At 43.0% G+C, this 118,721-nt stretch overlaps 4 protein-coding genes, 1 long non-coding RNA gene and 1 pseudogene across 12 annotated transcripts; 5 read left to right on the top strand and 1 right to left on the bottom strand.

Moving 5' to 3' along the window:
- Positions 1-1,495: 1,495 nt before the first annotated feature.
- Positions 1,496-6,240, bottom strand: LOC112228681 (cyclic AMP-responsive element-binding protein 3-like protein 4). 3 transcript variants are annotated; one of them, XM_024394220.2, is made up of 10 exons: positions 5,865-6,240; positions 4,972-5,127; positions 4,541-4,805; positions 4,295-4,437; positions 3,762-3,869; positions 3,458-3,564; positions 3,120-3,188; positions 2,937-3,021; positions 2,759-2,855; positions 1,496-2,667 (listed from the first exon to the last, which is right to left on the bottom strand). In XM_024394220.2, the coding sequence occupies exons 2-10, from the start codon at positions 5,122-5,124 to the stop codon at positions 2,342-2,344; spliced, it is 1,353 nt and encodes a 450-aa protein (XP_024249988.1). In that variant the 5' UTR covers positions 5,125-5,127; positions 5,865-6,240; the 3' UTR covers positions 1,496-2,341. The 3 variants fall into 3 exon arrangements, with proteins under 3 accessions (XP_024249988.1, XP_024250004.1, XP_024249996.1); XM_024394236.2 differs by having other exon boundaries at positions 3,780-3,869; XM_024394228.2 differs by having other exon boundaries at positions 4,987-5,127.
- Positions 6,241-6,312: 72 nt separating this feature from the next.
- LOC112228674 lies at positions 6,313-8,152 on the top strand. The gene is made up of 3 exons (XR_002950083.2): positions 6,313-6,652; positions 6,834-7,055; positions 7,271-8,152. It is a non-coding gene; the product is annotated as an uncharacterized LOC112228674 (long non-coding RNA).
- A 5,396-nt stretch (positions 8,153-13,548) lies between these two features.
- LOC112244680 (zinc transporter ZIP1) lies at positions 13,549-14,987 on the top strand (the record flags this gene model as incomplete). The annotated part of the gene is made up of 1 exon (XM_024412411.2): positions 13,549-14,987. A coding segment is annotated over one exon (546 nt), but the record flags the coding sequence as incomplete, so codon positions are not given.
- A 343-nt stretch (positions 14,988-15,330) lies between these two features.
- LOC112228662 (CREB-regulated transcription coactivator 2) lies at positions 15,331-39,647 on the top strand. 3 transcript variants are annotated; one of them, XM_024394191.2, is made up of 14 exons: positions 15,331-15,718; positions 19,026-19,127; positions 19,337-19,447; positions 19,653-19,714; positions 20,816-20,884; positions 21,291-21,391; positions 21,585-21,611; positions 21,730-21,859; positions 22,737-22,975; positions 24,797-25,275; positions 25,973-26,470; positions 35,919-35,993; positions 36,133-36,334; positions 36,588-39,647. In XM_024394191.2, exons 1-14 carry the CDS (start codon positions 15,545-15,547, stop codon positions 36,785-36,787), a joined length of 2,469 nt encoding a protein of 822 aa, XP_024249959.1. In that variant the 5' UTR covers positions 15,331-15,544; the 3' UTR covers positions 36,788-39,647. The 3 variants fall into 3 exon arrangements, with proteins under 3 accessions (XP_024249959.1, XP_024249949.1, XP_024249967.1); XM_024394181.2 differs by having other exon boundaries at positions 21,585-21,635; XM_024394199.2 differs by lacking the exon at positions 21,585-21,611.
- A 1,816-nt stretch (positions 39,648-41,463) lies between these two features.
- Positions 41,464-76,809, top strand: LOC112228648 (DENN domain-containing protein 4B). Of its 4 annotated transcripts, none has more exons than XM_024394167.2 (27): positions 41,464-41,907; positions 57,084-57,401; positions 57,916-58,168; positions 58,283-58,352; positions 58,566-58,735; positions 61,995-62,236; positions 62,406-62,472; positions 63,178-63,236; positions 63,444-63,588; positions 63,894-64,069; positions 64,192-64,292; positions 64,580-64,795; positions 64,997-65,142; positions 65,408-65,541; positions 65,739-65,853; positions 66,786-67,121; positions 67,240-67,384; positions 67,535-67,687; positions 69,001-69,238; positions 69,352-69,634; positions 69,794-70,074; positions 70,409-70,559; positions 70,659-70,898; positions 71,009-71,108; positions 71,208-71,373; positions 73,624-73,682; positions 73,784-76,809. In XM_024394167.2, exons 2-27 carry the CDS (start codon positions 57,103-57,105, stop codon positions 73,927-73,929), a joined length of 4,491 nt encoding a protein of 1,496 aa, XP_024249935.1. In that variant the 5' UTR covers positions 41,464-41,907; positions 57,084-57,102; the 3' UTR covers positions 73,930-76,809. The 4 variants fall into 4 exon arrangements, with proteins under 4 accessions (XP_024249935.1, XP_024249917.1, XP_042166756.1 ...); XM_024394149.2 differs by having other exon boundaries at positions 65,405-65,541; XM_042310822.1 differs by lacking the exon at positions 41,464-41,907 and adding an exon at positions 51,808-51,944 and having other exon boundaries at positions 65,405-65,541.
- Positions 76,810-91,378: 14,569 nt separating this feature from the next.
- LOC112244671 lies at positions 91,379-103,344 on the top strand (annotated as a pseudogene).
- Positions 103,345-118,721: the final 15,377 nt, after the last annotated feature.

The following is a 118,721-nucleotide window of genomic DNA, read 5'->3' as shown; positions in this document are numbered from 1 at the left end:
TTCCCCCCATGTCTTTGTGTGGGATTGTTTATTGTAAGTGCTTGTGCACGTGTTTATTGGTGGGCGACGGGATTTTGTACCCAATATATTGTTATTTTTATGGCGTTGGTTTTGTTATTAAACTGCTCCGGCTATTACCAAGTTCTGCTCTCCTGCGTCTGACTTCCCTGCCACCGGTTACGCACCCCTTACACTTTAGTGTAATCAGGGACTATTCTAAGAAATAAAAATAAAATAATTTTTTAAATCTTTTTTAAACGGTACTATTTTAAATAAATATGAAAACTGATCATTAAAAAAATTAAGAGTAAAAATGTTTTACATATACACATTCAAAGACCCATTTTACTTGGAAATAAGTATTAATAACTAAATAGAACAATAACTGTGTAAAGTCAGAGCAGAGCTGTATGCCCCTTTAAAACAGTATCTTAGTTACTGTATACATTTTTAAAAAAATACAACTTTCAGTCTTCTTCGTGAGTTTGTAAACACAATAGGCTTTCTTCTGGTCCAGTCATACAAGAACAAGCTAATAAATTATTGAGGTACCTGAGTGTTCTGAAAAATAGTCACCTGAGGCTTGTTAGGTAATGTTAATCAGTACAAGGAAAATGAGAATACCATGGCTGAAACCATCAATCTGTTCTCTCTGGTGAGATTCTAGGGAGGAATATCAATTTTCGAACTGTTGATGAAGCCTCGTCCTCCGACGAAGTAAGCAGCCTTTCCCTCATTTCGTGCTTTCTTGAATGTTGGCCATAACTTGTTCCTTCTTTCTATGTCCTCCGGGCTGAGATGCTCGGCGAAACGCAGACTATGACTCTGAAGGAACGCCTTCTTCCTAGCAGCTTTCCAGATAGCATCCCTGTATAATCTGTTCTTGGTCTTGAATCGTTTTGCTGTTCCTTCTTGCCGAGACGATGCACAACATTGATGGTATCACCAACTTCGTTCTTCTCTGCAGGCATAACTTCTTGGCAGATGCGGATAGCCTCTCGTCGCACATCTTCATTCTCCACCTCTGGCAAGCCATAGTCTCAGGTTCCATCTTCTTGTGTATTGTTCCAGATCAGTGAGACGTCTATGGTAGACATTGTTATTCTGTTCCACCTTTAACACACGTTTTTAACTTTAGCCACTCTCATTTTCCCGTCCTTGATTACACCACATGCAAACTCTACAGTCTTTTTCAAGCCTTCGATAACCATGGTGTTCGCACCTACCATTTTCTCAATGGCGTCAGACCTGGAGTTCATGAGTAAGGAGAGGGTAGCCACGATGTCAGAGTCCATGTTTGGTTTTTTGGAGGGTGAAGGTTTGTACGGAGTAACCGGTAAAGACGGGAACTAGTCATCTTCAACAGTATTCAAAAGCATGAGATTATCCATAGGGCAAGCGTAGTTATGGCAGTCAATACATTTTTTAATGGATTCCTTCAATGCTCTGAATAATCAATCTTCAGGTCGGCTATTTAATTACCATAAAGCAAAAACAGTATTGTTCCCATTTAATAAATATAAAGTAAAGCACATAAAATAGGACACCAGCAACCACTAAAATTAGGATAGCAAGTTCTGTGAAGAGTATACATTTGGACCACAATGTCATGCTTAAGATAAGGATATGTTTGGATTGTACACACTGTTTATCTCTTAACCGAATGAGGGCCAAAGGACATTTTTAAGTACACGCAAAAGATATGACAGTTTGCTTACAGTGCAAAATGAGTCTCTCAGCATTCAGTTATGGGAGCTGCAAACTACATTGAGCACAGATGCCAGTCAGAAACTAGCTAGGCAGTTTCACAAACATGTTAATGTACACACGAGTAAGGTAGTTAGTCAAAAACATAATCCATCGGTGTAGGCTCACTTTCAAGGAGTGTGTGTGTGGTGTACACTAAGACTTGCTTAAAGAATGCATAGCCAAAACAATATATTCATATCTGTTGTGTTTTTCCAGCTACAATCTAACAACCTTCATCCTTCCCACAGGATGTACTAACTCACTCCTCGGAGTTCAAAGTTAGAAACCTTTTCCATACAAACATTAAGAAGTGGTACTTAAATAGAAAAGTCAAAAATGTTTAACCCATTTTGAAGACCATTCCACCAAATCCCAGATTAAACCTTGTTTGCACCACAGCACCAAAAAAGAGTAAGGCAATGGTTAGGCATTGAATGCACCCAAAGGGGTCTGGTTGATAACCAATGTGGTAATGGGGCAGCATATTGGACTGCCCCAGCATATTCCTCCCATTGTCCATAATGAAGGCAAGGAGCTTTGAAGAGCTCTATAAAGCAAATGGAATGCAGTCAAACTAGTTCATCAACACTGTCTACATCTCATCGGCGTGGGCTGGTTTGGTGGGATCAAGGCTTGTGCTCCCTTTTCCTGTTGCTGACACCAGGCCCAGAGGTTCAGTCTGCCCGTCAACCAGAGTCGAGCTGTTCCCTGGTTGGCTCTCCTCCAGGGCCACACCCTCAATGTCAGTGATTTCGGGACTTTCTATTGGTTGCTTTAGTATTCTGGAAGCATCCGGGGGATCTGATTGACTGAGGTCACGGGAAACGGGTAGGGAATCTGGCTGAATGATATGGTTATCCACATCCTCAGCAGCTTGCAAGGATGAAGCAGGATCTGTGAGGATGTTTCTGGAGATAACTGAAACGTTAAAGAAGAGGGAAGGCTATTTAACTTTCATAGTTTTCATAAGAGAAATAAACCATGATTAATTCCTAAATGGATAACTAACCCCCTTTTGGTGTATAGTCCTCTTCTATGGATGAGGAGCCCCAGTTGAAGGGGCTGTAACTTGGGAAGATGATGAGGCCCAGAGAGAAGAGGATAATCTGATGGGAAACAACAGACACACGTTCAATTCACTTTTTTTAAGATCACCCTGAAAGTACACAAAGGCATGGAGGTCTCACCATGACGCAGGTGCTCGTCTGTGCTGCTTTAGTGACCGTCTGCTTGATCAGTGACTGTAGTCTGCGCAGCTGAGCCAGGAGAGACCTGTGCATGGAGATATTATAAAAAGACCATAACTAACAAGACACACACATCATCATTGAGCATCATCAGTGCAAAAAGGTGATAGCCAATTTACTTACATGTTGTGTTTCTCCAGCTGTTCCACGGTCCTCTGCAGCTCTTTGTTTTGCGCTGAGCAAGCCGCTGCCCTGAGACACAGAAAATACCTAGGGTCACTGACAGAAAAGCATTCCTACTGTCCAACAGTGTCGGCCCATTGGGGAGAGTCAACAATAACTCAGTGGCAGAATAGAACATAAGGACCCATTGTCAGAACTTCCTACTGCACATGCCTCGCTGTTGTAACACAAATGAAAATGCTAAGGAAATGCAAGTGACTTGTTTATAGAGGTTATCCACCATGAACTACAAAGTGGGTCCAATTTTCATGGAGCCAAATAGAAGCCTCAGGCCTCACCTGCTCTCAAGCCCATCCACATAGTCCTTCTTCCTGCGACGGCTGTCTTGGGCTGACTGTTTGTTGCGTATTTTGCGTCTCACTTTTTTCAGAATCCGTTCCTCAGCCTAGAAGGGAATTCAGTCCAGTACATTAGGGATGCAATTCAACTCAGAGCTAAACAATTTCAGTCAATTTCAGTCAAATCATATAAAATATACAACAAAGTCATTTGTCATGTCAAAGTTGTTATGCAAAAGTAATGTAATCCAAGTGCATGCAGGGGAGTAATGGATTTGGGTACATTGAATAGTGGAACATCTACCGTGCGTGTGTGTCTGACCTTGGTAAGGGGCAGGTTGTTGGGCAGAGAGATCCCCTCTTGGTTCAGCAGTTTCTGCTCCTCCTCAGTCAGCGTGAGATCAGGGTAAAGCTGATCAGGAGAAGAGGGTATTGTGTTTATAATCCTCACCGCCATAATCCCATAGAGAGACACTTGAACAACCACCTGGGGTCTCAGACTAACTATCCCCTCCCCCACTATCTTCATATTGTGCCTATCTTGTCCATTCATTAGGGACTGAGGCCTATGGATTTCACCACATCTTTACAATACATTTGCAGGCCTCAATTATAAGTAAGCAGGAAAGATTGTCACTGTTTACATCTAATTAGATGGTAAAAACATTCCCTATTCATTTGGGATTGAGCCCTGCAACTTTGTCCTAATGCATATGGCGGGATCTTCACAACAGATGCCATTGAATATGGACTTATCTTGGCATTAGACCACTTTTGTGGTGTGAAAATATCTGAAAATTCTGATTTTTGAGTCAACTTGCCCCTTTTAGGTCTCACCAGTGGGCTGTCTGGACTGGTGGGGCCTGAGGTGGAAGCAGAGTGGGTAGAAAGGTGACCATGATCAAATCTCCCAGCGGATACTTGAGGTAACTCGTTGACAATACAGGACTCCGAGATCAACATCTGAGAACGCCACTCATCTGACATAGGAAAAGAGAGTAAACTCCCACCCAACACACATGGACTCACACACACACACACATATGCACGTGCGCAAGCGTACACACACACACACACACACACCGAGTTCTATGGAAATGACATCGACACTATGCTGCTCTGGCTCCGTCTTGATGTTGGCCAGGGTGCTGATGTCATAGACCACCTGATAGATGGTTGTGGGGGCCTGAGAGGGGTCCACCATGGCAGCTAGAGGGCTCTCGGAGCAAGGTTCCTCAGAGATGCCACTGTCGCTCTCTGAGGAGGTCTCCACTGGGGCTCTGGTAGGGAAGACATCATTTGGGTTGATGGCATAAAGCACATCCTCTGGCTCGCTGTCGTTTAGACCCTGTAACAAATGAAGAGGAATTAGGTAATACTTTAAGCAAATGGTATAATACATTATTACATGTTAATAATGTGTTAAGAAATAAAGTTGAGTAAATATAGCCCCAGATCTTTGCAAATTTGCTCACTATATTGTACAACTAGTTATAATGGGAAACATTCCGCACACTTTGGGGGTCTACCGTGCATTCATCCAGGGTTTTTTCAGAGCCAGCATAGATGACATCAGAGCAAGAAAATGGCCCTTCCAGTCCCCAACTCTCCTCTGTCATACTGTCCTCCTTGTGTCCGAAAAACAGCTCTCCATTCTCTACATCCATGTCCTAGAAGAAACAAAACAGCAGTTAGAAGTACTACAAAATATTTAGCAATTCAGTTCACTTTTGTGTACTTCTCTTATTGCACTGTCAATGTTACAACTCTTTGTTATTAAAGTATTTGTAACTCATATCTATGTTGTTGTAAATTAAGATTTATAAAGCATGAAGAACGTGTGGCAACTGCTCATTGAGCTGTTAAAGGGTGGAGCTATATATATTATTACTGTTTAATCAGTGGGAGTCATTTCGCAAGCGGATATCAGCATCCTGGTACACGCACGCACGCGCACACAGTTGCATTAAAAACTGATAGGCTTTCTCAATAGCAATTGTACCCCTCATAAAATCACAACCATTAGACTTTTTTGACCTCAAATGTAATATGTAGACCTACAAGTTAGGCTAGCAGAAATAATAATATCACGTGACCCACACCAGTATTCTTTAATAAACTATAGTCTGTCTATACGTATGTTTTCTATATTGTAGGCTATTGTCGGCATATTTCTGCCAAGTGTTAAGATAATGATCTCAAACTATTAAATTACGGAACTTGAATAAAGTTGATCCATTAAAATTCAACATTCGTAAACGATTGCCTTATTGGTTCGAATTAGATGTTGAGTTTGACACTATACCTCGGTCATGTGTAGGATTCCCTTCCCTGTCAAGCAGGATAAATAAACAAGAGTTACATTGTACTCCCCGACTATAGCCTCATGTCACCACAAACAACTTACTTGTCTGCTGCTGTTTTCAGAAGCGATGTTGTTCAGAATATATATGTAGGTCTACTTCAAGAGCATTACAACAATAGTAGGCCCAACCAGAGGAGAAAAATGCAGACGCGTAGTATTTAAAGATCAACCAGTGTAAAACGCATTTCTCCCAAAAATCCAGCTGGCAATTCTTATGTCAATCATCCCGTAGGGCGAATAACCATACTAACACGGCGGATGTGCGTCGCCTAAGCGCAACCTGTTGGCTCTAAAATCAGTAACTGATAGAGTATATGGATTTTTCTCTGTTTCTTACTTATGCCATAATGCAAAAACATGTCTCTTTTATAAATCAGTACATTTACACCGACGTTGTGCAGTTCATAATCGTCAAATAACCCCGAAGTCCCTCCCACTTTACGCATTTGATTGGCTAGGGCAATTTACCAATAAAAAAACAGAAGAGGGTGTGAATACTTTGGAGGCAAAATGTAGCAGTGTGTTAGAGATGATACTGGACATACTGGAAAGGATCAGTTACAGTGTCGTATTGAGTTCTGAAGTAAGCAAAGGCCTATACTTTTGCCAACATTCTCTATTGAGGCGTTTTTGCAGTAGGACAGTTAGAGAAAAATCAGGGGATCATGGCAAAATCTAAAAGTGCGTCACACCATCTGGAGTTCTGACTTTGAACAGGTCATGGATATCTCAAAGCAGTTTTGATGGTTTGGACTACATGCCTGACACATCAATGATGGCTGGAAGAGCCTGGTCTGTTGGTGTTCCTTGCAAAAATGGATAGCAGGGTGGTGAGTCAATCTTTGTATGTGCTCACTGCTCTCTTTGCACTTATCTATTTACAATAGACACGGATCTTTTTGTCTCACTATTATTTGTAGTTGATTGACTGATCAACAATGGAAAAGGCAGCCAAATGTTGCGATCTTGAATGCAACTTCGTGAAATTGTATCATTCCCTTTACCCTGTAGGTGGCGTTAAAGTCTGTCCTGCTGGTGGATGGTGGGGAGACCATTTGGGTGCAAGCGCTGGGGGTGACTCCTAGTGTGCTTGGCCAGGGAATTACTGGTGCCATCCAGAGACATGTGACAGAGTATGCCTGCAGTCACTTTCCACAGCTCACTTGCCCGAAAACTGTGCCCAGGACACGACCCATCATCTGAAAAATGGTCTATCACCTGTTGGCCAAAGAGGTAGGCCTACATAGCTTGCATGCCAGTGTGGTTTTTATTGAGCAGGGATGTGCACAACTGCAGTCCTTGATGGCCACAGTTCTGAGGTCCAGTCATTTGACATAGAACATTCTCTAGTTGTGTTATTTATAATTATATGTATGGACATACATCATGCAATGTATCTTGAGCTGAAATAGCCTACTCTCTTCAATCACCTATTGTGTCTGTGTTAGGGAATTCTTTCTTTGTGTTGTGAGGTAGGTGACATAGGATCTTTCGTTGAGGAACTACAACAGAGACTCGACCAAAAGTACAAGGCTGAGGCCTTTAACCCAGTGTCCCTGAGCAAAGCAGGCAGAAGAAGCAGTGCTGAGCACACGTGGTTGAAAACCTCTCTGTTGTGTGGCACCATTATCAATGGCAGGGAGCCACTGAAGCTAATGGAGGCTAATCTGGAAGTGCTTCGCAGGAGGGGGCTGAACTGGGTAGCAGGCTGCCCACTCAGGCCCAATGTCTCTGCACCATACCCAGTGCCCTATTGCCCTCCATTTAAACATCAACATTTTTGATCACAGCCTTGATTCAGTCTGTGCTCTGTTCCTGGCACAGCTTAGAAACCCACTCTGATGCTTGGTACTTACAGTACCAGTCAAAAGTTTGGAAACACCTACTCATTCAAGGGTTTTTCTTTATTTTCACTATTTTCTACATTGCAGAATAATAGTGAAGACCTAAAAACGACGAAATAACACACATACGTCTCACAAAGACACGGCGGTTGGAACCAAAAATCTAACATTTGGACTCAACAGACCAAAGGACAGATTTCCACCGGTCTAATGTCCATTACTCGTGTTTCTTGGCTCAAGCAAATCTCTTCTTATTGGTGTCTTTTTAGTACTGGTTTCTTTGCAGCAATTGGACCATTAAGACCTGATTCACATAGTCTTCTCTGAACAGTTGTTGTTGAGTTGTTTTTGTTACTTGGACTCTGTGAAGCATTTCTTTTTTGGCTGCAATTTCTGAGGCTGGTAACTCTAATGAACTTATCCTTTCATCTTTCTTTCCTGTGGCAGTCCTCATGAGAGCCAGTTTCATCATAGCACTTGATGGTTTTTGCGACTGCACTTGAAGAAATTTTCAAAGTTCTTGAAATTTTCAGATCGACTGATCTTCATGTCTTAAAGTAATGATGGACTGTCGTTTCTCTTTGCTTATTTGAGCTGTACTTGCCATAATGAGCATGGTCTTTTACCAAATAGGGCTATCTTCTGTATACCCCCCTACCTTGTCACAACACAACTGACTGGCTCAAACGCATTAAGGAAAGAAATTCCACAAATTAACTTTTAACATGGCATACCTGTTAATTGAAATGCATTCCAGAGGACTACCTCATGAAGCTGGTTGAGCGACTGTGCCAAGAGTGTGCAAAGCTGGCATCAAGGCGGCTACTTTGAATAATCTAAAATATCAAATATATTTTGATTTGTTTAAAAAAAAAAGATTACATGATTCCATATGTGTTATTTCATAGTTTTGAGGTCTTCTATTTTTCTACAATGTAGAAAATAGTAAAAATAAAGAAACCTATTCATTCCAGGGGTTGTGTCCAAACTTTTGCCTGGTACTGTGTGTGCATCCCAGTATCCATCCTGGGCTAAAGCAGTTTTATTAGAACCCTTCCAGTGTCACATTCTTCAAGGATTATTGAGAGGAGCTTTTGCCGGAGACCTTTAACAATAGCTGGAGCTGGAGGAAACACAGTGTCGCTGAGCATTCATGGACATATAACACCATACATTCAAAAGCTACATGCTGAACCCCAAACCAGGCCTTTAGCTAAAATGTCAGAGAATGTATTTAATATATTCATGTCCTTTATATTGTGTTTAATGGTTTATTTGTTTTATTATGGCAACTATACACTGGATAGGATCTCCTGTATGCTATGGCAAAATAGGGCAGTTATGACTCATGCAACTCTGTTTTTTTCTTTTTAAACAAGGCAAGGTTTGCCTTTTTATGATCTCACCTCATAAGAACTGGGTTGCCGCATCAGCAATTTTTGCCTCTCAAATACAGAAAATAATTGTTGGTGATCTTTTGAAAAACACAGATGGGCCTAAATTCTAAACAATATACTATGCAATCAAGATATTTTTTATTCAATACAGGAAGTAATAACATACATTACCTAGTAAGCAAAATTTTCATACGTTGACATTACGTGCATTTCAGGTGCTGAATGAAAGTTAGGAGACATCTTATAGGGACATCAAAAATATGTCTGTAACGGATGTCAAAAAGACATTTACAGATGTGAAAAACCATGTATTTTTCTGTCATTGATTCTATGGACAAATTTCAACTGCACATACATTCTCAATGAAGCGTTCTATCACAAAAATATAGGAAAGACTGCAACAGAATATTTATTATTGTTCCCATCTGTCACATGCACTTAAGGTTAGCTTTTTCAAAAGCTTTAACTTGTGGCCATGATGTTCAAATTAGTCCAACCTCCAGAATAAATCACCACTTTAACTACAATAACATTCTTAGTAACGGTTACATATGTTTTGTTTTTTTCATGCTATGACTGTGATATGTTCTTTATCTACCTTAGTTGAATGCCCTGACTGTCAGTCTCTCTAGATATGAGCGTCTGCTGAATGACCAAATAAAAAAACTTGGAATGATGGCAGCCTTGTGAGGAAACTGAAAGAGAGAGATGCTGCTTAGAAACATGGCAAGGTGACCGGGCACAATTGCATGGTTAAACAGAATAAATATGATCCATACAGATCGATTAAGATGAGAAGTATAGGGACAAAGTGGAGGGGCAATTCAGCGGGTCTGACACAAGACGTACCTCACCCACCTGGACAAAAGGAATGCATATGTGAGGATGCTGTTCGACTACAGCTCTGCATCTCAATACCATAGTGCCCTCTATGTTCACCACAACGCTCACGGCTCTGGGACTGACCTCCTTCCTCTGCAACTGGGTCCTGGAATTCCTGACCAGGTGGTGAAGGTAGGCAACATCACCTCCTCCTCACTGATCCTCAAAAAAAGGGGCCCACATGGGTGCTTTCTCTGTCCCCTCCAGTACTCCTTTTATACCCACCACAGCGTGGCCTCACACAGTTCCAACTCCATCATCAAGTTCACTGACAACACGACAGTAGTAGGCATGATTACCAACACTAACAAGACGGCCTACAAAGACGAGGTAGGAACTCTGCCGGCATGGTGCCAGGTAAACAACCTCTCCTTCAACATCAGCAAAACAAAGGAGCTGATTGTGGACTTCAGTAGGAACGAGGCTGGGCACATCCTCATCAGAGCCACTGTGACGATGGTCCAAAACTTCAAGTTCCTCAGCTTACAAATCTCCAAGGAGTTAAAATGGTCAAACCACATGGACACTGTGGTGAAGGCACTACAGTGACTCTTCAACCTCAGGAGGCTGAAATGTGTCCTGTCCCATCACAGTTTCTACAGGAGCACCATTGAGAGCATACTGTCGGGCTGCATCCCAGCCTGGTACGGCAACTCTACTGCCGCTGACCGCAAGGCTCTACAGGGAGTGGTACGCTCAGCCAGTATGATTAAGTTTAAACATCACATTAGAGTATGGCAGTTTAGTACAGTGGAGCACAGTACGGCATGGTACAGGACAGTCAAGTTTTATTCAGTAGAGTAAAAGTAGAGTATAGTTTAGTAGAGTATATTAGAGTAAAGTAGGGTACAATACAGAGCCCTATTAAAAAAAGTTATATCCAAAAGACATCAATGTCTGTAAACTCTTAATGGGAAGTGTTGGCCTACACTCGTTCACTACAGTACTTCCCACAAATCTAAGGAGGAGATTCCAGCATTTTGTTAAGGCTACTCATGTTTCATGGTCATTGCTGCCATCCCATTTCTGACACCAGTTTAGTGAACAACATACTCAGTTCTTGGTGTGAAAGACAAACACCCTACCGGAAGTCTATATGTGGCCAAATCAACTCCAGCCTGGACCTGACCAAATCTAAACCAATCATAGACGTCTGTTGACGTTGAAATCAAGGCCAGTCCGGACCGCAGCAAAAAAAAAAAAAAAAAAAAAAAAATCACTGCTCCACACAGGACCAGAAAAGAATAAGTCCAAATTACATTGCCTGACTGTGTAACGGTTTTCTTCCACTGAAGGAGAGGAGGACCAAAATGCAGCGTGGTTAGAGTTCAACAAGTTTAATCAAGACCATACACGAGAACACTACAAAATACCAAATGTAAAAACCAAAACAGTCCTATCTGGTGCAATGACACAAAGACAGAAGACAATCACCCACAAAATACCCAAAGAACATGCCTGCCTAAATATGGTTCCCAATCAGAGACAACGACAGACAGCTGCCTCTAATTGAGAAACAATCTAGGCAACCATAGATATACTAAAAACTACCTAGAAAGGAAACAGCCCCATAAACATACAAAACCCCTACACCAGACAAAACACATAAATCCCCCATGTCACACCCTGACCTAACCAAAATAATAAAGAAAACAAAGATAACTAAGGCCAGGGCGTGCATGCTTAGCGGGTATGTATCCAACTAGATTAGAGAATGCTGCAGAGGTGTGGTACTGGTACTCATGACATTGTCATATTTTGCACATTTACTGGACTGATACAAAGTCTAGAGATGGCTCATGATGTCCTCTCAATCCTTCATCTGTTGCAATTGTGTGCGATTTAATGAGTGATACAATGTACAGTATCTTGTCTCAAAAGTCCACAAATGAATAGACCGCGAATGTAAGAAGTTGCTCCGAAACAACTGATAAATGATCTGTTTAGCGGACCCCCAATCTTGAGATGAACTATCGACAGCTAAAACGCAGATCTGACTTGAGATCAGATTTCACTGAGCGTTGATGAAACAGTGATATGCCCCTCCCTCGAGGTCGTCCCAGCCTCATTCTGATCAGCTGACTCATCACTTCCCATACGGAGTGCAATTTTTTGGAATAGCAGTAATGTAATTTTGCTGCCTTTTTCACACTTCTTATTAAGTCTGTGCCAATACAAGCTGCTCACCAAGGCTGTCCTTTTATGAGATAATACGATAGAAGGTAATACATTATTTATAGCTTGCGATTTGTAATGTGAGAGATGCCATAGGCAGAAAGCTATACGTTTAGTCAAATTGTTGAAAACCTTTGATGGAATAGCTAGTTAAAACTTTCTAACCAGCTATAAATGATATTATCACAGGCCCAGTAAAGCATTGTAATGTTATCTGATGTTAGATCACTCACATGCTTTCTATGCACCCCTTTCCTACACTAACTTTACATTCCAGATCCTTTCACATACTGTATCTGGGAATTCATATGATTTGTTTGCAAAGATCCTAGAGCAGATGTTACAATGTGACATTTTCACAGATGTCTCTCACCCTAAACCTTGGGCACTATGAAAATGTATGCAATAAATGTAAAACTGTGTTTATTTGTATTGACTTGATTTGAATGTAGGCAAATGTTCCTCAAACTTCTCTGGTGTAGGTGGACTCCCCTCCCCATTCGACTGTAAGCCAATGGAGGGTGTCTGAGAGCTACACTTTGCTGTTTCACTCAGACTTGAGAGAGAAGCAGGTTGTGCAGACATGGCTCTCAGAAAAGGATCTTCTTCTGTTGCCCTCTCCGGGTGGTCATCTGAAGTGCAGATGAACCCAGCTGATGTCCCTGGCCTGGAGGTAAAGCTGGGAGCATTGGTTGTGCTTTTCTCCATCACACTGGTTGTGGCTTCGCCCCTTTGTGCTTAGTCAGGGGGGCAGGGAGGTGCAATGTAGACCCAGGTAAGTGGCACTTTAGATCAAAATTCATTTAGAGAATGTGACTTAAAGGTAAAGCCATTTGTATTAAATCACTTTTTGACAGCACCCCTTTTCAATTGAATAGAACCTTCCTTACATATTTTCCCATTGTAAAAGTGCCCAGAAAGTTACTTTTTGGACCTGAATGCCAAAATAGTCAAAAGATAAAAGTCCTCAAAGTTGACCTATTTTGCATACACACCATACCATGAGACATACATCTCTTCATCACTGGAAAATATAAACAGTTGAGATTTATATATTTAAAAGCTTATGAACAGGGTTTTAATATTATTTCATAATTTCTTTAAAAATATGTTTTTTGAATTAAAAAAAACTTTTTTTCTTAAATGTCAATTACACACAATGTTGACTTGTATGGGAATATCAGTTGTTTAATATTACACTGTCAATTCTCCATAGGAAACATATTGAAATCATAGAAATATAGATCATAGAATATACATGACCATTTAAGTTGACATTCGACAATGGGTGGACCAGCGGCAATTTTCTGTTAGTAATTAGAGGCAAAAATGTCAATTCAATTAAAATGTCAATGGTGTACCAGCTAAATTGGAGAGGTCTGAAGGGATAGGTCCATTTTATGAATTATATTTATATGATTAAAATGACACCCACCCTGTATTCAAGAGCATGTTGTCTCAAGATACTCCCACCACTCCCATGGTAGGGAGGAACTAGGGGGAGAGGATTCCCACTTTCATGTGGACTTTAATTCCACCTCTGCCATCTGGGCCTTCATTCTAGTATTTTCTTTATCTCTGCACTCAGTGTTCGAGGGCCTGGCTGTGGGGTTACAGGAGGACAGTCAAGAGGTGCTGGAGATCTGTATTGCTCTACTCCTCCACAAGAGCATCATCTCTTTCAGTCTAGCCCTAAAGCTGGCCCAGGGCAAGCTGCGGCGGGCAGCTGTGGTAGGTTGCCTCCTGCTCTTTGCTCTCATGTCCCCGTTGGGCATTGCCGTCACCAAGACCAAGTCGTCCCCCCAGCACCAGCTGGCCAGGTCCACCTTAGAAGGCCTGGCGTCTGGCACCTTTATGTATATCACCTTCATGGAGATCCTGCTCCATGAGCTAAGCTCCCTGCAGAAACCCAAGGTGGCCATGATTCTCACTGGTTTCGCAGTGGTCACTGGAGTGCTGTTCATCAAAATGTAAATATTCGGTAGATCAATCCTTAGGGTCTGATTCTTTGAAAAACTGACAACCCTTCTGGGATATAATACAAAAACAAATTCCCTTTTGCGCCGTGAGAATGCAATTTGGACTGATAAGCATTAAACAATGTTTACAGCATGAGACCAAAAGATACTCAACTGTCTCATTAATTCAAACATATTTCCTTAAGGTGCAGGGAGAATGCTGGTTACACTGGAAACTTTTGATTCAGTAGAGGTCATTTAGTTTTATTATGTAGATGAATGTTATTCATTCAGATTTTTTTTGAAAGGGATATATGCTAATCCTGCCATGCTTTTAAATTATCATCATATAACATTTTCTATTTTAGATATTTGAACATTTTAATGTATCTATATTTTTTACATAAACAATGACATACATCACAAACAGCTTTCTGTATACCGTGATGATGTGGTCAGAATTACAGAATTAAAAAAGGAAATATTAGCACTTTGAGTAATGTATAACTCCTGGATTGATATTATAGCAATCCTAATGTTGTTCTGGCTGTGAAATCTGACTAGCAGTGTCCTGAATTGTACACAGAATATTTGTTTGTTCAGTAGTATGACTGCCTAGCCCCTGCATAAACATAATAAGAGCATATACAGCTGGCTATTACTTTAAATCCTTAAAAAGCTAAATGGAGTGTTTGCTCTTTGTCAGAGCATTACATTGAGATTAACATATAGGCCCTTATTTCACTGCCATGTGGTGAGAAAGCTTTGAGATATAGTCCTCTATTATCTTGTAAAACTCGAGTTTGAATAATTGAAATGGCTGCTCTTGTTTTTATGTTCACTTTTAAACCAGGACTTGTTTATCTGTACCTGGTTGACTGATTAAAAGTAATCTGAAATAATTTTCAACATGTTGCCTAGTTATTTTTCCCCTGGAGAGTGATAGGATTTGTGATGAGTACGATAGTGATCAGACAACCAGTGTGGCAGTGTATTTTACGACTGAATAATCTTGTTAATATGAAGCCCTTTTATTTGAGGAAACCAACCAATACAATAGTTAACGTCTTTTAATCAATATCCAAAATATCCATTATACAGAACTGTAATTTCTGTATTGATCTAGCCTTATATATAATAAATAAATAAAAATAAACTACACGTCCCAGATTGCGTTTGGGCGCTCTGACTTTCTCCTCCCCTCTTGTCCTCCCACAAGTCAGATGGTTTCGACTAGCTAGTTACCACAGAGTAAAAACGGGCTTTATCGTACAAATTCATAAAAACAAAAAATAGCTTTTTGGTCTTCGTTTAAGGTTAACTGTGTTGTTCATGTTAGGTTTAAAATAACATTTTAAGAAGATCAATTGTAGAAATAGGCGGCCCTTATCACTTTGTGGCTATGGTAACTAACGTTCGTGACGACCAAGTCAGTTCATCCCACTGCGTGAAGTCGTTCGGCAAATATGTCTGCTACGGATGTAGGCGGTTGTGGACCCGGAGCAGGACCCAGTTCGGGTGCTGGGTCCGGGGCATCAAACCCTCGAAAATTTAGCGAGAAAATAGCTCTACATACCCAACGTCAGGCTGAAGAGACTGCCGCTTTTCAGGAGGTTATGATGGACATCACCTCTACCAGGGTAAGTCGGAGGGGGAGGCAAGAGAGCAAAGCTGGAGTAAGTACAGGCCCGGGGCTTGTCAAGAGGGTAAACAAAAAAAAATACGAACATTATAAACTAATATAACGTTAGCTAACTAACTCTAGTCAAGAATGAACGTTATCCACGATTTGCCTTTTATCTGTTGGGAGTTTGAATGTCTAGTTATTTCACCTAACGTTAACTAGCTAACTACGATGTTGATTGCTATCTTATCTAACTTGTCAAAAGTGTCATGCGAACCAGCGAGCTAGTGAACTAACGTTAGCGTAAATAAACGAGTTAGCCACCTGTGGCTAAATAGTATTTCAAATTCGGTAGCTAACGTTAACTAGTTCGTTACGTTACTTAACGTTAGCTAGCTAACTACTCAGCAAGCTAATGTTAACGAGACATTAGAGTTAAACAACTTTTTAATATATTTTCGTTTCTCCTACATTTACAAACCAAACTACGTAAGAACTGCTGAACTGTGTGACTGGTTGATAACGTTAGTTACCAGCCATGTTTTGGCATAACGTTAGCTTTTCAGTGCTGAGTTAGTTAGCTAGTTTGTCAAATAAGACTGTACATCAAGTTAAGTGGTTCATAGTGGCTGCTGTCAACCAGAACAGATTGCAAACTCTTGGCATACAGCAACCAACTCAATTATTTTTCCACTGAGTTTAACATTCACAAAATGGTGTGTTTATAGGAACTCCACGGCTGTATTAATTACGCCGATTCTGATGCAAGCCGTTTACTCCAAACATTTTTTTTTTACGAAAACGAGGGTTTCTATTGGACAAATTCCGGTAGGTCTTCCCCCGTTTTTCATCGTTTGCTCTGTTTGTGTACGTTTGGTTCTTAAACAGGTTTCCGTTGCAAGACAATGTATACACCCCAGAGTTTATTCTAAGGATCTTTCAATTTTAAGTAAATACGCTTGAACTGATTTTCAAACAGATAAAAATTATTAATTTGGTTATTAATGAATTTATGAACATCTTTTTTTGAACATTCAATCTTTTAGAAACATGTTAATTCCCACAATTTCCCCCCTCTACAAATAGCCTATACATTTTGAGGTGTATGTGATGGAGACTGAGAAGGAGGAATAGAAAGGAGAAGAGGGCAAATCAAAATCAGTGATTCAAATTTTTTTTTAAACCTTTATTTAACTAGGCAAGTCAGTTAAGAACAAATTCTTATTTATAATGACTGCCTACCCCAGCCAAACCCGGACGACGCTGGGCCAATTATGCGCTGTCCAATGGGACTCCCAATCATGACCAGATGTGATGCAGGCTGGATTCGAACCAGGGACTGTAGTGATGCAGTGCCTTTAGACCGCTGCGCCACTCTGGAGCCCAAAGACTCACCCTCTCATAAATTGCATTGTTGAGCAGCACATTCAATGGCTCAAGTCGTGGCTCATCCCAACCGCTCATAACACCCTACTTCCTTCATTCACGGTAAATCCCCATTGCCATCTCAACCACTGCCTTTTCTGGGAAATCCGTTGAGTCTTGTCCTTTACAACCTCCCCATCTAATATACTTTTTGTCAGGGTGGTCCAATCAGCCTAATAGCAAGGCAGGGGCACAGTTACCGGTAAATGGGGGCGGAGCATGCTGCGAAACGTATGTGAGAGAGTGAGCAGGCACGAACTATGTAGTAAAGTAGTACAGAATTATGCTGAGACTTCACTTTAAAATGGATGTCAAACAAAAACAATTGATTTCAAAGTTTAACAAACCATGCAATTCTTTGCACAATGACTACTTTGAACAATTTACTCAGTAAATTAAAAACATCTACTGGAAAAACTGTGCAGGTTCAAAGTTTGATAACAGAATTTCGGTAAATTCTCACTCGGTTTTATTCTGTTTCCAGACTTTGTATCTGCACAGTTCATCCTGTAAATGTGCTTTTGTAAAATGTTCAATGGAAATTGTTAACTAGTACTTGTGAATAGAGTTCTATGGTTTGTTAAACTTATAAATCAATGTTTTTTTTGTTTGGTATTAATCTGAGTCTGTGTGAATCTGTTACCGTGGATTTGCCCACTTCCATTCATGTATTGTATTTATTCATCAGTTTGGTTGTACAGCCTGTATATGTGTGGAGAATTCATATTGTCACCAGTGTGATGAATACTGAAAGCTCTAGCTACTGTAATCCTATTCGCCTGTGGCTAGGCCTATGTAAAAGAGAGGGGATTGAATCTGCAGTAGGGGAAACAGCTTCACCTTCCGCCCCATGGTCGTTGTTATTGCATTTGTTTTGTTGACGAAGTGAAGGTGAGGAGCGTCACCCATCATAGTAAAAATTGTTGCACATACTCTGCTGTTCTATCACTGGTGCAGTGATGTCAGAGGGGAAAGAAACTGTGTTTGTTAACTTCTTTGTTGTAATATTGCAGTTTCACAATTAAGGATTCCAGCTTTAATGCTTTTGGGCATTTTTAGATTGGTTTGTAAAATATGACACAGTAGGTCTATCTAATCTCTATTCTGGAACAGTAGTGGTTCATATTAATCAATTTCAGAAGGGAAGGGAACGTTGTAAGAGCAGATTTAATCTTATGTCCTATGAAGACCTTGTCTCAAATTGTTCTGCTGTCATAATATTTTACACTGCCAATGTCACAAAGGTACACAAAGCAGTATTTTCTCACTGTCACCTCGCTGGAAATGTTTTGTCCAACTAGAAATGTATTAGTTAACTCCTGGGTGTTATCAATATCCAATATGCTGGTGGGGATGTTGTTGCTTTGTGACTGTTAAAGTTCTTATTTTTCTTAGAAATAATAATTTAGCAGCTTTTCCTCAGTACGTGTGGTTTTCCCTGTGAATGATTGTCCATATCTTTTACAATGATGAACTCACTGCCCTCTGTTTTAAAGGTTGAGAGACTGCATGAAAGATGTCAGAGGCAGGACAGAACGTTATAACATGTCAAGTTCTTACTCAAAAGAACAAGGTCTGAAAAGACACCAAGATGTTTGCCTGTGTCATTAATGAAAATGGCCAGACAGTGTCTTACTAAAAGAATGGGCCAGCTCATTTCAAACATTCTATTGTGACATAGGACAACCACAGCTTTGCAGGTGATAAAGCACACAACAACAAACTCTTGATGATCTTGTTACCCATTTGATTATCTCAATCCACTGATGTGGCATCTGTCACTGTGTAGGCTATGTAGCAATCCAGCAGTGAAATATTTCAAGGACACAAGTATTGCAGTTTGTCTTACAGAAGACATTAGGTATTCATAAAGTCTCCATTGCCTCTTTGTTCTCCAGATCCAGGCTCAGAAAGTGCGTCTGGCTAGAACCCAGGGCCCGTACTATGGGGGCTCCCTACCCAACGTTAATCAGATCGGCAGGAACCCAGGCGACTTTCAGGTGAGAGAGGCTCACCTTTTAAAAAAAATCCTCAGTGTGTGTGTAGGTCCACATTAATATATAGCCTAAAAATCTATCCATACAATCACTTGACACCAATTTAAACACCATGGCATCTCTCCCTCTTCTCTTGCACCCCTCTTTATCCTCTCTCCCTTTCTGTTTCTCTGTTCTCCTACTTGTTTCTCTCATCTTTCCCCCTCTCTTAGGGTTTATTCCACTCTAACCTGGACTCCAGTCGCTCCACACGGCACCACGGGCTGGTAGAGCGGGTCCAGAGGGACAGACGCTTCATCTCCCCAGTGCGCCCCTACAGGAGAGTAAGTATCCTTCACAATACCTCTTAGACCAGAGTCTGGGAGGTATTCGACAAAGCACAATCTAGGAGCTAATCCAGAATTTTGCTATACTTAGGCAAAGGACTGCTTTGATAATATATTATTTTGTCATTTTCTATGTTGTGCTGACCTGATTGTGGATGAGAAGAGTAGATTTAGTTGTTGCCTTGACTTGTGTGCTCCTCAGGTGGACAGCTCTCCATACAACTCAGCCTATCTGTCCCCACCTCCAGACACCAGTTGGAGAAGGTAATGTTCTGGAGTGGACCCCAATCTGCAGAGACATTGGTATCCCCAGGGAAGCCTGTTCATTTTTGATGTATCATGCTTAGTTGTTTTTCTCTGCAGCATTATAGCTTGCTCTCAAGGTAACAATGCATACTAACGCAATTGGGACTGACTAACAAGACGCCTGATTTGAGCTTTCCTTCATAGCCTCGAATTCATTTGCTTTTCAGAACTTTTAGTTGTTTAATTTTCTCCACTTTCCTCCCTTTTTTCTGGCATCTGAATACACTTACTCTTTTTTTCTTCAAGTTTTGGAAAGAAACTCCCACTGCTTTTCTCTTGCCAGTCCTCTTATTTCTTTTCTTTTCTTTCTTTCTCTGCTAAATGAAAAAGGACATACTCTTTGAGAAAGGGAAGCTGGCTTTGACATGAAATTATGACTCTTACACACGTCCCAACAGTTCCACTTATCTTAATCTCTGCAAAAAGTAAAGGCATGTCGAGTAGACATATACATTTGCTTTGACACATGAATAAAATGAAGACTGCTCTAAACCAGCGTTTCTCATCCCTGCTCGCTTGGATGCTGCACTTTGGGGAATGGCCTCCATTAATCAGGTGAATGGAGGGAGCTGCTCCTGAAGTTTGTTTATGGTGGAGTCGGCACAAGTCTGTCCGATTCTTTCCAGATCAGCACTGGGGTCTGGAAACACTGATAAACAGCATCGTAAGCTCTACTGATGTGAACCAATCGCTGTGAGACCCCATTTTAGCAGAGAATTTAAGAACCTCTTTCATAATAGCCATTCTTACAGAAGCACATGAGCACACACACGCATGAGCTCAAGCTCACTCTTGTGAATGCATACATTTGTGCACATGAGCATGCAGTAACACACACCCACAAATGCACTCAATATTCTCTGTATCCACCAACATGAGTGAAAAGTATCTATGGGATGGGCCATGTGTTCTGTAGAATGTCAATCTCCCTCTTTTCCTCCCTCTGTCTCTGCATCTCCTATGCTCGCGGTTTGTCCCAAGCCTTCTATCTTTACATTTTTAAAAATGTATTATCCTTCTTTGGAGAATAATGGCCATTTTTGTTGTTGATCACGAAAGGAACTGTTCGGGCAACTTCCCAGGAGACAAAAGCCAGTTATTTCGCCTCCCCACCATGGCACTCAACAGGTGAATCCCGCCCTCTCCATCTATCTTCTCTTCTCCCCCTCAACATAGGGCATCAACTTACTGTCCTGGGGAAGACATTAACAGATGATTGTGCCAGTGCGAGATGGCCATTCAAAGATCTTCCAAAAGCTTGTATATTTTATTTGTTGATCCTTTTTTATATTGAATGAATTTATATTTAAGACTGAGTTCCAACATATCAGTTGGAGTTAGTTTGTGGCTGAGTAGAAGTAAAAGTCAAGTGGTGATTGTCATGATGTGGTTACCGGAGGACTTTTCTAATGAGTCATGGATTGACTTGAGTAGTTGGTTCCTGTTTGGAGAAAGTGTTTGTGGTTGATGTGGCAATGGAAAGAGACCCCCTGGATATATCTTTCTCCTCTCCTGATGCCTTTTCTCTATGCAGGACCAACTCAGACTCTGCCCTCCACACCAGTGTGATGAACCCCCCTGCAGGAGACCCCTTCAGTGCTGGACACACACTCACCCCTCAGGGCAGACTCACAGGTGAGGACTCACTAAAGACTAAAACAAGAGCATATGTTTTTAGTTAACAAATTGTAGTGGGAGTTGAGGGTTTGCAACTTGGATAAGTGTCTGCTAAATGACTATATTGTTATAATTGCTTAAGTGTGATTGTGCCTTAAGCCCATTCCCAGTTTGCCCCAGTGCTCTGACTTGTCTCTCTGTGCTCCTCTAGGTCAGAGTGAAGGAGAGGGGAGAAGAAGTGAGCCTAAAAGTCCCACTAGCTGTACACTAACAAATAATCTTGACAATTGAAAGAAATCCATGTGACCAGGAGACAGTGAATTGATTTCCTCAATCATGTTGTTTGTCACCCACAGTGTTTCCGTACCCAGTTCCCCCCATTGAGGAGAACGTTCTGGATCAGGGCATACTGCTCAAGCCCTGGGACACCAAGAAGTTGCCCCTGCTGTCTTCTCGACCCAAGTCCTGTGAAGTTCCCGGTATTAAGTAAGTCAATCCTTCTAAAACACATCCAAGTAATTTCTACAGCTTTTCTCACAGGATAGAATAACTTATGTGGAAATGTCTGTGGCTTTTGAAGTTTGAACACAATTATCTACAGTAATCTGTTTCAGTGGAGACACACGGTTATGAAAACCTGCGATGTTGTGCATTAATGTAGACCTAATGTAATTTGTCGTTGCTGCTTACATTTAATGTAATTTGTTTAATTTAATGTGAATCCGCGATATATGGAGGGGAGTCTGATAGGAGACACAGTATTGTACTATGGCTGGCGTGTGCCCTCAGGTATGACCAATTAATCCATGGCCGATTTTCTGTTGAACACTATCTGTTGCTGTAAAAGCCTCAGCTCGATCTCCATTTGTTCTCCATTGAAACAGCCATTTGAAATATCTTCCTCTGTCTATCCTCCTCTTCTTGGTCATGACTAGCAGTCGGTGTAATCAGGGATGCAGAGGGTTGTTTGACATGACGTTACACTCCCCCGTAGCCTTTACGTTGCACATTATTTTATCTTTCTCTTATAGCTGGGGTTTAGATTGGAATGTGTGGAGTGGACTTTCTCTTTCTTTTTCCCTCCCATGTCTTTTCTTCCTATTGTTCTCTCTCCTCTAATTTATTCTCTCGTTCGCTTTCTCCCCTCTGTCTATTCTTCTGTTCTTTTTCTCTCTCTTTTCTCTTTCTTGCTGTGTGTGTCTGGAGGCTGATGTTGAGTGTGAGTCAGTTTAGTTCTTGGACACTGAGGTCACCCTATCTGTCTGGAAATCACACGCACCACAGTGTCTAATTCTTGCCGAATGTGAGAGACCACTGTGGTTTCTCTTGTCTTTCTAAATAGTTTCTCCATCTCCTCCTCCAGTATCTTCCCCTCCCCGGACCAGCACTCCAGCACCCCCCATGCCCCCTCAGCCCTGAACACGGGGGGCTCCCTGCCTGACCTCTCCAGCCTGCACTTTCCGTCGCCGCTGCCCACCCCGCTGGACCCAGACGAGCCGGGCTACCCCTCGTCCCTGAGTGGGGGCAGCAGCACTGGCAACCTGGCCACCACCCTCACCCAGCTGGGCATTAATGCCAGCAACGCCTTCCGCCACTCGCCAGGTACAGGGAGGGGCGGTGGAACAGAGGCTGAAGAGTGTGTGTGCTATTGTATCCCATGTTGATCTTCAGCACCTCTCTCTTGCGTGTATGTTCATGTTTGCGCTCATGCAGGCATGCTAGGAACAATAAAACCCTTTCTGTCACACAAGCTAAAATGTCTAAGTTGTGAATCAAACGGAGGAAGCTAGTGGGTGTTGGTGCAAGAGGGAGACAGGCCGATATTCATTTAGGTGGGTGCGTGTAAGATTTATTTAGAAAGTGAAACTGGAGGGTAAGTGCAGGGCTGTGCATTCGGAAGAAGTAGCTGTCCTAGGGCCCTAAAAAATCCCTGATGCAGAGAACGTGGACAGAATCAGATAATCTAGACAATAAAATGTAATTCAACAATGTAAAAAAAAATGTATTGAACTTAGTAGGGAGTCAACGAAATGTAGTGAAAATTAATTAATTTGCCCAGGTTTATCATAAGACATGACCAGAATGCATCAGTGATTTGTATTTCCTGCAACTTTCTGAAGAGGCAACGAGAATTCCCCCGTCGGTGTATGTGCGGTGCACGCAGTTACCACTTTGTGTAAGCTGTTAGCGATGATGCTAATGAAAACAGTCTTCTGGTAGATGGAAAGACTTTCCCAAAAACCTTCTAAATGAAATGTTAACTGCAAAGCCTATGCCTACCTGGCAGAATGATATCATGATTATTTGCATCAATCCAGTGGGTGTTTGTTTTGCAAAATCTATCATAACAAGAACACAGCTGAACAGCCTCTTGCTGTGTGTGCGCTGGATTTAAAGGGTAACTACACTCAAAAGTTCCCAAAAAATTCCCAGACCTCAAAAGTGGTCTCCTTATGTGGTTCAAGCATTGTTGTGGGGAAAACGGAGACCTGGAAAAACTCTACGGAATTTGGGTAAATAAAACTAACTGTAATCGGGCAAGAAATTAAACAGATTTTATATGGCCCTACTGACCTAGCTGTGTTGAGGTGATTTGGCCGACCACACACTTCAGTCTAGAGGCAAGGCCTAGGGTGCATGTCAATAGTCTGAGGTGGCTTGCTCTTCTCGTCTTGTCTCTTCGTCACTGATGGAAACAGGTGAAAACAGTATGGTGAATGCTTACCAGATATTTGCTGTTATTATTCTATTTCTTTCACATCAGTACAAATTAAGGATAGGAGACAATGAAAGGAAACCTAGTTTGACTCTTGAGATGCACCCTGCAGCTCAGGGCCTCTTCAGGGGACTGAGCTAGCGTTATACCTCCTGAAATGATCGCCAGGAGACAAACTGTCTCAATACATCTTCAGTGAATTTTGATGTTCGTAGTCTTCTATACTAAACAAAAATATAAAGATTTTAGTTACAGTTCATATAAGGAAACCAGGCAATAGGAATTTATTTCAATCAATGGATTTTACATGACTGAGAATACAGATATGCATCTGTTCCTCACAGATAGTCCCTAAAAAGGGTTGGGGCGTGTAACAGAAAACCCAGTCAGTATCTGGTGTGACCACCATTTCCCACATCTCCTTCGCATAGAGTTGATCAGCCTGTTGATTGTGGCCTGTACAATTTTGTCCCACTCCTTTTCAATGGCAAACAAATTTGTTCGCAAAGTTTGAGAGACAAGCTTTTTGTGCATATGGAACATTTCTGTGATCTTTTATTTCAGCTCATGAAACATAGGACCAAAACTTTACATATTCTTGTCCAGTGTATTATGTACGCATTACCACAACTTTTCACACCAGGACTGAAAATGCGTATTTTATTTAGCTATATATTCTGATCTGTTTATTTGTCTTATTTGAACAGGTCTCCTGGCATCTCTTCAGGGCACTCTCAGTAACCCCTCCTTGCAGTCCTCGCTAAGCAACCCCAACATCCAATCATCTCTCAGTAGCCACTCCTTCCCCAACTCCCTCAGCTCCACCTCCTTGCACTCGTCGCTTAGCAATCCGTCCCTGCAGTCCTCACTTAGTTCCTCCCCCTCCCTTCAGTCTTCCCTCAGCAACCAATCCCTGCACTCCTGCCTCAGCAACTCCTCCCTGAGTGGCCAGTCCCTCCAGACCGCAGTCAGTAACCCTAGTTACAGTAGCGGGGTGGGAGGGTCCGGCTCGTGTGCCTCTTATTCGCCTTTGTTAACTAGCCAGGGGCAGTCGCCTCTCAGCACGTCGCCACGGAGACGAGCTCAGCTCTCCCCTCTGATCCTACCCATGGGAGGGGAGTCTCGCCGGCACCACTCCAAACAGTTCTCCCCCACCATCTCTCCTAACTTGTCCTCCATAACACAGGTAATGTCTACCTACGTTCTCTTTTTACCATGACTTAATCACAGGCCAGAATAAGCACTGCCCTGGGGTTGGGCGGTATCCAGATGGTTATACCTTCATACCGTTCCTGTGCTGCACACAAAACAAATAGTAGATGTCAGGGATCTTGATCCAGCAGGGGATTTGTCTCTGCTGTAACCAAGAAGATTGATCTTGTAAGCTAGCCACTTAGTTAGCCAAAAGAGCCAGACTAGATGTTAATTACTTCTCTCTCTGGTTGGAACTGTGCTATGCCATAATGTGGACGCCACGGAGCCGGCGCGAGATATGGCTCGGAAAACGTACCTCAATCCAGGGATGGGAGATGGCGCTGTACTTCTAATTATGATGAATCGAGAAAATTGAAATACTGCTAGTTTTTAAGTAAACTGCCCTTTTCGTGAGCATGTAAGGGTAGCTAATGCTGTTTTATCTATTAACCTAGTGCACAAGTTGACTGTAGGTGTTTATTTAAAAATAACAAGTATTCAAATTGATGAAAACACTAACTCAATTGTTTTGACGTATTGAAAATCATGCCATGGGTATTTCAAAAATACCCCAGTATATAGTTTATACTGTATCCAGCTCAAGCCTACATGGCACCATAACATTGGCTGATCTGCATGCCAATTGAGTTTGTATTCCATTTCCAATCAATGTGTTTATCTCCTCCCAGGGTGTCCCTCTGGACACCAGCAAACTGCCCATGGACCAGAGGCTCCCTCCCTACCCCTTCAGCCAACCCCAGCAGCAGCTTCATCAGCCAGGTCCTCCAACATTCCAGCAGGCCTCTCAGGCAGGACAACAGCTCTCCCAGCCGTCCGTGGTACTACAACAACAGCAGCAGCATCAACACCATCAGCTGCATTTGCAATACCAGCTGCACCAGCAGCAACGTGCCCAGTCTCAGCAGGCCCTCCAGCAGCTGCACCTGCAGAACCTGCGCAATGTCCAGAACCAGCAGCATAGGGTGTCAGTCAAAATTGAGAAGCAGGGTGAGCAGGGACAGAACTCCCAGTGCCTGCAGACGCAAGACCTCCAGTCGACCCAGCAGCAGCAGCAACAGGACCAGCAAGACCAACAGCAGCAGATGGAGCAGCAAAGGCAGCAGGGAAGTCTTCCCCAGCTGCAGCACATCAGCCAGTCCCTGGCCACAGACCTGGGCCTCTACAACGTGAGTGGAGTCAGTGCCAGCCCATACACACACAACACACTCCTGCCAATTGGCTGAAATAAAGCCACAATTTCCTCTGTCCTCCTACTATCGGTCCGTCACGGTTAACCTACCTCACCACTCTGGGACAGAGGGGCATGACAGCCAGCGTGGGCTGATGTCTTTGTAAACGCATGGTTTTAAAGCAAGCACAATGTTGTGATAGAAACTGAGGTCAACTAGAATGATCCGGATGATGTAATCATCTGCACATCTATTATGAAGACCATAACAAGTGTCAGCCTGATGGCTTCTGGTCACACCAGGACATATTTTAAGAGTTCACTCTGTCATCTAACTAGAATTAGCTCACTATTTTGTATTGTATATTTATATAATCAGCTGATTTATTTATACATTTGGCCATGCAAATTAGTGTGTGACATCCTCAAGTATCAAATAGTATAATATCTTTATCTCTTTACATATGACACATTACTCTGCTGTCATGGGATATACAGTACCAGTCAAAAGTTTGGATTTTTTCTTCATTTTTACTATTTTCTACATTGTAGAATAAAAATTGTAAACAAATCTAAATCTATTTTATATTTAAGATTCTTCAAAGTAGCCACCCTTTGCCTTGATGACAGCTTTGCACACTCTTGACATTCTCTCAACCAGATTCATGAATGTATTTCAATTTGTTAAAAGTGAATTTGTGGAATTTCTTTTCTTAATGCATTTGAGCCAATCAGTTGTCTTGTGACAAGGTAGGGGTGGTATACAGAAGATAGCCCTATCTGGTAAAAGACCAAGTCCATATTATGGCAAGAACAGCAAGTAAGCAAAGAGAAACGACAGTCCATCATTACTTTAAGACATGAAGGTCAGTCAATATGGTACATTTCAAGAACTTTTAAAGTTTCTTCAAGTGCAGTCACAAAAAATGTCAAGCTTTATGATGAAGCTGGCTCTCATGAGGACCGCCACAGGAAAGGAAGACCCAGAGTTACCTCTGCTGCAGAGGATACTAAAGGACATCAATAATAAGAAGAGACTTGCTTGGGCCAAGAAACACGAGCAATGGACAATAGACCGGTGGAAATCTACTTTGGTCTGATGAGTCCAAATTTGAGATTTCTGGTTCCAACCGCTGTGTCTTTGTGGGACGCAGAGTAGGTGGAAAGATTATCTCTGCATGTGTGGTTCCCACCGTGAAGCATGGAGGAGGTGGTGTGATGGTGTGGGGGTGCTTTGTCTGTGATTTTAGAATTCAAGGCACACTTAACCAGCATGGCTACCACAGCATTCTGCAGCAATATGCCATCCCATCTGGTTAGCACTTGGGAAAAGGGGATATCTAGTGAGTTGTAAAACTAAATGCATTCAACCGAAATGTGTCTTCTGCATTTAACCCAACCCCTCTGAATCAGAGATGTGTGGTGGGGCTGCCATAACCGACATCCATGTCTTCGGTGCCCGGGGAACAGTGGGTTAACTGCCTTGCTCAGTGACAGAACGACAGATTTTTACCTTGTCAACTCAGGCTTAGTGGGACTATCATTTGTTTTTCAACAGTACAGTGACCCAAAACACACCTCCCAGGCTGTGTAAGATATATTTCACCACAAAGGAGAGAGATGGAGTGCTGCACCAGATCTGGCCTCCACAATCACCCAAACTCAACCCAATTGAGATGGTTTGGAATGAGTTAGACCGCAGAATGAAGGAAAAGAAGCCAACAAGTGCTCAGCACACAGTTGAAGTCGGAAGTTTACATACACAGACAAATACATTTAACCTCAGTTTTTCACAATTCCTGAAATTTAATCCAGGAAAAAAATCCCTGTTTTAGGTCAGTTAGGATCACCACTTTATTTTAATAATGTGAAATGTCAGAATAATAGTAGAGAGAGTGATTTATTTCAGCTTTTATTTCTTTCATCACATTCCCAGTGGGTCAGAAGTTGACATACACTCTATTAGTATTTAGTAGCATTGCCTTTAAATTGTGTAACTTGTTATGGCTGCAATCCCGATATCGGGATAAGTGTCATCAACAACCGCTGAATAGCATAGCGCTACATACAATAAATATTTATATTCGTGTAATATAGGAAAACACAGTTTAGCCTTTTGTTAATCCACCTGTCGTGTCAGATTTTGAAATTACGCTTTACAGCGAAAGCAATCCAAGCGTTTGTGTAAGTTTATCGATCGCACAATAAAACATTGAGTACACTTAGCATCAGGTAGCTCGGTCACGAAAATCAGAAAAGCAATCAAATTAATCGTTTACCTTTTGATCTTTGGATGTTTTCACTCACGAGACTCCCAGTTACACAACAAATGTTCCTTTTGTTCCATAAAGATTATTTTTAGAACCAAAATACCTCTGTTTGTCGCCTTAGATTCAGAAATCCACAGGAAAGAGTGGTCACGACAACGCAGACACAAATTCCAAATAGTTTCCATAATGTCCACAAACATGTCAAACGTTTTTTATAATCATTCCTCAGGTTGTTTTTAAAATGTATAATCAATAATATATCAACCGCAAATGTCTTTCACAGTAGGAGAGGGGAAAACAATGGCTGTCCAAATTCTGTTGCATGAGCAAAACTCATATGACCACTTGACGCGATGTTATTGTTCTGGCTCATTTTTCAAAATAAAAGCCTGAAACTATGTCTGAAGACTTGACACCTTGAGGAAGCGATAGGAAAAGGAATCTGGTTCATAGTTCTTTAAATACAGCAAAGGGAGGCTATGGAACATGGAGTTTTCAAAATAGAAGCCACTTCCTGTTTTGATTTTCCTCAGGGTTTCGCCTGCAATATCAGTTCTGTTATACTCACAGACAATATTTTGACAGTTTTGGAAACTTTAGTGTTTTCTATCCAATACTACTAATAATATGCATATATTAGCATCTGAGACTGAGGAGCTGGCTGTTTTACAATGGGCACCTTTTCATCCAAGCTACTCAATACTGCCCCTGCAGCCATAAAAAGTTAACTTGGGTCAAACTTTTCGGGTAGCCTTCCACAAGCTTCCCACAATAAGTTGGGTGAATTTTGGCCCATTCCTCCTGACAGAGCTGGTGTAACTGAGTCTGGTTTGTAGGCCTCCTTGCTCACACACGCTTTTTCAGTTCTGCCCACACATATTTTCTATAAGATTGAGGTCAGGGATTTTTGATGGCCACTCCAATACCTTGACTTTGTTGTCCTTAAGACATTTTGCCACAACTTTGGAAGTTTTCTTGGGGTCATTGTCCATTTGGAAGACCCATTTGCGACCAAGCTAAATTTAACTTCACAGTAGGAGAGGGGGAAACAATGGCTGTCCAAATTCTGTTGCACGAGCAAAACTCATGTGACCACTTGACGCGATGTAGACCTCTACTGATGTCTTGAGATGTTGCTTCAATATATCCACATACTTTTCCTACCTCATGATGCCATCTATTTTGTGAAGTGCACCAGTCCCTCCTGCAACAAAGCACCCCCGCAACATGATGCTGCCACCCCCGTGCTCTACGGTCGGGATGGTGTTCTTTGGCTTGCAAGCCTCCCCCTTTTTCCTCCAAACATAATGATGGTCATTATGGCCAAACAGTTCTATTTTAGTTTCATCAGACAGAGGACATTTCTCCAAAAAAGTACGATTTTTGTCCCCATGTGCAGTTGCAAACCATAGTCTGGCATTTTTTTGGCGGTTTTGGAGCAGTGGCTTCTTCCTTGCTGAGCAGCCTTTCAGGTTTTGTCGATATAGGGCTCGTTTTACTGTGGATATAGATACTTTTGTACCGGTTTCCTCCAGCATCTTGACAATGTCCTTTTTTCTGGGATTGATTTGCACTTTTCGCACCAAAGTACGTTCATCGACGGGCACATCGTGCACCTCTTCCTAGCATTCTTCTCGCCAATGTCCAGTCTCTTGACAACAAGGTTGATGAAATCCGAGCAAGGGTAGCATTCCAGAGGGACATCAGAGACTGCAACGTTCTCTGCTTCACGGAAACATGGCTAACTGGAGAGACGCAATCCGAAGCGGTGCAGCCAGCGGGTTTCTCCACGCATCGCGCCGACAGAAACAAACATCTTTCTGGTAAGAAGAGGGGCGGGGGCGTATGCCTTATGACTAACGTGACATGGTGTGATGAAAGAAACATACAGGAACTCAAATCCTTCTGTTCACCTGATTTAGAATTCCTCACAATCAAATGTAGACCGCATTATCTACCAAGAGAATTCTCTTCGATTATAATCACAGCCGTATATATCCCCCAAGCAGACACATCGATGGCTCTGAACGAACTTTATTTAACTCTCTGCAAACTGGAAACGATTTATCCGGAGGCTGCATTCATTGTAGCTGGGGATTTTAACAAGGCTAATCTGAAAACAAGACTCCCTAAATTTTATCAGCATATCGATTGCGCAACCAGGGGTGGAAAGACCTTGGATCATTGTTACTCTAACTTCCGCGACGCATATAAGGCCCTGCCCCGCCCCCCTTTCGGAAAAGCTGACCACGACTACATTTTGTTGATCCCTGCCTACAGACAGAAACTAAAACAAGAAGCTCCCACGCTGAGGTCTGTCCAACGCTGGTCCGACCAAGCTGACTCCACACTCCAAGACTGCTTCCATCACGTGGACTGGGAGATGTTTCGTATTGCGTCAGACAACAACATTGACGAATACGCTGATTCGGTGTGCGAGTTCATTAGAACGTGCGTTGAAGATGTCGTTCCCATAGCAACGATTAAAACATTCCCTAACCAGAAACCTTGGATTGATGGCAGCATTCGTGTGAAACTGAAGGCACGAACCACTGCTTTTAATCAGGGCAAGGTGTCTGGTAACATGGCTGAATACAAACAGTGCAGCTATTCCCTCCGCAAGGCTATCAAACAAGCTAAGCGCCAGTACAGAGACAAAGTAGAATCTCAATTCAACGGCTCAGACACAAGAGGCATGTGGCAGGGTCTACAGTCAATCACGGACTACAGGAAGAAACCCAGCCCAGTCACGGACCAGGATGTCTTGCTCCCAGGCAGACTAAATAACTTTTTTGCCCGCTTTGAGGACAATACAGTGCCACTGACATGGCCTGCAACGAAAACATGCGGTCTCTCCTTCACTGCAGCCGAAGTGAGTAAGACATTTAAACGTGTTAACCCTCGCAAGGCTGCAGGCCCAGACGGCGTCCTCAGCCGCTCCCTCAGAGCATGCGCAGACCAGCTGGCCGGTGTGTTTACGGACATATTCAATCAATCCCTATACCAGTCTGCTGTTCCCACATGCTTCAAGAGGGCCACCATTGTTCCTGTTCCCAAGAAAGCTAAGGTAACTGAGCTAAACGACTACCGCCCCGTAGCACTCACATCCGTCATCATGAAGTGCTTTGAGAGACTAGTCAAGGACCATATCACCTCCACCCTTCCTGACACCCTAGACCCACTCCAATTTGCTTACCGCCCAAATAGGTCCACAGACGATGCAATCTCAACCACACTGCACACTGCACACTGCCCTAACCCATCTGGACAAGAGGAATACCTATGTGAGAATGCTGTTCATCGACTACAGCTCGGCATTCAACACCATAGTACCCTCCAAGCTCGTCATCAAGCTCGAGACCCTGGGTCTCGACCCCGCCCTGTGCAACTGGGTTCTGGACTTCCTGACGGGCCGCCCCCAGGTGGTGAGGGTAGGCAACAACATCTCCTCCCCGCTGATCCTCAACACTGGGGCCCCACAAGGGTGCGTTCTGAGCCCTCTCCTGTACTCCCTGTTCACCCACGACTGCGTGGCCATGCACGCCTCCAACTCAATCATCAAGTTTGCGGACGACACAACAGTGGTAGGCTTGATTACCAACAACGACGAGACGGCCTACAGGGAGGAGGTGAGGGCCCTCGGAGTGTGGTGTCAGGAAAATAACCTCACACTCAACGTCAACAAAACTAAGGAGATGATTGTGGACTTCAGGAAACAGCAGAGGGAACACCCCCCCATCCACATCGATGGAACAGTAGTGGAGAGGGTAGCAAGTTTTAAGTTCCTCGGCATACACATCACAGACAAACTGAATTGGTCCACTCACACAGACAGCATCGTGAGGAAGGCGCAGCAGCGCCTCTTCAACCTCAGGAGGCTGAAGAAATTCGGCTTGTCACCAAAAGCACTCACAAACTTCTACAGATGCACAATCGAGAGCATCCTGGCGGGCTGTATCACCGCCTGGTATGGCAACTGCACCGCCCTCAACCGTAAGGCTCTCCAGAGGGTAGTGAGGTCTGCACAACGCATCACCGGGGGCAAACTACCTGCCCTCCAGGACACCTACACCACCCGATGCTACAGGAAGGCCATAAAGATCATCAAGGACATCAACCACCCGAGCCACTGCCTGTTCACCCCGCTGTCATCCAGAAGGCGAGGTCAGTACAGGTGCATCAAAGCTGGGACCGAGAGACTGAAAAACAGCTTCTATCTCAAGGCCATCAGACTGTTAAACAGCCACCACTAACATTGAGTGGCTGCTGCCAACACACTGTCAATGACACTGACTCTACTCCAGCCACTTTAATAATGGGAATTGATGGGAAATGATGTAAATATATCACTAGCCACTTTAAACAATGCTACCTTATATAATGTTACTTACCCTACATTATTCATCTCATATGCATACGTAGATACTGTACTCTATATCATCGACTGCATCCTTATGTAATACATGTATCACTAGCCACTTTAACTATGCCACTTGGTTTACATACTCATCTCATATGTATATACTGTACTCGATATCATCTACCGTATCTTGCCTATGCTGCTCTGTACCATCACTCATTCATATATCCTTATGTACATATTCTTTATCCCCTTACACTGTGTATAAGACAGTAGGTTTTTTTTTGGAATTGTTAGTTAGATTACTTGTTCGTTATTACTGCATTGTCGGAACTAGAAGCACAAGCATTTCGCTACACTCGCATTAACATCTGCTAACCATGTGTATGTGACAAATAAAATTTGATTTGATCTCTAGGAGACAGAACGCTTCTCCTTCCTGAGCGGTATGACGGCTGCGTGGTCCCATGCTGTTTATACTTGCATACTATTGTTTGTACAGATGAACGTGGTACCTTCAGGCATTCGGAAATTGCTCCCAAGGATGAATCAGACTGGAGGTCTACAATTATTTTTATGAGGTCTTGGCTGATTTCTTTTGATTTTTCCCATGATGTCAAGCAAAAAGGAGTTTGAAGATAGGCCTTGAAATACATCCACAGGTACACCTCGAATTGACTCAAAGGATGTCAATTAGCCTATCGGAAGCTTCTAAAGCCATGACATAATTTTCTGGAATTTTCCAAGCTGTTTAAAACCTCCTAAGTCGACCCTCTACTTTTTCGAACATTCTGTTAAAAATCGCGCAACATTGCGGCGTCCTGCTACTCATGCCAGGAATAAAGTATATGCATATGATTAGTATGTGTGGATAGAAAACACTCTCACGTTTCTAAAACTGGTTAAATCACGGCTATGACCTATAACAGAGCGTCTGTTTCATCGAAAAGCGCAAGAAAAACTGATCACTGAAAACTGAAAAAAATATCCATGCGCCACTTGCATGTATTGTTCAAGGGGCACGAAATTAAATAGGGCCGAGATTGCAAGTCCTACAGCTTCCACACGATGTCACCACTCTTGTCAATTGCCTTCTCGTTGTTTTTTGGTCAAACGAGGAAGAGAGACCACTTTCCATCCGGTCTCCGACAGGACGTTTTGGAAGAGAGATTTCGGAAGATGATTTGAAAGCGTGGAGCTATTGAATACACATCGCCTCGTGATCAATTTGATAGATTATTAACGTTTACTAATACCTAAAGTTGGATTACAAAAGTATTTCGAAGTGTTTTGTGAAAGTTTATCGTCAACTTTTTTTAATTTAAAAAAATGACGTAGCGTTTTGAAACTCTTTTTTTCTGAATCACACAGTTTCCATAGATGGATATTTTGGGTATATATGGACCGATTTAATCGAAAAAAGACCCAATAGTGATGTTTATGGGACATATAGGAGTGCCAACAAAGAAGCTCGTCCAAGGTAATGAAAGTTTTATATTTTATTTCTGCTATTTGTGTAGTGCCGGCTACGCTAATTCTTTTGTTTACGTCGCCTTCAGGTATTTCGGGGTGTTGCATGCTATCAGATAATAGCTTCTCATGCTTCTCATGCTTTCGCCGAAAAGCATTTTAATAATCTGACTTGTTGGCTAGATTCACAACGAGTGTAGCTTTAATTCAGTGCCCTACATGTGTGTTTTGATGAACGTTTGAGTTTTAACGAGTGCTATTAGCATTTGGCGTAGCGCATTTGCATTTCCAGATGCCTAGATGGGACGTCTGCGTCTCAGGTCGACGCAAGAGGTTTAAGTTAAAGGCACAGTCAACTTCTGACACACTGGAATTGTGATACAGTGAATTGTATGTGAAATCTGTCTGTAAACAATTGTTGGAAAAATTACTTGTCATGCACAAAGTAGATGTCCTAACCGACTTGCCAAAACTATAGTTTGTTAATAAGAAATTTGTGGAGTGGTTGAAACACTTAAGTTGGAGTCAATAAAACTTGTTTATGTAAACTTCCGACTTCAACTGTATGTGGGAACTCCTTCCAGACTGTTGGAAAACCATTCCAGGAAAACCTCATGAAGCTGTTTGAGAGAATACAAAGCTGTCATCAAGGCAAAGGGTGGCTACTTTGAAGAATCTCAAATATAAAATATATTTTCATTTAACATTTTTTTTGGTTACTACATGATTTCTTATTTCATAGTTTTGTGTTCACTGTCTACAATGCAGAAAATAGTTAAAAATATAGAAAAACCCATGAATGAGTAGGTGTTCTAAAAAGAAATGGACTGGTACTGTATTTATTAAACAGAACTTGGGCTATTCAGGAGGCCTTATTATTATAACCTCGGCTCAATAATTTCCTTCTTGATGCTTCACATTTCCTGGACCTGTATAGTTTCTCAATACATTTCCAATGCTCACTCAAGTCGGCTCCATAACTAGCCACTGGAGATTGTTTCACAACTTCCTTCTGACAGATGATGTCATTGAACATGCGCACAAGTTTATTTCGCTGCAGAATGTGCTGGGTGGAACTTGAGAGGGGACGCTGATGTCATGCCCAATTGAGGTGAAATGGATCCTGGGCTCTGTTGTTGAATGGCTCTATTAATAGCAGTCCAGAGAGCAGACTATCTTTGTGTGCTAGGGGGTTGTGACATTGGCACCACAGTGAAATTGGCCTGTAGGATGTAGCATCAATGAAGCCCCACTTCATTACTACAATACATATTGTAGGTGATGTTACTCAACTTGGTATGACGTGTTCTGTTTTTACACTAAAGTACCTGTGTTTTGTGTTGTAGGACACATTACTGTTAAATTCTCTGTTGAATGATCCCTACCTGGGCCTGCAGATCGCCTCCAGACAGAACCAGCAGGTATACTATTTCTGCAGACACTTTATTTCTCTCTGGCTCATATTTATATTGACTACTACACCTCTGCTTTCATTGCTGAGTTCTGTTATACTGTATTTGTTTGCCTGTGTTCACGTTTGGTGTTTTGTTCCCGTCTCAGTTCAACATGGAGACTCCGGGAGACAGCCTGTCATTCAACCATGGTGGCTTGGGCTGTGGGAGTGGTGGAAAGGACCAGGAGGAATCCTACCACTCCAACCATGGCTTCCTGGAGCTCCACGATTCAGGGGATAGGCAGCACCTTAACAACCAGAACTTTGGGGGAGAGGGATGCCACAACGTCCCTAACATCATCCTCACAGGTGAGATATGGGCTACCACTTCGGTTATTTCTCCCTTGTAGGAGAGGAATGCTTTCCTACAACTAACGCTAATCCTGAGTGGCTCAGTGGGTAGAGTATGGCACTTACAATGTCAAGGGTTGTGGATTCGGTTCCTGCTGGGGCCACCCATTCGAAAATGTATGCGCACATGACTGTAAGTCCCTTTGGATAAAAGCGTCTGCAAAATGGACCATTTATTATTATGTATTACTAGCCCTCCTTTCTTCACCAGGAGACAGTTCGTTGGGCCTCTCCAAGGAGATCGCCAGCGCACTGTCCCACGTGCCAGGGTTTGAGATGGACTCCTTTGCCCTGGATGACCCCCTCAGGATGGATCCTCTAGCCCTTGAAGGGCTGGGCATGCTGGATGGGGACCTCATGCTGACCGACCCCGCCGTGGAAGACTCCTTCCGCTCCGACCGCCTCAAGTGACCCCCCCGGCCTGGAGTGGATACTGAGGAGTGCGGAGGGAAGGGGCTTGGAACAACCCCGGGCTGAAGCAGAACAGGTGGGGTTGAGCCCTGCTTTTCTTCCCCCTCCTTGGTGATTGACCCAACCACAGGATCTGCGAATACGAGGTCAGGTGGGAGGTTTTGGACAGTCTAGTGCAGGGTTCTCTGACTGGTCCCGGAGAGAAACTGGAGAGCAGGCTTTTGATCCACCATAGTACTAATATACCTGTCAAATAATCAGCTAATCACAGTCTTCAATCTGTACCTTGATTATTTGAATCGTGTGTGTTAGTCCTGGGCTTGAATAGAATTCTACATGCTCTCCAGGACCAGAGTTGGAGGCACCTGGTCTAGTGGGGACCTCTCCACATGCTTTTTGTGAGGTGATGTGGTGGTGGGGAAGGTTCGAGGACATGACTGACATGTCAGTCGTGGCGCAAGTTTGTTAAAGGTTCTTTCCGCTACATCCAGGCATTTATCGAAAACGCACTTATGATGCTGAAGAGAAAAAAATCAAATATCGGCATTAGCTTGTACGAGTCTTATCTGCATGTAAACAAATGCACTTCGGATAATGCATAAATGCAGGGATCACGCATGAGGTCAGTTACACTTGAAAATGCTGTCTTGAAAACCATATAATATGCATTCTATAAGACAGGACTTTTCCGACTGGTATTTCGGCTTTGTCTGTCGGTGTTCCATCATTCCAACGCCAGTATCGGGAGGCTAGAATATCAGCTATGTTTGCCATCATTCTACTGCAAGAACATACAGTAGATCTGGGGTATTTTCTGGATTACATCAACCCAACCAGAGACTGTTCAACCAATAGTGGCCAATTGACATGCCATTAAGTGTTTCCATTTTATTTAAGTTTGGTGAAGGTAATTCAATGGCGGACCTAGCTAGCTATAGTTCAGATAGAGTTCAGTGTTTCAACGGACAAAGAGAAGAAAGTGTGTTTTTGGAGAGGTGACTTTCTCAGTCCCTTGGGACAAGTTGGCACTTACGGGGCCATTTTAGTGTCTGGACAGCATATTCGTCTGTAAGAATATCACTGTCTGTTCTAGACCCAGCTAAATTGACCTTTCTCATTTGACGTCTGTTAACTCGAATCGTCTTGATCGTTCCGAATCTAAAAAATAACTAAATCGATTGTCTAAGGATATTGTCCTCATATTGAATCAAGTAGTCCTTAGAGTCCATTATCCTGTCTATTAAAAACAACACATAAAATAACACATTTCACTGCACCTATCTGGTGTATGTGACAAACATTTGTGTATATATATTTTTTTATATATGTCCCAACATGGCAGCTGTTGCCATTCTGTCAGCCTGCTTCTATACCATGGAGCTTCTCTGTAAATTTAAGCCGTGGACCTTTTGCTATGTACCACCTCTGTGTGCCTGCTATCCTGCTAGCTCCCCCTTAGATCTTAGACCTACCCTCTTCTACACATTCCCTTTGAAGCAACTAGGGACTGTTTGTTTTTAAATGTGTACTATTCACACAGTGTCTGCCTTCCATCAAGAGAATTGGCATTGTTGACATGAAAAAGAAAGAGGGGACAAAAGCCCTCAATACATTTCAATGACATGAGTTGTATGTTTTATCATTTAGTAATTGGGAAACGACAAGGCCAAAACCATGTGAATGCATAGCAACATTTTTGCCATAGTATGTATTGTAACTGTTACTACTATCCTAAGGCCTTGGAGCTTTAGTGTCCGTTTTAGTCAGGTAATCCTAGCCACTGTGATTGACACCTCTAACCCCTCCCACCTGCTGCACCTGTCTTGCCACAGCAAGGGCCATAGCCAGATTATAGTAACATATTTTTATCTAACAAAGTAGTTATTACTATGAAGTTTTATTTTTTAATTAAAGGTGGTCTTTGTATATAAATGTATAAATAACTGAATATATTTAAGAAGAGAAGCCGTTTGGTTCCGCAACACCCTGAAACCGGTTGCATGATTTGAAAAGCAACAGATTCTGAACAATGTAGTCCATTTGCTATGCAAAATGTTCTTGTGCATGTCTTGTGACTGTCTGGGAGTTGTCAAATACAATTTTTCAGAGAGTACATTTGCATCATACTATTGTAGCGAAAAATACATTTTTTGTAAAATATTTTTTTGCGTTTTTAAATGGTCATTTTGCTTTGGTGACAATTTGATATTGGTGTCTAAAGACTACTGTAAGTTTGACATTGTGTGGCAGCAACAGGAAGTTAGAGCGCTTGAGATGATATCGTTTAACTTTCATAATGACAAAGATTATGGAAATCAGCCCTTCTTTCCAGTGTGGACTGAAAGAGGCCATGTTTGACAGACTTAATAAACACAAGCATTGCAACTTGGATATAGAAAGCTGTATGCAACTGTTACATCAGATTTGTGGTAACATCCATCCTAAAATGAAGTAGTGCTGTTCTGAAGTTGTGCTAACATAGAGTTTAACCCCCTTATTGACAAATATTGAAGTACCTCTAATTACCGGTATGCTTTATTTCAACCATATTGCTTTTACACTGATCATATGAGCCAAATGCAAATCTGTTTTGACAGGGAGTGGTGGTTGAAGTGGTTTGAGTATCAAACCTATGGAAAAACCCATTCACTACGGCCTCCTATCCAACAGTAATATTGTGGGTTTGCAAAGTCCCCTTTTACCACTGTGAGCCAACGTTGTGCCTTGGTGTATATCTTGCTTCTTACTGGGCTGGTGGTATTGGCAAGCCCACAAGTCGTTTTGAAGAGCCATAATAATGCATTTCCAATTTAGCCATTAATGAGGGGAGGTATAAAAATAAAGTTGGTGTGAAAATCAATATTTGAAAGTGTTTCTGCATTGCTTAGTCCTGTGTTCCCTATTTTCTGTGGCATGTTTCCTGTATTTTCTGATTTTGTTTAGTACTGCACTGTGGACCATTCCCAACCAAAACTGAAAATATTATTTTGAAGTGATATTTGAATTGATAGGCTATATAATGGAGATTTGAATGAGGCTTTTTTAAAAATTGGACTGAAGAGTGGATGAAATGTCTTGTCTGTTTAGAAGGAATCATGTAAGTGTGAGTAGTATATTTTGGATTTGGTCTGAAGGGTATTCTGATGAAGTACCAGTTAATTTCAGTGTCAGCGCTGGCAGTTGACTCGAGAGGTGTGATGATTATATGATCTTCACCTGGTGTGAGAACAGACATGAAATGCAGAGAAAGTCATTTTACTGTTATTCTGCACAAGAGCACGCCCGCCATTGGTAGTCCTGCTTGATTAGTCCAGGGTGAAGCATGTTTGCTCTACCAGTTGTTTGATTTAGAATCTGTGACAATGTTACGCAATGCCTCAGATAAATATCAGTCACTTTTCTTCAGGTTATTATTATATATATTTTTTTTAAACTTTATTTAACTAGGCAAGTCATTTAAGAACAAATTCTTATTTACAATGACGGCTTAACCCGGCCAAACCCTAAAGACGCTGGGCCAATTGTGTGCCGCCCTAAGGGACTCCCCATCACGGCCGGTTATGATACAGCCTGGAATCAAACCAGGGTCTGTAGTGACGCCTCAAGCACTGTGATGTAGTGCCTTAGACCGCTGTGCCACTCGGGAGCCCAAAATTATCATGTGTATCCAAAAGTTTGATTATGTACACTGCAGTTTTTTTTACTGCGAAAAGGAGCAATAATTGCTCATGGTTTCCCCCTCTGCATTAGTTAGTTATACCAAGTGAATTTGTCTCACATCTTGGCAATTCTTCACAGCTGCAATTTTATGCTTCAGCTGTCATGCCTTTAGAAAGCAATAATAATGTGGTTGTTTTGTAGGCACTAACAGAGCTAGGCTATGGAGGGTTTGTTTTGATAAACACATCAGGTCTGTGTGGAGAACACTGGCTTGGGAGATCTTATGTTTTGTTCTATGAGATCATCTATCACCAAGTTATTTTTTTTGTATATTTTGAAGCATTTATGTAATCAAAATAGGCTTCATAGTTCATAAAGGTTGTGTTCATAGACATATCTCATTGAACGAAACATAGAAAGTCATCAAAGCATGTGTTAACCTCGGACCTTATTTTCGGCGTTTATCCCCAAACCACATTCATTTCCTCCATAGGAACGGCTGAACGAACCTGAGGCTTAATTTCCGATTTTTAAGAATACAAGGAGGCTGCGCTAACAAATTCATTGATATCTCAGCATCTGTGTTATGCAGTAACGTTGTAGTTGAAGACCATGCACGGTAATAACATTGCCAGTAGGGGTTGCTGTTGAACAGTGAAGCCATTTGTGATAGGGATCAGTCAGATGGCCGTATAAATGACTGTAATTGTTCAGTGAATTCTACGGTTGTAGTTAACGTTTTTGCTTCATGTTTAGGGTCAAAACCATATCTATTTTACGTTTTCAGAGTAATTACATGTACATGTTTATTTTAAACTTGTAATATCCAGGGAACCCATCGATGTTGTAAATAATGTTCCTAAACCACTGCATCTTAAACCTAACAAGAAAATATTTGTACCTTTCACATTATTTTACAAAAAAATAAAGCATATAAAAAAATCCTGTCAAAGGCTGGTTTTATATTGTATTATTATCCGCGTTGTCATAACAGATTCACTGGTCTCCAGTACAGTGACAGCTGCATACACGCGGGTGTCCACCAAATTGTTTTTACTTTCGCAATTTCCTTTCCTCTAGTTTTATGAATATTACCACAGCAAACATGTTTTTAAATGCATAACAATAGACTGCATGGAGTTTTACAAATTAATAACTAGTTTGTATGTATTATTGAAATAGTAGCGCAAGTGTCTGTGTTCTGAGAGCTCTTTCGGTCTGTGGCACTGGAAGTACGACAGTGTTTTAGTTTCCCATCTCGACCGCAGGAGCTGTTGGCAGCTAACCTCCCGACCAGCCAGCAAGAAGCGGACTGATACGACAGACATCTACACTGGCTCTAATTAGAAACCGACTCCATGGTACACACGACCTCCAACATGGACGCTAAATGTCTAAATATGACCTAAGCAGGATGATATCCAAAGTGAGCAATCGGAACTGCCAGCAAGGATTACAAGGTAAATAGATTGCTAGTTAAATAGTGGTAGTGTCCCCACAATATTTTGTTAGCTAGCTAGGAGGCTAAGTAACGTTAGCTAGCTAATGCTTGCAACTGCTTTGGATTAATGTCACACAATTCAGGTATGGTGCGCCAGCGGTGACAACTCAAACCCAAATCCCCTCTCGATTTGTTTTTATTCGAAAACCACAATAATAGTTGTTAGCCATTATACCAACGTATCTGTGGCCGTAGTGCTGCGCTAACCGGCTAATGTGCGAAGCGATACAACAGTAACGTTAGTGTGTAACGTCAGGCTATTTCTGGGTGTAACGTTAGGCTATTGTCGTGATCCAATGAGTGGTACCAAGCATTGACCCAAATGTATATGGTACATGTATATGGATTTTAAAGCAGTTAAAGGTTGGTAGTTATACTACATCGCCTGGTGCTCCCTGCCCCTAGTCCAAAATGTTAAAATATGTTGCCAGCGCGGACATTAATCAATTTCACGTTGTACTGCGCGTGCATCACGTTTTGCATTGGAACGCATTTCTCTACATTTGCCATCTCATATACTGTGTTGTCCATTCATGGTACTTTGTGGATTATGAAAATGCATTATGTGCATTTATCGTGTTTCTGCTTGAGTATTCAGCATACATAAATCCTGCAAACGCCTCATATTCCACGACGATTTGGGAATACCAGTTGCGTAGCGCAGTTCATGGGCCCCTCAAGGTTCGATCAATATTTATTCAGAATATTGACCAGGAAAAATATTGACTTCAATCATTGACGGAGTTGACAACAGATACTCAAGACAGACATACTTGTTAATCTTAACTTTTTGAAACATTTACAAAAAATATATAAATACATTTGTAAAATATAGAAAATGATTAATTTGAAAATACCCTATTCAACAATTCTATCAGATCTTCAGGCATTCTGATGGAATTTGTTTTACGGAGTTGACAAAAATAGTACATTTTTCGTCTTTATTCAAGTGGTATACACAGACAGTATCAACAAAAAAATTCAACAGTTGCTTTATGATTCTAGAACCTAACTAAGTATAGTGTATTTGAACAAGGAATATGATGTCCTTGTCTCAAGGCTTAAAAATTCTTCCTTAATCTGTCTCCTCCCCTTCATCTACATTGATTTGAAGTGGATTTAACAAGTGACATCATAGCTTTCACCTGGTCAGTCTATGTCATGGAATGTTTTGTACACTCAGTGTATAGTGTCGGTCTCATGGCATGGTCTCACTATCTGTTCCTGATGTTTAAACATTGCTGTGTTACAAACTCCTGTTGTTAAAATAATAATTTGCACATGTCATATTTTTATTTTATTTAACCTTCATTTAACTAGGCAAGTCAGTTAAGAACAAATTCTTATTTACAATGACGGCCTAGGAACAGTGGGTTAACTGACTTGTTCAGGGGCAGAACGACAGATTTTTACCTTGTCAGTTCAGGGATTCAATCTAGCAACCTTTTGGTTACTGGCCCAACGCTCTTACCACTAGGCTACCTGCCGCCCCTGAGCTCAATTTCGACATGCTGTCAGTAATCCTCACCATCTATTCTTGCCCTTTCATTCCTTACAGATTACTCAATTCCAGACAAAATATAATAAACATGATTTCAACTTGACACATTTTCATGTAGGGGAAAATAAGCTGTAGATGTGTGGGCCTTCTTTGTTGTGGTGTACTGAGCTGGCATAGAGAAGCACCCTGTCTAAATGTATCTAGATGTTGTGGGCACAGGTTTGGACAGATGGTTTAGACGATACGTTTCTTTACACTAATTTCTAAAATGGAGATTAGCTATTCTAAGTAGTAGAGGAACTGAGCCTACCTGACATGAAATTAGTAATATTGCAACTGCTATTCGCTGCTGGCTGGCCTACTTAGCTGCAACTCTGCATAGACAACGGAGGCTTGCATTGTTGATTGTTCCATATCTTCGTCACTCATTTTCCACTAGTGTAAAGTTAGATTAACCATGCGCCAACTTATTAATCAGCATTGATTTAGCAAAACGCATTTGGTACAGTACCATCTTAATTCCTCTACCTAGTTTGGGATCTTCATAAAGAATAGCCTCTAACGACTTTGTAACACAAAAGTTTACCCATACATTTATGAACAAGGTCATGCAGGATAATGTGTGTTTCTTTGGAAGTCTTTTTGTGACACAACTAAAAGTCTACTGACTATGTTTCCACCCATCGTTACAAAACCCATAAGGCATAGTGACAACTTTCTCAAAACCCCTATGCATCTAAAGCACTCAATGTAGCCCAGTAGTAGAATTTGGGACATAGTTTCCGGAGGGTACTCTCAGTCCTCATTTAGGCCTACCTATCAGCTTTTGCTAAATATACCTCTCCATGGCTCTCCAGTGTTCTTTCATAGACTCCTCCTCCTCATGTCAGTAGACAGTAGTCTGTCTGCATGATACCTGAGATTGTGATCACACCTGGGACCTGTCACCTCTTGTTAGGGGTTTGTTACAGCTGGGCAATGTTTCTTGAAGAAAGGCACCTCAAAGCAACACATTGTCGGAGTTTATAACTTTCTGCCCACTAGGGTTGGGGGTCAATTACATTTAAATTCAGTCAAGAAATTCAAATTCCAGAATTGAAGGTTGCTTTTTACTTTGAATTATGATTTTTCAATTTCTGAATCGAATCTGAATGCTCAAAGTATAGTCTGATCATGAAGTGTTAGAGCCTAGTCTCCAACAGTCTGTGCCTCACTTCTTACCTACTCTCCTCATCATTCCACCTTTAGTGTTTACACTACCTCCCAGGACTCCCAGTTCCCTTTCACATTTAATCTCATTGCAGAGGAAGGCTATGCTTTGTGCAATGGGGATTGCGTATGTTTCTGCTTAACCTTTCACACTAGTGCTACATTTACATAAGCCTGTAAGTTAATGCAAAATATAATGGTCCATGTCGAATGTCATAACAATGAAGTGGAAACGGAATGTTTAGAAGGAGGAACCAGGCTTTGTCTTGAGACATGTTCAGTTGGCTAATACAGGGAGGGTGTCAGTATGATGTCATTGTACCAACCATCAGTCATATTTCATCTCAATAGTGAAATTTGGCATCATTCCTCACCAAGTTTATCAAACCACTGACCCTTGTTTTATGACCCAGTGTCACACAGATTCTCCCTCGCCCTCCATTTGGAAAATCTGACCATGATTATATCCTCCTGATTCCTGCTTACAAGCAAAAACTAAAGCAGGAAGCACCAGTGACTCGCTCAATACGGAAGTGGTCAGATGATGCAGTTGCTACGCTACAGGACTGTTTTGCTAGCACAGACTGGAATATGTTTCGGGGTTCATCCAATAGCATTGAGGAGTATACCACCTCAGTCACCTGCTTCATCAATCATCGACGACGTCGTCCCAGCAGTGACCGTACATACATCTCCAAACCAGAAGCCATGGATTACAGGCAACATCCACACCGAGCTAAAGGCTAGAGCTGCTGCTATCAATGAGCAGGACACTAATCCGGACGCTAATCCCACTATGCCCTCAGACAAACCATCAAACAGGCAAAGCGTCAATACTGGACTAAAATTTAATCATACTACACCGGCTCTGACGCTTGTTGGAAGTCTTGAAAAAACTTACTGATTACAAATGGAAACCCAGCCGTGAGCAGTGACGCGGGCCTACCAGACGAGCTAAATACCTTTTTATGCTCGCTTCGAGGCAAGCAACACTGAAGCATGCATGGGAGCACCAGCTGCTCCAGACGACTGTATGATCACACTCTCCGTAGTTGATGTGAGCCAGTCCTTTTATACAGGTCAACATTCACAAAGCCACGGGGCCAGACGCATTACCAAGACGTGTACTCAAGGCATGCACGGACCAACTGCCAAGTGTCTTTACTGACATTTTCAACCTCTCCCTGACCGAGTCTGTAATTCCTACATGTTTCAAACAGACCACCATAGTCCCTGTACCCAAGAAAGCAAAGGTAACCTGCCTAAATTATTGCTGCCCCGTAGCACTCACATCAGTAGCCATGAAATGCTTTGAAAGACAGGTCATGGCTCCTATCAACACAATCATGCCAGAAACCCTAGACCCACTCCTATTCGCATACTGCCCCAACAAATCCACAGATGACGCAATCTCAATTGCACTCTGCACTGCCATTTCCCTCCTGGACAAAAGGAACACCTATGTGAGAATGCTCTTCATTGACTACAGCTCAGCGTTCAACACCATAGTTCCCACAAATTTCATCACTAAGCTAAGGACCCTGGGATTAAACACCCCCCTCTTGATCCTGGAATTCCTGACGGGCTGCCCCCAGGTGGTAAGGGTAGGCAACAACACATCTGCCACGCTGATTCAACACTGGGGCCCCTCAGGGGTGCGTGCTTAGTCCCTTCCTGTACTCCCTGTTCACCCACAACTGTGTGGCCAAACACGACTCCAACACCATCACGTTTGCTGACGATACAACAGTGGTAGGCCTGATCTCTGACAACGATGAGATAGCCTATAGGGAGGAGATCAGAAACCTGGCAGTGTGGTGCCAGGTCAACAACCTCTGTCTCAATGTGAGCAAGACAAAGGAGCTCCCGGACTATAGGAATAGGAGGGCCGAACAGGCCCCCATTCACATCGACGGGACTGAAGTGGAGCGGGTTGAGAGCTTAAATTACCTTAGTATCCACATCACCAACAAACTATCATGGTTTGTTAAATGTTTAAAAATCTCTCTCTCTCAAATATATATATCTGTCGTTCTGCCTCTGAACAAGTCAGTTAACCCACTGTTCCTAGGCCGTCATTGAAAGTAAGAATATGTTCTTAAATGACTTGCCTAGTTAAATAATGGTAACATTTTAAAAATTCACGGTGATGCTTGTTGTATTTGGCACGTGACAAATAAAATTTGATTCTGAGGAAAGGCTAGAGTCCTTCCCAGATGTGTATGGCCCTCCCTCGTCATCATAAGAGAAGAGGAACGAGGTCTTACATTTGCGTGTTGAAAGTACTTAGGCAGCTGCCAGATTGTATTATTTCAATCTGTGGAAGTGGCATGTCATCCAACTACTGAATATCAGATTAGGAAGTGGGGGTAGTGTTGGGAGAATATGATGTGAGTAGGTTTGGGATGATGCAGGTTGGGTCTACTTCTGGTGGAGTCCAGGTGCAGCCTATTTGTTATTCCTATCTCCATACTCCACAACGAAGTCAGGTTGGGAGGCCGTTGAAACTCATGCAACTCCTCTGTAAGCCTGAAACTGTGTGTCGTGTCAGCCCCTCTGCTCTCATACAGGGTCACTCCTAAAAGCAAACCTGATGTTGTTGAAGAAACAGACTTAGTAACAGTCAGCTAGTCTGTCACCTGTCCAAGAATCTCTCCTTTGTACTGCTGTAACAGCAGCATTATACACTGTGCTTTAGGGCCTGGTTCACAATGCCTAGCCCTGTATTGCAACTGTTGGGTCGTCTGCACTCGCATACACTCTGATTAGCTCTGAGAACAGCTCTATAGCCTTCAGCTCCATTGGCAAACGGCCAATGTCAAGATTATGTAACCATTTGCGATGGATGTCTCCTCTTTTCACTTGCATCCTGTATGGCTAACGCAGTACAAATGACTGTTTTCAAAACAGAGCATCACTTAAGACTCATACTGTGTGTAATATGTTGGACTACTGTATGCTACGTTATGCAACACAAAGAGGAGAAATTTTGTTTTAGCAGGGAAATTATAGGGAAATGCATGAATATCAGTTATATGCACACACTCACAGCCTCAAACACAAGCAAACACTGCACCAGCCAGCCACTTTTATAGTCCGCCACTTTTATAGTCCACCTCGTTCAACGTCAGGGATTATATTGTTCACTGTAATGTAATGATCATCCCACTTGTGCTTGCTAAATCAAACCTGGCGACGCCTCAAAATAAACCTCTCTCTACACTTCCTTCCTCTCCTTTTCTCTTTCTGTCTATCATGCTCTCTGCCACTGCCCTGTCATCTGTCCCTTCAATACTCTCTTCCTCTGCTCATACTTTCTGTCAGCCCTAGCTGAATATGGCAACCGTCAGTGTGTCACCTACACAAATACGCACACACACTTTGTGCCTATCCCCCCCTGTCATACACACAGAGATCCAGTTCTCTTCCTACAGCCTGTAGTTCATTCCTCCTCCTCCTTCCTTTCTCTTTCCAAACTCCATCTCTGCCAGCTAAAGGCACGGTCTGTCCCTCCTTCTATCCACTAAACTAGCATAAACACTTTAGCCACATTACCGTAGGGGTTAGGTAAAAGCCCAGTGCATCACAACAAGGAAAAGATGGGTCTTCCAAGACCTATCACAATTATTGGCAATTGCCCACACCAAAATCTCTAACATTGTCTAGTACCCTACCTACTGCTAAATGTGGATGGATACATCTTGGTTCTAGCGTCAAAAAAAAATTACGGACACTTTTTATTTTCATGGATACTATACAAAATCGAGATAATGAGACAGTTGGTTGGTGCATCATATTGTAAACTTAAGCCAGCATTGACTGAAGTGCCTTTCATGATGCTCTCAGCCTCTCCCAGTAGGGAGTCTTGGATATTTATAACTTTAGATATCTTAATCTCCTTTAAGTGTCTGTCATTTCTCTCCCATTTCAACAGTTAGGTCTGTCGTCTTTTCCCATGTTGTTTGGCAATAGGCTAATCCTTAAAATGTTGACGTGGCCCACGGGAGACAGTTTTCCAGAAATCCTGAAGCTGCTGTTTGTTGAAGTGCTAGTCAGTTATCACACCTATACCTGGAGACGTTTGAATTTGAATTCTAATACTTCAGCAACAACAGAGAGAGAAGACGAGAGCTGCTGAAGCTGTCTGAAGCAGGTCTCTTTATTAGAGGCAGAACCGACTCTGAGCAGGCTTTAAATAGAAGCGTCGTTTGAAATAATCAAATCAAAGTTTATATGTCACGTGTCCCGAATACAACAGGCGTAGACCTTACAGTGAAATGCTTACTTTCAGGCTCTAACCAATAGTGAGAAAAAAAGGTTGTGTGTGTGTGTGTGTGTAGGTAAGTAAAATAAATAAAACGACAGTGAAAAGACATTTGAAAATAAGAGTAGCAAGGCTATATACAGACACCGGTTAGTCAGGCTTATTGAGGTAGTATGTAGATGTAGGTATTGTTAAAGTGACTTTGTATATATGATTAACAGAGAGTAGCAGTAGTGTAAAGAGAGGGGTTGGCAGGTGGTGGGACACAATGCAGATAGCCCGGTTAGCCAATGTGCGGGAGCACTGGTTGGTCGGGCCAATTGAGGTAGTATGTACATGAACGTATAGTTAAAGTGACTATGCATATAAGATAAACAGAGAGTAGCAGCATTTAAAAGAGGGGGGGGAACACAATGCAAATAGTCCGGGTAACCATTTGGTTACCTGTTCAGGAGTCTTATGGCTTGGGGGTAAAAACTGTTGAGAAGCCTTTTTGTCCTAGACTTGGCACTCCGGTACCACTTGCCATGCGGTAGTAGCGAGAACAGTCTATGACAATTTTTAGGGCCTTCCTCTGGCATCGCCTGGTGTACAGGTCCTGGATGGCAGGCAGGCAGCTTTGCCCCAGTGATGTACTGGGCCGTACGCACTACCCTCTGAAGTGCCTTGCGGTCGGAGGCCGAGCAATTGCCATACCAGGCAGTGATACAACCGGTCAGGATGCTCTCGATGTTGCAGCTGTTGAACCTTTTGAGGATCTCAGGACCCATGCCAAATCTTTTTAGTTTCCTGAGGGGGAATAGGTTTTGTCGTGCCCTCTTCACGACTGTCTTGGTGTGTTTGGACCATTCTAGTTTGTTGTTGATGTGGACACCAAGAACTTGAAGCTCTAGACCTGCTCCACTACAGCCCCATCGATGAGAATGGGGGTGTGCTTGGTGCTCCTTTTCCTGTTGTCCACAATCATCTCCTTAGTCTTGGTTACGTTGAGGGATAAGTAGTTATTCTGGCACCACCCGGCCAGGTCTCTGACCTCCTCCCTATAGGCTGTCTCGTCGTTGTCGGTGATCAGGCCTACCACTGTTATGTCGTCTGCAAACTTAATGATGGTGTTGGTGTTGTGCCTGGCCATGCAGTCGTGGGTGAACAGGGAGTACAGGAGGGGACTGAGCACGCTCCCCTGGGGAGCTCCAGTGTTGAGGATCAGCGTGGCAGATGTGTTGCTCTCAGGAGTGCTGATAGTCAGAGACAGTGCCAGCCACATGGCTCGATGGAGGCTGCTGGAGGGGAATTAACAGCGCTTGTGGCATGAACCCTGGTGTTAGGGCCACCGAGACCTCGGAATCTGTTTGGCTCTATGACTTTGGGTTAACCAACCAGAACTGTTATTAGAATCTTCTGTGGTCTTTAGAGTGGTGTGTCTTCCTTGCCCTGAGGTATTACCAAGGTGAATTCAGACACCCTGGACAATGTTGCGTTTTGATGTGGTCAGGGGACCATGCAGCCTGAGAGGCTCTCTGTGTTGGTTTTGTTCTCGAACCCTTTTAGTTTATGGCCTAGGAAAGTGAGTAGGAGGAGAGCGACTAGCAGAGGAATATATTTTGTTTGAGGTTGAGAATTGAGACCAAGTAGGCCTAGTCGTGCCTTTTTGGAGTAAGTGAAATGACTAACCTTTCCCACTTAAATGACTAGCCTTTCCCACTGTAGTTGCATGTATCAAGTTTCCTGAATTGAATTGTGGATGGCATTTAGATTGATCAAAGCATTATCAAGGATCAATTCTGGAAGTTATCCACATCGAAGACACTCTTGCTCCCTGATCCTTAAGTTCTGCCAGTCTGTTGCAACATCAGCAAGACAATGTTTAAGAACTACCTTGAAAATCCCAGAGTCAAATATAGAACACGTGGTGCATGCTGTTTACTATTGACTTGCTGAATACAAAGTGATTAATTAAAAATTAAACAGTGTCCACATGAAGCTTTTGTAGGTAGGCCTAATCTGTATCAACCTTATGCCGATTCCTCAGGTAGAATGTCTCAGCCAGGTCATGTTTAGGTTGGATTGTTGACCTATTTTGTCTACTATCCCCAGCCTGCTATTTTCGACTCCTCCCCCCCCTTTGCTGAGTCATGACTCATGTGTCATCTAGAGAGGTGTCAATAAGTGTTTCCCAACCCCTGTACTGTGGACTGGCACTGGCCCATGAGATGTCACTTACTCGTAAATCCGATCTCACACCAATTTTAGTCTACCCTCTAGTGCTAGTTTTAGTTAAGAAGTACTTACTCCGAGAAGGAGAAGCATAGCTTGTCGAATCCTGATAACTTCCAAAAACACTGGTGTAGGTCATGCCTTCTCTCCAGTGGTCTAATGGGCCAAGATCACCTTCATAACAACATGCTGACTGGACAGAGAAGGATTTGTCCCCCCACCACCCTACAGTATTTAATCATCATACCCTTCAAGTTAAGTTCACACTAATGGAAGGCTCCACTATCGCTCTTCCTGGCCTACATTTTTCTCCAGGCAGCTCTGTTAAGTCAGTTGTGGTCTTTGGTAAACAGTGTGTGAAAATGTACTTTTCCCACTGTCAACGCTTTGGATAATGCTATTTGTGGTGAGCTTGTTTAATGATCATTGTGGTGCAGTACTCCCCTCTGGGCCTCACTCTGTTCACTGTGTGTGTGAATGTATTTCCCCTCTTAACATCATCACGTGCTTGCCCCGTGCACACAAAAGGAGCATTGTGGGCCGTCCGGCCTCCATTTTAGGGTGGTATTGTGGTGATGCCCCTGAGTTGGTGTGGGCGTGGTTGTACCAGCTACCAGGCATCTCTCTCCCTATCGCTGACTTCCAGCATCATCTCGCTGGGAAGAGCGACCCTGAATACCTCCTCTGTCACTAGCTGTGACTCTGGTTGAAGGCCAGCTATGGGCAGCAGCATTCTGACAAGCACAAAGGCACTGCCTCTGGACAGCATTCATCCCTAACAACTTTATCTTAAGCATTGTTTAGACAGGTAAATCATCTGGCAAGCATATTTTGAGGAAGAATGTTTTGCATTAAGTTGCAAGATACAAGTATTTGTAACAGCTGTTAGCACTGTACATTTCTGCTGTATTTAAAATACATTTTGTGAGTGCTGTGGTGAGTATTTTAAATTATCTGGGAGTTTTTTTTTTAAAGATCTCCACAATTTTGTAATGTCAAAATGTTGCCCCAGCTATTGCATAACACAAAGTAAAAATCAGTACTTTCGAGGGTGTTATTGACAAATCCATGAAGGAATGTTGACGTGTGAAATTATGCGTGTAGCCCCTCTTCACACACACAATTTCACACATTCTCAAACATGTCAGGAGTTTGAGAACCTGCTGTATAGGAAGAGTGATATGGCCAGTCTGTCAGTTCAGGGGCAGGATTTCTAGCTGCCAAGCCTGAACAGAGCTCTCCTTGTCCGTTTGGGGTGTTCTTATCACGAGCTCACACCTGGAGAGATGTGGGGGCGCGGGTTGAGTGTTGTCACTCCACTGGCTCAGAAATAACTCTTCTCAATCCATTGGAGGCAAGGCTACTCTGTAATTCACACACACATACACAGTGAGCTATAAGTAACTGCTATATTTGACTGATATGGGGATTTAACCTACGTAAGGTAGGGAATCTCTCCTTTCCTCAAACATTCATTGAGATGACTCATTCCTCAGTAGCTTGCGTGAGAGGTTTATAATCGTGTGGAAATATATATTCAAGCCTTTCCTGGCTGGTGCTCAACAAAAGCAGGTGAATTAAAAGAAGAACCAAACCCACGACCTGTTTTAAATATCTTGTGGCTCTTTTTATTTCCTGCTTGTTTGAAGCTACTGTTCTGAGGAGGTTGAGGTATGATGCGAGTTGCTGGAAGGCTTTCAATTGAGTTTTGTTTCTGAGCATTAGCTAGCCTATTTTGACAAATTGCGTAAGCCACTGTTTCTCAATGAATTCTTGGTGAACCCTCAGGCAGCACACAACACACTTTGTTTTCTATGTTTACGTATTGTATCACCCCACTGAATAATCACATCAGTAAATTATTATCTGGAAAAACAGCTGGCTGATAAGTTCAAGATGCAGTACAGACTAGATGGAGAAGTGGGTAGCGACCTGAATTCATGTGCTCAACTTGTTTGAATCTTATCTCATTTCTGTGGATGTTATTTATGAGTTATGAGTCAGAAACTCTTGACATTAGTTCCACCAAGCAGGGATGCTTAACTCTAGTCCTTGATGTCCGCACTTGGTCTGATTTATCACTGATCAGTCTGATTTATCAATGAAGTGCCAGGGAGGAAAGAACTAGCAGAATGACAGACTAAAACAACCCCTCTTCTTAGCTTCACTTTTCCCGTTCCATAGTAGGCCATGGTCCAATACTTCACATTCAGCTCGTGTGATCATGGTGGTGGTGGTCCACTGCTTCCAGGGCACTGTCAGACACGGCGTCATTCTGGGGAATAAGACCTTTACTGCTCTCTTGTTGCTTGTCTAAATATGGCGTATTCAATTCTATATCTATGATGCACTGGGTTTCATACGAATGGGACTTCAAAAGTCTCTTGTCAGGATGTGGGCGCTCTAGTTCCAGAGCTCGCTCTCTCTTGCTCTCGCTTGCTCTCTCGCTCAAACCACTGACAATTTTAATGAATCCTTTCTCAGTTATGTTGACAAGGATATTGAAATGACTTGCAGTTGCAAGGATTGTGACCAATATTAAGACATGTTGGACATTGGGGCAATTCAGTAGTCAAAAGGGGTTTTCCAGTGTGTGTGTGTGTTTTGTGTGTACATTCGCGAGCGCAAGCGTGTGTGTCAGAGAGAGACAGTGCACGTTACCATGTACGTAGGGTATTATGAAAAGGGAACCAACAATTATTAGCCCACATCAGCAATTTCTGGAAAACCCTGAGGTTCAGTGTCCTTGATAAGTTCCCAGCAGGGCGACACCCTTTTATTATAGTACCATTGTAGGCCTTAGGGCCTAACAGATCCGTTATACTGGTGTGGTTGTTTTGCAATCAAATTCTGCACTGAAATATTCATTTTCATAAGATAATAATACAATGAGCTCAAACCTTTTGACAGTAATACATTTTTTGCTGTTTTGGTTCTGATACAATGACACTGAGGTTAAAATGCAGACTGAGGCTATTTTAATACATATCGGGGGAACCGTTTAGAAATTGGATGAAATTTGGATGCTAGCATGATTACGGACAATCCTGAATGAATTGTGAATAATTTTGAGAGAGAAAGTTAGACGCACAAAATATCATACCCCGAAGATGTGCTACTCTGTCAACATTACAATAACAGGAGAGGTTAGCGTTATTGGGGGGTATTATATTTGTGCGTCTAACTTTCTCTCTCAACATTATTCACAATTCATTCAGGATTTTCCGTAATCATGCCAGCATCCACATTAATGTAGAAGTGTTCAGAAATATGTTCTATTCTTATTTACAATAAAAGTGACTCCAAAATGACACACTACATTATTTAACATTCATTTCTATTGGGCACAAAATGATCTGAAACACAACCAAAACAAAGAGCAAATACATCCATCAAATATCTATCTACAGTTAAACAACAAAAAATAGTCATTTTGTCAATCACTGTATATTACCACCTCCTGTGTCCTGTCATAATTTCCCCCCTGAAGAAGTGTCACTGTGCTCCAGTGTCACTAGGAAGCTACTAATGAACTCTTGGAATATAACAGGAAACAGGCTGCCAGTGGCCACTTCCTGTTTGCCAGTTAACCTTTGGAGCCCAACCTGCATCGATTTCCTCTACTCTCACTTTTTCAAGGCCCTTTTAGTCATTCTCTTACTCTCTAGGCATGTATAGTACTCTTTCATGTTAGATGTGCTAACTACAGTAGGCTACTAGTCTCAAGCGTACTTGGTAGTAGGCTACAACTTTCGTTAGCCTAATCTCTGTTCATTCTAATGACTCTGCTCTCTCGTTCTGGGAATTCCTGAAAAGCAGTTCTATCAGTTCTTTATCAGAGAGCAACAGATTGACAGCGCAAAGCAAACCCCCAGTCATCCCAAGCCTATTACGACTAGAAAGAACAAGAGAAAAACGTTGGGCTGGTTGCAGAGAGCGAAAGAGAGAGGGGGAGTGCCTAGGTTACATAAGAGGGGTTTACTGGTACAGTTTCTACTGACTGTGACACAACAGCATCCTATTTTTATGCCCTCCAACTCTCCCCTCCACGCTCAGTGCACTTTTAGTTTAATCACACATTCATTTTGTAACTAAGCACAGTTAGACTTATCTCCCTCACCAACTTTAAACATCTGCTATCTGAGCAGCTAACTGATCGCTGCAGCTGTACATAGTCCATCGGAAAATAGCCCACCCAATTTACCTACCTCATCCCCATACTGTTTTTATTTATTTACTTTTCTGCTCTTTTGCACACCCAGTATCTCTACCTGTACATGACCATCTGATCATTTATCACTCCAGTGTTAATCTGCTAAATTGTAATTATTCGCCTACCTCCTCATGACTTTTGCACACAATGTATATAGACTCGTTTTTTTTATTTTCTACTGTGTTATTGACTTGTTTATTGTTTAGTCCATGTGTAACTCTGTTGTCTGTTCACACTGCTATGCTTTATCTTGGCCTGGTCGCAGTTGTAAATGAGAACTTCTTCTCAACTAGCCTACCTGGTTAAATAAAGGTGAAATAAAAAAATAAAAACAGTGGAAATAAAAAGGCAACACACTGTCCTGTCTTCCTAACAGTCTAGACTAAATGACTCATCCGCTCTGTGAGGATGGCCTATCCATCCTGTATAAATACTGTTCTAGACTAATGCTCCCTCTGAAATGATTGGAGAGGGAAACCAGAGGGGAAAATTACATTCATGTGAATGGCCCCTTATGATCAATTTTGTTATTGACTTTTCATCCACATTATTTGTTTATAATAATTTGCTGAATCGCTTTTAGTTTTTTAATCAGTTTTTAATTAGATTTGACGTGTCGGTTGGTTGGTTGGTTTGGTTGGTTTACCAAACTATCAATGTTAACTAGCTAGCTAGCTTTAAATAACTAGCTAGCTAGCTTTAAATAACTAGCTAGCTAGCTAGCTAGCTTTAAATAACTAGCTAGCTAGCTTTAAATAACTAGCTAGCTAGCTAGCTAGCTTTAAATAACTAGCTAGCTAGCTAGCTAAATAACTAGCTAGCTTTAAATAACTAGCTAGCTAGCTTTAAATAACTAGCTAGCTAGCTTTAAATAACTAGCTAGCTAGCTAGCTAGCTTTAAATAACTAGCTAGCTAGCTAGCTTTAAATAACTAGCTTTGAATACCGCAACACTGCAGAAGCAAATAGGACTGCATTAGCAGAGATGGCTTGCAGTAGTGAAGGTTGTCCACTACTCTGACTGGCACAAAATGTATGGTGAGCCTGTGTGCCAGTGGCAGGAGTGGCATCTACAAAGGGTTAGGCTTATCTACGAAGCCCAACCGACGGAGAGGAAGTTGGTAATGGAGGGGTGTGCGCTATGCTGCTGAGGCTACGGACTTCCGCTGACCATCCGAAGTGCAACAACAAGCCGGATACCATCCATGACTTCTGAACTTTCTTGATTTGCCAACTGTATCAAATGTATTGTTTTGTTTTCTTGTTGTATTTCCTGATGCATATGAAATCTAACTTTTAGTTGCCATGTATACTGAAATAAACTAACTAAACTAATGGGTGAGTGGTAATTGGGGGGGGGGATCTCCCCTCTCAGCGGAACTCAGCAGCTTATTGTTGACCTCTGACTGGTCAGATCTGTATGAAATGAGAATGACTGAAGGCCTTTGAGTCAAAAATAAATATTTGTGTGTGGGACTGTGTGTGCATCCACATGCAGTGATATTGTTATCACTGTCCTGGTTGTTGATCTACTGCCAATGATGAGAACCAAATATTGTCTGTCTGGATAATAAGGTTATGTTTCTATAAGACTGTCGGAAGGAAGAAATCCATTATTCATCAACTGTTCAGCCAGTTGTATGTTTACATAAATGAGATTGCACAATCTCACCTTGGTTCCCCTTCCCTCTACTTCTCCTCCTCTTTTTCTCCCTCCCTCCCTCCCTCTCCACAGAAGTTGGCAGACAGGCGGCATGACGGAGGAGAAATGCCCCCAGCTAGTGGACTACTTTGTGGTGGCAGGGCTGGCTCCGGGGGGCTCGGCCCCACTGGACGAAGAGGGCCAGCAGAGAGGGGGCCGGGTGGTGGAGCCGGTCATAGACCTGGCGGTGATCGCCCGGGGCTTGGGGGAGGAGGTGCCCGAGGGCTTCACCTGCATCGAGAAGACCCAGGGGGGCCACCCGGCCGGGCTGAGTGCCGGACTCATCAACAACCCCCACATGTACCTGTGTTACCGCCGTGGGCATGACAAGCCACCCATCCTCGACCTCGGGTGAGACACTCCAGGAGTGATGAAAAAAATTATCATTCTATTCTGTGTGCTGGAGTCAGACATTAGCCACAACATCAATTTAAAGCTATGCATGGTTCTTGGAGTTCACCGACTGGAGTTCACATACTATAGCTAATGCATAACATAGGTTTGAGCTTGCATTATGCAATTATTGACATACTGCATGCTGTAACCATGTACGTGTGACCACAAAGCTTTTATTGTATGCTATTGCTTTGTAGCCCTAAACTGCCATAGTCATTCAATTAAGTATGTCTGGCCAAGCCATACATGACTGCAAAATATAATTGTATATATACCCATTGATTATTTAATGAAAGAGCTATGCACGTCACATGATACATTAATTCTGGACAAAGTGTGGGATGTCTTCTTAAACCTGAAAAGAAAAGCTTTCCTTGATTGAGTGATAGAAATTGGTTTCTGTGAACTGGGCAACTAGTGACATTGACTGACTCATTGTCCTGACTCTGCCCCCTCCCCCGGTCCCCAGGGTGCTGTACGAGGGCAAAGAGGTGGTGAAGCAGGGCTGGAATGTGATCGAGACCACCCCCTACAGCCGCTCAGCCAGCCTGAGCTCCGGGGGGCCTGCCACCCACCGCACCTTCCTGACCTACCGCCGGGCCCCAGAGTCCCAGGCCCTCCACACCCTGGGGGTCACAGACATCTCCCTCCTGCTGCCCAGCAAGGGGGAGGTGGCCCCCCACACCTTCTGCCGGGTGGAGAAGAACCTCAACACTGGCATAGTGCGTTTGAAGTGCTCTGTTTTTCTACTCTATTTTTTAAAACTTAATTCTTAATCTCTCGCTCTCCCTCCACCCCTCTCTCTCTCACTGTGCTTTGTTGTTTTGGCTCCACAGTGGGGTCCAGCCTTATACCTGTGCTACAAGAGAGCTGTAGCCAAAGCCAACGCCCTAGTCTATGAAGCAGGTGAGTGTAGACTGTTCCATTCTGATGGTATCACAGCACTCATTCTGCTGCGTCGCCATATGTGACATTCTAAACAGAGTCATATTGACCTACTTTTTCATAATTAAAGACATTTAGAAGTATAAAGATCTACCAAAAATAAAAGTATCTCTGTCGTCACTAATCAAAATGCTACTTTTATTAACCGTCTGTCTCTGTGTGTGTGTTTCCCAGGTCTGATCAGTCGGTATCCTGAAGCGGACGTGGAGTCGTTCCCCCTGCCAGAGTCTGTGCCTATGTTCTGTCTGCCCATGGGTGTGACGGTGGAGAGCTGGCCCCTCAACACCAAGTACCAGCTTCCTGTCTTCTCTACCTTCGTCCTCACCAGTGCCTGTGGCGACAAGGTGGGTCCACCTGCCTGCCTCCCTCTCACACACACTCGCAAAACATTTTATAATAAAAGCTCAGTTTATTCCCGAAAAGTAAATCATATCATCCTAGTAGGATGTGCCCAGGATGAACCTGACCCCTTTCTTCAACCGTTTCCAGACCCTCCTCAGACCTATATCAAGCCAAACCACCCCTTTATTCTTTCCCTGCGCAATCATCATCATCTCCATCACCTCCCTCCTCCCCTTTCCTTTTCCTTTCTCTGTTCCCTATCCTTCCTTTTCTACTCTTCTCAGCCTTTTTCTCAAGACGTGTTTTCTTATCCCCTGCCTTGTACTGTCCTGTCACCAAGGGGACCTGGCCATTCTTCTAAGAAAGATGACAAGTATTGTTTAACTGCAATAACTAAATACTAGTATACCTACTGAACCATGTTTAGTTGTACTACTGCTTCTACTGTATTTGTTGAAAATATGATAGTTTACTCAACAGAAGGATAGTAGAATCAACATTATAGTGCTGAAATAGTCACTAAAGCTCACCTTTGATTGACCACTCTTTGTTTCTCCATCTTTTTCTGTGATCAAATCCAATGCCTGGACTCGCCAAGCCATGTCCTCTAGCAATCCCTCCATCTTGGCTAGGTATCTTCCCTCGACGTCCAGTTTTCTCTGTCTCCATAGGATCTCCCTCTTTCTGATCTCACTGCTCTTGTCCTCCAACCACTCCCTCTCGCTCTTTAACATTCTGTTACATTTCTGTTCAAAAGGGGTTAGGTCCTGTTTTTTCCTCATGTGATCTCCCCCTGCTTTCTGAGGGTGCTCTACTGTTTGGGAGTCAGTGGGAGTCAGTGCAGGTTCCACTGTTTGGGAGTCCGTGCCATCTCTTTCCTTTGTATGGATCTGTTAAGACGAAATGAAACGACTATGAGCCTATATGGAAATTTAGCCGAGACCACTTTCACATTTGCCTTCACTTGAAACAGAGCAGAAAAGTGAATCAGAAAATGCCAGTGTTTACCGAAGTTGGGCAGTGGCGTCTGGTCCTGGATCTGCCTCTCTCACGGCAGACAGTTTTCTCATCTTCCTGAAAAAAGAAAAGGTTTCCATATAATCATGACATTGATCAAGAATGGTTAGCATATGGCATCAGAAAATCTGACAATAGGCTGCAGTGTTTTGACAATATTTCTGAGTAAATTTTTTTGCTCACAGTTATTGGCCTTCTTGGGCGGATAGACACACTGCGTCCGCGATTCATTACATTCCCCTCTGCCTTCTGTGGGTGTTCCACTGTTTGGTTCACAGAGTCAGTGGCGTCTCTCTCCTGTGTACGGATCTGTTAGGGCAAATGGAACAACACTTAGCCTATATGGAGAGTTTAGCCAAGGCCACTCTCACATTTGCCTTCACTTGAAACAGATCTGAAAAAAATGTAAATGCCAGTGTTAATACATGAATATATGGGCTGGTTTACCGAAGTTGGGCAGTGACGTCTGGTCCTGGATCTGCCTCTCTCACGGCAGACAGTTTTCTCATCTTCCTGAAAAAAGAAAAGGTTTCAATTATCATTATGACAAGAACATGACATGATTCAAGATTGATTGGCATATGTCATGATATTAAGAATTTGAGATTAGTGTAGCATGTTTTTAAAGCTTTTTTGTATGTTTTTTAACTCACATTTTTTGCTATTCTTTGAGGGATAGATGGCACACTCCATCCGTGAGTCATTACGTCCCTCTCTGCGTTCTGAGAGTAGTCCACTGTTTGGGACACAGAGTCAGTGCTGTCTCTCTTTGTATGGATCTTTTAAGACAATGAACTAACTTTTAGCCTACTTTGAAAGTTGAGGCGGAAACAGGTATAAAAACATTTTTTTTTTTACTTTTCAGAAAATGTCTGTTCCTCCATACTGTATTAACCGATGAATAGAAGGGCTGGTTTACCAAAATTGGACAGTGGCGTCTGATCCTGAATCTGCCTCTCACGGCAAACACATTTCTCGTCCTGCTGAAAATAGAACATGTTTTATCACCATGAACATGACATGGATCAAGAATGATTAGTATATGGCATCAGATTAAGAAATCTGAGATTTAGCTATCGTATTAAAACAACATTTTCATATGATTTCTTTAAATTTACAGATCTTGCTCTTCTTCGAGGGACAGACGCACTCCGTCCACGATTCATTACGTCCTTCTCTGCCTTCTGAGGGTGTTTCACTATTTGGGTCACAGAGTCAGGGCCTTCTCTCTCCTTTGTATGGACAAAATTAAACAACTCTCAGCCAAGACCATTCTCAAATTTGCATTAATTTGAAACAAAACAGAAAAGTTTATTACAGAACATCTGTGTTATTAATAATTACAGTCTTCTATATTGGCTGGTTTACCGAAGTAGGGCAGTGGCATCTAGCCCTCGATCGGCCTCTCCCACGGCTGACAATTTTCTCATCATCAGAAACTGCACTCCTTCGGGTCATGGACACACTTAGTCGTCGGTTCATTGCTTTGTTGAACAGAGGGTCCAATGAATGTGTGATATCAGCTTGAAAAAATCTGCAGAAATAGCAAGTTTGTCTCTTCAAAGGATTTTTCACAGACTGACGATTTTGGAATATGATGTTCCATTGATTTTGTTTGATGATATAGTAATCATCACTATGGTAACTCAGAACTCATCTGATTATGATCAGGGAATCAGCATCATGAGTGATGACATCACAGTGACACGCCAGTGAGGAGTATGTTGCTAATTCTATGGTTGCTACAACAAAATCTAATTCTAGAACCAAATGAGCTGAAATATTTCTAATTCCACAAAATGCCTATGACCTACGGTGGCTGACAAGGTTCAGAAATACACACTCACAAAGAAATGTATATCAAGTGTGAGATATGAAGATTGCAAAATCCTAATGTTCTAATGTTGATAAATACCAACTATTTGTTGCTTGACTTGTGTGTAGTTATTTACCAAAGCAGCTATTCAATATCATGCTTGCCTACCTCAATTACAAGTTTTAAATTGGCCCACTGTATAGACTTTATCTGTGACAGCAGCAAGAAGCTATAAAAACAACAACATTGAGATGCAAATTACTTCAGTATGAACTCGCTCACAGTTTAATTTAAAAAATGTAACTCCACTATTTCTCACAGTATCTAGCATTTGCTAAATGCTAACTGGTTACCCAGTTCAAAGTATCTAGCGTTGAATCCTGAATCCTTACTTCTTAACACTCCCATGTCTCCTCTTCCCGCCCCAGGTTTACGGTGCTGCCATCCAGTTCTACGAGGCGTTCCCACGGGAGAGCCTCTCGGAGCGGCAGAGCGTCCGTCTTGGCCTGGTGAGCGTGGTGGACCGGCGGCCTATCACCAACCGCACCCTGCAAGTGAAGAAGAGCGTGTGTGTTCTCTCCCACTGGCCCTTCTTCACCGTCTTCCAGAAGTTCCTCACCTTCGTCTACCGATACTCCATCTCCGGACCCCACGTCCTGCCCCTTGAGAAGTCAGTGGTCCTTCATGGCAAATATCAGCTATGTGTCTTTATAAACCTAAACTGGCTAATCTACTGGCTAACATACCTTCAGCCTATTGGCCATTGATTCATGTTATGGTTGGTTGTTTGGTATATGGTTGTTTGGTTGATTTGTTAACATGAACTCTGCTCTCTCCAGGCACATCTCCAGCTTCATGCACAACGTCCCGTTCCCCTCCCCTCAGCGACCTCGCATCCTAGTGCAGGTAGGGACACATGTCTTTAACTCAATTCACATTCTCCTTGTTATCTTTATTCCTTATTAACACATCAAAGCACTTTAAAGCATCAGACGGGTGGAGTGGAAAACCTTGCTAAGCATTGGTTTAGCTCAGGGCTATACAGAAGGCAGCATTAAAACACCTAATTCAAGTAAGGCATGACAGTGATTATTAGCTGAATCAGGTGTTTTAGTGCTAGTTTAGAACAAAATCTTGCTCTGTGTGCATTACAAGCAGAACCTCAGCTTGAGTTCTATTTGAGCTTGACACCAGTAGCATTGTGGTGTTTCTCACTAAAGATTTGACTTCCTCCCCCACAGGAAATGGGCGTTTAATGAATTGATGGTTTCACTGGTTAGTGTGTGCAGATGGACAGGGTAAAAATAACACCCAATCAAAACAATCGATAATTTACTGTGGATTCAAAATAATTTATCACTGAATGATCCTTCTGGCTCTAGAAAGTAGAGATGATTGTTTAAGTTGTTTGGGGATTTCTAGAAAACTCTAATCGAGTCTCATGGGGCTTTTCAAACTTGATTCCTAATGGCTTGTTTCAAATCAACAGATATCAATTTGGTGAATGGTGGTCTATGAAATTGAAGCATGGCTAAACTTTGTTCCTTAGACCTATAGATTATTGTCCACCATGTTGATTTGTTAATGAAAAATGTTTGTGTGTCATTTCAGCTCTCCCCTTATGACAACCTTCTCCTCTGTCAGCCTGTCTCCTCCCCCTTACTACTCAGGTCAGTACAGTAAATCTGCATTAGGTCGAGTCGCAATAAACTGTAGTGGAATGCGTTCTTCTGCACTAGGCTCTATTGTTCCAAACATGCCTTAGGCTCTATTGTTCCAAACATGCCTTTCCCCTGAGGGATTTCTATTATCATATTGAAGTGAATCCATTAAAACAATAATTAATTGATAAAGAGGCTGTTCTTTTCTGTCTGTAGTGGTGCCAGCTTTGTGAAGCTGCTGCAGAACCTGGGCCCTGAGAACGCCTGTGTCCTGCTGCTGGCTGTGCTGACGGAGCACAAACTACTGCTACACTCCCTCCGCCCCGACGTTCTCACCTCCGTCAGCGAGGCCCTGGTATCTGTGAGTCACACACACGCCAAACCTACACACACACACCGCCATACACACATACAAAGACATATACGTACACACACACTCATTCCAAGGGGACGGCAGGTAGCCTAGTCATTGGTGCGTTGGGCCAGTAACCGAAAGGCTGCTAGATCGAATACCCAAGCCGATAAGGTAAAGATCTGTCGTTCTGCCCCTGAACAAGGCAGTTAACCCACTGTTCCTAGGCCGTCATTGTAAATAAGAATTTGTTCTTAACGGACTTGCCTAGTTAAATAATGTAAAAAATAAAAGAATGCACTCTATCCCTCTAGATGACGTTCCCTCTGCGTTGGCACTGCCCGTACATCCCCCTGTGCCCGCTGCGGCTGGCAGACGTACTGTGTGCCCCCATGCCCTTCATTGTGGGCGTCCACTCCAGCTACTTTGACCTCTATGACCCCCCTACTGACGTGGTGTGTGTTGACCTGGACACCAACACCATCTTTCAGTGAGTACACTGACCTTGAAGTCCTGGACCAGAATGCAACTGATGGAAGAGGAAGCAACAAACCAAACATACGCACGTTTGAAAGTATGAAATCCATAGTTTTGTTTTCTCTTCTCCTGCAGAGCAGAGGACAAGAAGCCGTTGTCATGGCGATCACTACCAAGGAAGCAAGGCAAGATGCTGGTGAATACCCTCACCAACTTGATGAAGACACTGGAGAAAAGTGAGTGATGGCTGGAGACCATGCATGACATGCATTCTCTTCTCATCCCCCTTCTTTCAATCATTTTACATAATCTAGCCTACTTATTCTGAAGCCCATCTAGGGACTGATGCTGGAAAATGAGTACAAGCTAAAACATATTGGTGCAATACATCTGACTCTTGATAATTCTATGTGCCAATGCTTTGTATCTTCATAATTTTCTCTCTGCCTCTCCACCACTACCCCCATTTCCATAACTTTCCCTCTCCCACAAACCAACCCCCCTCCACATTCCCCTCCATCAGTCTACACCACTGGCCAAGAGGAGGCCACCCTGGAGTTCCTGCTGACGGACTATGACCTGATCTACGGGCGTCAGAAGCAGCTGGAGCTGGAGATCCAGGAGGCATTCCTGCGTTTCATGAGCTGCCTGCTCAGGGGCTACCGCGCCTACCTCCTGCCCATCACCCAGGCCCCTTCAGACAGGACTACCGACTGCAGCTCCCTCTTCAACCTGCAGGGTCAGTGTGGGTGGGAGGGGGTGGTTGCCTGTGTGTGTGACTCATATTTTTTTAGATGTACACAAATATTATATAACATTCTAGCTGAGTATGTGTGTGTGGGTGTTTTACCTCACCTACTTACTGTGTCCATAAGCAACACCCCTGTGAAGCTAGTGTTTTAATGTGTGTCTGAAGTTAACCCCTCCCTGGCTCTTGCAGGCTTCCTGAAGTCTCGTGAACGCACCCACCAGAAGTTCTACACCCAGCTGACCAGGACCCAGATGTTCACTCAGTTCATCGAGGAGTGCTCCTTCGTCAGTGATCGCCATGCCTGTCTGGAGTTCTTCGACGAGTGTGTCCAGAAGGTCAGAATCACATCTTCTTGTTTTACAGGATGTTTAGTGACGCACCATATCTTATGGAAGCTTTTAGTGTGTTGATTCTAATACTGAAACCGGATGAGCCTTTTTGTATTTGCACAACTAATAGAAATGTGTGTGATCCCATTCCTGCCCTTTATGTTGTCAATGTTTGTGTATTTCTGTGTATGTGACCTGTGTTTGCGGCGTGTGTGTGTATGTATGTGTATATATATATATATATATGTATATGCGCGGTGTGTGTAAGCAGTCGGATGTGGAGAAGCCTGAGGAGGTGCGTCTGATAGACCTGGACGAGGCCCACAGTGGGGAGCACACGGTCTTCATCATGCCCCCAGAGGAACCCCAGGAGCCAGACGGTTCAGAGTGCCCCACTCACTACAGGTAACACAGGCTCTACATATAGCAGAGTTCGTGTTCACTAAGCTTCTCAAAGTAGGGCTGGGACTAGGATCAGTTTAGTCTTTTAAATTATAACGAATAAGAGGGTTGATCTGATTCTAGATGAGCACAAATAAGGGCCCCGGCACTTTATTCTGTCTGATGCTGTGACCAGTGACAGCGTGTTTGTCTGTTTACAGCTATGAGACATTCCCTGTGCTCTGCATGGATCTTTTTGACCGGCCTCAGGACCAGCTACGTGTCCCTACCAAGGGGAGTGCCCCGAGCAGCCCTGCCCCGCGACGGACTAAACAGGTACAGACCCCAACATGCTGTGCCAGAGCCCCTTAAAACACACTGCAACCCCGTTGAAAGCCAACACAACTATACAATAATATTAAGAGGCTGACTCACGCAGTTTAATTTAAATCTTTATTATTTTATTAAGGGCATTACCCTGCCTGCAAATCAAAACAAGTGATGTACTGGGCCGTACGCACTACCCTCTGTCGTGCCTTGTGGTCGGAGGCCGAGCAATTGCCATACTAAGTAGTGATGCAACCAGTCAGGATGCTCTCGATGTTGCAGCTGTTGAACCTTTTGAGGACTATTTGTGTTGTGTGCCCCCCCCCAACCCCTCTTTTACGCTGCAGCTGCTCTCTATTTATCATATCTGCATAGTCACTTTAACTATACATTCATGTACATACTAACTCAATAGGCCTGACTAACTGGTGCCTGTATGTAGCCTCGCTACTGTTATTTTTCACTGGTTTTTTACTTTGGTTTTTATTTCTTAACTTACCTATTGTTCACCTAATACCTTTTTTGCACTGTTGGTTAGAGCCTGTAAGTAAGCATTTCACTGTAAGGTCTTACACCTGTTGTATTCAGCGCACGTGACAAATAAACTTTGATTTGATTTGTATTAGCATCAATCAACTTGATCTGTTCAAGACTCCCCAGTTAGCTTTATGATAACCCCATTTTCCACAGCTAAAGAGGGAACATGCTTCACTGTTTTTCTGTGCCATTTTGAATTTAATGAGCATTCATATTTCATCCTTCATTCAATATTTAAAAGCAGAAGCACAGTGGCGGCTGCGGGTGAATATTGGGTGAATACCCCAAGCACCCTTCAGGGTTGTTAAGTTCTCCTACTAGGACACATAGGAACCACATTATTACGGATTTAGTAAATCTAGATTGGATGACCTAACTCCTCTGTATCCCTCTCTCTCCTTTAGGAGATTAAGCTGGCACAGAAGCGGGCACAGATATACTCGGCAGTGCCCGACATGTGGTCCAAATGCCTGCTGGGCCACTGCTATGGGCTGTGGTTCATATATCTGCCCACCTTTGTGCGGGCGGAGAGTGCCAAGGTGCGTGCCTTGCAAACGGCATATGAGGTGCTCAAGCACATGGAGACCAGGAAGGTGGTACTACCAGATGAGGTGTGTTACAGGATCCTGATGCAGCTGTGTGGGCAGTACGGGCAGCCTGTGCTCGCTGTTAGGGTACTTCTGGAGATGAAGAAAGCTGGGATCACACCCAACACCATCACCTATGCATACTACAACAAGGTGAGACATTATTTACTTCAATTAAAAATAGAGTTGAATCCCGTCTGTGATCCCATCTGAAGTGTTGTCTTTTTTCTCTCCATATTGACTCACCTCTGGCTCGGCCCTCTCTCCTCAGGCAGTGCTGGAGAGCAAGTGGCCCTCCACCAATCAGGGTGGCCGTCTGCGCTGGGCCAAGTTGCGTAACGTTCTGATGGCCGTGGCGCAGTTCAGACAGCCAATCAAACAACGGCTGAAGAGTGGTTCAGTACGCTCGCGGACAGGTCAGGACATATTTACATGTTATTTGTTTTTTACTATTGTTTGTAACAATAAATAGTCATTGGTTTAAGAGTGGCCTTTTTAATGGTTTTAATTCAAATCATTATATGTTAAAACATAGAGGTGAAACATGTTTTTGTCTTTTTAAAAAGATACAATGGACAGTAACCAACGGTCCCGCCCACAATCTAACCTGATTCGTCAGTCCAGCTGGAGCGGCCTGAGTGAAAGCTCCAGCCACGAATCGCTGACGGGGTCTATGGTGAAGAGCAACAGCCTGAACAGCATGAGAGGCTCAACAGACAGTGAGTGACGGATATCTATTTGATAGAAATAGCACAGTCATTGGAATGTTATATGGCATTGAGGAGTACACCAACTCAGTCACCGGTTTCATCAATAAGTGCATTGACGACGTCGTCCCAACAGTGACCGTACGTACATATCCCAACCAGAAGCCATGGATTACAAGCAACATTTGCACCAAGTTAAATGCTGCCGCCTTCAAGGAGCAGGACACTCATCCGGACGCTTATAATAAATCTTGCTATGCCCTCAGACGAACCATCAAACAGGCAAAGCGTCAATACAGGACTAAGATTGAATCCTACTACACCAGCTCTGACGCTCGTCGGATGTGGCAGGGCTTGCAAACTGTTACGGACTACAAAGGGAAACCCAGCCGTGAGTTGCTCCCTCAACGTGAGCAAGACAAATAAGCTGATCGTGGACTATAGGAAAAGGAGGGCCGAACACGCCTCCATTGACATCGACGGGGCTGTAGTGGAGCGGGTAGAGTTTCAAGTTCATTGGTGTCCACATCGCCAACAAACTATCATGGTCCAATCACACCAAGACAGTCGTGAAGAGGGCACAACAACACCTTTTCCCCCTAAGGAGACTGAAAAGATTTGGCCAAAGGTTTTACAGCTACACCCATCCAGAGCATCCTGACCGGTTGCATCACCGCCTGGTATGGCAACTGCTCGGAATCCAACCGGAAGGTGCTACAGGGGGTAGAGCGTGTGGCCCAGTGCATCAATGGGGCCAAACTTTCTGCCATCGACACTGCCACTAGGCAGTGTCAGAGGAAAGCCCAAAAAATGGTCAGACTCCAGTTACCTAAGTCATAGACTGTTCTCTCTGCTACCACACGGAAAGTGGTACCGGAGTGCCAAGTCTAGGTCCAAAAGGCTCCTTAACAGCTTCTACCCCCAAGCCATAAGACTGCTGAACAATTAATAAAATGGCCACCCGGACTATTTCCATTTTTACACTGCTGCTACTCACTATTTATTATCAACGCATAGTCACTTTACCAGTACCTACATGTACAAATTACCTTGACTAACCTATACCTTCACACATTGACTCGGTACCGGTACCCCCAGTATTTTCACTTTATTCAGTAGATATTTTCTTAACTCTATTTCTTTAACTACATTGTTGGTTAAGGGCTTGTGAAAAGCATTTCCCGGTAAGGTCTACTCCTGTTGTTATTGCCGCATATGAGAAATAAAATGTGATTTGATTTAAGGTTTAATGTAACATAACACTCTCATCAAACAACTGTGTCTAATGTTTGGGAACCACCCTCCTAACAATTTCCACCCCACAGAGTCTAAGCTCTCAATGAAGGCGGTGCTCCGGAACCCAGGTGCCAATGGCTGCAGCAATCCTGCCTCCCGTAAGCCCCCCATGGGGCCACGAGACACCACCACCCCTTCTCCCTTTCCCCCTGGTGGTGTCCTGGTGCGCCGCGACCAGGTGTGCCTGTCCACCTTCTACAAAGACTGTGCCGAGACGGCCGTCTCTGACCCCGACTGCAGCTGCCAGCCTGAGGACAGAGACGGCAGGTGAGGGGGTGGAGAAGCTGGGACTGATATGTTCTGGTATGTTTTTGGATTACAGTTTGAATATCATTCAGATATACTATAAGAGTATGTCTCCCATTCCTCTCTCAATGTAGGCCACCTGGGCCGAGAGACACCGTGAGCCGCAAGGCCGTGGACGAGAACTACAATAATGTGTCACCGCCGAGTCGGGGAAGCCTGGCAGGGAAACTACAGCAGCTGCTCACACCTACTCGCCATCGAGTCTCGGGGCGGCGGGCCGCAAGTGTAGACGCTCGGCGCTCGGGGGGTGAAAACGGGCCGGTGCGCAGGGTGTCGGAACAGAGGCTGTCCCGAAAAGCCCAGGTGGCTGAGAGCCTGCTGAAGGCTAAGGAGAGGCTCTACACTGCTACCTCTGAGGTGAGGGGACAACATGTGGGTTGTTGTAGCTTATAGTCTTACTCTACTGTATTGCCCAAATGATTTAGTTTACTGTGGTAAAATGCATTTGCAGATGTAGGGAGAGTTATCAAACCTGTCAAAACGTACTTAATGTTTCTCCATCCTTTCCCTCTGTAGAGTTCTCTGTCGGTGGGGAGTGACGTCGACCTCCCTGAAACCACCAATTTGGCCTTTCCTCTCCGCAAGTCCTGGGACACCAACCAAGAGGGAGCAGGACTAGAGGTGTTGATGTCGAGCTGCTCCCTGTGTCGGAGCTGTAACTCCCTGGTCTATGATGAGGAGATAATGGCCGGGTGGACGTCTGACGACTCCAACCTCAACTCCAGCTGTCCCTTCTGCTCGACCACCTTCGTCCCCCTTCTCAACGCTGAAATCTGTGACCTAGGACCCGTCAGCAGGTAGGACTACTCCTCTCATCACCCTAACATTTATGTGTGTCTCAAATGGCACCCTATTCCCTATATAGTGCACTACTTTTGACCAGGGCCCATAGAAGTCAAAATCCCTTCATTTTGACTCCTATTCTTATTCAATCTGTCTATTCAGGGCCATGTGCAGTTCTCACCATATGTATTTGGAAAGTAAAGCTACGGTTTTACTGTCTAAATACATATGGTGAGGACTGTGTAATGTATGGTGAGGACTGTGTAATGTATGGTGAGGATTGTATGGTGAGGACTGTATGATTCTTAAACTGATTTTTTTTTTTTTTAAACAAAACGCTCACCACAGCCTGGAACGTACCAATTGGAACATGGACGAGGAGGTGGAAAGCGCAGCCAAGTCCCCTGGTGACCAGGAGGCCATCCTGGGTCACAACGGTGTGAGTGAGGACTCCAGCTCTGAGACCAGCAGTTATTCTGAGAGCAGCAGCGCTACCATGGTACTCTACCAACACTGGTTTATTTCTCATCTTTATCTGTTGGCTTCTGGGAAATATTCAGTCTAGCTATACCCACAGTTAACGTGTTATTGACTCCAGGGATCATCGGTGGGCGGGTCGCCCCAGGTGACGGTGGCCTACCTGAGCCCATTGGTGCTGCGCAAGGAGCTTGAGAGCCTGCTGGAGAACGAGGGTGAGGCGGTGCTGTCGCAGGGCCAGCTCCTGGACAGCCACTCCATCATCTTCTGGAACATGGTTTGGTACTTCCATCGCCTGGGCCTGCCCAGCAATCTGCTACAGCTGGTTCGCTCCTCACCGCTGGCCAACCAACTAGCACAGGTAACTCCACTCCCAGGCTTTTCTTGGGGCCTAGTGATTGATTATTAGCATTAGTATATTACAATACATAATGTCCTCATACTAATGTTGAGCTCCTGTCTGTGTGTCAGACTTCAGAGAACTCAGCAGTGAGGGTGAGGCTGCTGTGGGACACACTGACCCCTGACACAGACTACTGGCCCCCCCTCTACATCCTGTGGAGGATACACAGTAAGATAAACACGTTATTCACTTGGAAATAGTCAGATGATACAGGTTCAGATCCTTTCATGAATTACATCTCTCGCTCTCACTCTCTCACTCACTCAGGTGGCGTACCCATGCGGAACCACAGCTGGCGGAGGCACAACCACCCCTTCACCCTGGCCTTCCTGGAGGAAGTGCTGCGCTGGGTCGGCATGAACGAGGTACACAAGGGAATCACTCTCTTCCTGGAAACCATTGCCAAGCAACCAGGCACGCCCAAGATACAAAGGTGAGTGCAGGAAATTGCCTCTGAATCATCAATTATTGATAGGATTTTTTGTTTGTGTACGTAATAGTGTCTTCAGAAAGTATTCACACCCCTTGACTTTTTTCACATTTTGTTGTTACACAAAAAAATTAAAAATTGTCACTGGCCTACACACTCAATTAAAAATGAAAAGCTGAAATGTCTTCAGTCAATAAGTAATAAACCCCTTTGTTATGGCAAGCCTAAATATATTGAAAAAATATATAAATGCATGTGAAGTGTTAGTCCCATGTTTCATTAGCTGAAATAAAACATCCCAGAAATGTTACATACGCACAAAAGCAAATTTCTCTAAAATGTTGTACACAAATTTGTTATGTCCCTGTTAGTGAGCATGTCTCCTCTATCCACCTGACAGGTGTGACATATCAAGAAGCAGATTAAACAGCATAATAACTACACAGGTGCACCTTGTGCCTGGGATAATAAATGGCCACTATAAAATGTGCCGTTGTCACACAACACAATGCCACAGATGCGCAGTTGGTTGACTGCAGGAATTTCCATTGTTACTAGAGAATTTGATGTTAATTCCTCTACTATAAGCTCTAAAAGCTTATAAAAACTCAATTCAACGTCGTTTTAGAGAATTTGGCAGTACATCCAACCGGCCTCACAACCGCAGACCACATGTAACCACGCCTGCCCAGGACCTCCACACCCAACTTCTGAGGAGTATTTCTGTATGAAAGCCCTTTTGTTGGGGAAAAACTCATTCTGATTAGAGGCGGGCAGAGGCGCCCCTGCCCAGTCATGTGAAATCTATAGATTAGGGCCTAATTTATTTATTTAAATTGACTGATTTCCTTATATGAACTGTAACTCAGTGAAATCATTCAAATGATTGCATGTTGCATTTTATATAGTTCATGAGTAAAAAAATTGCATAACAAGTCACAAGTTTCATGAATAGTGTTTAACATGATTTTTAGTACTTAATCTCTGTACCCGACACATACAATTATCTGTAAGGTCCCTCAGTTGAGCAGTGATTTTCAAACACAGATTCAACCACGAAGACCAGGGAGGTTTTGCAATGCCTCGCAAAGAAGGGCACCTATTGGTAGATGGGTAAAAAAAAAATATTATGACATTGAATATCCTTGATGAAGTGATTAATTACAATTTGGATGGTGTATCAATAAACCCAGTCACTACAAAGATGCAGGCGTCGTTCCTAACTCGGTTGTCGGAGAGAAAGGAAACCGCTCAGGGATTTCCCTATGAGGCCAATGGTGACTTTAAAACAGTTCCAGAGTTTAATGGCTGGGATAGGAGAACAATGAGAATGGATCAACAACATTGTAGTTAGTGCGCAATACTAACCTAATTGACAGAATGAAAAAAGGAAGCCTGTACATAATAAAAAATATACCAAAACATGCATCCTGTTTGCAACAAGGCATTAAAGTAATACTGCAAAAAATGATGTGGCAAAGCAATTCACTTTTTGTATTGAATACAAAGTGTTATGTTTGGGGAAAATCCAATACAACATATTACTTGAGTACCACTCTTCATATTTTCAAGCGTAGTGGTGGCTGCATCATGATATGGGAATGCTTGTAATCATTAAGGACTGGGTAGTTTTTCAGGATAAAAAAGAAGCAGAATGGAGCTAAGCACAGAGGTATACCTGATTGTCTGCTTTTCACCAGCAGGATAATAACCTAAAGCACAAGGTCCAATCTACACTGGAGTTGCTTACCAAGAAGACAGTGAATGTTCCTGAGTGTCCGAGTTAGAGTTTTGACTTAAATCTACTTGAAATCTATGGCAAGACCGATGAAAATGGTTGTCTAGCAATGATCAACAACAAACTTGACAGATCATGAAGAGTTTTGAAAAGAATAATGGGCAAATGTTTCACAATCCAGGTGTGGAAAGCTCTTAGAGACTTACCCAGAAAGACTCACAGCTGTAATTGCTGCCAAAAGTACATCTTCAAAGTATTGACTCAGGGTTATGAATACTTATGTAAATGAGATATTTCATTTTCAATTCAATTTCTAAACATGTTTTTACTTTGTCATTTTGGGGCATTGTGTGTAAATGGGTGAGGAAAAAATGTATTTAATCCATTTTGAATTCAGGGTGTAACACAACAATGTGGAATAAGTCAAGGGGTATGATTCTGTATTTTCTCCAGGCACTGTTTTGGTTATATGATTGCACAATTGTGATCGATTGTACTTTGTGTTGTGTGTCCAGGAGTCTGTACAGAGAGATGCTCTTCCTCACGCTGGCTGCCATGGGTAGAGATCACGTTGGTAAGCAGCCTCTGACACTTTAAACACAGTTGGAATACTAGAACTTCACTATAGTTTCAAACCAACCAGGCTTATTGCTTACAGCACTTTCTGTCTTTTAGCTGCGTTTGATAAGAAATACAAGGCTGCGTACCAACGGCTGAGTGGCTCCTTGGGCCGCGAGGAGCTCCGCAGGAAGCGAGCCCAGCCACCTAGCCCCAAGGCTGTGGACTGCAGACGGAGCTTCCTTCTGCCCCTCGAGTGCTAATACCACCTGCAGGCTCCACCCACTCCAATCCAGATCTGCCCCCATCGCTGCTGCCTCCGCTCCCTAGAACACTGATACCCAGCTGCCAAGAAGAAGGGATTGGAAAAGTTAGACCGAAAACAACAGACAGAAAATTCTGCCTTCACTTTGGACTTCTCCGCTGTGCTGCCACCTAGCACAGCTTGGCCACACTATAAAAGCCCCCTGACTGTGTAACCACACCTCACTATCCTTGTTTATGTGAACCCGATATCTACATTTGACCTTCATTAATTTCCATTGTGCAACTGGCCTTTGGACAGCTTCAATAACTAAACACAACCCTCTCATCCTATAGTTTGGCTACAGGGATTATTGGACCTGGTACATACAGCCCAGCCCCCTTGGACTTTGCTCATTGCTCGTATATACATGGCCTCTGCCTCACCAATATAACTCATACTGGTTTGTAGGTCATAAACCATGCATTTCATTCGTATGCAACATGTAAGGCATATTACCGACCTGCGATCTATGCATTCAATGTGAATATATTCTATAATTTGCATTGCTTTCAGACAGAAAATCTCATGAGTGGGAGATGTCTAGTGATCCTTGATGTGATGGGAAGTGTCTATCATCGAACTGTAACATACATTACATTGCAAGGGTACATACCAATCACTCACAGTCACAGTGAAAACCTTTAGAATAGATCGCATTTCATGCCTCTCTTGCTCTTTTTCACCCTCTGGAATTAATTCTGTCAACTGGACATTGGTGGTAAAGTCTATCACATAGGGATGAGACTGCTTCAGCAAGCCAATCCAAACGAGGATGTTTACTCTGGGAGAGCATGATATTGAATATGACTTCGGGTGAGGATATCTTCGGGAGGATTATGTCAGCTCAGATGTCGAATCTGGGAGAGAATTATGTCAACTAAGAAAGGATGATGTTGACTGGGAAAGGATGATGTCAACTCTGGGAAAGGATGATGTCAAATCTGGGAGATGATGTCGACTCTGGTAAAGGAGGATGTTGACTGGGAAAGGATGATGTTTCCTATTGATTTTGGGAGAGTATGATGTTAACTATCGGTTTTGGGAGCAGATGGTGAGCTGTGGTGATCAGCAATGTAATGGTTTGATCACTATCACTATTTTCAACCTGACGGAAGTGGGAACTCTGCTCAGGCATCTTTCTATGCCTGCAACATTAGGTTAGGCAGGAAGTGGAGGGGGGTGTGACTGGGAACAGACACTGACAGTCAAGGAGAATCCACGAGTCCTATAAAACCCCAGTCCTGCACCCCTACATCACAACCAGGAAGGACTTTTCATACATGGACACACATACATATTGCATACAGGATTTATCAGTTGTATTGTGTTTTTAATTCCCTGTAGTGTTCTTGTGAATTTGAAGTGTGATTGGGGGTTCTCAGTTCAAGAACTGATTCTCAGAAAGTGGCTGACAGAAGAATAAAAGAAAAACGTGTAGAAGGGGGGTTGATTATGGTATGTATGATGTCATGTGTTTTCTCATGTTTTATGCGTATTTACCTCATCTCATACCTCTTTTCCCATGTTAAACGGGAGTGATTTGTCTGGGAGGATGGTCCACAAGGAAATGACTGTGATGGACCTTTAGTAGTAGTAGACTGTGATGGAACTTGAGTCACACATCACCAGTTTTTCCATTCACCACACATTGAGGCCAGTAGTGGGTTAAGAATTTTTGGCAGAGATCAAAGTTCAGAAGATCCAGTTGAGTGGAAGGGTTTAAGGAGAGGAAGGTACTTCACTGTGGAGCACATACTTACCTACTAGGTTCTTGTTTTCATGTACAGTACCTGTGAGGCCTTTTCCCCTCTTAGTTTAACACTTTATTTGTTGTTCGACTTTGTATATGAAAACAAATTAATTGCACAATGGACTTTTCATTTTCTTTCAATTTCATATGATGTTGCCACACTGTTAAATGCCTATGTTACCATCATACCTTGTTTTTGATCTTGCAGTGTTATATAGCAGAGTCACGAGAGAACGCCTTGTGTTCTGCTTTTGAAGATTGTGTGAGTGACAGAAATTATTGTCCCACCTGGGAAGTAAAGCTGTATTTACAACTAGGGATGTGAAGTTGTAGCGAGAACAATTTTCAGATCTCATATTTTAGTCCTGAGGGTGAGATATATTTCAGATGGCACTGATATCATTGTGAGTCTACCCATATATCATTAAAGTACAAGGGAGACATTGTTTGCACACAGCCATCCAGTCAACAGGGATATACAGACTGGAGCAAAGCATTGAGCATTCTCAGCCAGTAGAGGGCATACAGAGTCCAGTTCTAGCCATTGGTAGGGTGAATTGGGCTTGATCATGCTAAGGCAACCCTGGTCTTGGAATTGACACGTCTTTAGTAATAACATGGTGGGAACCTGTTTATTCAAATTGCCTATCAGTGGTCATGACGTAAAGGAGACCCAAGAGGGAATGCTGTTTAAAAGTTAAGACTTGAGTTATTGTCAGCGTCTCTAATTACACCCTATTTGGCTCTTGGTCAAAAGTAGTGAACTGTATGGATAGTAGGTTGATAAAGTGGTGTATATTTTGAGATTTCCCAGCCTGAAGTTAGATTGTAAAAATAAGGTAGGTAGATTTGTTCCCCAACGTAGGCAATATTACATTTATGGCCACTATTTCAATGCACCGGACTGCAAGTGAATATAAGGGACATTTATATTGTCTGTTCCTTTATTGGTCAAGTGAGCAAAGAAATGAAGAGAGGATATCTGTATTTAAAATATATTGTGTTTGCTGTTGTAATTTATATGGATGTGACTTCAGTTGTAAATGTCTTGTTTTATAGAAGGAAAATACAAACAGATTCCCCAAAGTTCTGTTGTCTTGTGTGATTTAATGCATGCTTTTCTCTCTGCCTAACAATAGTATTAGAGCGGCTCTAAATTACATCCTAAAATAGTTTTCTCTGACCCGTCTTTGTTCTGAAGTATTGAAAAGTTTTCAGGCCAGATAAAGCAGCAAATATTGTTCAATTGTGTGTGTGTATATATACAGTACCAGTCAAAAGTTTGGACACCTACTCATTCTAGGGTTTTTCTTAATTTTTTACTATTTTCTACATTGTAGAATTAATAGTGAAGACATCAGAACTATGAAATAACACATATGGAATCATATAGTAACCAAAAAACTGTTAAACAAATGTAAATATATTTCAGATTCTTCAAAGTAGCCACCCTTTGCCTTGATGACAGCTTTGCACAATTATCTTTGTGCAAATTATCTTTGAAGACAGGGTCCTGAAAAGGGGATTTTTTTGAAATGTCCCTTTTTCAGGACCCTGTCTTTCAAAGATAATTCGTAGAAATCCAAATAACTTTACAGATCTTCATTGTAAAGGGTTTAAACACTGTTTCCCATGATTGTTCAAGACCATTGTATCCTGCATAAGGTTATGTAGCAGTGTCATCTTACACTAAAGCTCTGTCTGATCTACATTGTACAGTAGTTGTATCAGCCCAGTGGGATATATGTTCCAAACCAGTTAATCTGGTCCAGTTGCCATGGACCTTTTTATTCCACTGTCAGTATAAGTCAGTACATGACACCTTTATTTCAAGAACATATATCAGTGGTCTTTTTTTCACTGGCGGTTGGGCAGGGTGTTGGGTAATTGGGTTGTTTTGCCCCCTGTTTTTTAGTCTTCTTTATACGCCTCAGCTTGTTTATTTTCTGACGACTTACTATTCAATGAAATGGAATGTAAGTTCCTGATGTAGTCTGCTGCAGGAAATATTGGTTTTCTAAAATGTAAACAGGGAAATGTCAAAGGTGGGGAAGCAAATAATCTTCATCTTTATCTCTACTCTTCTCCTCCATCCTATTTCCTCCATGACCACAAGCCTTGTAGAGAGGAATGGTGTAAAAATCTGAGCCGTATGCATGCAGTGAGAGGAGGTCTTGCCAGGCCAGCTCAGATTAGACCACTGTGATCGTCGCTATGTGAAACCCTAAACCCCATTATGTGGCTAACAGGATAAAGCTTTGCTACTGCTGGGCGGACAATGAGCTACAAAGGGCTCTCAATACAGCCATGCTTACTGCTCACTGTTTAACCACAGAGGCCTGGGAATAACTCTATTAGTCTCTGTATGCATACTATGGAGGATAAAGTGCTCCTATCGATTGAAATGCCCTTTGCCATTTCCTCTTGGGTGAAATATCATAGGCTATTATAAGCTGATGTACCTGCAGGGTAAAAGTACTGATTCACATCATCTGATGCATTACAGGTTGAAGGTTCATGTCAGTTTGTTGAGTGTTGAGCATCCCTGTAATTTGAATGTTGAATCCAAACTAACTTCATTCTGAAGACCTGAATTCCTGTCAATTGTGATACAATTCTTTATATGTTATGTGCTACAAAATATGAATTTGACCGATTTGAGTAAATGAACATACTCCAAAAAGACAATACTAGTTTATCTTCTCTTCTATAAAGTCCTGAAACACTCTGAAATGTATGATGTTGCCCTTCGAGACATAATAACCTCACTGATCGATAAGACATGGATAACTTCGCACTGTCCAGACCTGTAATACCATAGCAACAACCATCTTCAAGCCATCTGCTCTCTCTGATCTGATCTCTGAGACACCAACCTTTACTGGCTAGATTAGGACAATATATGAGGTTAGATGTTTTGTTCTTAAACCTACTGCATCATACAGCGGTTTATTGTCAACGAGGGATATTTGAGTGATGTTGCACAGTAAAGCCTGACCGGCTTCACGACGAGTCTACAAAACATTATGTACACATTGACAACATATGATACTTGCAGTATGTAGATTTAAACATACTGGGCTCAGCAGATGAAGGTACATTTTCAGTAGGAACTGATTTAATGGTGGTGAAAAGAACCAGAATGATAATGAGAAATCACAAAAGCTGCGCTTAGACAGGCAGCGCAATTCTGATATTTATTTTCCACTAATTGGTCTTTTGACCAATCAGATCAGCTCTGAAAAAGAGCTGATGTGAAACATCTGATGTGATTGGTCGAAAGACTAAATAGTGGGAAAAATATCAGAATTGGGCTGCCTAATGAGTTCGCTAAGAAAATCACAAAGGGGTGTGGGCTGCGGGGTGCCTGTCTATACCTTTTTTTTTTAAACTGGAATGGGTAGACATGTTTTGTGTCTGTTTCTCTCTGACTCTTTGCATGTATATATCTCTGGACATTCCCAATTGGACCAGACCCCTGATTATATATATATATTTTCATGTCCTTTCTATCTCCCTAGCAACTTTAATGGCCAGATTAGGAGAAAATATGATATGAGATGCTGATACAGCTGTAGTATATTTTTAACGAGCCCATGGGGGACAGTTGATTGATGTTGTCCAGTAAAATTGGCAAGCATGACCACCTTCACTCCATTACCAGACTGTGTAAAACATATTTGGTGTTCAAGATGTGTAAAACACTTTTTAAGAGGGAGTACATTGTACGGTGAGTTTAATAAAAGTTGTACTGTGGGTGGGGAGCATGGGACAGTAAGTTTGGTTTTAGATCAGGATGAGTGACCAGATGATCTGTTAATTTTTGTAATACGTCTGTCTATTAAGTATTATTGCGCAATATTATTATATTTGAACTACTATTCTAAAGACCGTATACGTTTGATATATCTAAAGCAATTCTATAGATACTCATTCATTCACTTGATAAAAGATGCAAAATTTAACTTTCATTAAATCAAATCAAATGTATTTATATGGCCCTTCGTACATCAGCTGATATCTCAAAGTGCTGTACAGAAACCCAGCCTAAAACCCCAAACAGCAAGCTATGCAGGTGTAGAAGCACGTAAAAAAGCACCATTACATAGAAGAAGAAAACGGTCCTCTTCCTCGGATGATGAGGCTCAGATTTAATGATGGTGAGAACCAGGGGGATTAGGATAGGAACAGTCACTGAGCTACTTACTAATGAGCTAGTTAAGAAGATACAAAACAACTGTGTGTAGGTAGGATCTATGCCTCTTCCCTCAGATGGCTAAAAAAAACATGCCTCATTCTCCTCCCAGATCCTTGTTTTGCATGTTGATATCTCCCTCATAATAGACCAGGCCATTCCCACTTGGACCGATCCCCAATTAGATCCCTTTATATGAACAGAAGACCACCTAATGAATAGCACGCTGCTACTAGCCTGTTGTTCTCCCTTAAGAGGGGTGCGTATTGTGTGTGTTAGGGGGGCTGATGCCTGTTAATTGGCTGGTCTGTCCTACTGTGAGCCGCACTGCATTCCATTCCAACAGCTTTGGTAATGGAGCCATAGTGAGGACCGTTGGGGCAGAGGGTGGCTGAATGTGTTTTTCTTTTTAAACATTCGTTATTGTACCCAAGGTTGAGAACTTCTTTGAGGCTGGTGGAGTTGAGATGATGAGATGATTTGAGTTGGTGAATGGTCTTCATTGAACAGACCTTCAACTTGCTTGTAGCTACTATGACTGTGTTTTTAGTAAAGCTGCAGTACAATATGCTTCCCCTTCTCATCATCAAGAATCCACTTTTTTAGGAGAGAAAAAAACACACCAAAGAGGAACAACATGATGACTTTTATTCAAATGAGTTTATCCGCTGCTAAGAAGTTTCCTTTCGTTTGAAAGTTTCTTTCTTAAATCCTTTGTTGTTGTAATGAATTCTTTACAGTGATGTTTTTTCATCGTATTTTAAATAACTTGTAGAAGATACACTTTATGGCACTGTCATGAAGCATTATGACTATCCTGTGCCACTTTACTTTGACCAAGAAAATAGACTTTATGACACCTTCAAGAATCATTATGACCATCATAATGCCAGATAGGCCTATCACGTACAGTACATGCCCTTATGTCAGTCATCAATCAAAAAGAGGGTGTCTTGTCCTGCTCCTGAAGGATAACAACCTCTAACTCAACGTGAGCAAGACAAAGGAGATGATCGTGGACTACAGGAAAAGGAGGGCCGAGCACACCTTCAAGAGCTTCACTTCAAGTTCCTTGGTGTCCACATCACCAACAAACTATCATGGTCCAAACACACCAGGACAGTCATGAAGAGGGCACAACAACGCCTATTCCCCCCTCAGGAGACTGAAAAGATTTGGCATTGGTCCTCAGATTCTCAAAAAAGTTATACAGCTGCACCATCAAACATCTCGAGGATGATCAATGGAAACAGGATGCACCTGAGCTCAATTTCGAGTCTCATAGCAAAGGGGCTGAATACTATGTAAATAATGTATTTCTATTTTTATTTTTAATACATTTGCATACATTTTTTATTTAATCAATTTTAGAATATGGCTGTAACATAACAAAAAGTGGAAAAAGTCAAAGGGTCTGAATACTTTCTGAATGAGCTGTATATACACTACCGTTCAAAAGTTTGGGGTCACTTGAAAATGTCCTTGTTTTTGAAAGAAAAGCCCTTTTTTGTCCATTAAAATAACATCAAACTGATCAGAAATAAAGTGTAGAGTCCTCAACTGTCAGCTTCATTAAATAGTACCCGCAAAACACCAGTCTCAACGTCAACAGTGAAGAGGTATCCCTGGGATGCTGGCCTTCTAGGCAGAGTTTCAAAGAAAAATACATATCTCAGACTGGCCAATAAAAATAAAAGATCAGCAAAAGAACACAGACACTGGACAGAGGAACTCTGCCTAGAAGGCCAGCATCCCAGAGATACCTCTTCACTGTTGACATTGAGACTGGTGTTTTGCGGGTACTATTTAATGAAGCTGACAGTTGAGGACTTGTGAGGTGTATGTTTCTCAAACTAGACACTCTAATATACTTGTCCTCTTGCTCAGTTGTGCACCCGGGCCTCACACTCCTCTTTCTATTCTGGTTAGAGCCAGTTTGCGCTGTTCTGTGAAGGGAGTTGTACACGGCATTGTACAAGATCTTCAGTTTCTTGGCAATATCTCACATAGAATAGCCTTCATTTCTCAGAACAAGAATTGATGAGTTTCAGAAGAAAGTTATTTGTTTCTGGCCATTTTGAGCCTATAATCAAACCCACAAATGCTGATGCTCCAGATACTCAACTTGTCTAAAGAAGGCCAGTTTTTATTGCTTCTTCAATCAGAACAACAGTTTTCAGCTGTCCTAACATAATTGCAAAAGGGTTTTCTAATGATCAATTCACCTTTTAAAATGATAAACTTGGATTAGCTAACACAACGTGCCATTGGAACACAGCAGTGATGGTTGCTGATAATAGGCCTCTGTACGCCTTTGTAAATGTTCCATAAAAAATCTGCCATTTCCAGCTACAAACATTTACAATGTCTACACTGTATTTCAGATCAATTTGATGTTATTTTAATGGACAAAAAGTGGGCCTTTCATTCAAAAACAAGGACATTTCTATATATATATATTTTTTTTTACAGATGCTCACAATGTCATTTGGAAAGTGGTTAGTGGAGTACCAGTAACATTGTCATTGCCAGTAATCATCAGCACCTCAACAACTGACAGCAATAACCACTATAACAGCATTAAAGTGTATGTATGGTGGAGTAGGTTGACAATAGAATGATGATGACCTGTATATCAAGACAATATTTGGCTTCTGGAGCCTCTTCATAGCAAGTTCCCTCAAGTGATGATTTGCGGTTTAGAAGGGGCCACCCCTTTCGACTGGCCCCCATCCTGCCATTGGCTCGTTTACATGCCCCCAGTCTCCGCTGGCCAGTTCTATTGTTGTATCGGTGTCCATTCATTGACCGGGATGTCAGCGGGGACAACAATACCTTACGCATAACTAATAGCCACAGAACCCAGCGAGGGCCGTTCTACAATAGCAAACAGAACATTCTCAAAGCAGCCTCTTCCAGAAGCCAGCCGTTCGATGGACAGTGGAACTGAAACTGCGGAAATGTTTTTTTGAGATTTTTGTTGGTATTTTTATTTAATACATTTTAAGGAGTGAAGCTCGCTATTAAAGCGTCGCTATAACAGTTAGACTTCGAACTAAAAGGGATTCATACTAAACCATGAACCAGACGAGGAATTTTCAGCTTTTTCTATTGGTGGTCATATCTTCAGGTAATGCTTTTCATGTTTAAGCGGATGAATGTTCGAGCTTAGTATAGTATAAGTCGAGTTAATGTCCTCCATGTGGAACCCACTGAATGTTTTGCTACTTGCATGTGATTTTGAAATGATTTTAGCATGCAGCCTCAGTATCTAATGTATTTGAGGTGAACGCGAAGCCATGCGTCTTTAGTGTGCACCTGACTCTCTAGCCTATTGCACTGCGTAAAAGCAATTATTTCCTTTCCTGTCGACTCCATCTCGTCTGTATATGTCTTCCATAAAGTCATTGGTGTCGATTAGGGGACATGTGTAGTTTGCAGCCTCTGGGATACCATGGGTGTAATTAGAGAAATCAATGGGGGCTGTTAAGGCGCGCGTAAAGATGAATGGCCAAGTTGGAACCGTTAGGATATTTACAACTGTGTCTTTGGAGGGAGGCTTTTGACCTTCAAGATACATGTCTATAGTGTTAATTTGACATTATGTGTGGATAGCAGAATGGAGAGCCTTCAAAAAACAGAAAACATTTTTGTTATTGATTCGGGAAAGGTGAAATACAAGAGCATTAGATACTTTTTTAAAGCGTTTTTCATTCCAATTTGTTTCATTAATTATGTGTTATCAGCACAAAAGTTGACATATGTTTGATCACAGATTTCAATGGTGTGCTACCATGATGCACCATTCAGTCGACGCGTAAAGCTAATAGCCTATGCTCTCTCCTTTTACGCGCAAGTTTATTTCTCTGTAAGGCAATTCGGGGACAGGAACTCACGGTGCTTTATCATGTCAGGCTTCATGTTATTGACTTTAGTCAGCTCCCACATTATTTTCTCTGATTACACCACTTAAGACAAATTAATGGCAAAGGCTATCCATGAAACAAACTTTACGTAATAATCACAACGATCATCCAATTCAACCTTTCAATTCTAACATTGAACATGTTAGTAAATTTGACTCATCCCCTGAACCCGACTATTGCCTCTCATGCATTTATTCCTTAATCAGGTATTGGCTGTTTAAGTCTCCATCTGATTCAAAACACTGTATCATCTTTTAACCAATATGTGCAGTTTGCAACTCTTTCCATTAGAACCACGTTTACACTACACATAAAAAAGTGTTGAACTCAGGCAAAGAACATATCTGGAGATCCAATAACTGTAGGGTAGGAAATGGCAACGTTTTGGCTACCACTTGTGTATTGAAATCTCATCAGGGATATTTGGTCAGATCAGACTCATCTACCTGTCATGGTCAGACACAGGGCAGCCAGTTGGACTTGGGGTTAAACAATGATTGACCTCCTCACACCTTCATTTACATAAAGCAGACAGACCCTCTCTGTCTGTCCCCCCATCCCCCACACACCTCATTTAGGGGCATGATGGTGTGTGTGGGATTGGGTGTTCAGTAATCCCCCTGCAGCTGCCTTATTAGATATCCCCTAAAACCTATGCACACACACACACACACACACACACACACACACACACACACACACACACACACACACACACACACACACACACACACACACACACACACACACACACACACACACACACACACACACACACACACACAAACAAACACTCCCCCAGCCTGCACAGACAGTGTTCTCAAAATCTCAACCAGACACCCCTCTGACTGGGGGTGTTAATCCCAAAGATCTACATTGAGGTGGAATCAGGGCCAAGGCTCTACCCTGCCATGAGGCCCAAAAGCTTGGCCCTGGTTCCTTCAGACTTATTTGCTCTCTGTGCCATAGCCTCATATCCTTTCCTGTTGGCCTCCCCACTTCTTCACCTCTTATGTGGCTGGACCCACCCTGGGTTCATATATAACAAATAAGACTGAAGTTGGCTCATAGAAACAGTGCTGCTGGCTGTTATTGCTGTGTGTATGAGGGATAAGAACATTTCCCCGTAGTTTACAAACTGAGTTAATTACATGCATTGACCATATAAAATGCAGGTATTCAATAACCCTTTTTTGACAGCAGTTATGAATGACGTATAGTTTGTAGGTTGAACGTTTCAAGGTGCATTACATTTTATAGAACTTTAAGCTTTAAGACCTAAAGGCCTTCGCAACACTGGCAATTTGTTTTAATGCAATAGTGCAAAGCAATGTTGTCAGCAATGGTTGCTGCAACTTTTTCCATTGCAAATGAGAATCGTTTTATTATCTGGGGAAATGTAATCGGCAGGGCCAATTAGTCAATAAGATTGTTATTGCCTCGGCAACAAATTGCCTGTGTATCATGGGCATGGTGGAAGAACAATTTACACCACGGGTCTCATACATTGAGAGCAAAATTCTCCCAAGGCCCTCTGAGGTGAAATGTACAGAAACTGAAAATAATATTGTGTTCATTATACAATGAAACCTTTTATAAGAGAAAGAGAAAGACACACTGAGGTTTATTGACCTCAAGAAAGAAAGTTATCAAGAAAGCCTGTAAAAGTGAATTCTGAGGACAGTATTGGAAAAACATGTCCATCTCTATCTACCAGTTTAAATGAAACAATACCGATGCCACTTTTACTGAATAAAAACATGGAACAACCTTTGTTCTGGAATTGTTTTCAATTAAAGATAAACTAGACTTCATGTTCTTGAAAGTGAAATCCATTCAACCAACTGCTGGTGGTCAATGAGACCTGATGTTGACTTCTTGACAGAAGCCTCTTTCACAAGCAGCAGTTCAAGATGACATAGGCCATTTCTGTGCAACAATGTCAATACATTTTGGTCATCCCGATTCGGGTTGCGATTGCTTTGACAAAATGCGCTCCACTGCATCTCTCTAATATGTTTCTGAGGAACTCAGGCCGAGGCAAAGGGAAAGCGAAGTTGGATCATTTCGGATCTTTCTTATTTTGATTGTGCTGTTTTTACAAGGCCACAGTGTGCTGAAAACATTATATGCCTAACCCATTTACAGCAGACTCAAAATAAATGAAAAATACGCTTGGAGCATGTAGTTAGAACAAGGGTTAAAATACTGATGAATTAATCATCACAGTGTGTTGTCATTAGAATTAATTGTCATTAAATAGGCTATTAAGGGTTGTTGAATGATGAATAACAGACAAGCTAAATATGTTATCTCAAAACGTTGCATAATGGATGCTTGGTCTGTTGCCAACATTGCCCACATTCCTACAATGTCACCCCTTGTAATTATTGGTCATGAAATGCCCCTTACCCTTGCTGAACACACCCATGGGTGCGTAAATGAATTGATTAGCGCAATGGGAAAAGGGTCTCGTGTTCACACACACACTAATGCCAAATTGGCTGGCAATTAATGAAGAAGTGGCTGTTTAAACAATAGGAGAGGAGCTATGCTGGGAGCAGATCTGCTGGTGCACCATCACCAGCCATAAAGAAGAGCGTGCCACGCAGCTAGTCAAGGGGGAGGGGGGGGGAGGTTAGAGAGGGGAGTTTAACTCCTATTAGTGGGACAATAGGCCCAGCCCTGCAACGTCAGTCCCCAAATCCGCACAGCCCCCTGACCCAGCACCCCCAATCCTCAATCCCAGCTGGGCCCAGGAATCAGTCCCCAATACTTATACAGACCTATCTTCCCCCCTCCCCTCCATCCATTATGCCTGCCTGCCTGCCTGCCTGCATGGGCCTAATTCAGTAGACATCATCTGTGCCTATCCCTCTGCTATGATGAAGAGTGAAGGAGGCTAGTGAAGGAAAAGATGAAAGGAGAGAGGGAGAGCTGCTGGCTATAGCAATATCCACTGGTAATAAGGCATGTTTATGCTTATACCAGAGGGTCTTCCTGTGGTACGACTTGAGCTGATAATACAACTAAGCCTTTAGCATTCTATGCTTATTATAGCATGGTCATTGATCTTATCCATTTCACCTAATGGAGCTTATCAACACTAAAAATGTGAGAAAGCACTGTGAATACAGTGAAGCACACATAAAAGATGTTAATTTTCACTATGGCATCCGTCTATTTCCAAAGCCGGCCTCTCCCCTTCATGCAGGGGTTCCCAGGGTTAGGGAGAGGGGATAGTATGGGACGAGTCAATTAAGGATTCTGCGACACACTTGCAACTGGGCTTGACTCACTAGCAGCCCCCCACACACACACACACACACAAAAAACATACAAACCGACACAGGGAAAAATATAGGGAGGACGCAACCAATGAAGGGATTTACTTGTGTTTGCCTTCTCTGCCTCGACCCTGAACCCCCTTTTCATCGTCCTGGGGGGCTTAGCCACCTTCACGCCACAGTCACAATGGAAACTGTGAAGTTCACTGCCAAGTCTGAGGCGACAATAAACAATGAAGGGACTGGGGTAGGGGGCTGCTTTGGTGACCGAATGCAAGCTGTCCTCCGCCCGGCCCCCTCAGTCCCCTCACCCAACTCTCTCATGACCTTTTAGGGGCTGGGGTCACAATCTGGGGCTGAGGGCTAGAGATTTGGGATTTTGTGGGGGTGGAGTGTGAGGGAAAGCTAGGGGGATGGGGCCGGGGGTCCCTGTCCTCAGTGTTCTGGATAGCCCCCCTTCTGCTTATTATGAGCCCCCAGATGGGTGGTGAATTTATCCCTAAACTTAACACTTAATCACACTCCGTGGCACAGGGGCGAATGCAGGGCTGCAGTGGTAAAGATGGGCTTTGCATTCTGACTGTGTGGAATAAGGCTGGGAACTCATAAGGCACAGCTGAGCTTGGCTGCTTCTATATGGCATACATTGATGATAAATAATATCATCATTCGCTTTATGCCTCTGATTTCAAGCACAAATGAAACAAATCTACTACTAAAAACAAATGATTAAAGTTTCCTTCTTGAGCAACCCCAAAATAATGCTGTTTCCAGCACTCTCACCCCTCAAAGCAACACAATTTGACACCAGTCTTAACTGCTTCCCTCGTAGTCCCTTCTTACATTACACTCTCCCTCTATCCCCAGCATGGAAGTCCCCAGATATCTCTAATCCAGTATGTCCCCACAGAAGATCTGACATGCAGCTAATCTTTAGTTACCGTGACCGACATCTCACTCTCTGTACATCCCCAGCATTGCGTCCCCAGGTATTCCATTATTCACTGCTTCCCCTTTCATCAGATGTTAAGCTTGACTGAGTGTCTCTGGGTAGTGCAAGTAGTCGTTCTGAACTACAAAGACCTGGGGCCCAAGCTTCCCAGCTGTGTCAGGCAGTGTGACTTGGGGCCTGTTCTAAGACTCCATGCCAGAGTGACTTGGGGCCTGTTCTAAGACTCCATGCCAGAGTGACTTGGGGCCTGTTCTAAGACTCCATGCCAGAGTGACTTGGGGCCTGTTCTAAGACTCCAGTCCAGAGTGACTTAAGCTTCGACCTGGTCCTGGGTCATAGTATTAAAATCCAGAATTGATCTATTTTGCAAAGCAGATATGAAGGAGATTGTAAAATAAGTTATGTTTTCGAAGGGTTTGAGATTGCTTGTACTGCGGCTGCTTGTTTGGCATGCATCCATGTGTGCATTGATTGTGTAAATGATGGACTTTTACCCAGAATGGCCCATGCACTCATATAGTATAAAGTTGTTGGAAGGTGCAGGTGATTGAGAATAATTGTATGTCAGTGATTGAAAGGTGTATAACCAGAATCTAAATGTAATGATCAGGTATCTACTGGAGCGAGAAGATATCTTCATTTAGATTAAGATGCTTCAAGGATCAGTCCTGTGGATGCACAGCTATGCTGTGAATAGACTGTAGTTTCTGGTTAGATGTTATTTGTTACAGAGGGAGTCAATAGAGGTGGATTAATGGGAAAATGGGGAGGGATTAAATGGAGTAAAGGGAGGCTAATTGGACAAACAAAAAAACAACTGGAGGTAGTGGAGATTACACAGCATGTGTTGGAGCAGAGCCAAGAGCTGGAGTTTAGACTGGGTCTCCCAGAATGGGCTGATGTGGGAGAGGGGGCTATGGGAGAGGACTATGGCGAGGATGGGAAGACTATGGATGGATAGGGGGAAGGAGTTGGGAAAGAAAGAGCAGCTGTCTGGTGTGTTTTGGTGTGATGTTTGACAGTTGCAGAGGTTTGCTATGGTCGGCCGTGTTGATGTTTGTTGTGGCTGGGTAGTGTGTATTGTTGTTCTTCGGAAGGGTCACAGGGTCAGGGGATCCAGACGTCACACGCTACAATTCCACAGCTCGCCACGTTAACATAAGAGACCGAAAATGAACTGAACCTTTTCTTCGTCTCAGCATCTCTCCTTTTTTTTTATCTTGAACAGCTGGGAAAGGTGGATTGGTCTTTAGAATGGGTCAGGGGAAAGGGAGAGGGTTAAAAATCAAGGGGAACAGAAGGGGTATCGCCAAATGGTGCGTATAATTGGGGGACGAGCGTGTCGACGGAATCGGTGACGGGGTTCGATGTAGTGTGAGAGATGGGGGTGGCATGGGAAAGTCACCTCCAAGTTCAAGTTAAAAAGGGGAGAGGGGGACAGGGGGTGCAGTAGAGTGGAGAGGGGGCAGATGTTCTCATCTGAGTGGGCGATGACTAAAGGGGACAGAGGGGGAGAGGGGTGTGTGGGGGGGCTATCACTAGTCATCCAACCAGACTCCATTGAAGTCATCCAAACTTGACCCCTAACCCCTCTCTCTCCCCCCTTCTTCCCACTTCTTGCATTGTTCAGGCCCTCTCTTGCATCAATGGCTCCATGGCATTCGGCACTATTGTAAGGCAGTTTTGGGAATTAATTGTGTTTGCGTGTGGGGGAAGGAGGGGGGGCACCGTGAAAGGCAGAATAGGATGGGGGGTGGAGGTAACTAACAGAGCTATCAATCAGGCTGGAGGAAAGTCAAGTGCAAGTTCACCCTTCTGAAAACTACCCAAACAGACTCCTCTGAAGACATTATCTTTGCTCCCCTCCCTCTGCGCTGTTGTTTCTCACTTTTTCAGTCCAATACCCCTTCTCTCTCTCTCTCTCTCTCTCTCTCTCTCTCTCTCTCACACACACACACACACACACACACACACACACACACACACACGCTTGGAGAATGAAGCTGTCACCAGTGCACACAGTGTGTGGTGCTCACCACTGAGAGAGGCAGTCTGACTTTTCACAGGGTCTCATTGTGGGGTAGAGTTAGGGCTTCAGGCTGTCTGCTCTTGCTCAATGAAACTGGCCATTTATCAGTGTGTGATTCCCAGCCTAGCGCTATAAACCCAGCCAAGCAGTAATCCAGCGTCCTCTTTTTCCCCTCTTAATCTCTCATTAACAACCCTGTTATTCAGCGGTAATTAAGGTGTTATTAAGAACACAAGGGCCTGGATTATGTCCAACATCTAGTTGGGCAGAGATGCACAACTTGGTTTACAAAGTTTGGGTCTTTTTACGTTTTTTTTAACTTAACCTTTACTTGATATTTCAATATAAAGGAGCTGTAGGGCAAGAGGAATAATGGAAAATACATTAAACAAGATACAAAATGCCAGTAGAGAATGGGCCGTAATGGTAGATTCCTCAAGAACTCTAAAACACACTGTTTATTTCTTATAAATCTATCCACCAAGAAAGGTGCTTCACAATATTTCCCCAGAACCAGATGGTCATATATTGTCGGTATTGGAAGCTCCTAAACTTGCTAACTATCTAGAAGCTATATTTTACAATGGTGATCTAACACTGTGATATGTGCTTAAGGCACTACACAAAACCGATAGTTAGGTTGTTAACAGAGAATAATTTATGAAAAAAGTCCACTTAAATCGATGATATCAGCACTTTGGTGGCTTCATCAGCCATCTTTCAGTGTCTTCCCCCCCCACCTTAACGTTGAGTGGGCATCGTAAAATGTGGTCTTCAATTCGTTCATGACTCTATAAACGGAGGAGCACCACCCCTGGCCCTTCTCTGCTTCTTGAGGTTAACATTGTAAAGCCTGCAGGCAGGGAGAGTTTCAACCTCTGGCCCTCTGAAGGCTCTGTACTGGAATCACTGATTGATTGGTGTAGTAGTGTAATAGTAGGTGATAGGTCATATTCCCATGTCGGTTCAGTTTTAAGAGTATTTTTTTGTGTGTGTGTGTGTGTGTGTGTATGTGTGTATGCAATCATTATTATCATCCTCATTTTCATCTTCATCATTGTCATTTTTCAACAGCCTTCTTACTTTCATCATTACCCTCTTCACCACCACCACCACCACCACCACCACCACCACCACCATCATCATCAGATGCTCCATTCTGTCCTGAGGATCTCCCTTGTCAACTTCATCAGCCCTCTTACCTCCATCATCATCATCCTTATCATCATCTAAATGGAGGAGAACTTCAGCAGTACCTGACCTCCCATGCTCCTCTTCTATCTCCCAGTGTTGGGCAGAGCCTCCGAGCTGGCCTTCCTGAAGGAGCCCAATGATGTCATCGCCGTGCGTGACCGGCCCCTGATGCTGGACTGCCAGGTAGAAGGGGAGGGGCCTATCTCTGTGATGTGGCGGCGCAATGGAGTGTCCGTTCCCACCGGGCCGAAGGCTAGCGTGTTGGCCAACGGAACTCTCCTGATCAAGAGCTTCCAGAAGAGGAGAGAGAGCAACGAGACGGACGCTGGGGAGTATGCCTGTGCTGCCCAGAACCACTATGGCATGTTGATCAGCCGCAAGGCCAGGGTTCAGCTGGCATGTAAGTTATACACACACCACAGACACGCACAGGCACATATACATATTGGAGTGCTCACACACACACATTAGTAGTCATACATAAGACAGATGATACACATACGGTATACTGTAAGAGTCATGTGTGACACATTACATGGCATGCAGAAGTTATATGTAAACTCTTTGAAATGGCTAGCAAGCCATTGAAGTGAACATAGCATCTCACATAAACCGGCTCCCATGCTGGTCAAGACATTCTTTATGTGTGTTCATTCATTTGATACTGCCCATTGTGCCTTTAAATCATACCTGTCTGCTTTAATCCTCCCTTCCCACCCCTCACTCCATTATTTGACCAGCCCCCCAGTTGGGACTGAACATTAATAACCACAGCACCTCCCCCCACTCTAAACCCCCCACTGAGTGGACAACCTTTCATTCACTCACTCCCCTGACCCCTCCCTCTGGCCAAATAAAACCAGAACTGGGCTGTTGGGGGTTGGGAGGTGCAGGGGGTTGTGGGTAAACCAGCAGGATTATGGCTCTTGGGAGGATTGGTGGTGCTCCCCTCAGGGAAAGGGGTTACCATGGCGATTCACAACGGCAAAACGCCCTACCCGTATTGATTACAAAATCCCATAGGTTGTTGGGCAGTTGTTCTAAGAAAGACCTGTCTCCAGGGACTTTGTTGTTTTCGGGTTCTAGGACATTGAAAACTGTCTTGGATATGTCTATTTAAAATCTCTGATCTATTTTCTCTCACACACAGCTCTCCCTAAGTTCCACATACACCCAGAGTCCATGTCGGTGGATGAGGGTGGCGTTGCCAGATTGACCTGCCAGGTGAACGGAATCCCAGAGGCCAGCATCTCCTGGGAGAAAAACAGAACTGCTGTGAATACTGACGATAACAGGTAACACATGGATACGCACACACACACACACACACACACACACACACACACACACACACACACACACACACACACACACAATGCACACACACACACATAGACACACACACACACACACACACACACAACACACGCACACACACACACACACACACACACACACACACACACACACACACACACACACACACACACACACACACACACACACACACACACAGACACACACACACTATAATTCTCCTTTCCTGTATTCAGGTACACCATCCTGCCCACAGGGATCCTGCAGATAACCGGTGTAAGGCGGGCTGACAGTGGTGTGTATCGCTGCGTAGCCACCAACATCGCTAACACTCGCTACAGCCATGAGGCCCAGCTCACTGTCACTGGTAAGTGAAGCTGTCCTTTCTGAGTCTGTATGTGTCTGCTAATGTGTTGTTACCATGCTGTGTTGTAATGTGTTGCTGCCTTGCTATGTTGTTGTCTTCTGTCTCTCATTTATGTAGTGTTGTGGTGTCTCTCTTGTTGTGATGTGTGTTTTGTCCTATATTTCTATTTATTTATTTATTTTTAATCCCAGCCCCGTCCCTGCAGGAGACCTTTTTCCTTTTGGTAGGCAGTCATTGTAAATAAGAATTTTTTCTTAACTGACTTGCCTAGTTAAATAAAGGCTAATATTTTTTTATTTAAATAATAACAAATATGCCCATAGATTTGTGCATTTACTGTATTTTTGACTCTTCACCATTTCCTGTCTTCTCTCTCTCTCTCACTGTCTTTCTCTCACTGTCTTTCTCTCACTCTCTCTCTCTCTCTCTCTCTCTCTCTGTCTCTCTCTCTCCATCTCTCTCGCTCTCTCTCTCTCCATCTCTCTCTCTCGCTCTCTCTCTCTCTCTCTCCATCTCTCCCTCTCTCTCTCTCTCTCTCCCTCTCTCTCTCTCTCTCTCTCTCTCTCTCTCTACAGTGGCAGCTCCACGGATCTACAAGGAGCCGGTGATTCTGTCGGGTCCTCAGAACCTGACCATCACTGTGCACCAGACCGCCATCTTGGAGTGCATCGCCACTGGCAACCCTCGACCCATCGTGTCCTGGAGTCGGCTGGGTAGGGCTGTGCTCTACATCACTCTACATCACTGTCCCCTCTCACACACCCTACATCACTGTCCAAACCCAATACCAGATCCTTCTACCACAGAGAGTATTGTCTCATAACATCAATTTGTTATCGCTAACAGGTAAAATCAATTTGTTATTGTCACCTTTGTGACACTTTTTAGGATTACAGAAGTGACAGCAAACATACACATGATATAAGACTTCAATGTGGCCTTGGTAGTCGGACATTGACTGAATGCTGCCTTAATATTGTTGAGTAGTTCTGTGCTAAATAGATCATCCATGTTTGCTACAGATGAGACCTTCAGCTCTCTAACTCTCCCCTCTTTCTCTTTATCTCTCTCTTCTCCTCCAGACGGGCGCTCCATCGGGGTGGAGGGTATCCAGGTGCTGGGTACGGGGAACCTGATGATCTCAGATGCCAACTTGCAACACTCTGGGGTATACGTGTGCTCTGCTAACCGCCCTGGCACCAGGATGAGGCGTACTGCACTGGGCAGACTGGTGGTGCAGGGTGAGTCGTAGTACCCATCAATCTCACACCAAACACACTAGTATTAACCCTCACACCCCAAGCACACACAATGCAATGTTGGCTTTGTTGATACAGCACTTTTCAGATCTCCCACCCCAATATGTATCCCCCACCCACCATTACCAGCCTCCAGGAAACCACTCAAGCATCATCTCAACAGACCGGTGTCTCCCAGGCCTATGCTAAATGCACCCCTAGCCCCTACCCCAAAAACACTCCTCTAGATCTGAAATGAGTTGATAGGTAGAAAAAACATGTTAGACATTCCACCCAGCCAATCAGGAGACAAGTTGAAGCTATTAGCATCTGGTTGAACCCTATGTGATCTTTCCAGATCTACAGAAGAGGCTGGGGGTCAATTTGGAAATTCATCTCAAGTCTCCCTCAGGGGAACACCTCACTCTCCCAGGGCTCTGTTTTGGGGGGTAGAGATAGGGGGAGGGATGGGGAGATGGAGGGAGAGAGGTAATAAGCAGGATGGAGGATGGTGGGGATGCTGGGGTTATTTTAGGAAGGTCAGGCTATATTAACCTTTGGTAGATTTCACAATGACCTTAAGGGTGAACTGACATCCCCCAACTCTTCTGGTCACCTTTGACCTCCTGGCACGGGGCCTTAGTGTTCTGCTTTTGGCCAACATTTTCTTTTGATATTGGCGTTGATATTGGGCTCCAGCTGGACAAAGATAAAGGAGGAGATACCGTTTATTGGTGACCCTCCCTTATATACCTACCTCTCTGCTCTACCTATTTTAGCTCTTAATACCTTGTTTTATACTATAGCATCTTAATGGTGGTTCATCCCACGGATTCAACTCACAATTATGCTTACACAAATATAAACTCAGAGTAACACTCAAACACAAACACACTCAAATTTGAGTTTCAGAGTGAGTGTGTTCATAGTTGGAGTGTTTAGTCAGGTGATACTTTCCTGTACATCAGCAATACACTGCCGAATGGCACAGTAGTACACACATTTGTACATGTATAATGGTAGCTGGTGTTAATGGCTGAGTCTATCTGCTTGTCCTCACCACCCAACTCAATCAATCAATATCTGCTTTCTGTGTCTTTCAAAATCAGGATCTGGCATAGCACCCTTATTGTGCTCGGTGAATATATTCATTCATTTTTTAAATTGATGTTGCAAAAGGAACTAAGAGCATAACTTGATTTGAAAACAAAGAGATCAAACCATCAATAGGTTTGGAGGAGTACAATTGCAGTCAGCGTTCATATGCAGATATGAATCGGTTTAGTTTCCCTCGCTTTTTCATAACTTGATCAACACATGTATGTGTTGCATGTTACATGTATGTGTTGCATGTTACATGTATGTGCTGCATGTTACATGTATGTGCTGCATGTTACATGTATGTGTTGCATGTTACATGTATGCGCTGTATGTTACAGTGTGGATACCATTTCTGCTCTTTCTAAAACCACTCATACAGTTAATGTGGGGGTAGATAGCAACAATCCAGTCCATAATGTTAACACCATCTATATCAGGGACTCAGGCTATACCCAAATCTAACATCAATAAAACATACCTTGTGAATTATATTTAACTCAATCACTTGATATCTCACGTCAAATACCATCTGCCTCAATGTGCCTGAAAATCTCCCAAGTTTACTGATTCTACTTGAACTTGACCATTCTTTACCTTCTGCAGACCTTTTCAGTCTTATGAAGTCAAGTTAGGGCCAGTCTGGGCTGGCTTTGCATATTATGGGATGCCCTTTCAGACCTCATCTCCTGGTTGCGTCTGCCCCCAAAACTAATTTGGGGTGCTGGCTGCTGGGGGTCATAAATTGGCTGCACCAGGGGACCACCTGACCAGGACATATGCAGGCCACAGTTAGACAAAGGCTGCATAGCCACCATCTGTGGTGGCCATTAATGGACATTTTTGGAGGGTTTGATAATAAAACAATTGTGGAAAATCAAAACATAAGAGGAGAATCAAGTTTGGAATGTTAAAGTGGAACTTACAAACAAGCATTCTAAGAAGCCTTTTTAAACTTCAAATAGACTACAAGTGCATTGCAGGAAAGTTTTTCTGCCACCGGGTGATCAAATTAAGATCCTACATCTGTAGGTTGACAGAGAGAAAAGGAGAGCTATAGGGAGAACAGATACAGAATAAAACAGAGAACTGAAAAAAGACAAGATATAGAAACAGAATAAAACAGACAGTGCTAGCAAAGCCCAAGTGCCGGAGGAGGCGGAGCAGAGTGATGGTGCCAGAGTGAGGGATCACCTCTGACCTCCCACCCCTAACCCTCTTCCTGCAGGCCCTAAGGAAATGATGCATGAGATGGTTGGGGGTGGGGTTTAAGTTTTGGTGGCTGGGGGTGGGGCTATGATGGGGGTTTGGGTGCTATAGGCCTTTGATTGGCAGGCCTTGATGGAGCGAGACAGTCCCTGCTCCACCTCCCTGGCCTGTGGGGACACTTGTCTTTGTCACAGCTGCAGGCGACAGACACAGGCAAGGCCAAGTTCAGGGGACAGAGGCCACCGAGTGCCAGACAGACTCACAGAAGGGCTCAGGACACAAAGGGACACGACAGCCATTGTGTGTTTGCAAAACAGCTTATTCTAAGGGACGTCTATGTGTAGGCCTACAGGCCATTCCCATGGCTTCTGGTTAGCATCCTCATGCATAGAGAAAGCCATGAGTCACTTTCATTCACACCTTCTGAATATGTGCATAATATTCCAGGGAAGATAGGACAATTCACTATTGCCGTGTGGTGTTTGATTGGGACCTATGTGTCGTGAACTTTGTCCTGATGGAAGTTATGTTCGATTTTAGCCACGTCATGGTCATCTCATTGTATTGTTCTGATTACACTGGAATCAGGTTTACAGAGAGGGAAGCATATTCAGTATATTTCTGGATGATTCAGTATATTTCAGGTTTAGTTCTGTATGAGAAATGGTGTGAAACAGTTGAAAACCAATCTATGACTATGATTGGTTTTCATGATTGAGGACCTAAATGTGTGTGTGACCAGGATGCTGAAGTCGACAATATTCAATAAGAGTCACAGCAACATGCAGGAACACAGAAAACTCTAGATCGTCCAGCCACACCTTTGGTAGGCAAACAGCCAGACAGAGGGACAGGCAGACCCACATAAAAGCATTCACTGCAGGTTTCTCCTCTAGTTCATTGAAATAATAGGAACCACTAACCATCATTGAAATAACAGGGCTTGAATGCATCTCTACTCTAAATATATGGCCTCACCCAAGTTCAAGTGTGAAGTGCACTGTAGCCCAGGAGCGAGAGATGCTAGAGGGTAGATTCATTACCCGAACTTCCCCCAAATGCAGTAGTATGGAGCAGCCCCCATTCACTCTCACAATGGGAGCCATCTTTTTTGCTCTCAAATGAGCAAACCTGCACTCTCACCCTAACCACAGTCTCTCTTCTCTACCCCATCGGTCCCTTCTGCAGAGAGGCAGGCTGGGACAGCTGGGGAGCTCTCTGCAAACAGAATGACAATGACAATGACCCTGACTGCCATTCTGTCACCAGGCTCTCACACACACCCACCATTGATTGAGTGGTTTACTCTAACTCAATTTCAGCTCTCCACACTGCTGGAGCTGAAGTGAAATACACACTTATTAAACACTTATTCTAGACTGTTTGGAGTACTCCTGTCAGTCTAGGCATAAGGAATTGGAAAGTTTGTTGCTGATGGAAATCTCTAGAGGGCCATTTATGGCAGCTTAATGTTTCAACTTTCCTTAAACCAATATTTGGCCATCAGGTGGATTTCTGTTCTGGAGATGGAAGAAAAACTGTTAGGGAGATTAAATGTGTTCCTGTGGTTATATAAAAACGCTTAACACAATTTGTTGTCATATCCAAGTTCTGCTACCCTGGGAACCCTAACCGATATATATCTCCTCAATATCCTCAAATCTCCACAAGATTAAACCAAGCATTTATGTTTATCTTTTCGGTACACAAGCTTTAGAGGCCCAGCTTGTATGTCATCTTTTATTTTCCTGTCCCTTGTTAATGCAAAGAGATTGAGGCCCAGCGCCCTGGTTAGAAAAAGAATCCATCCCTGCCATTGATTGATGGCCGCCCCAACCCCCTTGCCCCCAGCCCCTTCACCCCTACACCCCCCACCCCACCTCCCTCTCCTCTTGGTCCGCTTTTCCCAGAGTCCTGACAATGGATTTGTGAGCTGGCTAATTTTTACGAGGGGGGTGGGGGTAGTAGTAGATCAATGAGATGCGTATGGAGGGGGGAGAGGCCTGAGGTTTTTGCACACAGACATTATGCCATTGTGGCAGCAAGACTGCCTCTGTGCCCCACCCTGTGTCCCTCTCCACTCGGGTGTCACGAGAGGGACGGACAGGGGTGTCGCTTTAATTTGGGGACGAGATGCTGCTGTCATGGATCATGAACTTGATTTTGGACTCCTTGTTTTGGCATATGCTCAGTTGGAGTCCGAGTCTGGACCTTAATGTTCTTATCTCGTTGGAGATGTGTTGGCTTTTCTTGTTTGGGGATTATTTGGGGATTTGGATTCAGAGGCAAACACTCATTCTGACCACAGAAAACACAGAACAGAATGAAATTTCATCCTTTTTAAGTTCTTTGAGTAACTTTCGACAATTTGAGCACAAACAGGGTATACAAAATATTGAGTGAACCCTAGAACTTAAATCAAGATTGTATCTCTTGTACACTGTCCATTAGCCCAAACATCATTTTGGCAAATTGAGAGCTCATCTTAGTCTCAGCCAGAATGGTCAGAATAATGTCAAGTCCACCTGTGTCAAGTGCATTGCTTAAACATCTATGCTGCCCTCTACTGTGCTTTATAGTAATTGCAAGACATAGGCAACACTGCACAGCCACTGAGCCCGATAATGGCAAGCCGTATCTCATTCTCTATTCATCTCCCTCCACACCCCCCTCTCATTTAAATGAAATCGAAATAAACTACATAATGTAGATATTGCCAAGCAGACTTTGAGCCAATACAAGATGGTGGAACATTCCATCACATACATTAATTACATAGCACGTAGCGAAATAGGAGAAGCTCACTCTCTTTTTCTTTCTCTCTATTCCCAGCTCCTCCTGAGTTTTTGCAGTGGCCGCAGTCTGTCTCCAGACCAGCAGGGAGCAGTGCAGTGTTCACCTGTATGGCCCAGGGAGTCCCCGAGCCTCACCTCATCTGGCTGAAGAACGGCAAAATCCTGACTCCTGGTGACAATGTCAAGCTCACCAACAATAACAGGTACAGTAGTTAGTATGCTTTTACTCATCTACATATACTTTTAGATCTGCAAATATAAGATTCAAATGAAACATTAAGTAATGTTATTAATAGATTCATTACACCACCATTATTAGTCACTCCAACTCTTAACATCTTAACAATACCCCCCACAGCACGCTGGCGGTGACGCGCATCACCACGGATGACGAGGCCATCTACCAGTGTATTGCTGAGAACAGCGCTGGCACCAACCAGGCCAGTGCCCGCCTGGCCCTCACCCAGTCCACGGAGTTGCCCGAGGCCCCTCAGGACCTGACGGCCACGGCTCTGTCCCCCACCACTCTACAGCTCACCTGGGCCCAGCCTGTCCCAGAGGTCACCGACGGCATAATCGGATATGTGCTGCACATCCGCATGTTGGGCGGTAAGGAGGCTGTTATAATATAATACAACTTCATTGTCCAAAGTGAATCGTATATTTTTGCTTTCTTATGTAATTCATATGGAGAATTTAATTTAAAAAATCCAGACAGTTATGCATCTAGAGCTTCTAGTAATACTCTAGTAGTACACAAGACTGCCTCTTTTTAATACCTTCCTCTCGTAAGATGCAAAGATGATGACCTCACTTCCTGTTTGCTGTCCCCTCCAGAGCCAGACAGCAGAGAGCTGCAGGAGGCTGTCAGTAAGACCACCTTCCAGCATGACTTCACCACCCTGGAGCCTGCCACCACCTACTCCATCTACCTCAAGGCCTACTCCCCTCTGGGAGCCAGCCAGCAGTCCAGCACTGTGGTGGCTACAACACTAGGGGGCGGTATGTCATGAAATGAGAGGAGATAAGCAGTTGCATATCAGAGTGACTAATTTCTCATGCACCTATATTTGTATTTGCTCATCTCTTTTATTTTCCTCACCTTTCTATATTTGACTGTTTCTGCAAAATCTTTCAGTTTTTCACATTTGGTTTGTTTATTCGAAGCCTTACTCATCTCTTTCCCTGTTCTCTATCTGTCTTCTCATGTTTGGAATTCAATTTGTATGTTAATCCACTCATCCTCTCTGTCCCTCTCCTCTTTCCCCTCACAGTACCCAGTTCTCCCAGTTTCTTCACCAAGGTGCTGAACAAGACGGCCATGCAGGTGTTCTGGGAGCTGCCCAGTAAGTCGGGCAAGGTAGAGGGCTTCAAGCTGTCCTACCGCGAGGTCCCCCAGCCCAACTTCCAGGGGCAAGAAGTATTTCCCGGTCACATCAACACCCACACCATCTCCCATCTAGGTAAGTGATGAGGTAGCATACTACTAACCACTGTCACTGCAGGGTCTCAGATTGCAATGACTCACACAAAGCAGACATTTTCACAATGCGGAGTGCCGGTACTGGTACCAAAAGGACCTTTGAAATGGAATGAATGTAACTGTGTATTAGGGTGTCGCTTTCTATGGTTGATTTTCCTACCTGGCCATCTCTGTTTCAGAACCCACTGCTGTGTATGAGATCCAATTGGTGGCCTACAACGGCAATGGGGACGGCACTGCCAACAAGCGTCTGGTTTCACTGGCCGAGAGTGGTACCAGCGCCAAGACTAGCTCCGGTGAGACACAAACACTGACCTTTAAGCTGATTTAGGATCATGACCCTATGTGTAACTGTCAGTGTAAAATGGTACTGTCAAACATACTACACCAGGGGGCGATGTGGAGCAATGATGCTGTCTTGTTAGTATGTGTGTCAGGGGTACATTTAAAAGAAAAATGTATCTAGAGCAATTAGGGTTAAGTGCCTTGCTCGAGGGCACATCAGCAGATTTTTCACCTAGTCGGCTCAGGGATTTGAACCAGCGACCTTTCAGTTACTGGCCCAACACTCTTAACCGCTAGGCTACCTACCGCCCCGAGTTGCAAAGGAAGGGTATATTACTGGAAACGTTCAAAGTTTACCAGTTACCTACCAGAATTTTTGGTAACTTTCAAGATTTGTATGTCATTTATCAAAAGACATCTAGAGGCCGTTGGATACTTTAGATTATCACAGATGTCCGTAGTTATCGGTGGCCCTCTCTCTGGCAAGATCACACGTAAAATAATTAAGTAAGGTGATTTTAAATAAAAAGAATATTGAATGACAAAGCTGTACAACATTATCCTAAATAAAAACTATCAACTTAGTGAATACCATTAGTAATATGAGGGTTTCATAATGAAATATCCTTTCCATATTTTTTTTTACACACTTTTATTTATTTGACTATTTCAATATGTATTTGCTGTCAATGTTTTGGCGTCAGACTGGTGGCAGATGTGAAAAAAGTCAATGTTGGAAGAGTTGCAAAGTTAATTGAAAATAATGCCGCTGTTGATTAGATGCTTTTTTTTCATGAATTCAGCAATTTTTTCATGAACCATATGGTCTATCTGCTAGAAACTCATGGAGAATATGGACACAGATATAAGAAGTTGTTCCCTCTCCTTGTTCGGGCGGTGTTCGGCGGTCGACATCACCGGCTTTCTAGCTGCCACCGATCCATGTTTCATTTTTCCTTTTGTTTTGTCTGTTTTACACACCTGGTTCCCATCTCATGATAATGTTCCTTACTTAACCCTCTGGTTTCCCTTTCTGTTTTGTGCGTGATTGTCTTTCGTGTGTTGGAGTTCGTATCCTGTTTTGTATTTATTTTATAATGGGATTTTTGTTCCGTTCTCGGAAATGAGTAAACACAGTGGTTTTACTCTTACCTGTGTCCTGCGCCTGACTCCTTCGCTCTCCTCTAGATAGACTCTGACAGTTTGACACGTGTTCTGCTCAGTAAACACAGTGGTTTTACTCTTCCCTGTGTCCTGCGCCTGACTCCTTCGCTCTCCTCTAGATAGACTCTGACAGTTTGACACGTGTTCTGCTCAGTAAACACAGTGGTTTTACTCTTCCCTGTGTCCTGCGCCTGACTCCTTCGCTCTCCTCTAGATAGACTCTGACAGTTTGACACGTGTTCTGCTCAGTAAACACAGTGGTTTTACTCTTCCCTGTGTCCTGCGCCTGACTCCTTCGCTGTCCTCTAGATAGACTCTGACAGTTTGACACGTGTTCTGCTCAGTAAACACAGTGGCTTTACTCTTACCTGTGTCCTGCGCCTGACTCCTTCGCTCTCCTCTAGATAGACTCTGACAGTTTGACACGTGTTCTGCTCAGTAAACACAGTGGTTTTACTCTTCCCTGTGTCCTGCGCCTGACTCCTTCGCTGTCCTCTAGATAGACTCTGACAGTTTGACACGTGTTCTGCTCAGTAAACACAGTGGCTTTACTCTTACCTGTGTCCTGCGCCTGACTCCTTCGCTCTCCTCTAGATAGACTCTGACAGTTTGACACGTGTTCTGCTCAGTAAACACAGTGGCTTTACTCTTACCTGTGTCCTGCGCCTGACTCCTTCGCTCTCCTCTAGATAGACTCTGACAGTAAATCTCTTTAGTTCATCTTTCGGATCACAGAAAGAACATTTCAGTGTGTGTCAAGTATATACACAAGGACAATATTTGCCTCATGATATTAAAGGTAAAGCAGATCGCTGTATCGACACCACAGATGGTGTAAGTCGTGGCACTTGTGCGTGTGTGCGTGTGTGCGTGCATTTTTGCGTATGTATGTGTATCCCGCTACTGTTTTTCCACTAACAAAACCCATTTTTGTGCGTATTTGTCCAGGTGGGCAGAGCCCATGTAACTGCAAGCAGGAGGATGAGGGGTCCATGACTGGCATTGTGGTGGGAATCCACACTGGCATGGCATGTATCATTTTCTGTGTGCTGTTCCTCATGTTTGGCTACCGCCGCAGGTAAGCAAGCACTTTTTGGTATATAATAATAAAGTATATGATAACAGAATATGTTTTGAATATGGTTTTAGTGTAATAACTTTGGATTTTAATGTGTACATTGCTTTATTTATTATTGCCTGGATATTGAGTCACTGACTCGAGGACATGGGTCTCATTCCATGTTTGAATGCTTCTCTCCCCAGCTTCTTCTGCAGGAAGGGGACCCAAGATGGCTGGTCAGGGCCCCGAGGAGGAGACAGGAACCAGCGGGCTGGCCCACCAAAAGAGGGGGTGATCCGCATGCCCGAGGTCATTGAATTAGTGCCTCAGGTAAGGAGCTGTAATATGCACAATTCTACACCATACACACTCACAGTTCTAGCTTTCTGTGTCCTATGGAGTGGTTAGTATAATAATAACCGTCCTTTTCTGCCTGTAGAGATGTGACTCTATCACTGCTCCAGTGATGGTTGTTAAGGGTCAAGACCCCCCAGCGCAATGCCAAGTCCTCATCGAGCAGCCCCCACCATGCCAGCCCGGCACAGGCACTGGCTAAAGCACCCAAACACCACTCCACTTACCTCCCCCAACCCCAGTCCCTGAGAAATTAATGGCTGTTCTATGGTTCCTCCACCTCACCTGCCCACCAACGCCTTAGCCATAGTCTGCCTATTGCAGCGTCCAGCCGTAGTTCTAGCAGTGAATGAGAGAGAGAGATTGAGAATGAAACTGAGAGTAAGAGATGATGTGTTGAGAACTTCTGTTGAATGTGCAATACCACAAAGGAACATTTTTATTTTATAATAGCTTCAAGTAAAAGTAGTACCAATGTAGTCATGAGTAACTATTGGGATGTTAGCCCCATTTCTGTCTTGTGTCTTTTACACCAAAGCTGAAAGCCTTATTTTAACATTTTATTTTTAGTTCCATGGAAATGTATTGATAGCCATAGAGGAAATGGGCACAGACCATTTATTATTCAAAATGACTCATTAGGTAAAATGCTGCTGGCTCATCTCTGAAGATAACTGCAATATTACTATATTCCTTATATTTTCTATGTGGTATTGGACATTGTGCATCTTCTTAAAACCAAAACTCATAAATAGCTTCATTTTATGTCATTTTAAGTTAAGTTAGGTTCTGATAGATATACTGAGGCCTTTTACCAGTTTGAACAGTGAACGTGGCTCTCAGATGATTAGATGTTGAGCTTGAGTCAATGGATGAGATGGAAAGTCTATTAGTCTTACATTGGGGCCAGTACCAAAGTGATTTCTCTGTTCAGCTTGTGATACAGTAGATATAGTGAATGTTTTCAGTCGCTTGGTGTTCTCTGGTTAGCTCCACAAGATTGTACCTCGGGGCTACGTAACGTGGTCAGCTTTAGCCTTGCCGAACCTGACTGAGTTGATTGTTTGACTGAGTTGATTGTTTGACTGAGTTGATTGTTTGACTGAGTTGTTTGTCTCACCGTGTTAGCCTTGAGGCGGTCCGGGGTCGAGGGATCACAGATTCAGCCATTTTTGTTCAACCCCCTATCCCAAACTCTTTGTTAACTTTCTGCTCCCCCACCAAAACGTTTTACCTCCAAAGATAGCTACCTCAGCCTGACGAGAACGTCAGAGCTATCAAGGTAACCATTTTGCCTGTCGTGCTGCTGGTCAAGCATACCTACCTCAACCAAAAGGGTACTTCTGTGCCCCCTTTTCCTTTTCTTTTTGGGTGCCAATGCCAGTCCTGTGCCAGCTGCCAATCCTTCTGTTCAGAGGGTGGTACACTCTTTCGATTCCTTACTGTCAAGAAAAGGAGGAGGCCTTGGATCGTGATTGAATGTCACTAGGCCCATCTTCTACCCAGAATGTAACTGGTTGGATCTGTGGGTTTGCCAGTTCACTTATGTTGTTTGACATTGTATAATTCCTGATCGCCGATTTTCTGCTTTAATCGCCTGCCTGCTTCTAATCCTGCTATTGGGACTCAACACCTTGTCCAAATCCTGAACGTCTGCCTTAATTTAAAGCGGTTCATTCAGAGTTGGGTCACTTCAGCTACTGATATGCAGTATGGAAGCACATGGATATGATTCAAGTACATATTCTACCTCAGACTCAGCAGCTTCACAAACGGGTGATGGAGAGACAACCATCATTGATGATGTCACAACAAGCTGTCTCGGAGCCCAGCTGTGGAGCACTACAAGAACAACAAACATGTCTCCTCAGTCAAACAGGGAAAGCGAGATGAATGTCTCTTTATTAAGGCACCACCTGCTGCTGCCAACACCATCTCGTCTCGCTGGAGGAAGACATGACTCAGAAACGTGCAACAGGAAACAAAGTTGGAAGCCTGACAGAAAGTGAGCGATAAATATGAACGCACAGCATTTTTTAAACTTTGAACATTGCATGAAAGTATGGACATTAAGGAATATAAAGCCCAAGTTTCACCATTCTGTTATGGATGAATTTGCTGACTATTTTGCCCTTTCCTGCAGAATTCCAAAATGTAATTAGTTAGAAATGTATATTGTTGCTGAGACGGCCATTTTCAGGAAGCTTTCTGTCACCTACCAAAGGTGATTGGTTTGCAGTGCCTCAAATACCTTTGTTGTCATGGGAACCTTCTGTTCAGCAGACCATGGTTAACTTTCTCGAGTGACTAATTTGTCTTGTATTTTGTCTTCATGTCTATTCATATTCAATTCTTACCTCACACTTACCGCACGAATGACACTAGCTTTTACCGTAGACCGCTGTTTCAACAAATATTTCCAAATATACTATGAAAACCAAGTCGAGCGATATCCAAAGATGAATGATTGTTACGGTTTTCAGTCTTTCCTCGATTAACCTTTAAAAAAAAAGTTGTTTTCAGGTGGGTTCCTGTTTTAAGGGGCTGCCATTAGCCAATGACGAGACAAACTAAGAAACACAAGCAGCTTACATAAACACCTTACATAAACCAAAAAAAACTAATTACAAAGATAATTCAAGAAACCACCTGTAACACTGTAAAATGTTCACAGATCGTTTTTCACATGTCTCACTGGCAGACCACTTGAGGCATGGAATTCTACATATTTTCAGTTTCTATTCAACCTAACATTTTACTTTGAAAACCGAAAATGGGATATATATTTTCATATATTGTTACAAATAACTGTCCTTTTGAATTATAGAAATACTATAACCATATTCTAACATTTTAAATAACTTCTGTTCCATTTATTAATGACCTAACCACAGGAATAGCCGTGTTGTGATAGAGCACCGCCTTCCCCTTTTTGTAACTACTGAATATAATTCCAGTCAATTTGTTGGAGATACTCGGGCAAGTATCCATCAATCACAAGAGGATTCCATGTAAGTACATTTGTTTTCAGATCCTCCAAATATATTGTGTTGTAACTGTTTGAATGGCTGTGAAAAACTTAGTCTCACTACAAGTTTATGTCTCTGTTTTGTGTGGATGTCCATCTTTCATTGCCAGTTTCTGAATCTAGTATTCTGTGCAGAATTGGACTAGCTACCGCTACATACCCTAACAAAGTCACATAGTGCCACTGTCCTCAAGGTTTTAGTTCAACTGTATCACTGATACCATCCTTTTTTTTTTTACTGTGAATAACTTATCTACCATTTTTGGGGGGCAGTATGATAAGTGTGATACCAAAAGGAAAAATGAAAAACATTATGGTCAATATTTTATTATTTGAATAACAAGACATAAGTTGACCCAATATTTCTTTGAACAAAACAAAAAATTATTAAAAACATTATGTGCTTTTCTTTTTATAGAACATTTCTTCTTCATTCATTTTATAAATGTTCCCTCTCGAGGTTATGCTGTGTATGGGAAACCTTGCCAAAATGTAGACGTTCCTTTTTAAAATGTTATTAATGTTATTAATATTATAATTATTGCCATTTTTGGATTCACTCCTTTCATTTTGATTTCATATTGGTTGGCTCGTTTTGTTTCTGTTTTATTTGTAGTTGAAGGATGTGAACATGTTTGCTAGAAATGTGAGAATTCTAATTAGAACGGTGTGTTGTCAGAAAAAGGTTGTGTAAAAAACTGTATTTTGACATTGAAGGAACGATACCTCAAACTGTCTTGTATTCTCCAAATGGATATTTCCTCTCTTAACTCCTTTAGCAGCAGCTCAGCCACAACCATGTTAAGTTCATTTGCAAAGATGGACACTTGCCATACTAAAGTAAGCCATATAGGAGTTTTCCTAAGCCATAATTTACACTACTGTCGTGTATTACAGTCCATACTTTGATATCAGGTCACTGAATTTGAACCTATCAACTGAGTACAGTATTTCTTGATGCCAGACGCACAACCTACCTCTTGCTAAACATTTACACATAATACAAAACACCTGAAATGTAGAGAAGTAGTGAATGAATGCTAGAACCAATGAAAAAATAAATGCTTTAATGTAAACTGCTTTCAAACTAGTTACAGACCAGATGAAAGAGAGGAAGACGTGTATGTGTACCATTATAGCACAACTAGAGACCCCTACAAATGGATCATTGTTTGGTTAATAATTGAATTGATCTAACGCAGAGTAAGATCACATTGTAGTTGTTTTTGTCCCTGACCTTTGAACCATAGGCCTCTGGTTGATATGACTGTTTGAATATGTCAACTGTTTCTTTAAGTTTTTTCTTCTTTCAACTGAAATGACACCTGTAAACCAAATAAAACTAGGATCATTATGTAGACATCCGTCTTCCTGGAGAGTTCATTTATACTGCGGTATTAACACGATTCAAATGTTCATAGCTTCCAAGTACCTTTATTGGTGATTCAAAGACATGTATTGTAGACTTTTATCAAAAAGCTAAACGCCAGACCTGAACCAGCTCAAATGTCAATATTATAATGAAATGGTTCATGTTAAAACTGATTTCATTTCAAATAAGTATTGCCTGGTTTCAACCAGTCAACCCTGTTGAATTAATTACACCATAAAGCATGCCTTTTTTCAGAGGCAGTGACTTCCCTAATGAAATGTTATTCAGAGTGTGGGTTTGATTGAATTCCAGCCCCAGTGACATACTGTAGATCTACTCTATGAAATATAACAGTTCAACATGTAGTTAAAAAAGTCATGTCAAATATAGCAGTGAGCAGGGAGTTCACAGGATGACAGAAAGGACACCAGATGAGTTGGATAACAAAGCCAGCAGTCTATCATGTTGGAACTATCTTCTTTTATGTGCAATCATGAGCCAAAATACAACATCTGGAGTGAATCTGACATGGTTTATGAGGAAAAGATGATTTTGAGCATTAGCATTACATATGCAAAGATGAGTCATTAATAGTGTCCCTATTTTTTGAGATATCAACACCAAATTCAGTGTGGTTCATTTTAGCGACATCCATGATAGAGATACCTAGTTTAAAGTTGACAGGCCACTGTGGAGTAGATTTAAAGTGGTTTAAATGGACACATAAAATCAGATTTTTGATTTGTCAATAACCCAGCCATATTTTGACCAATCCCATAGCTTTCTCAAACTAAATAAAGACATGTACCATGGGCCTATATTACAAAGGTGGTGTCTTCAGGTCCTATGGTTCATGAAAATAAGATGCTGAAGTATTGTTAGCAGCATCTACTGATATACTCTGATGTTGATTTTGTCCACGCTCACCAGATGCGATCAGGACACGCAGGTTGAAATATCACTCTGAACCAACTATATTAATTTGGGGACAGGTCGAAAAGTATTAACCATTTATGGCAATTTAGCTAGCTAGCTTGCTGTTGCTAGCTGATTTGTCCTAGGATATAAACATTGGCTTGTTATTTTACCTGAAATTCACAAGGTCCTCTTCTCCGACAATGAATCCACAGATTATTGCGGTAGAGATACTCTTAATGATTGGCTATGAAAAGCCAACTGAAATTTACTCCTGAGGTGCTGACTTGTTGCACCCTCGACAACTACTGTGATAATTATTATTTGACCGTGTTGGTCATATATGAACGTTTGAACATCTTGGCCATGTTCTGTTATAATCTCCACCCGGCACAGCAAGAAGAGGACTGGCCACCCCTCATAGCCTGGTTCCTCTCTAGGTTTCTTCCTAGGTCTTGGCCTTTCTAGGGAGTTTTTCCTAGCCACCGTGCTTCGACACCTGCATTGCTTGCTGTTTGTGGTTTTAGGCTGGGTTTCTGTACAGCACTTTGATATATCAGCTGATGTAAGGAGGGCTATATAAATACATTTGATTTGAGATAAAAGGGTAAACCGAGTTCGTTTCTAGTAATCTCTCCATATTCAGGCTTCTTCTTTAGACTTTATATGGCGGTTGGCAACCAACTTTAAGGTGCAATACCACTACCAACTGGCGTGGAATGTGAACCTCAGTTCCTCTTTCAATCAACCACAATCAACCACAACGCTCGTGCAAGCGGTGTGGTCAGCATATGAGCGTTGTAACGTCTGCTTCCAACTCACACCCTAAAAAACACGTAGATCCCCTGAACGCAGCTCACTTTCCAGCCCACTTTCCAGCACGGTGGCTAAGAAAAACTCCATAGAGAGGCCAAAACCTAGGAAGAAACCTAGAGAGGAACCCGGCTATGAGGGGTGGCCAGTCCTCTTCTGGCTGTGCCGGGTGGAGATTATAACAGAACATGGTCAAGATGTTCATAAATGACCAGCATGGTCAAATAATAGTAATCACAGTGAACAGGTCAGGGTTCCATAGCCGCAGGTAGAACAGTTGAAACTGGAACAGCAGCACGGCCAGGTGGACTGGGGACAACAAGGAGTCATCTTGCCAGGCAGTCTTGAGGCATGGTCCTAGGGCTCAGGTGCTCCAAGAGAAAGAAAGAAAGAAAGAAAGAAAGAAAGAGAGAATTAGAGAAAGCATACATAAATTCACACAGGACACCGGATAAGACAGGAGAAATACTCCAGATATAACAGACTGACCCTAGCCCCCCGACACATAAACTACTGCAGCATAAATACTGGAAGCTGAGACAGGAGTGGTCAGGAGACATTGTGGCCCCGTCCGATGATACCCACAGACAGGGCCAAACAGGCAGGATATAACCCCACCCACTTTGCCAAAGCACAGCCCCCACACCACTAGAGGGATATCTTCAACCACCAACTTACCATACTGAGACAAGGCCGAGTATAGCCCACAAAGATCTCCGCCACGGCACAACCCAAAGGGGGGCGCAAACCCAGACAGGAAGACCACGTCAGTTACTCAACCCACTCAAGTGACGCACCCCTCCTAGGGACGGCATGGAAGTGCACCAGTAAGCCAGTGACTCAGCCCCTGTAATAGGGTTAGAGGCAGAGAATCCCAGTGGAGAGAGAGGAACCAGCCAGGCAGAGACAGCAAGGGCGGTTCGTTGCTCCAGTGCCTTTCCGTTCACCTTCATACTCCTGGGCCAGACTACACTCAATCATAGGACCTACTGAAGAGATGAGTCTTAAATAAAGACTTAAAGGTTGAGAGCGAGTCTGCGTCTCTCACATGGGTAGGCAGACCATTTCATAAAAATGGAGCTCTATAGGAGAAAGCCCTGCCTCCAGCTGTTTGCTTAGAAATTCTAGGGACAATTAGGAGGCCTGCATCTTGTGACCGTAGCGTACGTGTAGGTATGTACGGCAGGACCAAATCGGAAAGATAGGTAGGAGCAAGCCCAAGTAAGGCTTTGTAGCTTAGCAGTAAAACCTTGAAATCAGCCCTAGCCTTAACACGAAGCCAGTGTATGGAGGCTAGCACTGGAGTAATATGATACAATTTTTTGGTTCTAGTCAGGATTCTAGCAACCGTATTTAGCACTAACTGAAGTTTATTTATTGCTTTGTCCGGGTAGCCGGAAAGTAGAGCACTCCTGTGTTCCAATGGCACGTTGTGTTAGCTAATCCAAGTTTATCATTTTAAAAGGCTAATTGATAATTGGAAAACCCTTTTGCAATTATGTAAGCACAGCTGAAAACTGTTGTTCTGATTAAAAATAAATAAAACTAATGTGCCTATGCTGCATCACATTAGTGGAAACCAAGATTGTTCTCAGGGAAGGCCTGGTTGTAGCTAGATACACCACATGACCAAAAGTATGTGGACAGCTGCTCGTCAAACATTAATATGGAGTTGGTTCCCCTTTGCTGCTATAACAGCCTCCAACCTTCTGGAAAGGCTTTCCACTAGATGTTGGAACATTGCTGCGGGGACTTGCTTCCATTCAGCCACAAGAGCATTCGTGAGGTCGGGCACTTTATGTTCAGGTGTTCGATGGGGTTGAGGTCAGGGCTCTGGGCAGGTCAGTTAAGTTCTTCCACACCGATGTATGCTGTAGCGTTAAAATTTCCCTTAACTGGAACTAAGAGGCCTAGCCCAAACTATGAAAAACAGCCGACACCATTATTCCTCCTCCACCAAACTTTACAGTTGGCACTATGCATTGGGGCAGGTAGCATTCTCCTGGCATCCACCAAACCAGATTCATCCTTGGACTGCCAGATGGTGAAGTGTGATTCATCCCTCCAGAGAACACATTTCCACTACCCCAGAGTCCAATGGCGGAGAGCTTTACACCACTCTAGCCGACGCTTGGCATTGCACATGGTTATCTTAAGCTTGTGTGGTTGCTCGGCCATGGAAACCCATTTCATGATGCTCCCAACGAACAGTTATTGTGCTGACGTTGCTTCCAGAGGCAGTTTGGACCTGGTAGTGAGAGTTGCAAATGAGGACAGACTATGTTTACGTGCTATGCGCTTCAGCACTCGGCTGGGGAGAAACTTTGATGGTACTGGCAACAGCTTAATTATCAAGGAGGAGTGTGTGTGTGTGTGTGCGTGCGCTAATGTAATGCATCATTGTTATTTTCCTAATGTGAATCCTTGCATCTAATCACTCGGGAGGGTGTTGTATGAGAGTCTGTTTCTTCTAAAGCACAGCCTGGCCTTCCACACTCTGCCTTCTTCAGCTGACACCGAGCATCAATCAAACTCAACAGCAAGTATTCTGAATGTACATGTTGTTCCTACAACCTCCTCCAATGGCAGACAGTGCACTTTTCTAGTTTGTAAGTGCAAGACTGCTGTCAATCTCTTCCTTACTGTATGCACAGTGCATGATTGGGATATAGTCTGCACTCACACCTACACTTTTTGTCACCATTTTGTTTTAGATAGTAGTATGGAAATTATGAAATGAGATAGTATTATTCCTATGAAAGATCTTAGCACATGTTTCTTATGTGTGTCAGATGGTATGATGAATCCTTCTCATGGCATGCAGTAATGATTCCTTTCATCTCCATGTTCACACATTCATGTTCTCACTTCCCACTGTGTCACGTCCTGACCTTCGTTCCTTTTTTATGTCTCTGTTTTAGTTTGGTCAGGGCGTGATTTGGGGTGGGCATTCTATGTTGTTTTTCTATGTTTTCCATTTCTGTGTTTGGCCTGGTATGGTTCTCAATCAGAGGCAGCTGTCGATTGTTGTCTCTGATTGAGAATCATACTTAGGTAGCCTGTTTTTCCCATTTTGGTTGTGGGTGATTGTTTTCTGTCTCTGTGTCTGCACCAGACAGAACTGTTTCGGTCGGTGGGTGACGTTTTTGTATTTTTCAGTGTTCTATTAAAAATAATGATGAACACGTATCACGCTGCACCTTGGTCCTCACCTTCTTCCACCTACGACGTTTGTTACACACTGGGAAAAAAACGTGTTGAATCAACTTTGTTTCCACGTCATTTCAACAAGAACATTCAATGTGATGACGTTGAATCAACGTGGAAAACTAGATTTGCAAAAAGTCATCAACAAAAAGGAAATTAGTATTTCTTTTCACCACTTTGAACCTAAATCCAATGATATTGTGACATTTTTTGTTGATTTCACATTGAATTCACATTACAACTCAACCAAATGTAAATCAAAACTGGACGTTGAAATTATGTCTGTGCCCGGTGGGCTTTTACCCATAACTAGCTGGGAAGGAGGAGGCATTTCATATTCCAGTCTTCCAGGACAGTCTTCCAAGCCTCTGGGAGAATTCCTCAGCATATCCCTTGAGCCTGGTGCTCTCTTCCCTTCTTGGAATATAATAATCAAGAGACAACAAAAAGCACGCACACGCTCATGCTTGCACATGCACCCACTCACCACCTGCCCTTTTTAATGAGCAGCCTCATCCTGATGTCAGCACATTGTGAACGTGTATGCTTGTGTGTGTGTGAATGAAGCAGGATAAGTCTGATAAGTATGGCTCTTTGAACTGGATGGGGAGCCATTATAGAGACCTTCCAGTAGATAAGAGGGCTGTTCTGTTCCTGTTTAACTAAACCCTGTCAGCTCAGCACACCTCTTCTGCCTCCATGGACCACAGGATGGTTGTTACCCCCACATGTCACTAACACTGGCAGCTATGATAGATTCATTGATTTCTAATTTACACTGGTTTTCTCCATCTCTTCCTTTATCTCTCTCAAGCTCTATTTTCACAGTGATTATTCATGATATGATTCATTAATATAGACCACATGGAGCATTCAATAAATGTGCAACTTCTGTGACTTCTGGAAGATTTAAACCCACTTAACCCCTAACTTCTCCATGTTTTCACAATCATTGTAAAGCCCTAGTTATTTTGTTGCTTTGACAAAGTCATTCCTGAAGATGATTATTTATTCACTGTTCACTGGACCTGCTGTTTTGGACTCTCTCTCCACCGCACCTGCTGTCTCCAACTCTGAATGATCGGCTATGAAAAGCCAACTGACATTTACTCCTGAGGTGCTGACCTGTTGCACCATCTACAAACACTGTGATTATTTTTGATCTGACCCTGGTGGTCATCTATGAACGTTTGAACATCTTGGCCATGTTCTGTTATAATCTCCACCCAGCACAGCCAGAAGAAGACTGGCCAACCCTGGTTCCTCTCTAGGATTCTTCCTAGATTTTGGCCTTTCTAGGGAGTTTTTCCTAGCCACCGTGCTTCTACATCTGCATTGCTTGCTGTTTGGGGTTTTAGGCTGGGTTTCTGTACAGCACTTTGTGACACCGGCTGATGTAAGAAGGGCTTTATAAATAAATTTGATTGATTGATTGATTTCATGTGATTAGTGATTCAATTAAAGTATTATGTCCCTCATTTTAAGGTCAATCCTGTTACGTGAACTGAACTCTCGTTTTAATATAGTGAAACGATTCCTTTTTCAGTATAAAAATAAAGAAACATTGTATATTAATAGTCAAATCAGCGTAAAAGCAGCTGAGCTAGTGGGCATTTTCTGGTGTTTTGTGGTGGGAAACTGAGTGGGTCGAGCAGAACACGTCAACTCTGTTACCCATAGACAGAAAGGCTAGAAATGTTTAAACAAATGTTTTTATTGAATTGTTTGCTTGCATTCAGTTGCCCCTCCCGGTTGAACACACAGAACAAGCTTCCATTCCCCCTGTCACAAGGGGATTTGTGGCTGATTATAAGATGAACTCATCAACCCTGTTATTGTCAACCCTGTTACTTTATAACCCTGTGAATTCCGAACAACAGTAAACAGCAAATACTGTACACTGAACATTTCAATCATTCCAATGCTTTACAGACGTACATTGTGTATTGATTCTAAATTAATTTCCATACCTTGTTATCTTGCTTTATCTTGCTACCCTGCTTCGTCTGGTACTTGAAGTGGGTAAAAACAATTACGTGTCGGCATTAGCATAATTGTCTTTTTTCGAATAATTTGGCAAATGTCTGTTTTCCCCCACAAGGTTCAAGGCATCACCTCAAATCAAATCAAATCAAATTTCATTTGTTACATGCGCCGAATGCAGGTGTAGACCTTACCGTGAAATGCTTACTTACAAGCCCTTAACCAACAATGCAGTTAGAGAAACAGAGTTAAGAAAATATATACTAAATAAACTAAAGTAAAAAATCTAATAAAAATTAACACAAAATAACAATAATGAGGCTATAGACAGGGGGTACCGGTACCGAGTCAATGTGCGGGGGTACAGGTTAGTCGAGGTAATTTGTACATGTAGATAGGGATAAAGTGACAATGCATAAATAGTAAACAGCGAGTAGCAGCAGTGTAAAAACAAAGTGGGGGGGGTCGATGTTAATAGTCCGGGTGGCCATTTGATTAATTGTTCAGCAGTCTTATAACTTGGGGGTAGAAGCTGTTAAGGAGCCATTTGGACCTAGACTTGGCACTCCGGTACCGCTTGCCGTGCGGTAGCAGAAAGAACAGTCTAAGACTTGGGTGACTGGAGTCTTTGACAATTTTTAGGACTTTCCTCTGACACTGCCTAGTATAGAGGTCCTGGATGGCAGGAAACTTGGCCCCAGTGATGTACTGGGCCGTATGCACTACCCTCTGTAGCGCCTTACAGTCGGATGCCGAGCAGTTTCCATACTAGGCGGTGATGCAACCTGCCAGGATGCTCTCGATGGTGCAGCTGTCAAACTTTTTGAGGATCTTGGGACCCATTACAAATCTTTTCAGTGTCCGGAGGGGGAATAGGTTTTGTCATGCCCTCTTCACGACTGTCCTGGTGTGTTTGGACCATGATAGTTTGTTGGTGATGTGGACACCAAGGAACTTGAAACTCTCGACCTGTTCCACTACAGCCACGTCGATGTGAATTTCCTGTAGTCCACGATCAGCTCTTTTGTCTTGCTCACGTTGAGGGAGAGGTTGTTCCATACTCTCCCTTTATGAGAACTCTTACCGGCTCAGGAACATACAGATTTTGGGTGGGATGGAACAACCCCCAAGTGAATTCATACCTCTGAGTATATGATATTCGGAACATTCCATAAGAAGGTGAGCATACAGTATGTGTATAGTGTATACCCCCAGGACAGACATCCCATGATAATTTTCTTACATGACTATCAATCTGGCTGCCTCAAGCCTCAGAGCATACCGTAGCTACAGGAGAATGATCAGGAGAATTGATTTGTATAGCGTAATGACTATGGCTTAGCCCACTACTTGTGACCCTACTAACAAGTATCTTCTTGGCTCTTTAGCACAATGGTAAGATTAATGAGCTTGATGCATTATGGATTCCACATGTCTGCACTCTGCTGCCATATACACAGAGTGTACAAAACCCTGCTCTTTCCATGACATAGACTGACCAGGTGAATCAAGGTGAAAGATATGATCCCCTTATTGATGTGACCTGTTAAATCTACTTCAATCAGTGTCAATGAAGGGGAGGTTATTATAGGTTAAATAATCATTTTTAAGCCTTAAGACAACTGAGACATGGATTGTGCATGTGTGCCATTCAGACGGTGAATGGGCAAGGGAAACTATTTAAGTGCCTTTGAACGTGGTACGGTAGTAGGTGCCGGGAGCACCAGTTTGAGTGTGTCAAGAACTGCAACGCTGCTGGGTTTTCCACGCTCAACAGTTTCTCTCTCGTGTATATCAAGAATGGTCCACCACCCAAAGGACATCCAGCCATTGGCAGGCCAGTGGTTGAAAAAGGGTCATTGATGAAAGAGGACAGAGGAGGCTGACACAAATTGTGTAGTGCAGCAACAGACAGGCTACAGTTAGTCATGTTTTCATGGCACACATTGGGCCCCTTGATAAAACTGGAGTGACTTTTGAATGCCACAGGATATCTGAACATCATTGCCAATCCGGTGCATCCCTTCATGACAACAGTGTATCCATCTGCGAGTGGATTTCTTCTATTCGGAGTAGAGATCCACTATCAGCCAACTTAACACAACTGTGGGATGCATATTGGAGTCAACATTGGCCAGCATCCCTGTGGAACACTTCTGAAGCCTTGTAGAGTTTATGCCCCAACGAATTGAGGCTGTTCTGAGGACAAAAGGGTGGGCAACTCAATATTAGGAAGGTGTTCCTAATATTCTGTACACTCAGTGTATTATAGTATACTGTAGTTGTGCTTTGGTTTTCAAGCCTGAATGGCTGAAGGGAATGCATTAATAATAAGTACAATACAAATTATGTTTTTCTCCATGACATGCACTGAAGGTGACAGTTCTCTGGACTGTTTGTCTTCTGAGTGAAACAGCCAACCATTTTATTGTACCACCTACTGTATTTGTAATTTTTTTTGTAATTTGACAGTTCTGTATAGTGATTCGTGGCTATGGAGATCATCTCATGCAGTCTGGCATTGTAAGGACACAGTGTTGCATGAAAAAGCAAGCTGTAGGCAGACAGCAGGCAGTGTGACATACTGTAAGCAGCATGGTGTATATACAGTGCCTTGCGAAAGTATTCGGCCCCCTTGAACTTTGCGACCTTTTGCCACATTTCAGGCTTCAAACATAAAGATATAAAACTGTATTTTTTTGTGAAGAATCAACAACAAGTGGGACACAATCATGAAGTGGAACGACATTTATTGGATATTTCAAACTTTTTTAACAAATCAAAAACTGAAAAATTGGGCGTGCAAAATTATTCAGCCCCCTTAAGTTAATACTTTGTAGCGCCACCTTTTGCTGCGATTACAGCTGTAAGTCGCTTGGGGTATGTCTCTATCAGTTTTGCACATCGAGAGACTGAAATGTTTTCCCATTCCTCCTTGCAAAACAGCTCGAGCTCAGTGAGGTTGGATGGAGAGCATTTGTGAACAGCAGTTTTCAGTTCTTTCCACAGATTCTCGATTAGATTCAGGTCTGGACTTTGACTTGGCCATTCTAACACCTGGATATGTTTATTTTTGAACCATTCCATTGTAGATTTTGCTTTATGTTTTGGATCATTGTCTTGTTGGAAGACAAATCTCCGTCCCAGTCTCAGGTCTTTTGCAGACTCCATCAGGTTTTCTTCCAGAATGGTCCTGTATTTGGCTCCATCCATCTTCCCATCAATTTTAACCATCTTCCCTGTCCCTGCTGAAGAAAAGCAGGCCCAAACCATGATGCTGCCACCACCATGTTTGACAGTGGGGATGGTGTGTTCAGGGTGATGAGCTGTGTTGCTTTTAAGCCAAACATAACATTTTGCATTGTTGCCAAAAAGTTCAATTTTGGTTTCATCTGACCAGAGCACCTTCTTCCACATGTTTGGTGTGTCTCCCAGGTGGCTTGTGGCAAACTTTAAATGACACTTTTTATGGATATCTTTAAGAAATGGCTTTCTTCTTGCCACTCTTCCATAAAGGCCAGATTTGTGCAATATACGACTGATTGTTGTCCTATGGACAGTCTCCCACCTCAGCTGTAGATCTCTGCAGTTAATCCAGAGTGATCATGGGCCTCTTGGCTGCATCTCTGATCAGTCTTCTCCTTGTATGAGCTGAAAGTTTAGAGGGACGGCCAGGTCTTGGTAGATTTGCAGTGGTCTGATACTCCTTCCATTTCAATATTATCGC

The sequence above is a fragment of the Oncorhynchus tshawytscha genome, linkage group LG03 (genome assembly GCF_018296145.1).
Source record: "Oncorhynchus tshawytscha isolate Ot180627B linkage group LG03, Otsh_v2.0, whole genome shotgun sequence".
In the NCBI taxonomy this organism is placed as follows: domain Eukaryota; kingdom Metazoa; phylum Chordata; class Actinopteri; order Salmoniformes; family Salmonidae; genus Oncorhynchus; species Oncorhynchus tshawytscha.
This window is presented reverse-complemented; position numbering and strand designations above follow the sequence as displayed.

Coding starts and splice junctions, on each gene's coding strand:
- LOC112228662 (XM_024394181.2), top strand. CDS start 15,545: ATGTCTGCTACGGATGTAGGCGGTTGTGGACCCGGAGCAGGACCCAGT. Junction 15,719..19,025: donor TGGACATCACCTCTACCAGG/GTAAGTCGGAGG, acceptor TTTGTTCTCCAG/ATCCAGGCTCAGAAAGTGCG. Junction 21,860..22,736: donor TGTGAAGTTCCCGGTATTAA/GTAAGTCAATCC, acceptor CTCCTCCTCCAG/TATCTTCCCCTCCCCGGACC.
- LOC112228648 (XM_024394149.2), top strand. CDS start 57,103: ATGACGGAGGAGAAATGCCCCCAGCTAGTGGACTACTTTGTGGTGGCA. Junction 63,589..63,893: donor TCAGCGAGGCCCTGGTATCT/GTGAGTCACACA, acceptor CTATCCCTCTAG/ATGACGTTCCCTCTGCGTTG. Junction 65,854..66,785: donor CCCCGCGACGGACTAAACAG/GTACAGACCCCA, acceptor TCTCTCCTTTAG/GAGATTAAGCTGGCACAGAA.
- LOC112228681 (XM_024394220.2), bottom strand. CDS start 5,124: ATGGATGTAGAGAATGGAGAGCTGTTTTTCGGACACAAGGAGGACAGT. Junction 4,438..4,540: donor TGTCATTTCCATAGAACTCG/GTGTGTGTGTGT, acceptor TTCCTATGTCAG/ATGAGTGGCGTTCTCAGATG. Junction 2,856..2,936: donor AGACGAGCACCTGCGTCATG/GTGAGACCTCCA, acceptor GTTTCCCATCAG/ATTATCCTCTTCTCTCTGGG.